Source organism: Mytilus trossulus, chromosome 10, assembly GCF_036588685.1.
Source record: "Mytilus trossulus isolate FHL-02 chromosome 10, PNRI_Mtr1.1.1.hap1, whole genome shotgun sequence".
NCBI lineage: Eukaryota > Metazoa > Mollusca > Bivalvia > Mytilida > Mytilidae > Mytilus > Mytilus trossulus.
The window spans coordinates 68366266-68480245 of record NC_086382.1 but is presented as its reverse complement, the minus strand read 5'-3'; the positions used below and the strand labels follow the sequence as shown (position 1 = coordinate 68480245).

Below are 113980 nucleotides of genomic sequence, written 5' to 3'. Positions count from 1 at the left end.
CTTGCCCCTTTTATATGTCTGCAAAGTCAGTAACATGTTATCTAGTGGTTGTTATTACTTTGTAACTGAGATACATGTATATATATATATGTGTTGTTTGTTCATTTAATTATTATATATAAACGTTGCTGTTTGCTGTTTGTTGTGGTTTTTTTTCCGGTTTGTCATACCGTGATCTTTTATAGCTTTATATATGTTACAGTAAATAGGTGAAATCAGGAATTACATGTAATTACTGAAATTTAGGAATTACAGGTAATTCCTGATGCACTTAGTTAATACAAGTAATTCCTAAATCTGCCCAGTTATTACCAGTAATTACTAATTTTAAAACGAATTTTTACACCTATTTACTGACTGCTTAAACAATGTTGTATTATGATCAGATGATAAAAAGATATTGTCATAATTACTAGAAGATCAGTTAGTACTCTAAAAATATGGTATGGTTGATTTGTATTAAAAATATCTTGAATAAATATGGACTTTCAAATATTTGGTTAAATCAAAGTAACTTTAGTTTTAATCCGAAATGGTTAAAGTTGAGCATTATACAGATAATTTTTGACCAATTCCAGCAGACATGGAAATCAGAAATGGAAAATTTAACTTAAAAAACCACTTTGAGTTTGAAGAATATTTAGACTTATTACCTTGTAAAGATAAGATTTCGTTATATAGGCTAAGAACTTGAATGAACTGTTATGTGCATTTAATTTAGCTTCGAGATATGAAAAACAAATTTTTGTTGTTGTTAAATCATTTATAAAAATGATATAGTGAAATTATAATTCACTGTTAGCAGCCAATCTGGTTCTATTTTGTTAAATTAGCTAAGAAACAAGGTTGATGAGTTGTACACTTGCGAGTGAATATTAGGACCTCATTGCATACGTATTCATGTGACCTTCAATTCAACCCCGAGCTGGAGATGGGTTATTGATGTATTCAGCTATTAAAATTGTAAGAGTTTTGCAGAACAAATAGTCTCGCCTTCTTTTGCTGTTAATCGCAGGCTCAACAAAAATGAGGAAAAAATATTAAAATTTTCCTATGGATACTATCTTTTAACTAGTTCTGTCAAAATTGGGTAAAAATCCAGGATGGTTTATAACATCTAATGTTTTAAAAACTTTAACTCCAGAGTGTATGTAATGTTAACTGGGGAAAGTAGACCATTTATCATGTTTATATGTAATATAGGAAAAAAGGAATGTTTTACAAACTTTACTTTCAGATATTATCTTATGATCATAAACATTTTGCTTCTGTACAATTTTGGTAGAAATTCAGGATATTTGGAGAAAGTTATTTTAAAGTTTTAAACCACAGTGAATGATTGATATTTTAGTTTAACAAAATTATGAAAATCAATTTTGGATTGATATCATTGTCTTGCATGCATATATTTACGGAGTTTCAAGACCTATAAAACAACCATTTTCCAGTTTCAATTCACAAACACTAAAGAGTATGCACTTTTGGTGTGCCTTATATCCTACATCCTTAAGTAAGCTCCCTTAAAATCCCTACCCCTTTACTTTCTTATTTAGTATTTGAATTTTGTTTTTAATTTTAAACCAAAAACATCAAGTTAGTAAATAGCTGAAAAATTGACAAAAAAAATCAGTAATTACCAGTAATCACTGAAACAACTAGTAAATACATGTAATTACTAAATTGGCTAGTGATTACAGGTATTTACTGAAATGTTTAGTAATTACGTGTAATTCCTAATTTCACCTATTTACTGTAACATATATATACAGTATGTGTTTGATCAATGTTGAAGGTCGTACAATGACCTGTAATTGTTCAAATCTTCTTCCTTTGTTTTTTAATCATATTTGTCTTTTTTGTCAAATAAATCCCATTTGTTATACTTATTATAAAATTTGCATCAGAAATAAAACTGGAAATACACAAACAAATGAAAAATTATGTTTTTAGAAATAATTAGCATTTAATTTGTAATTCTTAAATAGTACTGACCAATTCTTATACCAATTTCAATAATGTGTACCATCCGACTGGTGGTGTAGTCTCATGTAAATCAAATAGTAACAATTTGTACAATGTATACGCAAGAACCCAGACAACATGCGTATGTTGGCCCAACATTGGCACAACGTATATCATTGCATTGGCCCATCGTTGTAGTTTAACGTTGGCCCAACGTATAAGTGCAAAGTGGGCCTACGTTGGCCCAACATGATGGCTTCATGTTGGCCCAACGTTGTACGGTTATATGCAAAACATAGAGCCAACGTTGGCCCATTGTATGAAAAACGAAATCAATGTTGGCACAACGTTGGACCAACGTAGAAATATCTTTTCTTATGTTGGCACTATGTTGGTCCAAGGTAGGTATTTCTCATTTTTATGTTGGCAATACGTTGGTCTATTGTTTCAAACAAATTACAATGGATGCTGCATGAGGAGCTGTATATGATAAATACTCCGGAGCGCATTTGATCTTTTTTTGTATTCCAAACTGCCAAAAGTTAAGGTAGCAATTCTGTATTTTTGTAACACCCATTGTTGTTACTGTCCTTGGTTTTTTTTATGAACTTTGCCTCTTTAATTTTATGTATTGTGTGACGCTAAGATATTTCTTTGGCAATGTTTGATGGATTGACCAGATAAACTCTGTGTCATTTGGTGTCTTGTAAAGAGTTGTCTCATTAGCAATCATACCACATCTTCTTTTTTCCTATCAATTTCATCTATTTCTTTAACAGAACAAATGACGTATGGCTTATAGTAAGGCGATCATACAAATAGTTTTTCGGAGATGTAATTTTAGTTGTATTGGTTCCAGATCCAGAATGAGAATTAAATAATTCAGAAGATGAATCTTTATTTATTTTAAATTTGATATCATTGGTCGTTACCACGAGTAGTGTCCTCCTCAATTTGAACTTCAACAGTGTCATTATTATTTATATATGTTATTCTTTTTTTCCCTTCTCTGTTTCTTGCCACCTTCTCTGTCAAGGCTTAAGCGCCGCCAATCTTTAGCTGCATCATCTATCTCCTTATCCGAAGACTCTTTACAGCTACTTTTTTTTTCTAACCGACTCTGTAATAAAGTTATAAGTAAACTTGAATTGCGTATTTGTCTAATGCATGCGTGCGTAATCTCCCTTCTAGATATGTAATATAAATTAATGTTACTATATTCTAACTAGTTTAAACACTATTTAATACAAAATAAAATCTTAAATAACAATTTTTTTTTTTATATTGGTTATTTGTCTAATTTGTATTAGACGGATTTGTGGGTATAACAAACCCTTATTACTATTATTTCAGAATTCGGTATCATACTTTATATATTCGTAATATACATGATATATAAAGAATAATTTAGATGTGTATTAATGAACAGTTATAAATTTGATATATAAAAACACTGTTACACATTCAAGTGTGTATATGATCAGGTTTCACAAATATATCGTATCTGTTTGCATGCGATTTAGAAATACAATAAAACTAACAAATTCATTTATATTTTATTGAAGTAGAAATCATTATACCACATTTTTAAAACATTACGGAATAAGGTACATCTTAAGACAATTTTATTCCATTAACTTCAGTAATGATCATACATGTTGTGGTTATAGATTTATATATAATTTACCATTTGTTTGAAGATACTAATGTTCAGTGGCAAATATTTTATGATAATTAATAGGATTGAAATGATTTAAAATCTAGAAAATATTTCGCCCGAAACGTATAAACTTCAAGATCATTATAAATGATAGAAATTTATATATGTTTTGATTTTTATAACAACATCCCTCAGATTAAAAAATCATATTGTATTTGTCATTCTGAATCGTATATATATATATCAGATTTTTTAAAGTTACAACTTACATGTTACTATCTTTCTCTTTGAATCTCAGATGACATGATTTTCTCTTTTTGTTTTCTTCGTATCACTGCTTTCTTACAAATACACAACAGGAAATAATCGCAAAAGTGACCATCCCATTACATTCAGATTTCCTATAAACTTAATTACCATAGCAACTATCTTTGAAATTTGTCGAACATATGGTCAACCTTATCAGAATGGGCTTGATTAACAGACTGGCTGTATCAAATATCACTCTGCAAATAATTACTATTATTATGTTTCACAAAGTTTAATGAATAAAGTTATTATAAAAAAAATATGATTGCAATAAATTTTAATTTTTAATCAGGCAATCTATGTTTACGATATACATTTTTTTTATTACAGTAATGATATTCCAGTATAAATTTTACCTGACTTATGCATAGAGTATAATATATGATCACGCAATGTTGGGCCAGCATTGGCCCAACATAGAGTTGTAAATGTAATTTCAGTTGATAAACACTTTCGGTATAACATTAACTTTTCATAAAGCCTGCTGCAATCGAAATTATCCGCCTCCCAAAAGAAGTAAAGCGTAAAATATTATATAACCAATTCTATTAACAAAATTTCATATCGGCCCTATGTTGCTACTAACATAATGCCAACATTTGCCCGATTATTTATTACCAACATGAGATAATAATATGAATTTACAACAACAAACCAACGTTGGGCCAATGTTGTGCAGCCGACACCAAGGTGCGACCAATGTACCGACAATTTGCCAACGTTGGGCCAATGTTGTGCAGCCAACATAAACTTGCGACCAACGGACCGACAATTTGCCAACGTTGGGCCAATGTTGTGCAGCCAACATAAACTTGCAACCAACGGACCGACAATTTGCCAACGTTGGGCCAATGTTGTGAAGCCAACACCAACGGTCGACCAACGGGCCGACCATTTGCCAACGTTGGCCCACTGTTAGTCTGCTGACTGGGAAAACAGTTAGCCAAAGTTATGATACATGACAGGGAAATATTGTCTAATTTTCTAGAAATCCATGATATTCATATTATGTTTCGCATTTTATTAGAAATATAGGTACTAAGGCACTAAATCAGAACGTATGTAAAAGTAGCCATTTTCTAACAAAAAATAGCGCTTTTGATGTCTTTGTTTACCTCAACTAACCAGGAAATTTGTAGAAATGAAACTTTTGGTAAAGAAGAAATATATTTCTACCATTTTGGGCCAAATTTTACTTGTCTTTACATTGAAAGTGAGGAATAATAGGCTCCATGGTATATAAGTTTTAGATTTCCAGAAAACCAGGGTTTATTTTTAGTAGAATATGACTTCCGAAAGGCAGTGTTTTTGTTACAAATTAGTTTATAATTGGCATTTAGAAATGTGATACAAGTACAATTCATGATATATCTGGTTTTTTTAAAGTTAAACTCATGTGAAATACTAAAAATGCTGTGAAAATTTCAAAATTTGGTTGGATAGATAGTGATTTTGTCTGACTCCTTTTACAGGGGCGATGTCTGTTGATCCTCGTTTCGCATTCGTCCATTTAACAGGAGACAACTTCTTCAGATCTCATAAATTGGGTCCTTCGTATGGCAAGCCGTTCAACTGTTTATTCGAATTTCAAGATATCGCATATGATATATAAGATATCTTATATAATTTCATTTTATAACATATCATATGTATACAGTATTGTATCAGATTTCTTATTTATTATATCAGAAATCTTGTCGCATATTATATCAGATAATCATATCTGAAATATTATATAAGACATCTCATGGTTTGTAAAATGTCTTATATACATTACAAGATATCTCCCTAAGTTTATAAGATATCTTATAAAGTGTATGAGATATCTTATTAATGTTTTTATATGATAAACGGTGGCATCGGTGACCGAGTGGTCTAATTAGTAGTTATACTACTGTAATCACTTATCTAGCCAGTCAACACTGAGGTTGTGAGTTCGAACCACGCTCGAGCGGGTGCACTCGACTCAATTTTAATTAACTAGGAGTGTCAGTTTTCCAATCGAAGGTCGGTGGTTTTCTCCTGGCACTCCGGCTTCCTCCGCCAATTAAAATTGGCCGCCCCGAAATAGATTAAAATTTTGCGGTGCTTAAAAGAGGCAAAAAATCAATCAATCTTTAAAGTTTAAAATATATCTTATAGTTCATTATATATCTTATATAGTTTAGAAGATATCTTATATAGTATTTATAATTATTATTATTATTTAATTTTATTATTTATATTATAATTTATTACGTAACCTCATACGTAATAAGTCCGAAATACGTTCCTAATTTAATGCACTTGTTCCGGTGGGAAACACCTTTCCTTTTCATAAACAAAGATTAGAAAGTTGAAGTTGACGGATCTGTTAAATCATAATAATGTGTTATTTATCACCTTTAGCTTGTATTGTTATTGCCTTTTTTGTTATATCAACAGCCCAAAAGACATTAGAATCCCTTAACAATGAGTTGCATATCACAAATTTTATTTCTTGTAAGCCTGTCAGTATAAGATTACTGATTGACACCTTTAGGCCATCGAAAGTCAATTTTCAAGCTAGACTACGGTTAGTTTAAAATAGAAATAAAAACACACTAGATAGAGGGGTATATGGGTTTTAAAATGAAGACAATTTTATTTTCCCCTCTTTTCCAAACATGAAAAATGCTAGTCCAAATAATTATGACGTCTTGAAAGGCTATTATATTTTTTTCTTTGACGCCTTACATCAGTCGAAGTAAGGCGTCAAAGAAAAAAGTTATAATAGCCTTTCAAGACGTCATAATTATTTGGACTAGAAAAATGCCTGTAAATGTATTTACACCTGGGGCGTATCCAGCCATAAGAAAAAGACGGGGGGGGGGGGGGGGGGTGTGTGTTCTAAACCCAGAGTAAAAAGGGGGGTGTTCCAACTATATGCTCACATTCAAATGCATTGATCGGCAAATAAAAAGGGGGAGTTGAACCCCGGAGCCCCCTCCCCCCTTGATCCGCCAATGATTTACACGGGAACCACGATTTCCTAAGAAATACAAGAACAACGTAATATCCCTAAAACAAACTGATTAGTCTGATATATCCTGATTACAAGATATTTTATGGTGTTATATTGTGTTGAATTAGTGTAACAGCATACAATTATACAGGTTGGGAACAAACCCCCTGGATGGTGATTATACCTGTATAGCAGACTTGGGGTCAATTACATTGGAATGTAATTAATTAAATTACACATTACATTGCAAAAATGATCAATTACATCAATTACACATTACACTGTTTTTGAAATGTAATTAATTAAATTACAATTACTTTACTTAAGTAATTAATTAAATTACACATTACATTTCGTCAACGTATTTTTTAACAATATCATACATGTATAAATAATGCATGTGTAAAATATTCATGTAAGCATAGTTTTAAAAGCGTTGTATTTGATAATCATTAGCTATTTTAATGTTTTCTCATTTAGTCTGAATCTCTCTGGTCTGAACACTTTGACATCAATTCTAAATAGCTTTTCGACAGGAGCTAATGCGGCAGATATTGCTTGATCAGAACATGGAAGTTCTATGATCAGAAGATAATCATATTGAAAGGAGGGGGAATTGGTTCCTATTAACTTGCCAATGCATCAAGGGGTATTTTGACATCTCAGAAATGAAGTCATTTAAATTAAACATAATATAATAAAGGATATTATACATAAATCTTTTTGTTTTACATTAAAAATATCAAAAAGTGTGCTTGTCACAATATTGAAAATAATTTTTAGTACAAATAATGTGTGTATAATGTCTAAATATTAGCAATATTTTGCTAATTAGATAAAAATACATGTAACAGTGGCATTGCCCCTGGACATTTTATCTGATTAATTGCTTTTTGTTTTTACAGCTGTTAATTTTTATTTCTATAATCCTGTATTATGTGCACACTGATTTTAAATTATAAATGAACTGTCTAAGAAAGATTTTTCACAGTAACACTTTTTTGGGGTTTTTGTTTAACAAGGTGATTAATTACTTATCAATCTATTTAGTTAAAAGATCTTTCTTAAAAACTGAACACTAATATATGATTCTCACATTCTTTTTAATTTAAAATTAAATAATAATTATTGAAAAAAAAAATCTGTAGGTCAAATGAATATTAATTTACATTGTAACTTCAGTATAAATTATAGACTTCATATATTAAAAAAGTATGTGACATCAATATTTGAAAAACAAGTATTATTTTACAATTTATATTGTTAAACACAAATCCTTAACACCATTAAAGTATATGTAATTGAAATGTAATTCAAAAGTAATTGAGCATTACATGTTTTTTTTCAATGTAATTAATTAAATTATCATTACATGTAATTAAAAAAATGCTCAATTACACATTACATTCAATTACATGGAAACTTGTAATGCATTACACTTAATTACCATTACATTTTCAATTACCCCATCCCTGCTGTATAGAGGGATAAACCTTCTTTAGAGGGATAAAATTATCCCTCTATAGAGGGGTATTTGTGTTTGCACTGGATTTAAAGCAAATTAGGGCAGACTGGCATTTTCTAATGATATTGGCTATAATCTCTAGCAGTAGGTGCATCAACATATGCACTTTACTAAAACTTGGGATAACCCGTTTTCTGCTAAAGAGACAAAACTTGAAATCTATTGTATACCTATCTGAACACCTGATCAACATCAAAAGGAATAGTTGACCTTTAAATTTCATGTTAAATCTAACAATAGAAATTCTGTTCAGTGAGGCATACAATGTAAGTGAGTAGAATTTACCTGATCATCACAGCTTTCAATCACGGTGAACAATAGATTTTATATTTAGTCAGATAAGCAGCAAACTGGACATGTGCATATTAAACTAAGTACATCAATTGGTGCATCAACAGTTGCAGGTTACTGCCATAATAAGTAGAGAATGCCATTCTGCCCTGTTTTGATTTAAATCCAGTCTAAACAAAAATACACCTCTATAGAGGGATAATTTTATCCCTCTATAGAAGGTTTATCCCTCTATACAGGTATGATCACCATAGAGAGGGTTTGTTCCCAACCTGTTATAAGGTTTAATGCGTTCATAATTAATAATAGCTGCGAAAACGTAGCTCTTAAGGTCTTTTTGATGATTTTTGTTGAGCCTTCAACTTTAGTCGAAAAAGCAAGACTTAGCGATCCTACATTCAGTCGTCGTCGGTGTCAACGTCGTCAGGGGCGTCCACAAATATTCAATCTGTGGTTAAAGTTTTTGAAATTTTAACAACTTTCTTAAACTATACGGATTTCTACCAAACTTGGACAGAAGCTTGTTTATGATCACAAGATAGTATCCAGAAGTGAATTTTGAAAATATAAAATTCCATTTTTTCCGTATTTTACAAGTGGACTTAGTTTTTTTCTGCGGGGAAACATAACATTCACTCTGTGGTTAAAGTTTTTAGAATTTTAATAACTTTCTTAAACTATCCTGGGTTTGTACCAAACTTGGACAGAAGCTTGTTTTTGATCATAAGATATAGTATCCAGAATAAATTTTGTAAAAAAATTAATTCATTTTTTCCGTATTTTACTTTTAAATGGATTTAGTTTTTCTTGGGGAAACATTAATAACATTTTTTTTTTTTCCGTATTTCACTTTTAGGGAGCTACCATTTGATTTTTATGGGGGGGGGCTAGGATGAAAAATTTTGTCCTGCATTTTTTTTAGCTGTAATCTCTGTCCTGCCTTTTTATTATTCACTCTATCAGGTCCTGCTTTTTTTTTTTTAGTTTATCCTGACTTTTTTTACATAAATTGTCATCCTGTCTTTTTTTTTTTGCAAGTGTCTCATCCTGCCTTTTTTTTTACTCAAAACTCCTGTCCTACCTATTTTTTTCAAATTTCATCCTAGCTCCCCCTACAAAAATCAAATGGTAGCTCCCTTAAATGGACTTAGTTTTTCTTCGGGGAAACATTATATTCACTCTGTGGTTAAAGTTTTTAAAATTTTAATAACTTTCTTAAACTATCCTGGGTTTGTACCAAACTTGGACAGAAGCTTATTTTTGATCATAAGATATAGTATCCAGAATAAATTTTGTAAAAAAATTAATACATTTTTTCCGTATTTTACTTTTAATGGATTTAGTTTTTCTTGGGGAAACATTAATTACATTTTTTTTTTTTTCCGTATTTCACTTTTAGGGAGCTACCATTTGATTTTTATGGGGGGGGGGGGGGGGAGCAAGGATGAAAAATTTTGTCCTGCATTTTTTTTAGCTGTAATCACTGTCCTGCCTTTTTATTATTCACTCTATCAGGTCCTGCTTTTTTTTTTTTAGTTTATCCTGACTTTTTTTACATAAATTGTCATCCTGTCTTTTTTTTTTTGCAAGTGTCTCATCCTGCCTTTTTTTTTACTCAAAACTCCTGTCCTACCTATTTTTTTCAAATTTCATCCTAGCTCCCCCTACAAAAATCAAATGGTAGCTCCCTTAAATGGACTTAGTTTTTCTTCGGGGAAACATTATATTCACTCTGTGGTTAAAGTTTTTAAAATTTTAATAACTTTCTTAAACTATCCTGGGTTTGTACCAAACTTGGACAGAAGCTTATTTTTGTTCATAAGATAGTATCCAGAAGTAAATTTTGTAAAAAGATATCTCTATTTTTTTCTGTATTTTACTTTTGAATGGACTTGGATTTTCTTCCAGTTTTAAAACAGTACATACAGTCTGCAGTTAAAGTTTTCAAAACATTTATTAGATTCATTAACTATCCTAGATATTTACCAAACTTGGACAGACGCTTCTTACAATCATAAGATAATATCTAGAGGAATATTTTTATTGATTTTTTTCATCATTGTTGTTGAGCCTGCGATTTTCAGCAAAAGTAGCAGAGACACTGGGTTCCGCGGGACCCTTACAATTTTTTGATATTTGCGGACAAAAAAAATCAAAGGACAATAGAGCTAGCTTTTCGCAGCTAAATTAATAAAAGCACACGCAATCTTCAGAAAATAGATTTGTATATATTATATATTTTTATTATTTGTTTCAAATAAGCTGTACTTAAACTAAACGTTGCAAAATTAAAGCCATTTCTTCAATTCAGTTTTTATTTCATTTCTATACTACCTCTATTTCTCTATTAGCCCCTTTATCACAAATATTCATACCTACTTTAACCTATACTGTTTTACTAGTCCAATTAGTTACGTCTTGAAAGGATATTTTTATTTTTTTCTGTGATCCTTCCTGAAATGTCTCAGAAAAATATATAAAATTGTCCTTTTAAGACATCATATTTATTTGTACTACTGTTTAACATGAAAAGCAAGCCATGTTTGCTTGGCCAAACTTTGAAATTTGTTTATTTTATAAAGTTTATTATTTTCCAGGCTGTTTATCATTTTACTCAGGATGTCATTGTCCTTTTGGATTGTGTTCTCAACAATGGTAGATCAAGATGTCAGTACACAACCTGGACCAATAATGGCAATATCAAAGAATCACCACAGGTAGAAACATATCATTTACAGGATAACTAGTGTTCAAATTCAGGGGAGGCAGGGGTTTGGCGGCCACTGATTGAGGCAGCCTTAATTTTTATACGACCGCAAATTTTGAAAAAAATTTCGTCGTATATTGCTATCACGTTGGCGTCGTCATCGTCCAAATACTTTTAGTTTTCGCACTCTAACTTTAGTAAAAGTTAATAGAAATCTATGAAATTTTGACACAAGGTTTATAACCACAAAAGGAAGATTGGGATTGATTTTTTGACTTTTTGTTCTAACAGTTAAGAAATAAGGGGCCAAAAAGGGGTCCAAATAAGCATTTTTCTTAGTTTTTAAGTAAATAGAAATCAATTGGAGTCATCTTTCTTTGTATAGAATAGTAGTTGAATCAACTTTTTTGCACCACAACTTTAGTATTAGTGAATGGAAATCTATGAAATTTAATCAGAAGGTGTATGACCACAAAAGGAAGATTGGTATTGATTTTGGGAGTTTTGGTCCTTACAGTTTAGGAATTAGGGGCCAAAAAGGGGTCCAAATAAGCATTTTTTTTGGTTTTCGTACCATAACTTTAGTATATAAGTAAATAGAAATCTATGAAATTTAAATACCAGGTTTATGACCATAAAAGGAAGGTTGGTATTGATTTTGGGAGTTTTGGTCCTAACAGTTTAGGAATAAGGGGCCCAAAGGGTCCAAAATTAAACTTTGTTTGAATTTTTATCAAAAATTGAGTAATTGGGATTCTTTGATATGCCAAATCTAACTGTGTATGTAGATTTTTAATTTTTGGTCTCGTTTTCAAATTGGTCTACATTAAGGTCCAAAGGGTCCTAAATTAAACTTAGTTTGATTTTGACAAAAATTGAATCCTTGGGGTTCTTTGATATGCTGAATCTAAAAATGAACTTAGATTTTTTATTACTGGACCAGTTTTCAAGTTGGTCCAAATAAGGGTCCAAAATAAAACTTAGATTGATTTTAACAAAAATTGAATTCTTGGGGTTCTTTGATATGCTGAATCCAAACATGTACTTAGATTTTTGATTATGGGCCCAGTTTTCAAGTTGGTCCAAATCAGGATCTAAAATTATTATATTAAGTATTGTGCAATAGCAAGAAATTTTCAATTACACAGTACTCAGAAATAACAAGAAATCTTCAATTGCACAGTATTGAGCAATAGCAAGTATTTTCAATTGCACAGTATTGCGCAATAGCAAGAAGTATCTAATTGCACAATATTGTGCAATAGCAAGAAATTTCAATTGGAGTTATCTTTCTTTGTCCAGAATAGTAATTGAATCAACTTAAGTCAATGTTTTATACAATATACAATGTATATTCACTTTTACTACCAACTGATAAATTAAAACAATCTTTACCATTCAGTGATAACAAGCACTTTTTTACATATTGATATTTTGTGATGTATTTAAATGAGTGATTATTGTTGCAAACTCCATTAGAAATTTGAATTGAGATCGGTTTTGGAATAAAGGATAAGGGGATGTGAAAAAAAAATTGGGGAAGGGGGGTGTTCAATTTTTCTCATTTGAAATTTCATAAATAAAAAGAAAATTTTTCAATCATTTTTTTGAGAGGATTAATATTCAACAGCATAGTGAATTGATCAAAGGCAAAACAAAAATTTTAAGTTCATTAGACCACATTCATTCTGTGTCAGAAACATATGCTGTGTCAACTATTTAATCATAATCCAAATTTAGAGCTGAATCCAGCTTGAATGTTGTGTCCATACTTGCCCCAACCGTTCAGGGTTCAACCTCTGTGGTCATATAAAGCTGTGCCCTGCAAAGCATCTGGTTAAAACATGTGCATCAGTTACAACAAAGCATCACAAGAGAATTTAGAAAAAATGTAAATTTCAAACGAAAAATATAGTTATGTTATTTGGCGAAAAAAATAATAAAGTGGCGAAAAATATATTGTTTTGGCGAAAGAGGTGGCGAAAAAAATAATTGACCCAGGTGAAACCCTGGTGGGCGCTATCTATGCAGTGACTTTGGCTTTATGATTTAAAGCATTATGTTGGTCATTTGAATAACAAAACCATACTGAAAAATGCTTGTATTGGTCATTTGAAGCAGCTTTTAATGAGCATTTCTACCGGCACTTAATTCTAAATAAGATTTGTAGTAGCTCCAGATCTTACTGAATCGGATCATAAATCGCTTAAGCAGAAAAAAATATAATTTTTACACTGGGCACTTTAAAAGTAGGCACTGGCTATGGTTATATGAAAATGTAACAATAATAAAAATATTATTGTTACATTAGTCTAATTGCCAGAATGGAAAGTTGGGAAAGGAACTGATTAATTACGAATGTAACAATAATGATTGAGGCTACAGTTATATTGAGTTATTGTTACATGAAAAACAGCAATGTACGTACTCTAGATTAAATTTAAATCTATAGTTTTATTGCTTAATTCTTTCGTATGTACTAAATAATACTGGTGATAATGATAAATAATGAATATTATTATTCAACAAATGGTGTGTAAATAGTTTTACATACATGTATTCACCATGTTCATGGAAATTTTATGTTCTTAAAAATACTTCTCCAGATTAGGAGTACTCCAAAGGCGAGAAATATAGTTCAATGATTTCACTTTTTAAGTATTTTCTGCACACATACTCTTATTACTGTCATTATACTTTTAACAATGGATGAAGAGATTCCTTTTACCAATTTTGTTTAGGGTGAAAAATTTAAAACTTTGGATGCATTTGAAACAAAACTGAAACAATACCAGGACAGAAACTACACACAGCTATGAAAATCAGTTCTAAAAAAAATATACATTAAAAGCAAAGTTTGCTAACTGTGAACTTCAATACTGGGAACTTCTGTATACATGTATACATGTATCCATGGAGGACATAAGTTAGTTCATCAAAAATGTGTAGGACTTAAACATGCTTTAAAAACCTCTTAATACTGGATACATGTATAGAAACTGTCATTGTAAATAAAAAATTAAAGAAATTATATTTATAATTGTATGTATTGTAAATATAAAATAAATGTTTTGTACTTTTATTTTTTAGTACATATTACTAGTCCCATCGTACATTGCTGTTTTTCAATCATGTAACCATAACGCATTGTAACTGTAGCCTCAATAGTTATTGTTACATTCGTAATTAATCAGGTCCTTACCCAGCCATGCATTTTGGCAATTAGTCTCCAATGTAACAATAATATTTTTATTATTTCCATGTAACTGTAGCCAGTGCCTTAAAAGTATACACATAGCTTTGAAAATATTTTCCTTTAGTTGGAGGTCGAAGTTGTTGCTTTATTTGGTTAACAAGAATTACAAATCAGAAAATTGTTTTTCTTTGCATTACTTCTTTCATATGATAAAAGTCGCTAGGCTTACTTAATTCTTTTGTTTACAGCAGTTATATACATTTGCTTTAAAAAGCTTTAATTTTGTTGACAAGTATGCCCAGAGTAAGTGTTCATGTGATGTTGTTTATAGTTATATATAGTTATATAGTGGTGCATGATCCTTACTCTTGTTTCAGAAACCAGCATTTTATCTTGTTATGGCACCCTCAACGGAGTTGGGGTGACATATTGTTATTGTTCGTTTCTTTTTTTCTTATTATTATATTTATTCTTCCACACTTTTTTGTCCATGCTATTTCTCAGAATTGGCTTGAACAATATTGATGGAACTATACCATAATGAGGACCACTATATGAAATTGTGCAATCGGGGTATGGCACCATCAAGATGGCTGCCGTTGCCATGGAAACGAAACAAATGTGAAAAAATACTGTTTTTTGTTTTGGTGAACTATTTGAATACTATTTAACTCAGAATCATTATATTTTAATACAATGTAGGTGCCCACTATATACAGGTGTTGGATGATTTTGGCACTCATTGGAACTACTGTGTTGCCATGGATACTACTCCAAAAAATTCAAAAATCTCAAAATGTTCCAAACTTAATGAAACTTCACAGTAAAGATGAGCAACATTGGAAGATGTGGAATTTGGCGTTGGAATTTCCAAAATATCTGTTGTTACCATGGAAACAATGCAAAAAGGTCAAAACTTTGAATTTTCACAGAACATTCTAGAACTTCAATGTTTAATTTATTCTAGAGACATTAAATGGTATATGATTGTGGAGGGAAAAAATTGCAGCGGGGGTTTGACTTTGGAACATTCAAAATGGCCGCCGTTACCATGGAAACAGCAAAAATACAAAAAAAATCAAAATGCTTCAAATTTATTGAAACTTATAACAAATGTTGCTCAGCTAATGTAGACTTGACTTTTGAGTTTGGAATTTCCAAAATGGCCGCCGTTACCATGGCTACCGCTCACCTGGCAATAGGGGAAGGGTGCCATCCGCTATTGCTTGCAATCGCAAATCTAGTTTATAGTAATTGTTGTAACCAATCTCTGTCCAGATGCTACTTACACTAATCACTGTTCATTTTAATAGTTAATTGGAAGAATATGGTGTGGGATTCTGTGACAATCAGTATTCAAATGCCTCGTTCACATGGACATTTATTTCAAATTGAATTTGTATTCAAATTGAGAATCGAAATTCGCTAATTGTGTTCACACACTCTCCTTGTTTAATTCAAATTAGAAATATGTTTTTGTTGATACGAATTAAAAGTTAACGTTGTTTGGACAGTAAAGCGAATTTGACGCGCATTGTAATGTGAATTAGAATTGACGTAACGGACGTAAAACGTTTCGATTGCCAATTAAAATTTAGATTAGTTAATGCGAATCCAAATTGGAATTAAGTGTGAACTAAGCATTAATACTGTAAACCATCTAATTTTGCCAGTAGAAAATTAGGCAAATATAAATCGTCACGAAAATTTAAAACTTGGATTCTTTTATTGTGCTTCAACAAGTGAATTAGAAAAATTTCGAAATTTAATCGCTGTGAAGTTGGCTAAGAAAGGACTACATGGGAAATGATTATCCGTAAAAATATGTTGGTTTACAATATATCTAGATAACTACCTTAATAACAAATGGATGGAACTTTTGTCCTCGAATTCTAATATATTGTGATTGAATAATTATCTTTTAAATGTTTATTATAATTAACATGGCAGAAGGATACTTTTTTTTATAGAAAATTGTTCAGTTTCACAGAAATTTTAAGATAACTTAACTTTGGTGAAATATATTAATTCCTTCTATCTTATGGAACTGATAGACAAAGAACCCTAAAATCTTTCAAACCAATATTTTCATGCATCAGAAACCACACACTTATCATTGAATATCATAAATATTGCATGGAGTCAAAACTGTCATACCCTAGCTAGGATATATTTTGAATTTAGTTCTTTTACATTTAACATTTTTAATTTCCTGTTTGTGAAAAATTAGAAATGATGAACTGTAAGAAGAGATGAATATTTATTTTACGATTAGAGGTTGTTAATGCACTTAAATACACCCAATTTTCGTTATCTTCCATTTTTCTAAAAAAACCAACACACAAATCATACCTTCCTTCCATGTGATGCATGTGTTGAGTTTCATGTAAACATGCTATGTGATGTGTTTTCACTTTGGTCACTCATATCAATAGGGTATTGTTAGTAAACAATTGCTCACACTACCATGACTACAGTAAGTATTTATTTAAAACACAAAAATACTGAACTCTGAGGAAAATTCAAAAAGGAAAATCCAAAATCAAAATGCAAAATCAAAGGTCCAAACACATCAAACGAATGGATAACAACTGTCATATTCCTAACTTGGTACAGGCATTTTCTAATGTAGAAAATGGTGGATTGAACCTGGTTTTATAGCTAGCTAAACCTCTCACTTGTATGACAGTCACATCAAATTCCAATACATTGTCAACGATGCATGAACAAAACAAACATACTCAAAGAGTAAAAATGTCAAAAATAGGGGTACAACAGTCAATATTGTGTTATCATCTTAATATCACTATAAAAACAACAAATGTAATGAAGAAGCACAAAAGGGCATACATCAAATTTAACATTCTCATTTTGCTTTTCTTATACATTATAAATTATTTTAAACAAACATTTTTTAATACCTGTCATATATATCTGTATTGTTCTGTGTTTGGTAAATATCTTAGATAATTTTATAATGTTGCTTTTAATATTGTTTATGTTATACAACTATATTTTTTTGTAGAAATTGTATTTTATATTGAGAAAGTACATAGCACCCCACATACAGTTTTTAATGAATATATGATATCAATTTGTCTCCACAATATGGTATTATTGCATGGTTCATTTTATTATTTAAACAGATTATATATAATTAGATAACTAATTTGAGATTCTTATAACTTGTATAAAAACACAGAAAAAAAAGAATGTAGTTCATTTCTGGTTTGTTTGAGTATGAGTATAAAACTTAAGAATTTATCTTAAGCAAGCCCCTTCATACATAAATATTCCATGTATGCATAATATTATCTTTGAGTTTTTGAATGCAATTCCCAAAATATATAATTGGTATTGGTTCTTGAGACACCTTTTTATTCTAAAGGTCTATTATTGTTATCATTATATATATATTGTATAGCAGAAATATAATAGTAAAATATGTTTCAATATTAGGTTTGTGATAAGTCATTACATTTCTTTTCTTTATTTTTAGGATATACAGCAGAGATGGGCATGAGAAAAAGAACCATATTTCTACAAATGCTATTACTTCAACATGTTCAAGCAAACCTGAACAGCATTTTGGTAAGTACATTTGTAAGCTAACTATAGTTGTAGCTGTAAAATGATTAGTTATAAAATGATCATAAATCAGTCATCACGGTCATTGTAAACTCTTATTTTTAGCTCGCCAAGTGAGCGTTTCTCATCACTTGGTGTCCTGCATCTGTTGTCCGGCGTCGTTAACTTTTACAAAAATCTTCTCCTCTGAAACAACTGGACCAAATTTAACCAAACTTGGCCACAATCATCATTGGGGCATCTTAAAGAATATGTCTGATGACCTGGCCAACCAACCAAGATGGCTGTTATGGCTAAAATAGTACATTATGGGGTAAAATGTAGATTTAAAGATAATTGTAACAACAAGAATATTCAGTAAAGTAAGACCTTCAAACACATCACCAGCACCAAAACACAATTATGTCATGAATTTATCTGTGTCCATTGTTTTAAATGACTGAATAAATAGTCAACGATCAATCTTACAGGGCGATGGATCATGTAATATGATTCTGTACACTACAAAATATAATATATAACAAGTCAAAAAGGGTACAACATCACCATAAAATAACTATAAAATATACAAATATTAGATATTTCGGATAACAGATATCCTTCTTCAATAATATTACGATGTTAAATGAATCATGTCAATTCAAATTGAGACTCTATCAAAATCTTGATTTATACAATTTAAGCGAACGCTGGAACAATTTTAAAATTTCCAAACACACCGCAAAGACTACAGAAATATGCCAAAAATAAAAATAGTTATTTACAATGTGAAATGACACAACTCTAGATTTCCAAAGGATGTGATAGTTGAGATGTAATAACTGCATTGAGGGCAGTCCTCAAACAAAAAAATCCAAAAAATCCAATATGTCCTAATCGATCCAGGATGGTATAAATTGGACAACGGCAGGGCAATTACAACAGAACTTACATATTAAAGCCTTCCAAACGAATAGCAGTCTAATAGTGATTGAAAAAAAAGTTTTGTATAATGAGGTAAAATAATTGAACGTGGCAACGTACTTATACATCATTCCGAATCAATGAAAACCTGTAATTTAAACTGTTATTTTAAAAAATAATTTGGAACTGTAAAGCCAGTACTAAATCCGGCGTTGTTTGAAACAGGTGGTCACAGGAAAATGAGGGACTCGATCGTTCTATGTTTTTTTATTTATGCCCTCTGGGGAGACTGTCCGTAACTTTCTTATCCAAAATCTTTCCCGAGCGACTCTGTCGACCTTCAACCAACACTCGTTGTGGTCTATGATCGTGATGGTAAGGTTTTTGAGATCAGCTTGTGTGTGTCCAGGTGATCTCAAATGACGACTTACGGGTAGGTCGGGCTTGCAAGTGTAGTCACATCGATGACCATTCATGCGTTTGTTAAATGGCTGCTCTGTCTCACCAACATACTGCATGCCACATCGACACTGAAGGAGGTATACAACATTCTGGGTTTTGCAAGTTACATTGCAATATATAGTGTACACAGACCCAGTCGAGTGGCAAGTGAATGTTTGAGTATTCAGTATTTGTTGATAAGTCAGCCAACATCTGTTACCACATGACTTGCACCATCCTGCAATTGAACAGCTTTTATTTGAGGAGACGTCAGGTCTAACAAATCAGTCTTTCAGACTTGCTGATCTCCGAAAAGCTAAGACAGGAGGATTGGGAAAGATCTTGGATAATTTAGGGTGTTTGGCAATAGTTTGCCAATTGGCACGGATCAAACGTGAAAGATTATTAAAGGCTGGATTGTATGTAAGAACAAACGGGACTATTTTGCTGCGCCTCTTCCGTTTGTACTGTAAGAGGTCATTGCGGCTGTTATTGTTAGCGCGCGCAAACCCCTTATCTATTTCCAATTTCTTATAACCTCGTTTTGTCAAAAATCCGCGAAGTTCTTGTAACTGTTTCTTGACAGCCTCCTCAGAGGAGCAATATATATATTGTTTTATATATATTCACATAGACCAAGGTGAGCTACACAGGCTCTTCAGAGCCTCTAGTTTATTACAGTTTTTCCTTTATGTATATTTTGACAATGTTTTATTCTTTCATTTTTTGTAGTTCCAAGTGATGTTCAAAGACAAGACAAAAAAGAAGAGGAAGATAAAAAAGTAAGTTTTCCAGTAAGACTAAATTATCTGCATGGTAACATCAGAAACAGAAATTAACAAAATATATGTTTAAAAAAAATATGATTGCAAGGCAATAATGGTTTACTTTTATACATTGTTATTTGGATGGAGAGTTGTCTCATTGGCACTAACACCTTATCTTCCTATATCTAATATCTACAAATTCACCAACATAGATAAAATAGTTAACTCCTTAAAAACTGAAATACTACCTAAGGCTAGTGGTTCTGTCAGCAAAATTACTCAGGCCTCCTTGACTGATTAAAAACTAAAAAAATAGCCAAAAGTGTTGAATGTGGTGTTTACTTAAATGTCAATCAATCAATCAATAGAAAGAAATGACAAATGTTGCTGTTGGTTTTTTTTTAGTTCGGAAATTTTATTTTGCCACAATTTGAAACTATAAAAAGTATGAAGAAACTTTCCTGTAAAAATCAGCAATTTCTGCAAAGAAGTCTATTTAGCAGATGTTTTCAAGAAAAACCTTAAAGTAATACATGCCCTGAAATAAAAATCTTTACCCTTTTTTGTGTTTGTGATTTTTTTTTTGAAGATCTAAAATTAACAGATGAATAGACAGAAATCAAAACAATTATAAAATTATGCGAAACAACACATCAATTCACAAATGAGCCAGGAACATGGGTCAACTATTTGTAGGACCATTTTTCAAATTTATTTTCTTGAATTAGTTGCTCTTTATTTCCCTCATGACCATCTGTTTTCAACTATACATGCTATATGCTTACTACTTCCTTCTTCTTTAGGTATTTTTCACCAGTGTGCAGTTTACATATAGCAGGCTTTGTTTTTAAAAGGGTAACAAATAAAATCATATTTACAAAATTAATGAATCCATCACAGCTGAACATGCACAAATATGAACACATGAATGCACATACTGTATACATGTCAGTAGCACAGTATTTCTTCTGGAGTACACAATGTTTGTGGTTTTTTAACATCCCTTGTTGTCACTTTAACATGCATAACTTGTAACATTAACAGAACTTGTCTCACTGCTTTATAGCAAAGTAAAACATGAAGTAGGGTTCTAAATTGTACTTTAAAACTTTTGATGTTGGAATATACTTTTAAGATATGTGGAAGTTAATAGCTATAAGTGACAGATGGTGGGCATAATCTTTACAACATCTTACTCTGCTATTGCTCTTTTTATAAATCATAGGTACTATGACATGAACTTGTAAGGAAATGTTAAATTTTGACAGGCATTCTCATTATCATACTCAAACATAGGGGTTAACAAGTGGGAAACATGCATCAAAGATTCCAAATAGAATTGCAGACAAAAAAACATATTCCAGAGGGAATATAAATGTTTGTTCCACTCTATTGCAAGTTCAGTTACTCCCAGTACAACATAACTAATATTAAATAAGATAACAAGGATGGGTTCAGACCACCAAAAATCTGTCTGCCTAATTCACTGCAATGACAATACAAATACTAATAATTCTATTGAAAAATATACAACCTAATTTTATTCAACCTCATCTCCTTGATGTCATTGATATGTGTATTTGTAAAGTAGAAATGAGAGGATCTATATTTTTTTCATACATTTTCATTGTTGTTTGGTATGTCAAAATATCAGTTTAAGTTACATGTGAAGTTACTAGTTTTTGTTTTATTTAGAAATCACAGTCTCTGCTAATTTTGTAGTAATTTATTTGAACAATGAAACACTCTAAGCCAGGTTAGCTTGAAAGCTATTGCATGACAGTTAATATTCCGATAGTTAATTAATTCATTAAGATCTACCTTCATACATGTAGTAAAAATTAGTATGTAAATTCAATTGATTTTATTATAGGTTTGTTACTTATGGAGACAGTTTGTTACTGAAGAGGCAAAGCAATGCATTAAATGTTCCTATCTTTATGACCATTTTTACCAGCCAAGTAACAATAGTTACAGATCATTTCAAACATACCCAGCCACACCAATTAGAGAAGATGAAGAGCTTAATCAAGAAATACCTTATTTTAGACTTGGAAATACCAGAGCTGTTCTTGATGGCAACCCAACAGAAAGTGGCTATGCAAATAACCAAACTATTAACTTAAGTAACCATCGTAGGAGAAATTTGGAACGCATAAGATCAGAAACAAATGATTTGAATTCCTTGATGGTAAGCACCATGTCTAGTGGTTTTAGCTCCTTGACAGTGTATGATCCTGGTGCATTCGTAACATCAAATCGTAGAAATGATTTTCAGCTCATGTCAACAGTATCAAACAGAGGACCTACCATATCTTCTGGTTATGAATCAGGAAGGGGAATAAGGCATGCTGTTTCAGGGTCATTTACCTTCTCCCTTGGACTTCAGGTGGACAGAGACACAAACGAAGAACAAAATAACCCAGTAAACAATTCAATTCAACAAGATGAACCTGAACACTTGAGTGATCTAATGCCTGCTGTTTCTGCAGATGTTTCTGTGGAACTGAGCTGTATAGCAAGCGAAAATGAAAACCCTCAGGGAAATGAGGCAGTGAATAACAACATGCAAATGACTAAAATATGTCCATCAGCTGATCTATCTTTGCCTGAAACACAAAGAACAGTTTTAAGAACAGTACGTGATCATGATCTATTAGCATGTGCAAATCAGCAAGAGAATGAAAGCCAGACACTATTAGCAACTATAGTATCATTACATAATATTACTGAATTAAAAGAAACAGAATCAAGTTGCAGTTCTCAGTCTACCATGCAAGCTTCTGGAAATATCAGTCTCCAAGCTGTTAATCAGACTTGTGTACCTTCTCATTGTATACCGGTATTAAATAGAAATTTAGATCTGGAAAGTTCAAGACAGACTGGTGGAGAGGATGCAATTCATTCAATGATTCCTGTCTCTAGATCTGATAATCAAGCAACTGGTAACACAAATGAGGCAATTGAAATTTCAGCATCACAAACCCAGTCAGCTATCCAGCCTATTTCATCATCATCTGGGAGAATCAATGAGCATACCCACAGGAATGGAAATTATTACGGGAGTTATAATCGACTACAGTTTGGTGAGTATTTCATTAGTATAAATAGATACACTCTTTATCCATGAAAGCCAATATACATTCCGTGGCTATGAAAGCTTTTCCTTGAATAGACAAGGGGTTCAGCCGTCTTTTACTTTGACTTCCCTTCAGCTCACAGATCAAGGAAAATGTTAAGCTTACATTTACTCTTTATTTCAGTGAGGTTAGTACCTAGGCAGACTCAATATGAGACATTTGTGAATGCATATTACATATACTTAGTAACAGGTATAGTTTTATTACTTCCACAATTAACATGACTAACCTGTTTCCATGACATCTGTTCTAATACAAATGTTGGAATTTTTAAATAGCTATTTCATATTACTTTTACTTAAATTTAGAAAATATTAGTACAATAAAATTAGTTCGATTTTACTTAAGGTGGTACCTAACACTACAGGGAGATAACTCTGTAAAATCAGCAAATGTTTTAATTACGGTTTGTTGTTAAGGGAATATTAAGCTTCTCAATGATCAAAATTAGTGTTAGTCAAACTGCTATATAACCAGTGTAATTTTCTGATAAAACAGTTGGTTCAAGTTTTCTAAAAAAAATATATTTTTGTCAATGGGTCAAAGTAAATACTTTGTAAAAAAATTAAGAAAATTAAAAGAGCTAAATTAATTTTAGTCAAAGTGTTGGGTTCCACCTTAAACTTCACTTTTTGTTTCAGTGGATGATGCTTTGTTTGGAGATGGTCAACTTCAAGATACAAACAGTAAGTTTTGAAATGATCTCGCTATAAAAAGCTTGTAATTTTTGAAATACGTCTGTTAGTCTTTTTTAAAAAGTGTTAACCAATTGAAGTTTTTTTTTTAACAACAAATAAGTATTCTTTATTCATCAAATTGCTTGTTACAACTTTACTTCATTGTCCAAGCTTCAATAAAGTATCCCTGTGAAATACTTTCTGAGTATCCAGAAAAATACACAGAATATAATAAAATATAAACATTATTTTTTTTCCATCAATTATATCAATCTTTTTAACTTTATGAAAAATTCATTTTGAGATACTGTTTTGTTCTCATTCATAAACCGTCGCAGTTCCTTTATAAACATAGCATACACATCTAAAAATTTCAGTTTTTGCTCTGACACATAGTACGACTTGTAAATACAAAAAATTATAATTGTCAAGAAATAATTTAAACTGTTTTATTCTTGATCTGATATTTTGTATCCAAATACTATATGTTTTGCCAATATCTTGTTTTGAAAATTCATTTTCGATAGAGGATAATGTACTTTCTCCCAAAAATCTTTCAAAAATGAACATGTGATAAAGAAATGCAAATAATCTTCGTCTTTTGTTTTACAAAAGTTGCATTTATCGTTCTCAGATATTTTCCACTTTAATAGTAGCTGCTTTGTAGGAATAATATATTGAAGCAGTTTCCATCTAAAAAATTTTAACTTATTTTCCTTTAAAATTTTAAATATAAAATCGTATACAAATGGCATCTGTGGTACGTATTATAATTTTAAGTATCTTGTCCAAATGTTGATACTGATTGGCTTTGTATATTTTTTATCTACCAAATTTTTATAGAGTATTTTATTGTTGATATCTTTTGTTTCAATTTGTTTATTTTGCCATCTTAATTTACTAACCTTACATATATTGATTTTACTCTTACCGGAGTTTTCTTTTTTTAAAACTTGAATCCATTCTTTACGGATGCAGGATTTTAACATCTTAAACTCTGCAATCCAGGTTGTTTTATTAATTAACTTTTTTAAGATAAAACTTTCGGATAAATTTCCTTTACTATCCAACATGTCTTTTATATAAACCAATCCACTTTTCACCCAGTTCGGGAAAAACAAGCATTTAATTGTTGCGAGATTTAATATATTTATTTCCCCAAATAATCTGTTTTCTAATAAAGGAAAAGTGATTAGAAAATGTTGATAAACCTCCTCCTGTTTTAACCCAACTTGAAATTACTTGTAAATAAAAGTTGGGTATTTTTCCAAGTCCATCTTTTGATTTCATATTATCTAATTTCATGTTAAAAACATGAAAGTTTTAACCAAGATTGTTAAAATATTTAGTAGGAATAATCTTCCAATTCGGCATATAGGTTGTTGTTAATTTTGAGACCCATGAGGCTTTCAGTGCTGTAAAATAACTGTCAAAATCGATCATTCTTAACCCCCCTTTTTGGTATTCTCCAATCAGTGTGTTTCTTTTTACTTTGTCATTTTTTCCTTCCTAAATATGTTTGAAACAGTAGCTTTCAATTTCTTTCAAGTAAATATCTGGAACTTTACACGAAGTAGCCAAAAATGTAAATTTTGGTAATAATAAAGATTTTATGATCAATATTTTCCCAACCATTGTTAATTTTCTTTTTTCCCCATGTTTTAATTATTGATTTCATGCTATCTATTTTAGGTTCCCAATTTAAATTTCCACATTGAAGTCTATCGATCGTGACCAAAATAAATGCCAAAGCTTTGACGGGTTTGTCTGTCCAGCATATGCCCTCAATCTTATCTACGCTGTTTTTAAGCGCCCCAATCCAAATTCCTTCTGTTTTATTACGATTTAGCTTTAACCCTGAGAAAGAGCCAAATGTTTCAATTATATTCATAGCTTTAGATATATCTGATTTTGAACTTTTGAACTACAAAACAAACCAATTGAAGTTGATATCATACAATCAAACTGTTTTGTAATAAAAATTATTGATTTGGAGTTATGCCTTGAACATGATGCAGTCTTCAATATATATTTGATGTAAGAAGTGCAATGGAAAGAATAATGCAGACACTTGCAAATCTTTTAGATATGAAATGCCTGTCTGTTTGAGAATTTAAGATTTTCATGAAAAATGAAAACTGGATCAGCTGAATTTAATCAAAGTGACGGTCCATACCTGCCAATCTCCCCCTTTTGAGTGAGAGACTCCCGCTCAAATGGCAAAATTCTGGAAATCTCTGCTTGCCTGTACACTCCTTGATTGACAAGTCAACATTAATTACATTTTTTGTTCCTGAATTGATTAAACAATTTATATGAAATACAAAATGAACAAAGAATCATAAAAGGATGGCAATTAAATGATTTTGTATGCTTTAGAACAAAAAAAGAAATTATCAAGGTTTGAATTGAAATTTATAAGAAATGTATTGAACTACAGTTTATGAAATATGAATGTGCATACAGTTATTGCACAATCTTCACAACAATGTTGAACACTTGAAACAGAGATATCATATTGAAAAGCTGTCCTGTTGGAATGCATATGTCAAAGATGATGAAAAAGGAAAGAAAAAAACACACCTTAGGATATAACCATATTTGAAGAAATGAAGTATATCTAGATCTTTTAACTCAAATATGTGTTTTGTAGATGAATAAATAAAAAAGTGATATATTTCACTTGAAAATGTCATTTGCGCAAAATATCAGTTGAGGGGGAGATCTCCCTTTTTGAAGGTTTCAGAGGTTGGCAGGTATGTAGTGACCAGATTTAACTATACAAAGTATTGATGGTTCAGGTCATCATTTTGAGTTACAACAAAACATTTTTTCCTGTTTCAACTTAGAATTATACATAAGAAACTAAAATAAAAAAAAGTCACAAGATTAACAAAGGTCGGAGGCTCCTCACGTGGTATAGGTGCATAAAAAAGTACATATTTGCAATATTAGTTATGTAAAATCAAAATATCAAGAACGATAAACAGCTTACTGTTAAAAACAGAAGAACTGAATGATTACACAAAATAGATTCCTTCTATTCAGTGTGATGTTAAAGTAATGTAATGTCATTGTCATATCAACATCACAGGGGGGGGGTCTCTTCCTATATAAAGGTATATACATATGTGCCGCTGGAATGGGTCCCTTTTTTGATCCGTCAAATAATCAATGGGGTGCAATTTTGATGTATAATAAGATTGTATATGCATATAGGTACTATTTGAGCTGATAAATATATGAATGGGTTATGATTTCGCTGTGAAATATATGTATAGGTAGGGATTTCACAATTATTCAATATATGAATGGGGGGTGTTTTTAAAATCCCAGCTGCACACCTGTACCCAAAATCCCATGTTGAGACCCCCCCCCCCCCCCCCCCCCCCCCCCCCCCCCCCCCCCCCCCGTGATCAACATGTACTCCCTATCAATGGAAGAGATTTATTACATATGTGTCTCTATCAGATCATTTGCTTGTTGGTAGAAATAAGTAGGTATCTTGTTAGGATGTTGGTATATAACATGTATAACTAGATGCTAAAAAAACTCTTTCACACGAATGAATTAGTATTTTTCTTATTTTTATGCTATTTTCAAGTTTCTTGACTGGTGTTAGAAAAATATTTCTCCTTACTAGTGAAAAAATGATTGGTTGAAATTTAATTGTGACGATAAATTTTCTTGTTTTCTTCTGGGTTTTCTTATAATGATGTCATGAAAAAGGCGACCATGCCTGATGATGTCACATCAAAAGTGCACAACTATCCTCAAATCTTTGAAAAGGAAGGATACAAATCATAAGAGATACAGACACCACCACTGTAACTCATTTATTACAATTATACAATATTTCTCCACTCTCAACAGTGAAATTTTAATTATTTAAAAAGCTGAGGAAGCCTCACGCTTTGAATATTAAAATTTATATGTCTAGAGTGGAGAAATATTGTAATACACTCGTTGCAGTTGTGGAATCTATATGTAAACAACTATGTTTCATGGTATAGTAGGAGTAATCTGTATTATTTCTATATTTGTTATTTGTAGTTACTAAAATAAGTTGATTATCTTTCAGCTGATGAAGATAAAGTTGACCAGTGAGACAAATGTTCCTATTGTGACCTATGAGTTCGACCTTTCACAACTTAACTGAAAGTCCTACAGCTGCTTAGTATAAAGGAAACAAAATGTAATTTCAATACTTTTTTTTATATAATTCAAATATACATGAAATATCTTGAGTTTTAATGAATTTGTAAGGACCTTTTTACATGATAGTTGTGTATTAACATTCAACATTTGAAATAAGCTTGATGCATTAGATAAATTTGATTGAGGGAGCAAAAGTTGGTCACCAATTTGTTTATGTATTTTTAGATTTTTCTTGCATTTTTCCTATCTTGGTTTATAATACATAATAATAATTAAGTAGGTTAGTAGGTTAGTTACTTTAAAACATTATGTAACCATTCTTAAACCAATCAAAACACACTTTTTAAAATTTTAAGTATAAAAAACTTTTGGTCTGATTTGACTATGACCTGATAAAGGTGATAAAGATTTGTCTGTTTTTGGTATTTTTAGTAAAAAAGGTCAATTTCAAGAATATTTTTAAATTTTGTAAACATCTTCTAAATCCAAAACAGTACTTGCCAGTAAATAATTAAACACAGAACATGGTTCTTGTTTTGATATAAAAAATGAAATATGTTATGATTACCAATTTGACAACTCTAGATTATCGTATGGCCTTCAACAAAGAGTTAAGCCCATATGTTATTTAAAAGTCCCAGAAAAGACAAAGGTAAAACAATTCAAATGAGAAATGCCTATATTATGTACAAAAAATATCTTTATTTTACCTTTTATAATTTTTCAACGTTTGCATGCCAAATTATTAGATTGTATACCTAATTGTTTTTATTTTATAGAATTTAATGTCATTTAATGGCTTTATGCTATTGATAATCGAAAGAAGAATAACTCAATCCAAGTCTGCAATATGTTATTAAAAGATTTGACTCCTATATCTGAATATCATTTCTTTTCTACAATGTTGTACAACAATTGTGAATATTTTCTTTATGAGTGTTCAATATTTCCATATTTATAGGAAGTGGTATAACCATGCTCAGCCTGGCTTATATTTTTCTAATGCAACTATATATTTTGAGTTTTGTTTTAATCAGTTTGTCATTTTAAAGTTTTTGAAGTGATCAGGTATCAAAATTGGTTTGTGTAGATGTATGAAACGTTTTGTGTAAATCTAAATATATTTTTATCTATGCTGAAAGACGTGCATAGGATCAAATCATTAAATTACCAATTGTTTAGTGTCTAGGAAATCTTACAAGATTTCCACTGCTATGTCTTCTAAATAGGTGCAATTTGGGTACTTGATGCAATTTGGGTACTGTTATGTTATACTGATATTTTGTATTTGTTGATATAATTGTTTTTTTTTTTTTTTTACCTTTTTAAGATATTTTTGTACATATCTTCAGCAGACATATTACATTATAATGTTGTACATATTTTCTACCTTCATATATTAATAACTCGACTTTTCTTATTCTATATTTAATTTGATACATAAGTTTTGTTCAATTGTTCAAATAATCAAGTTCGAAATTATAATGCACATGCTGAAAATATTATTTTAACTACATGTAAAACATTTGGATATATTGCATGTTTTCATAAAATTTCCACAAAGTGGCAATTAAAAAAAAATCTAGAAAGGGCCAAAATTATGATATAGTGAATTCCTTTGTGTGTGTCTCTTATAATGTGTATTTCATTTAACCCACTGAATTTTTGTTAAAACTTTTTTTTATTACAAGAAAAAGCTTTGTCTGTTTGTCTGTTTTAATTTGTATAGTTGAAGAATTGTGTGCTTGATATTTGGGTTTATATTGAAGCTGTTTATTAGTTGCTTGCAACATATTTCAGATGACTGTTTAAAAAATGTTTTTTAATATCTAAAGTTCTATTAGAATAAGTTCTTTTCCCAACTGAATCTCTTAAAATTGATTCATAAAGAATGTCTTTGGCAGTGTTGTTCATTACCAATTTACCAATGTCTCACTAGGACTGTCATTATTCAAAAGCATCTCCTTTGGGTTTTTTTTTGTATAATTTTTGTTTCTGATGAAAACATGTTTAAATGTTTACTGCATCAATGATTTCACATCTTACAGTGAATGATAAAAATGGCATAAAACAAACATTTGGTCATGAGATATTTATCAAAGAAAAATATATTTTATTTAGATTTCCCACCTTTATAAGAGGATATGTTTGCTTTATGTTTTAAGTTTTCAGAGAAGATTACAACAAATACGTTTTTGTTTCACATTCCCAAGGTATGAAGTATTATATGACTAGTCTTATCGACTGTGATAATACATGTACAGATGCAAATCTGATGTTTGGTTGTAGAATGTTTATAAATGATAATGAATGAAATAAAAGAATATATAATACATTTATCAGTTTTAATAAAATGTTTTTCAAATATTTTTTGTCCAATATGTTTTACATTTTTAAGCAGATTTTTGTGACAAAAATGTCGGTTATTGATTTGGGGATGTACGGCGGGCAGTAGGGCCGGCGGGTGGACAGCAACCAAATGTTGTAAGTGCATTTACGCATGAACCATTCAAACAATGTTGTTACTGACAACAAAATGAAGGTCAAGTTCGATAATGACGATTTTGACTTTTACCGTTCAGGAGTTTTGGTTCTTGAAAGATTGAAAAATGATGTTTCCAGTCGTGTCCATGCATTTAAGCATAAACTGTTCAACCAAAGCTTCACAAATTTTAATATGTTGTTACAGATGACAAAATGGAGGTCAAGTTCAATAATGTTGATTTTTACTTTTACCGTTCAGGAGTTATGGTTCTTGAAAATTCGAAAAAAGGTGTTTCCATTCATGTGGTTGCATTTACTCATGAACCATTCAACCTAAGCTTTTCAAATTTTAATATGTTGAAACTGATGACAAAATGGAGGTAAAATTTGATATTGACGATTTTAACTTTCACCATTCATCAGTTATGGTTCTTGTGATATTCCCAGGACAGAAATAAATGTTAATAAATCCGGTTTGCTGTCGTTGTGACAGCCTCTTGTTATGTATAAAACGAATGTTGAAGGATAGCATGTTGTCAAGTTGTTTTGAAGATTAAAGAAATTGTATTCATTGTTGCTAATTATAATATTGAGCATTCTGTTATTAGATATAGGAAGATGTGGTGTGAGTGCCAATGAGACAACTCTCCATCCAAATAACAATTTAAAAAGTAAACCATTATAGGTTAAAGTACGGCCTTCAACACGGAGCCTTGGCTCACACCGAACAACAAGCTATAAAGGGCCCCAAAATTACTAGTGTAAAACCATTCAAACGGGAAAACCAACGGTCTAATCTATATAAACAAAACGAGAAACGAGAAACACGTATATATTACATAAACAAACGACAACTACTGTTAGTTCATTTATTATCATGGGTTCACATTGGGGTTGGAACCACAGGTGATTGACTATTTATCAGTTTAGTAGTCAGTGATCCAGTTCTCAGAGGGGGGCAAGGGGTTTAGCTGTTATGCTGTTATGGAGCATTTTAATTCTTTGTTATCTCATTCTGAAAATATATTTGCTGTTAGCTGTTATTGTCCTATTCTTTGTTAGCTGTTATTGAGCTTTTAGTTTTTTTGTTAACTGTTATTGTGATAATGTATTTGCTGTTAACTGTTATTGAAAATTGGAATGTTAGCATTTTTTAGACAGCCAAATTTTCGGTAGAAATTGAAGATCATTGGATATTGGGATCTACCATTACTAATATGTCGGTCCTGTTGGTTGCATTGATTCCATTAACATATACCCATCACAGAAGTGAGATCCAGGACAATTCCAGTATATCTTATGATTATCCTATGTAATACATTCCATCTTTTTTGGAACATTTATTTAGAATTATCTTATTTTTTTGTATGTTTCCCGTATGAACATATTAAATTAGAACCATTCTTAATATGACAAAAAGGAAAACCTATGGCCAGGAATATCTATCAAGAATTTCCATTAAGGACTATAGGTCCTTACAACCAGTTCACCTTTTATATTATATGGTACATAGACTCAGCTCTTTTCAAAGCAGAACCAAACACATTGTACTATGACAGTTCCCACCATGTACTGGGTTCCGAAGCTGCACATAACTCATTACAAACAAAGATTTATGTCCTCAAGCCATTGTTTCCTAACTAAACTAGTATGTATTCTACTTACTAGTAGACTTGGTACAATAAAAAACCTGATAAAAAAATGTTCAAATAAGGCCTTTGAAAATAGTGGAATAAATTACTTTTGGAATGTCAAAATTGGTTCGATGTACTTGATAAATTGCATGCTAGCCTTATAATTGGTGCTTTTGATTTTTCAACCCTATACACAACTTTGCCTCATAGTCTTATTCAGAAAAATTCACACACCTTATAAATGAACATTTAAAAAAGTCAGAATGCGAATATATATATTCAAACTCTTTTAGGTAATTTTTTAGTAGCAACACACGCAAGAACTATGTCGACTGGACCTACTTTGATACCATAACTGCCCTTGAATTTTTACTAGATATCATTTTTGTCTCTTTGACATATTCCTCATTTTCCATTTTATTACACACTATTTAAATTACAAGCATGTGTGAGTTTCTATAACTGTACAAAAATAAATGCTGAAAAAAGTATTCTATAACAAATAAACAGCTACGCCATGAGCGCATGATACGCCCGTCACCTTTTTGAAATATTCGATAACTTCTAAATGTCATATCAGATATTTATAAAAATCAGTCAATATATATCATGTATATAAACAATATATCAAAGTTTCATGAGAACTGCTGAAAACATTTTTGAGTAATTGTCAGAAAACTGGAAAATACCATCGTTTTTAATGGATAAACCCCTCAACTGAATAACATAAAATCGAAAATTAATAAAAACGGAAAGGGCGCTTACAACAATAGATATAAACAATCCAGCAAAGTTTCATGAGAACTGCTGAAAACGTTTTTTCTGTTTATGTCCAAAAACCAGAAAATCCCCCCTTTTTAATTATTAAAACTAGGAAAAGTAAAATGATTCTAAAATCTAAAATTTATAGAAATTGAAAGGGAGCTCATGTCGATAGATGTAAACAATTCACCAAAATTTCTTGCAAATTTGTGAAAGGATTTTTGAGATATTATCAGAAAACTGAAAAAACACCATTTTTGTTGAATAAAACCCAATTACTGAGAAACTTAAAACCTAAAATTAATAAAACACGATAGGGAGCTCATACATCAATCTGAATCTATAAACAATTTCCCAAAGTTTAATGTAAATTTGTTAAAGAGTGTTTGAATTAATGTCCGACTTGATGACGACTGATGGACAAGAATATACCTATAAATACATATCTAAATACATAATTCTAAAAACCATGTTCATAGAAAATGGAATTCATTACAAAGGATTATACCCGTAATAAGAAATACTGGAATTGTCAAGGACCCGACTTATTTTGATATTTGATTTACTGTTATCTGTTTTTGTCCATTTTAATTCCTTGTTATCTGTGTAGCCAGGTGTATAGTGAGGCTGATAGAAAGTGACATATTGATGAATGATCTTTATTTCATACTAATTAACAAAGGTGGCAGGTAGTCCTGCAAATACACAAAAAGAAGGTTTTTATAATACAATTGTCTACATGTAGAACACAACTTCAGTTATAATGTACACTATAATGTAAATGATATCAGCAAAATACATAGTTACAATAATTTGCTTGCCTTAGCCAATATTACTCAGTATTAATACCAATAACTCTTGTATACATTAATATCACAAAGTATGGTTTGCATGTGATTAATATACCAAAACAATTATTTAACAATGAAAAATTCAATGTTTATGCAACAAAAACAACTAACCTTAATTATAGTATTCTACGTGACATAAATTATGTGTCACATAATTACAGAAGATATTATATGATATGTTTGTCAGTGTTATAAATTCATAGTGCTGCTGTATACACAAATAATGGTACAAAAATATGAAAATACGACGGCAATGATTTGCAGTATGAATATTGTTTGTTTTGATGCGTTTATCATGTTTATATATGTGTTGAAGACTTTACACAAACAATAAAAGCAATTTATAATATAATAAAGGCCAGGGAATAATTAATACAATAATAATTTACCTGCAGATGGTAGAAAAAGGCTTATTTTACAATGTTTCTTTCATTCATTCCAGCGTTATCATAAGTGCATATTAATACGTCATCAAAACGGTGGTTCCGGTTACAGTAAAAATAGAAAATTACCGGTTACACATGAATAAATTCCGGAAACGTTAGTGACTTGCTCACATACTCCCCTGCTTATAAAAGTAACGTCCTCGTTACTGCAATCATAACACAAAAAGTACAAATTTACAGTACAGGACTGAATTTTAAAATATGATACATCTCATAATATAATAAAACACACACAAAAAAATGTTCTTACTTGCAAGGTGTGATTATCTTCAACTAGAAATGCAATTCCAAGTTATTTTTTACTAGAACTTGAATTCAAAACTTTCAATGGGATAATGTTTAACACAAAAATGAAAAAAATCAGCAAAAAGTTAATGTTTCCAAGACAGTGTCAAGAAAATAAAAAAAATCAAACAGGCAACTTTTAAAATTGAATTAAACAAATAATCAAATAGCATTAGTAAACAACCAGTTACCTTGACTAGAAAATGTAACATACATCACTTTAAAAGTCATTAAACATTTCACATTGGTACAATATCAAAAAAATATTTGATTGTCAAAAATTGTCAAAGGCATGAACATACAATTTTAAACAGTTGACCTTGGTTCATTATTAACATTTGAGTGTTCACCAAAGTTAGTTCTGTTTGATCGTCTCAGCTGTCGGTATCCGTTGTATCCAACTGCAATAGGGTCTTCGTCTGAACTACTGTCACTGTCTGTTTGTGGTTTGAATTTGCACACTTGTAAATTTGTTCTATTTTCGACGCGAGGTTGTCCAGATTTATCAATTGGTTCAATGAAATAAACATGACGGTCAGCGTCTAAGCACTTTATCACTTGATATTGTAAAGAATTCCACTTGTCCTGAATTTTATTTCGGTCTTGTACTCTATTTCGAATAAGTACTCGAGTACCAACTCCAAGTTTATGTTCAGACGCTTTTGTGTTATGAGCTTTCTCTCGTGAAACAGCTTCTTTCCTTAAGTTGTCCCCTGCTTTTTCATACGCAATCTTCATTCTATTAAGATGTTCAGAAATATACTCATGTCTATTGTCACTAATATTTCCATCTTCTTCAAAGTCAAGAAGAGAGTCAACAGGTAATCTAGCCTGTCTACCCATCATAAGATAAAACGGAGAAAACCCTGTAGACGAATGAACTGTTGAGTTGTATGTTAAGATTAATTCTGGAAGAAAGTTTGGCCATTGTTGTTTCTGTTTTGGTGTTAGTGTTCGAAGTAGATCATGTAAAGTCCGATTAAATTTAAACCTTTCACATTGACCATTACCTTGTGGGTGATAAGGAGTAGTTCGGCTCTTTTTGATGTTGTAAATATTGCAAAGCTCACTAATAAGTTCAGATTCGAAATTTCTCCCCTGATCCGAATGGATACGTTCAGGTATTCCATAACGCATGAACCATGAAGAAACTAGTACTTTGGCGGTAGTTGCAATTGCTGCAGTTTGATTTCGTGTCGGAATCGCTACTGTAAATTTCGAAAATAAATCTGTTATAACTAAAACATTTTCTCTACCATCACTTGCTGGTTCTAGAATCGTAAAATCTATCGCTAGGATTTCATTTGGTTTGCTTGCTAACAAATGACTCATTGGAACTGATATGCGCGGACATGGCATCTTAGCAATATTACAACGTTCGCATGCCTTGCAGTAATTGTCGATATCCTTGAACATTCCTGTCCAGTAACACCTTGAACGAATCAAGCTTGTTGTTCTTTCTATACCCTGATGACCTGCTTGTTCATGTAACATTTCTAACACTTGCTTTTGTAAAGCCTCTGGTACAACGAATTGATGTGTTTCACCTTGTTGTGGATCTGTTACCTTTCTATATAGAATCCCGTTTTTGAAAAACATTCTGTCCTTTTGACGTAACATAGAAATTACTTTAGGAGACTCTTTCATTCGCTCGCATGATGACGGTTTTCTTTGTTCATTGAAGTATATCAAAAACTGTTTAATTGTATTGTCACTGTTTTGCATTAGTTTCATCTCACTGTTACTATATCTAGGTAATGCACTTACTTCATTACATAACGCTTGTAATATTCCATCCTTGTCAGTCCGTTTATGTTCTTTCTTAACTTCATATTCGATTGATTCTACGGTTCTCTGGTATGCTATAACACGTAAATCGGTCGGTACATCTGTCGTGTAACTGGGTAATCGTGATAAAGCATCAGCGGCGCCATTTAATTTTCCAGAACGGTATGAAATTGTAAAGTTGAACTGAGCTAACTGAGCTGCCCATCGTTGTTCTACTGCTGCTAGTTTCCCACTAGTTTGTAAATGTGATAAGGGATTGTTGTCTGTTATAATTTCGAACTTTGAACCAAGTAAGTAGTCTTTCAATTTTTCAGTTACTGCCAATTTGACGGCTAATAGTTCAAGTTTAGCAGAACTATAATTGGCATCATTCCGTTCACTAGGCCTAAGTGTGCGGCTTGCATAGGCTATAACACGAAGATCTTTTCCTTGTTTTTGCATTAAAACTGCTCCAAGTCCTCTGAAACTAGCATCAGTTTCTAGAATAAATTCAGATTTATAATCTGCAAACCCTAATATAGGTGAAGTCGTCAGATTTTCTTTTAGATGTGTAAATGCGTCGGAGCATTCCTCTGTCCATGAAAGTTGCATTTGTTTGTTTGACTTTTGTTTTGTCTTTTCCTTGTTACAAACACTGATAAGATGATATAAAGGTCTAGCTACGTGTGCAAACTTGGGAACAAATCTACGATAATAACTCGCAAATCCAAGAAAAGAGCGCAAGTCCTTTACAGTCTCTGGTTGCGGCCATTTCTTTACAACATCCACTTTGTCTGGATCGGTTGCGATGCCATCTGAAGATATAATGTAACCTAGATATTTTACTTGTTCTTTGAAAAAATGACATTTCTTTCCTTTTAGTTTCAAGTTATGTTCTTTTAGCTTCGTTAGCACTTTATCCAATCTTGTCAAATGTTCTTCTATTGTTGAAGAGTAAATAATCAGATCATCTAAGTATATAAGCAAAATTTGGAAGACGGAATCATTAAAAATGTGCTGCATCAACCGTTGAAATGTGGCTGGACTGTTGCACAATCCGAATGGCATTCTAGTATATTCAAATAACGCAAATGGTGTACTGAAAGCAGTTTTCTGTTGGTCATCGGGGTGCATTGCAATTTGGTGAAAACCACTAGCAAGGTCCAAAGTACTAAAATATTTTGCTCCATGAAGTGCATCCAAAGTCTCATCTATCCGTGGAAGCGGAAATGCGTCACGGACTGTCTTCAAGTTCAACTTCCGGTAATCAACGCATAGGCGTATAGACTGGTCTTTTTTCCTTGCCACAACAATTGGGGCCGCATACGGACTTATACTTTCTTTTATGATATTTTTCGCCAAAAGATCTTTGATATGCGTTTTAACTTCTTCATATTGACTTGGTGGTATACGTCTATAAGGTTGAGCTACTGGTTTATCATCAGACAATTTAATTTGATGTTGAAAAGTAGTGGTGTATCCTAGATCTTATTCTTCGGATATGAAAACATCTTGATGCTTCTCTATCAAATCCACTATTTTCCGTTTTTCAGTTTCGGTACAGTTTAATTCTTTTAAGAAGTCCAGAGAAATGTCTTGTTTAGAATTGATTTCATTAATTTCAGCTTTTAAAACTATTGTCTCTTCATTATCATTGGTTTTAAAAAAATCTACTTCTGATTCCTCTTGGTTTACCAAACAAGTAACTTCTCTTATAACACCAATCCTAGAATTTGGTTTTAGCCATAAATCAGTTGATTTCAAATTTGCTATCCTCACCGGATATCGGTTTCTTTCTGTAGTTGACACAGAGTCAATTACCATAACTTCTGTATTTCTAGATAACGGTTCAATGTTTATAATTTTGTTCTTTGACCTTTTCTGTGTTGGTCCTACAACTGTTACAATACTAACAGAATTAGCTGGTACACAAATTTCAGAACTTCCGGCTACTCTTGCAAATCCCTTAATTTCAGAATGTTCTGGTTTAACTGAGTTGTTTAGAGTTTTGAAAAGATCCATACATTGTCATATAATGTTCATACCAATAAGGCAAGACGAGTCCTTCCTGTTTACTCCAGGAGAATCCTTTAAAATCAAAATTCCTCTGTCCTTAATAGTTTCACCAAATAAAGGTAAGTATACATCTGTTTTTATATATCCAACGTACGGAATGTCTAATCCATTGGCTGCCCTAAGCCGAAGCCAACTCTTATCCTGGTGCAATTCAAAATTTGACTTTAACATCTTATTGAAAAACGATTCGGAAATAGTACTAACCATTGATCCAGTATCTAAAATACATGATACAACTACATCTCCAATTTTCATGTCAACAATAGGACTACTTCCAACGGATTTCTTAACAAGGGACGAGCCATTTGTACCAGCGCCTACGGACCGGCTCCCTGCCGTAGACTGTTTTCGTTTAAATCATTTGTTTCATTTCTTTGGTTATGTGTAGCATTACCTTGATCTCTGATGAAGATGCGACAATTTCTTTTTATGTGTCCAGTCTAACCACAATAGTAACAATCTCTAGGTTTTCTATATGCTCCTTGTTTTTCTTCTTTTAACGTTTTTACCTCTGATTTTATGCTTTGGAGTTCCGATTTGAGATCTTCAAGTACTTTTGCTATGTCGGAAGCTCCAGATGGTTTGGCTTGAGTAGCGAAAATGGGGACTTCAACGTCGTCTGTCCTGTTGTCTTGTTGTTGGCTAGTTTCTTGTACATCGCCGTCCTCCATGAGCAAAGTTGCTTCCTCCCGAATATCATTAAATGAAATAGTGTTTGTACCTCTTATGCGTTTCTTTAATTCTCTTTTGAGCCATGTTGGTCTTACATTCTCAGCAAACTGGTTGCGCAAGACAATGTCTCTATCTGTTATGCATTTGTTGTCTCGCTTGCATATCTTGTCTAGTTTACACATGAGGATATGTGAAAATTCTTGCAGTGTCTGGTTTTCTGTTTGTCTGCAAATGTAAAAATCTGACAATAGTTCTGATATTGTTCCCCTTTCACCAAATACTTCCCTCAGTATACTCAACACACTTTTTGTTGTTTTCTTTTCAGAGAGTGGTCGGTACCTTATCTCTTCTTTAGCTGGGCCTTCTAGGAGACTTATTATATAGTTTACTTTTTCTTCTTCTGATGTGGGCCTACTCTTAATTGTCAAATCAACATCTTCGATAAACTCCTCTAATGTTTGCGAGTCCTCTTTCCTACCTGAGAATTTCTCTATTTTCCTTTCTCTTGGTGTAAAAACAACCTTCGGTTCTACTGTTTCTTTACATGCTATTACCTTAGCTAATCTCAGCTTAACATCATCTAGTTCCTTTTTCAAAGCTTTGACATCTCCGTCGGCCATCTTGAATGTTGTTCTCCGTCTACCACCTTTAGTAAGAAGTTGTCACATAAATCCTGTCGACGACGCCAAATGTAGCCAGGTGTATAGTGAGGCTGATAGAAAGTGACATATTGATGAATGATCTTTATTTCATACTAATTAACAAAGGTGGCAGGTAGTCCTGCAAATACACAAAAAGAAGGTTTTTATAATACAATTGTCTACATGTAGAACACAACTTCAGTTATAATGTACACTATAATGTAAATGATATCAGCAAAATACATAGTTACAATAATTTGCTTGCCTTAGCCAATATTACTCAGTATTAATACCAATAACTCTTGTATACATTAATATCACAAAGTATGGTTTATATGCAGTAAATATTACTTAAATCATTTCATTAACTCTCTTTCATATTCAAAATAAAGTTTACTTAATCAAAACACTCATTTAAATAGAATTACAAAATATTGTTAAACCTGCGCTCCATAACATTACACATTAATGTTAAACAGGCTTTCCATAGTTTTTAAAGCTAATAGCTCTCGTTTGTGTACAAAATAAATGTTAATTAAACTTTGCAGAAGTGAACACGGATGGTTATTATTCCATCATTATAGATGCATGTGATTAAATTACCAAAACAATTATTTAACAATGAAAAATTCAATGTTTATGCAACAAAAACAACTAACCTTAATTATAGTATTCTACGTGACATAAATTATGTGTCACATAATTACAGAAGATATTATATGATATGTTTGTCAGTGTTATAAATTCATAGTGCTGCTGTATACACAAATAATGGTACAAAAATATGAAAATACGACGGCAATGATTTGCAGTATGAATATTGTTTGTTTTGATGCGTTTATCATGTTTATATATGTGTTGAAGACTTAACACAAACAATAAAAGCAATTTATAATATAATAAAGGCCAGGGAATAATTAATACAATAATAATTTACCTGCAGATGGTATAAAAAGGCTTATTTTACAATGTTTCTTTCATTCATTCCAGCGTTATCATAAGTGCATATTAATACGTCATCAAAACGGTGGTTCCGGTTACAGTAAAAATAGAAAATTACCGGTTACACATGAATAAATTCCGGAAACGTTAGTGACTTGCTCACATCTGTTATTAGCAAAATAAATTTACTGTTTTGCTGTTATTGGGACCCCCCTTGCCCCCCTCTTCTCACTTATTTTTTAACATACTTTTACTAAAATTTTCAATTCAGATCCTAAGAGTTCAACTCCTTTATGTAAAGTTGATCTTAGATGAATTTACACGATTGATCATTGTTGGAGACAAGTTTTATTTTTGGAGAAACTTGACTTTAGTGTCACATTATTTATATAAGAATATAGGATATATATCCATTAAAGTTACCCGATAGATAATTATGAATCCACAGCATATTCCATGTTCAGATAGGTGTCTGACATCAATTTACATTACATAAAAAAAATTGCAAGATGTCATTTAACATTAAAAACTGCATGATGTTTTTATATGACTTAAATAATTGTGGTTGTTTAAAGGTATGACGTTGTCATCAATGTCATCGTTTTCCTAAGTCATTTATTAAGGAGACAATAACTGGAGCACAGTAAAATTTTATGACAAGGTTCCATACCATAATAAGGGACGTTTGAGATTGATTTATTGGGTTTATGGACCAAACCTTTTAGGAATTGTGGGGGGACAAGGTTTCTCTGGTACAATAATGATGGTATAAGTCTATGGATCTTTATGACATTGTATTACAAACTTCCATACCATTTATGGCCATAATACAAGTCTTGTCTTAGGGAGGGATCATTCCTCCTTTGTAAAAAAAACCCACTCTGATTCAAACCAAAAGTATTATCGAGACAAAATTGAGAATGTAAATGGGGAATGTGTCCAACAGTCAACAACCCAAACAAAGAGCAGAAAACAGCCGACGGCCACCAATGGATCTACAATACAACGAGCATGTAGCGCACCCGGAGTCGTGCTTCAGCTGGGCCATAAACATAAATGTCTACTAGGTCAGTGATTATGGACATCATACTTGACCCCGACATATATAAATGAACTAAAATTAAAAATCATACAAAACTGTCAGAGGCTCCTGATTTGGGACAGACGAGTAAATGCAGCGGGGTTGACCTTTTTTTTATATCACAGCCCTCTATATCTCTAGCAAATATTAAAAAAAACATAAATACCCACCGTAAAACTAAGTTTAAAAGAAGGCCGAGTCTGGTGTCAGAATAAGTAATAAAACAAACTAAACAAAATGGGACTACTAGCAGTTACTGATATGCCAACTCAAAACCTCAATTAAACTGATTGAAAGATAATATCGTCATCGTATGAATATCAAGCACACTCCCTCCTTTTAGTGGTTTAGCATCGTACTATCATTAAATATTAAAGAGCATAACCGATATCATGTTAATAACTGGTTTAAGAATAAATGTGTTTGCAAAGACCCTATAAGTGAACACATATTAAAGCCAAAATATTCCATCTTTAATGACATGAAAACAGTATCGTAACAATATCCCTTCTTAATAAGTCTGTTTAAACTTTAAAGGCACTGGCTACGGTTACATGGAAATGTAACAATAATAAAAATATTATTGTTACATTGGAGACTAATTTCCGGAATGCAAAGTTGGGTAAGGAACCGACTAACTACGAATGTAACAATAATTATTGAGGCTACAGTTACATTGCGTTATTGTTACATGAATAACAGCAATATACGCTGGATTTATTAAATTTAAATCTTCTATAGTTTTGTTGCTTAATTCTTTCATATGTACCAGCTAATACGTGTAATAATGACAAATAATAAATATTATTATTCAACAAATTGTGTTTGAATAGTTTTACGTATTAATGGTTTTGAAGTTCTTAAAGATACTGTCCCATGTCAGGAGCCTCTGGCCTTTGTTAGTCTTGTATAAATTTTAATTTTAGTTTCTTGTGTATAATTCGGAGTTTAGCGTAGTGTCCATTATCACTGAACTAGTATACATATTTGTTAAGGGGCTTGCTGACGGACGCCTCCGGGTGCGGGAGTTTCTCGCAACATTGAATATCCATTGTGTGTCCTTTTCTCAGTATTTAACTGCACACCTACTCTCATAACTGTCTTTATACTTTGAACAAAGGATGAAGAGATTCCTATTACCAATTTACTTTTGGGTGAACAAATTAAAACTTTGGATTGGTTTGAAACGAAACTGATTTAATAACAAAACACAAATTTCATACAACTATACAAACGCAGTTCTGAAAAAATGATATTACAAAAGCAAAATTTGCTTACTGTGAACATCTGTATGCATGTATCAATGGAAAACGTAATTTCGTTTCAAAATCAGATGGAGCCTAAACCAAAGCAGGAACATTATACAAAGATATACTGTTCCCAGACCAAAGGTAACTTTTTCCCTTTTTTTTTAAATCTTTTTACCGATGACGTTGTCTATTTTCATATCTTTCGTCTCTCCTTTTTTTTTTTTTTTTTTTGAAACAATTAAATCATCTTTATTGCACTAAATGCTGTTTAACAATTTACCTAGCTTACAGCATTAGGCTAAGTATCCCTGTATATCAGTTATTATACATCCAGGGAGAATATATAATAAAATATTTTATAATTGTTAGTATTATACAATAAGACATAATACATAAATTAAATTAACATCAATATACATTGATTTAGTCTGCTTACAAGTCGGGAAAAATAACGGATCTACACCGTATCGTTTTGTGTTTATTATATGTGTTTACTTTCTCACAGGTGGTTACCTGTGTATTGGAGTTACTTTTAAAATATTCTTTGTTTTGAAGGATTTACTTTGTCTAAGCTTACTTGCTTGACTATGTTAGTAAAACATAACTAGGTAAGTTTATGAAATAATTTTAAATTCAATTCAAAAGGTTATTTGCTGTGCGGGTTTATCTTGGCACCTCGTGGTGTCTCTCCTTTTTTTAAGGAAAATGTGATGTGATATTCCGTTTGAAAATTATCGCCAAACTTCCAAAACAGATAAAGTACACATATCCAGGCCTAGTGCCACTACATTACAAATACTTTGGTATTCGTCCATTACATTTACTATTACATTACACATTACTAATTCAATATAAAAACTAAATACAATTCAAAAACAGATTTTTTTTTAAGAAATTGGTAAATATTTCCGGGCTTTATGTACATATATATACAGTGTTTATATGGTTTATTTATTGTGACTCGGATGGAGAGTTATCTCTGGCACTCACATCACATCTTCCTATATATATTTAGTGACATAGACCTTTCCGGCAATACTTAAAAGCCTTTCTACAGGATCGGAGCTGGTGTGGAGGAAATGGCTAAATACTAAATGATAGCTGTATTAAGCAAAGAATAGAGGCGCACTGCATTTGATTTCCAGTATTCCAGTGCATGTCAACATAATGTACTGCACCATACCTGTTCTACTCTTCGACGGGATAGTGAGTCGCATAAACCTGAAAAAAATCATTAAAGGTTTATCCTGTTAAATGCCCAAGGGCTCTGTGAGGTCAACGAGAATTGAGAATATTTGCAATAAAACATTTTGATATTAATTAGGTGAAATCACATCACAGACAGGACCCAAACCAAAGTTTGTTGTAAAAATGTTGATTAACATTTCAATATTTCATTAAATACATCTTCATATTTTTTCCATTCATCTATAGTTTTGTTAAATAATTTTTCATTGACAATCAAACAACCAAACACCAAACTATTCCCAAATATCATTTTATACAAATATCAGAAACCAAGTTCAAGACTTGATAATTTTATCATTTAATATTGCTTACCTTAATGTGTGTTTTAAAATTTGATGCAATTTATTTACTACAGTAATTAACTGTGACAATCAATTTTTTTTTTCAATGTTTTCTTTTGTTTTTGTCAATATTTCATTTTCAGTTTACTACATTCTTCAATTTTTGGTATTTTACTAATTTTTAATGAAATTTAATGTACCGTAATGGAATCATTACAATGATCTTAACTATAGTAATCATTACATTACATGTTATTGTAATGTAGAAAATGTGCATTACAAATTACTTACCTTTACATCAAAAAGATGTAATATTACAATGAATTACAAATACAAATTACCATTATCCCAGACCTGCACATATCCGTATCTTTTTTTTTTTATCTATATTATAGTATATGAAAATCTATAGAGAATCGATAAAACACACATATATATATAATATATATCTTTATTCTCAACCAAAGTACAATGGTACAGAGACATATACAAATAAATTAACATAGTATGAATTTTAAATACACTGTTTTTACATTTTAATTTCTTACACCAAGCTATATTTCCATTATAACTACCAGTAGCAAGATTGTATAGAATAACAGTAAGTTTCTTATTTTCCCAAGCTTTTCCCAATAATTAATAGTACGTAATTTAATAAAAAATATCCAGTGGGAATCGGCCAAGTTCCCCATATATCATATAATCAGGCGTGGATTTTTTAAGATTAAGCAGTAATTTACAAAATGTTAGAAGAACAGGTTCTATTATAGAGATGTAACTGTTACCCATTCCACAGACTTCACACCCGTATAATAATATAGGCTCAACTACTTTGTCAATTAATTCTAGTTGACATTTAATATTCAAATTATGTAATCTCCCCTTTTTAGAATATCGTTCATAGCCCTTGTTGCTTTATCAGCCTGTGCCTTTTTTGCTTGTGCGAAACTTCCTGTTCTAGAAAATAATACACCAAGATATGTAAATTCTTCAACAATATCTAACTCAATATCAGCATATTTAAAACTAACATTTTGTAGTGGTCTACCTTTAGAAAAAAATACTATTTTGCTTTTAGGGACATTGACTTTTAATTTCCATGTATCACAATATTTCTTCAAAGCATCTAATTGTTTTTGTAGATCTACTTGTGTTTCTGACATAAGTACAGTGTCGTCTGCGTACAAAACAACAAACAGTTTTAACTACATACTAAGCTCGTTCTCTATTTGATCTGATAAAGATTTCAAACCATTTATATTTTTGTTCTGAAAAAAGCTTTCTAAATCATTTAATTGAATAGAAAAAAAGTATGGGAGATAAATTTTCTCCCTGTCTTACACCTACATTACATGAAAAGTAGTCTGAATATTCCCCATAACTAAACATTCGTGATTTCACATTTTTATACATATTAGATATAGTGTTATACATCTTCCCATTCACTGTATGTAAAATGAGTTTTGACCAAAGACTAGATCTCCAAACTGTATCGAAAGCTTAAGCAAAATCAATAAAAGCACAAAAAAGTTTTTTTCTTTTTTTGTCTCAATAATTCAAATCAAATATGCAGAGTAAGTAAACTGTCTATAGTGGAATATTCCTTTCTGAAACCAAACTGGTTTTCATTTAATAACAAATATTCTTCCAAAAAGTTACTCAGTCTTAAATTCAAAATTTATGTAAAAAGTTTACCCATACATCTAAATATAGTTATTGGTCTGTAGTTTTGGGGATCTGACTGGTCACCTTTGTTATTATACAAAAGTATACCATTGCCAACAAGCCACAGTTCAGGCACTTTTCCAGTATCAAATACAATATTAAACAGTTTTACATAGATTGGCATGAACATCTGAGTGGTGCTCTTAATATATTCATTAGTGACGAAGTCATCGCCACAAGCTTTGCCATTCTTAAGATTTTTGATGCATTTAAAAATTTCATTTTCCGTAATAGGACTGTGTAATAGTGAATTAAGTTCGTTATTCTCATCTCTAACAATTTCTTCACCAGCGTCAGGATCTGACGAATTTAATTTTTTGAAAAAATCAAAGAGTGTATCAACAGGAATATTATTCCTTTTTTTTCTTTATACGAGTTCAATATCTTTCAAAATTCTTTAGAATTACTATTTTTTTAATCATTCATCTTTTTTCTCATGTTTTTTTTATGCTTATCAATAGAAATGTTCATTTGCCTCTTATATTGACGTTCTGTATTCTTCATCTCCTCTCTTTTTAAACATGTTTTATTGTGTTTTTATCTTCTTTTTGAAATTCGAAAGCACCGCCTTTTTTCCAACATATTTGGTCAAACCAAGGTTTAATAACTTTTTTTCGACATTTGTTTTCATGCCGTTTATAAGTGAAAGATCTAAACACCTTTTCGGCTGAATTCAGCATTAAACCATTTACAGATTCAACTATCATTTTAACATTTTTTTGAGCCAGTATACTAGTATTCAACATAGTTAAATCATTATTTAATTGATCGATTTTATTTCTATCGATATTTTTCAAAAATTGGCTTCTTTTTCACAATCCCATTTTTTGAAGCCTTTTCTTTCATGACATGCCAAAATCGTTTATCAAAATGTCATCGCATTCGACGATTTTATCAATCGAGTTGAAGACTAGCTTACAGTTCAGAAGCGAATGAACATCGGAAAAAAGAGCAGAAAAATCAAGAACAGACATATTTACAACACATGATATTATATTATATGTACAAAGAAATAGTCAACCACACTAGACTGGCGACAAATAAATAAGCCTTCTTTATCGCCATCAGCCCTTCCGTTTGAAATAAACAGATTGTTATTTCTGCACATTTCTAAAAGTAGATTTCCAAAGTGGTTTTTTGTCTTGTCACAGCTATTCCTAATACGTGACAAAATTGTTTGAAAAATCAATATTAAAATTATCTGATGTGTCATGATTGGTATTTGTTATTTCATAGAAGTCTAAATGGGCAGCAGTTCTGCTGTTTAAATCACCTGTAAGCAAAATAGACTCATGGTTGGCTGAATATTTTAGATATTCTTGTTCAAGTATATTTATTGAATCTGGTACAGTTGTACCTTATAAGTAGAATTTTCGGGTGGTGTGTACACTGTACCAATCATAACATCTTATTCTGTTTTTAAATAATTGGCTGAAATTTTAACCCAAAATACTAAATTACTATCTGTTTCTATTGCATGCCTCGGTTATACCTTTTAATTAAGATAATCCGAAGGTAGCAATCTGATATAATCAAATCAATAATTTTCGATTAAGTAAACATTAATATTGATTGATACGGGGAAAAGTTTGAAGAGGGTTTCTGCTGGGATAGACGATGCTCTGACAAGAATGCAGAATGTGAAAAACGTATTTACAAGGGTGTATTGATGAGTCTATAAAGGTAAATATATGTGCAAATAAACATAATTTAATTTAATATAGTTTAAACGAGATTTGAAGAACACACAAACAAGTAAGACGGGCAAGTAATGAGGCAACCCGATTAATCGACATACAAAACTGCTTCAGTATTTCTTAAGTTCAAATAGAGCATTACCTCTTACAAGTTTTAAAATCTTCGTCAATGCAGAGATAAGTCATTTTTAACATTTAACCATCTCAAGTCTAAATATAGTATAGTTGTAAATAAATCTTAATCAAATTATGTCAAAAAGATAAGTAAAAGAGTAAGAAACAAATATAATATACTTGTTTTTAAAGATTAATTGACTCTGCAAACTCAACACGCTGTATGAAAAAGTGAAAGAAAATATACTTCTAAAAGACGAAAATGCTGGATTATTTGAAAATAAATGTTTTCTAAAGGAATTGAAAATCATGTATACATCTTCTCATTTCTATTCACATTTTAACGTATAAACGCTCTCACACAAAAAAACAATCATTATGTTTTAATTGAAGATACGATAAAGGACTTAAAATATGTTTTCTCAATACAGAGGCCTTCAATACGACAAACAAGCAACTTGTCGAACGCTATGGAAAGTTACGTTGGAATTTTATCCTTCTAAAAGGTTCATGATGGTTCAAATAGGTAGAGGAAATAAATTCACCATGAAAAGGGATCCATATTGTCCGAAATAAGATAAAATCCACGAAATAGAACTTTTCAGCGTCTTTTAGATGTACGTCACAAGTTGTAGCATACAATTTGTAAATCAGAATTAGTCAAATACTCTCCCTTTAGTTTGATTCACCCACAAAACAATGATACACCACATTATATAGTTATATTTATAGATATACTACCAAACATCTGACTATACATAAAATGTAGGTCGAGTATAACTCCAAATATCACGACAAATTATTAATGATATTGCAATCTATAAACCGCCTAAATATGCGTCCCAAATACAACAACTTTTGTGTTTTTTTCCGTTTTGTCAATATCTCTGAATACAAATGGTGGCACCAATGCTTTTATTTATTTCTCTTGGTGATTCTTTGTATTTTGCGACAGCAAACATCTACAAAAATATCAAGTATATTTATGTACTACCTTCATGTATACATTTTAAAGCGAAATAATTGTCTGTTAGTTAGTCTACATCCACGGATTTGCTTAAGTTTCCGTTACCTAAAATGAGAAGTCTTGCTCAGTCTAAGATTATTCTCGATCATTTTTCTGCTCTGCTTGAGGAATAAAATTATATGCGTATATCATAGCTTCCATTGCATTTCTATTTTTTCCCCATTATGCTAGATGTTCACGTCCTAGTCGTTGTCGAAGGGCGAATAGCCCAACTTTATACTTCGGAATTAATATTACCTTCTCTATGGTAGGACATCCTGGTACTTGTTCAAACCAGAGCAACGTAGATAAGTATATTCAAGATTATTAATCGGTACAATTTGAGGGAAATTAACTGTTTAAATACTTTCAATAAATGACTTAATCATCGGAAAATAGTAAATTTTCCACCGAATTGCAGCGATCAAATATTTGATTGTAAAATTTTTGGTTCCTTGTAATTGACAGAGTAGTTCCTGGATGTCAATCTCTGGTACCCAGACCGAATATTTTATTAGAATAGCTACTTTGTGGGCCACGGTTGGTCAAATTTTCTCCCGACTTTGATCTAAAGATCAATCTCAGTCTGCTAATATCTTTTTGGTTTGTCTGTGCTTGCCGAGCAGCCCGATGGTTCTTTCTGAGTACTCCGGACTAAAACAGATTCTACCAGGTGTCCTAACACTCCCTGCTTTTGGGGTTCATTATGCGCTCTATTGCACAGGTCTATTACACAGGTTCTGACGGCCTAGAATTACTGGAAACAAATATTTATGTCAAGTTTTTTTTCTTTTTTTGTTGTTGATAGTCATGCAAATTCACGATATATTTGCCCCTGGACGTTAAACAACAAACAATTATTCATCTATGTGATTGCCTTTTTACTTTTGTTGCAGTGTAGTTCTGTCTGAATTTCTATATGATAATAATATAAAGCGTAATTACCTTTGGGACTTCATGACAAAAACGTTTTTAATCTTTTCTTTATCCTTGTATCACAAATTGGACAGAAGTCCATAAGACCTGCACACTCCTCACATGTCTGTCGATGTCCACAGTTAACAAACAGCATGCATATATCATTGGTTCTACATCGGATGCATTTCATTTTGTCTTTCAATTGTTTATTGATTTCCTTAAGTTTTTGAGGATCTATCGAAAACAAAATCATTTTATTACAAATAATTTTATAAACTTATTACAGTGCAGACTAGTTACAGTAAAACTATTGTTAAAAAACTATAAGAACAAAACATATAATATATATATACCTTACAAGATTTAAATGATGATAACTAGAGTTGAAAACATGTTGCCGGGTGTCGCCGGGATATTAACACAATCATTAGATTAAATAATTTCGTAAAAACTATTTTGTTCTTTAAATAGTACTTTTTTCATAATTCTAAAGAATTGTATATATCGGAAAGAAGGGCATATAATTCATCCTAATATGCGGTTTAATATAACACACTTTAACGCAAAATGTTTACTTTGCAAACAGATTACTAAACCGGACAAAAATGGACTGCTACGTATGCAAGTAAATGCATTTCTAGAGAGTTGAAAGTTATAATTAGCAGTACTTTTAACAATTTCTACACCCCAAAGATTTAGTATTTAAATTTTCAAATCTGATATTTGAAATATAAAACAACACCTATTTATTTTATTTTTTAAGTTCACGTGAGTTTCATGTATAAGCTCGTTTCAGATGAATTGAACTTGAATTCCATTTGAGTTTTATCTTTCACATTCATTTGTTAAAATTTACTGTTTGCAATAGCATGAATCGTTCTATATAATAGTGTTCTTATCCCGGGGATAAAAACAATGCCGTATTTAGCAAAACCTTTTCAACTTTTGATCTTCAGTGTTGTACAACTTTGTACTTTTTTCACTTTCGATCTTGTATATCTGGGCGATATGTATTCGGGTTTAGTTTTCTGTAATTAGTTTTCTGTAATTAGTTGATACTTCAGTTTCGTTATGTATATCTCTTTCATATTCATTTGTTAAAATTTACTGTTTGCAATAGTGTGAATTGTTCTATATAATATGAATGTTCTTATCCTGGGCATACAAACAATGCCGTATTTGGCAAAACCTTTTCAACTTTTGATCTTCACTGCTGTACAATTTTGTATTTTTTTCACTTTCGATCTTTTTATATCTGGGCGTCACTGGTGAGTCTCGTGTGGACTAGACGCGTTTTTGGCGTATTGAATTTTAAACCTGATGCTTTTTGTTATCTATAAATCATGCTTTTCTTTGTCTAATATGTTCTCCTTTTTATTTGTATTGTAGTCCTGTAATATTTTGTTTTCATTTCAATGTTATATTTAACTGTGCCATTAAAGTGCGAGGTTTGGCATGCCATAAAACCAGGTTCAACCCACCAATTTTATTCCCCTTTAAAAGTGTCCTGTACCAAGTCAGGAAGATGGCCATTGTTAAAATATTGTTCGTTTCTGTGTGTGTGTTGCATTTTAACGTTGAGTCGTTTGTGTTTTCTCTTATTTTTGAGATAAGACGTGGCACGGTACTTGTCTATCCCAAATTCATATATTTGGTTTTGATGTTATATTTGTTATTCTCGTGGTGTTTTGTCTGTTGCTTGGTCCGTTTCTGTGTGCTGTTGCGTTTCGGTGTTGTGTCGTTGTTCTCCTCTTATATTTAATGCGTTTCCCTCGGTTTTAGTTTGTTACCCCGATTTTGTTTTTTGTCCATGGATTTATGAGTTTTGAACAGCGGTATACTACTGTTGCCTTTATTTATGGCGTAAAATTTACGTGAGCAAAATTTGCCTGTGTAATCAAAAACAATTATTGCATTTGGTATCAAAAGTTTTAAGCTTGACCAAAACATAAAAGTAACTTAAAGATTTTAAAATCTAAAGGATTACACTTATTATGCACATATTAATTTACTCTTTACTTCTTCTTCTGATATACAGTTTCAGTTTGATTTTAACTGAAAATTACTAACAGTTGCATGCGTGGAGTGTGTAAATAAAATTGTAGTAGAACAAACAAATGTTGTTTTAATTTTTAGATTACTTAAAAGGTGATATTTTCATTATAGGAAGACTACAAGTGATAGAAAAATATGTGTTCATTGATATTTATGTTGTGGAGAACAGTTGGTACCAATGCAACTATTATCTCACGGTTTCAATTGTCTGACATGCTATCGCAACTTTGGCAACGTGTTCCATTGGATTATTGTTTGTGGAAACATGACTATTTGTTACTTTGAGGTGGATATTTGTCGAAATGATTGAGTATGTAATTTGCTTGTACTAGTATCTGTACATGTACATGTACAAGGACTTACTAGTCTAGCAATCGAATTGAAATGAGTCCATGGATAATTCTGTAGAACACAATTAGTACAACTCTTTTATATCACTTAAAATGTATTTTCATACTAACATAAACAACTCGTACATTTAGAACTATGAAAAGGGATAATAAAGGAACTTGTCGTAGAATAGAATTTAAGGTTAAAAAAACTTATTTTATAACAAAATGAATTAATTACCTTTCTCTTCAGGCTTTTTTATTAAAGCAAATTGTGTTGCTGTGAAAATATAAAAGAAAACATATATTAATTGTTAATGTTTGTGTCATTTTGGTCTTTTGTGGATAGTTGTCTCATTGGCAATCATATCACATCTTCTTTTTTTTTTTATATTGCTACAGTTTTGATACTTAGTGGAAATTGCTAACAATATTTTATTAAGCGAGTACAAGTTTTTATTGTATTAGAACTTCAATTCGAAAACAGGTTGAGTAACAAACATAAAACACATTGAAACTTGGGTTCCCATGATACTATCTTCCTTGTAGACACATGCTTGGTATGTTTTGGTTTTCAATATATCCTTGGCTTTCTTGCATTTGATTTTGGGGTACCCGTTGTCAGAAAATTGACAGATAAATGCGTCTTCGGATGCATACACCCCATTTCTTTTTAAGTTCCCCTTATTTATCAAGTGTACAGCACAAGAAAATCAGTAATATTATACGACATTTTCCTATGTCACTTCGGGGCTGATAAGCTGATTATGCGGTCTAGTTGTTTTTCCCATTCTTAAAGGCCGTAAAGTGACATATTGTAAATTATTTCTGTGTTTTTATTTTCCAAATGTTAAGTCTGAATAATCATCATGATTATGAAAAGAAACAAAATTGAATGCTTGGTCAAGGTAAATTTGGGTTTTGATTTGTAAGATAAATACCTGGTAAGTCAGAGCTTCTGTTGTTCCTGATCTCTGCTTGATTTCCCAAGCGCTGTCTCTCCTGAGAAGTATTTACAGAGTGTATGTTACAAAGATATAAAGAGGAAAGTGTAATTATATTCCTTAACAAGCATTAAGGTAACTGCCATTAACATAACGATTGGTTGATTAAGAAATTCTATGTTACCATTTTTAATTGGTGCTACATGTACATACGTAGGACATGGTTATATCTCTATCAGAATGTATTCAGTTTTCATAAAGCTTTATATTTGTATCTGAATTATATAAAATCTGACACCGTCAATTATCATGTTACCCATGTACATTAATATTAATTGTAATTGTATCTTTCGCTTCCTGAACGTTACAAATGCTTGTTGATCTTGTCCTGTATGCAAAGGGTGTGATTATGAAACAAACAAAAGTAACGCAATCCGCTATTAGAATATTGACAGCGAAAACTATTTAACGCGTCTAAAGACACAACTGGTGTTGAAAATACACTCACCTCATATTTAGCTCTTATTTCCTCTAAATACTCTCGCCCTTTCATTTTGATGACAAATTTACAGAATGGAAACCAGCGCCCATGCTCCTCCCACGGAACGTCTCCTGGTTCCCAGTTACGTAGTCCTCCATCACAATAATGACAGCGGACAACATCGTCCTCGCCTACAAAACAAAGGTCGTAGTTTTAAGCATAAACAGGAACTCTTCCGTGTGAAGAGTGTAAGTCTGTAATTATTCCCCAAAATTTAAAAAAAAACATTTTCGTTTATAATATTAAACATAAACAGTGACAGCGAGTAATCTTGAATCAATATTGTGCCTTAATTCAGTCTTTTGGGGAATATTTTTGTAATGTACATATCTTTTTAAAAAGAGTCTAGCCTTTTCAAAACTGATTTTACAAATTGTACCATTGCAACATCTCCTCCCAATGTTACGGGATGATTGGGTGCTCAAGACAATTCTAACAAATTATGTATGTGCATTGCTCAAGTCCTGAACACTTCAGTGTTTATCATTTGGTTGAACCTTGTCGACTGTATTTTTTTTTTTTATCTATTTATGTACATGAGCGGCAATCCGGTCCGTTTATTTTCACGTTTAATAACCAATCCATTTCACCTCTTTTATGATAGTCGCATCAAATTCCGTTAGTATTACAACGATGCGTGAACAAAACACACATACTAAGTAAATAAGTAAAAATATGGTTACAATAGTCATCACTGTGTTACAATCTCAAGACAAATAAACATATACAAAAAAACACAAAAAGCATCTATCAAATAAAAAAACACATTCCTTTTTCGCGTGTTGGGCGAAAGTGTATCATACTGTATACTGCTTTCCATAACACATATATTAATGTTATCTGCCATGCTAGTTAATCAGCAACGCATACCAGTGTAAAAAAATCCAGAGTCTGCCAAGATTTCAGGGGTTTGTTCAATGTCTCGTCGCCAATCATCAAATGTTGCTATACGCGATTCTTTATCATCAAAAGCGGCATGTTTTGGGTTATATATCTGTAAAATAAAATTTTGAAATACTTACAAGTTAACCAAATCAATTGAAAAAGTTCATATTTGGTGAGTATCCCTTCAGCCGATTGTATACAATAACTTAATATTTAAGAACAGGGTTTCACTAAAAACGTCCGTTTTGGGGTTGCTTCGAAAACATGTCTCAAATAAATAATAAATTTATCAAAATTGAAAAAAAGAGATTACTTTGCATCAGACAGACAGACAGGACAAACCGAATTAACAGTGATAAATTGCATCTTCTAATGCCATTCTTTTAGAATTATAATTTTCATTGGACAAATATTTTTTATGGTAAGATTTCAAATCCTTCTAGTCTTTAACCATAGTAACAAAGGAAAGCCTCATTTTTTTTGTGTATGCAAACTAATAGGACACATTTTGTGCCACAAAATATTTCTTTTGTCGATATCTTAACCACTCAAGTGTACCAAATGTGTAAAAACGTCTCAGCGTTAAACTCAATTTGAATTCAAATAAAAGGCTTCGCTTAGTGCAACCTGATACGACCGCAGAGTTTGAATCCTGAACAGTTGGGGCAAATTTGTTCACAATATTCAAGCTTGATACGGTCTGAATTTGGAATGTGAACAAAATTTTGACATAATATAGGTTTCTGACAGAAAATAAATTTGGTCAAAGATGTCACAAATCTATTACGCATTACTTTGCAATTAAAAATTTCTTCTTGAAACTTTTAAAAAATTTGAAATTTGAATCCGCTAAAAAGATTTGAAAAAAACATCCCCACCCAACCTTTTTGAAAACCCCTTTTATGCAATAACCCTAAAATTCAATCCTAGTCTTTCCTTTGTAGTATGGAACCTTGTAGTACAATTTCAGAGAGATCCATTCACTTAAACAAAAATAATTGTCTAGAAATTAGAAAAATGTTTAATTTAGCCTTTCTTTGGCCCCGAATTCCTGAACTGTTAGCCCCATAACCACTAAAATAATTCACAAACTTCTACTTGTGGTACTAAACATTATGGTACAATTTTAGAGCAATCAAAATACTTAAAAACAAGTTAATATCCTGAGACTAGACAAATGCTTCTTTTAGGCCCCTTCTGGGCTCCTAATTCCTCAACAATTTAAACCATCATCCCCAAAATCAATCCAAACCATCCTTTTGTGGTATTGACCCTTCTTACAAAATTTCATACAGATCCATTCTCTTAAACTAAAGTTATTGTCAGGGAAACCTATGTGTTGTCGGACAACGACGCAGACGACAGCATACCATATTATACGATCACAAAAACATTTTTGCAGTCGTATAAAAACTATGGTTTACTAAGGCCAAGTTTGTCTCCTAATTGATTTAAAAGTAATATTGAAGTTAATTGGGCATAAGCATTAAGGATAGTTTCTTCTTGTGGTTTCCAAAATGCCCGCTTTCATTTTGTATATCTTTTTTCTTAAGACTATTAAATGAAAAGACCTGTAGACTGAAATGAGCTGATTTAATCCTGTTGTTCATCAGATTAAAAATTATAATATCGTTTTCTTAACATAGCCGTTTAGATATGAAATATGTCAATTATAAAAATAATAAAGTCAGGTCGAGGCGGGGGTGTAAGGGCCATACCACCCTTTATTTATTAGAAGTTTTTTTTTCTCTGTTTAATTGTCGGCATTAACAAATCTCTATGTTGACCTAACTTTATCCTCCACTCGTGTTTATGCAATCATGCAAATGTGATATCACTTTCGTAATGATGTAAATTTCTTCGATTATTTAATCTAATAGAGATGCGTGTATTTTGGTGCAAATTGCACATATATCGTTTTTTTTTTACAAATCATTATACATTCTTAACAACCAGCATGACCAGGGAATATATACAACGTTTGCAGTCAAGCAGATGTGTCAGGAACACTGATTATCTAACTCACCGTATAAAACGCCACATGCGGGGTGTCGGCTATGTTTGACATGGGGTGGCAATTTTGAAGCGACAAAAAAGTAACAAGGTAAGTTCAAGCATCAAAATTTCTTATTTAAAGAACTCTCAGTACCATAAAATGTATTGCACGGAAGGAACCGCAACTTAATCTATTTCCTGAAAGCAGAAGCAGTCGTTTTCAGTGCTCAGTTTTCTCAAACACCTCGCCCTAGTTTTCCGTGTTGCAGATTTTGAGGCTTTATATGCAAATTTCGGTATAAAAAACTACTTTACACAACTACCGTCCGTATTATTTATATACAATTGTATTCCTCTCATGGACTTCTACCAAATACCAGTTTCTTAGTTAAAACTTATTGGTTTTTAAACTTTTATTCATCACGGAAAACTAGGGCGAGGTGTTTGAGAAAATATATTGCTTTCAGGAAATAGATTACGTTGCGGTTCCTTCCGTGCAATACATTTTATGGTATTGAGAGTTCTTAAAATAAGAAATTTTGATGTTTAAACTTACCTTGTTACTTTTTTGTCGCTTCAAAATTGCCACCCCATGTCAAACATAGCCGACACCACGCATGTGGCGTTCTACGGTGTAACTGTTTTAAACAACAATAGTTCACATGCTTGTTTTGCAACTGATACAATTAACATTTTGGAAGAATCATGACAATTAGGCCAGGGCAGATCATTTCTGTCAAACAGACATTTTGTTCAGGGGTGGTCGTATGTTGGTGTGGTTTATAGAGATTTTCTTTTTTTCTTTTTTTTTGAAGATCATTAGACCGTTGGGTTTCTTTTTAAGGGCCGAATTATATTAACCTATAATTGTTTACTTCCTCTAACACCTTGAGACTCCGACGGAGAGTTGTCGCATGCGTACTCATACCACATCTTCTTATTTATATGTACACAAACCTCACATTGACCAAATAAACAATGCAATAATTATTGAAAACCAGACTGAAACGCATCAACTTAACGATGACCATTTAATAATGAAGACAATGGTCAAGGTCAGATGAAACTTGCCTGACTAATATGTTCTCCTTAAAATTACTCCATACACCATATATTGTTGACCTTCCGCGTACAGTTTCTGTGAATTTGATCTTGGTCCACGAATTAAGGCCGAGGTACGTCATGTGAACTCTGTCTGTCAGACATGTTACTATTACAAGAAACCAATATTCCAAATATAGTTATCCGAATACATTTAACAAATGAGAAATTCATATCAAAACCTTTTTTTTAAAGCAGTAGCTAAACCATGAAATAAGGTCAACTTTTGAAGGACAAAGGACAATTGACGTTTGTCATACAGGGCACATGTGGTGACCTAATCTTTATATGCGGTGTTAATTGTTACTGTTAATTAAAGACAAAAATCATTAGAATGTGTATAACTTCGAATGGTTTATGTGTGTACTCATTGTTTACAGCACTTTAAACTTTTACATGGGTCTGTTAATTAACTTATAAACTGAGTACAAACCTTTCGCCAGTCTTTCTGGATATCATCAATGAATTGTTTTCCTTTTTCCGTTAACAAAAACATACATCTAGGATTGTGACGTGCGTGTTCAGTCCATGGTTTATCCTTTGGATCCCATTCTGCTAACCCCAGGTCACAACAAAAACATCGAACAATGTCATTTTCGCCTAGGGTTCAAAATAAGCACATTCTCATTTTTTCCAAACAATAATTATAAAAACGAAACAAAAAAGAATATTAGCACAGAATGGACCCATTTAAAAAAAATGCGTATACATGTATCTATATAAAATTGTGATATTTACAAAATAGCATACTAAGTATTGCATATGTCTTTATTTGCAGACGTAAAACCAAAATGACATTTTTTTCAGAGCTACAACATTTAATCCATTGTATCAAATCTGTGTCAGTTCTAATCTAAACTATAAATGTTAACTTCAGGTGCGAATCCAGAATAAAAAAAAGTGTCTTCTAGCAAACAAACGGAAATTGTTTTGTGTCGATTTGGATTGAAACTTTGTGCTTTTTTAACATAAACATTCATAACTAAGACCTCCATAAGAAACTATTTGATCACACATTTCGATCAAACTGACTTCTTAGTAACTAACAAACTACACGATTAATATACAACATGTATTATATAAATGGCAAATAACAATCTAATATGTTTCATAACACTATGCTCCCATTTGTCATCTTTTTGATAAACTCACCAAAGATACCAGGATTACATTTTTATATTGACGCCAAAAGCGCGTTTCGTCTACAAAAGACTCATCAGTCTTAAGAAAGACGGATTTTTATAAGGTCTATTTTTTTTAATCCTTGTAATTTTATTGTATAATTGTAATCTGTCATTCTGTGTACCTAGTGAACATACAAATCATTATGTAACATTGGACATTTGGCGCAAACATTGGCCAACACAAACATATGGAACGTAAACAATCATTATCAAGTCAAATCTGTAGTGTAAAAGTATTAAGATAACCATACCTGTGTAAAAATATCCGGCTTCTGATAAACTATGAGCTGTTTGTTTGTGTGGGAACGGCCAATTTCCATAAGATTGATATCTTGACGTGTATGTATGATATTGAGGATACATATATTCTGGCTCTTCTGGTGCCTGAATTCTAGATTGAAAACCGTCAATGGTGAGTTGACTATTCATAGCATCTATAGTCGGTTGGATTGAATGTTCCGTATAACTTGGATTGTTTGCAGAATCACAAACAGCTGACGTGGCTGTTTTGATGTCACTTGGTGATTGTATGTTTGAATTATCTGCTGGAATCCCTCCTCTATGAAATGCATTAGCATCATTTGAAAGCAATGGTTTAACAAGGGCCCTTGTTTGCATACAATTCGTGTTTTGATGAGGAACAACGACATACTCAGGTGTAAAATGGCCATTTTGTTCGGATATACTGTGTTTCATATTAGTGTTATCATTGTGATTTATAAGACGATCATTATTACTTATTTGTTCTGGACTTTTAGGTTTATCCGATCGTGCAGATTGCTTATACAATTTTACAAATGCACATTCTGGACTTAATCGTGCATGTGCTTCTTTTGGTGTTTCATTAGGAAGCCAGTTTGTAGGGTTTGTTTGGAATCTGCACTGGAAACATTCCAAGTCGGTGTGATTGTAATAAAACCCAGCATCTGATAACATTCTAGGCCACCACTTACAACTAGAAATCGACCAATTTGCGAAAGTGTTTAGCCTTTCTCCCGATGAAATTAATGGATTTATATCTAAAATAGCCTGTCTGCTGCTGTCCCACATGAGGACACAATTTTTATATTTTTTACGACTTCCTCTGTTGCTGATGCGATTCGAAGGCACCACTTTTATACATTTATTAGGGCTTATTGTATGGATGTTCCCCAATATGTCATTGATGAATTCCTTTTCGGATTTCGTTAATGTATCAAAGTTTCCATTTTCCAGTTTCCAAATTAATAAAAGAGGAATGACCTTATTATTTCCATGAATGTCAATTGCTTGCCTACTAATCGAATTCGATTCACTCCTTTTCATGGTGTTAATAGCTTTTGCCTGATGAAATTTCTCAACGTTCTTTAACATGTCTCAATGTCGAAATTTGTCAAAGTACAAATTTGAATTCGAAACAACATTTATCCACGTTTGTTCCGACAACTTAAAATACCAGTAATGATTCTTCTGCAAGTAAAAAAAAAACGTGTTTTTGTTTGTTGTGTTATTCATATATAAGTATATTCAGTTTCATAAGTAATAAAACAATTCAACGAAAAACTCAATAAAAACGAAGATCATATGAAATTGTCGTTCAAGGCTATCTTCTCGCTGTTATCCTTTAACAATCATAGATTTCAATTCAAACCAATAGAAAACTGCAAAATGAAAACTGCACTATCCTATTAAAGAATTGTAAATATTTTAATTTGACATTAAAATAACTAATATAAAAAGTTTAAGTCAACACGATTTCTAACAATAAATTTGACAAATTTGGATTTTCATTGGTACAATTCCTACCAATTGAATTTATTTCGTTATGAATCTTTCCCGGAGTTGAGTATTTTTGTCCTTTTACTTTTTTGTATACTTTTCTGTAATCGGAATATCATTACTAATCCATAGTGTTCTTATTACTTATGAAACATTCCTCAATTGCAGGCATTTTTAAAATTTGCTATTTTGTCTATTGTTTAGATAAAGTGCCATCCATTTCTTTGTTTAACTACTAGTATGCCTAATCCGGGCTTATATGTTGCACTTTGTATACAGCTGTTTCTCAAAGCACGTACGTTTGGGGAGATATATAATATTTATAGACAATTAATTTTGTTTACGTACTGGTTCCCTGTTATGATCTCTTATTGAGACATTACTTAGTAAATTAATGTTACTAGTGAATATACAAATGCATATTGGTGATTCTGAAATCTGAGGTAGTCATAAAGTCAAGGTAGGGGTAGTTAAAAACAAGTTAGTTTAAACTCTTAGAAGTTTGGGGCATATACACGTTTACAATTTACCGCACAGCCCTATATATTGACCTTTGAAAAAAAGAGTACATATAAACTTTCCGTTCTAGATATATATTTTAAAAAACTTCATAGTAATAGTGGTAGTTTAAGCCCAAAAAGGAGTTCCTTTGGAAAAAAGCATTGTCAATATTCACAGGAACGCTACCTATATAGGTAGAAAAAAGAGAACATACAAAAGATTTATTGAAATTAACTCATATACGAAGTGTTTTTCTATTCGACAACCAACAAGTAAACCGTAACACCTAAATGCATTTTTGTTTTGTACCTGCGACATAAAAAGAAATACAGAAATACCACAATAAAAATACAATAGTATGTTCTATCCTGAATACGTACTAGATATTGCTAGAAACCACCGAATAATTTAGAAATTTTCAGGCTCCAGGGACATGAAAATAAGACACAGAAAAATGCCTAACCCCTGGTTCATAAAACGAATAATTTTACTTGTTAATGCTATGATTTTATAATTTAAAGGCTATTGATCAAAACAACAATAACTGTGCTTGTAAGTCAAATCAGATGTAATCAGTCATTTCTATGAAACTTTTAGTGAATTTACACATCAAACTCTTATCTGCATACATACAACTATTGCAAACATGGCTTTGTTTTAACAACTCTAGTTCATATATTAGCTAAATAATATGGTGGTTATGGACTTTCCGATTAGATTTTCCTCTTAGTTCATTTATTTTGTGATTTTACTTTTTAGACATCATTCTCTTGTGACACGATTTCCAAACTCATCATTTGAGGCAGCAATTGTAAATTTTCTTTGAGTAATATGCATACAGTAAAATGTGAACTGGAGACAAAGGTAAGATTGGATACTTTATATAATCTGGAATGTGTTAAATGATTGACTGTTAAACATTACATTTATAGTATTCTAAAATGCTTTCAATTTGTTATCAGAATAGTTTTAAACAAGTTCTAGAATTTCATGTCAGAAAATATGAACATAGGGTAAACTGACAATAAATACACTTGTACAGTCTTGTTTTCAAATTCGTAAAGAAACTGCAACAGGAATGGGTGTATAAAATGTTCTGTAAAAAGAAAACTTTTTTTGACTTTTAAGCACCGCATTTAGGATATTTCGTGGCGGCCAGTTTTTATTGGTGGAGGAAGCCGGAGTGTCCAGAGAAAACCACGAACCTACGACATGAAAACTGACAATCCTAGTCAATTAAAATTGGAGTCGAGTCGGGTTCGAACTCACAACCTCAGTGTTGACTTGCTAGTGAGTATAGTAGTAACTACTTAGACCACTCGGCCACCGAGGCCCCTTTTCTATTTGAAAGAGGGACGGAAGATACCAAAGGGACAGTCAAACTCATAAATCTAAAACAAACTGACAACGCCATGGCTAAAAATGAAAAAGACAAACAGAAAAACAATAGTACACATGACACAAAATAGAAAACTAAAGAAATAAACAACACGAACCCCACCAGAAACTAGGGGTGATATCAGGTGCTCCGGAAGGGTAAGCAGATCCTGCTCCACATGCGGCACCCGTCGTGTTGCTTATGTGATTACAAATCCGGTAAATAGTCTAATTTGGTAGGTCAAATTCATGAGAGGGAGGAAGAGTGTAGTTTCGACGTAAGGAACATATCCGATATCATTTGTGAAACGGTTATTCCATAACGGTCAACCAACTCGTAATGGCGTCCGTAAAATTTACGAAGGGATGATTTCAACTTCACCATTTGGAACTCTTGGTTTAATAGCTTGCTTGTGAGCACTAACCCTCTATCAAGAAAATCATGATAGGAAATGCAAGCACGGGAATATCGTATCAATTGGGAGATATATACCCCGTATGCAGGTGCTGATGGAATGTTGCTACTTAGAAATGGAAAGTTCACAATTGGAAAGCTGAAATCATCTCTTTTGTCGTAAAGTTTTGTCTTCAACCGACCCTCATTGTCAATTTCTAGATGTAAGTCAATATATGAAGCCGACTCAACTGTATCTGTAGTATCCTTTATCTCCAATTCGATGGGATAGATTCGTTCCACATAGTCACCAAATTTTGAATTGTTTAGTGAAAGAACGTCATCTATATAGCGAAAAGTAGAGTTAAAGGATATTGCTAACTTCTTATCTTTCTTCCTAAGAAGTTTCTGCATGATGTCAGCCTCATAATAATAAAGAAACAAGTCAGCAAGTAGAGGGGCACAGTTTGTTCCCATTGGGATGCCGACAGTCTGTTAAAAAACACGTCCTCCGAACGTAACAAATATGTTGTCAATCAAGAAATCAAGCATCTTGATAATATCGGTTTCAGAGAATTTTTTGTTTGAATCAGAGTGATTTTTTACAAAGTAGGATTTATCCCTCCCTAAGACAAGATACCTGTATCTACGTTGGCCATTCTTTTTAATGAAGCAAAGTAATACCAACTCTTTTAATTTGTCTTTTAGTTTGGAATGTGGAATAATTGTGTAAAGAGTAGAAAAGTCAAATGTTTTAATACTATTACAAGATGAAAGAGAGTTAGATTGTATGTACTCTAAAAGATCTTTGGAATTTTTAAGTATCCACATCTGATTCACGCTTACTCTAGAATAGGCAGTTTCACAATATCTTTGAAGCCCGTCTTTGATTGCTGATAACATAGATGTTAATAATTTAGAAAGGGTTTCGTGGAGCACTTGGAAGACCCAGCAATATACCGTTGTTTGTAAGGACACTTATGTAGTTTAGGTACTAGTATCCAATACAGTGATGGAAGATCCAGTTCTTCATCTTTGGTTGAAATACCAAAGGAACAAAGAACAGACCTATGATTATCCAGGATTTTTTCTTTGAATTGATGTTTGTATAAGTTGCACATTGTTAATACACTTCTTTCTCAAACCACGCCTCTTTTGGTGAGAAATAACTTGGGAATGTTACAAGTAAATATACAAATGCATATTGGTGATGTTGCAATCTGTGGTAGTCAAGCCTGAAGGTAGGAGTTAAGAAATTTAGAGTAAGTGTAAACTCTTAGAGGTTCGGCTAATATGAATTGAAAAAATGCCTCACAGACCTAAATTGTGACCTTTGTTTCAAAACTTCATAGTTAAAAATGGTACAGGTTTAATTGTAAAAGGAGTTGAACATTGCATTATCAATGTTAGCAGAAATGCAACCAACACTGAAAAAAACCGAATACATAGTTAGTTGCATACAAAAGCGCACTGCCACTTAGAGGTTTGGTATGCAAAACAGGTTCTTCCAATTAAAGAATCGCCTTTTTACATGTATGCCCTTTATCAATATATTTACAAGAAACGTTCTACAAGTGTTCGTTATTGATTCTACGTCATGTATTCATTTAATACTAAGTTACTCAAATGTTTTTTCGTTTTTCAAAAGTAACATATCGGATTCATTTATTTTATTACCTATTTGTGTATTGTAACAGACAAATAAACATCGCTGTTTTTGTATCAACTCCAGTATTATATGAGATTCGTGAAATCAAAGAAGAAATCCTAAAATTTGAGATACACAAAAAAATATATTTGATCATTAACAAATATGAGCACATATTCATATGTTCTCCAATATGGTTTGAATTTGTATGTTTTGAATGTCCATACGTTGATTACATTTATATGACTTAGATAAATATGTTTTGAGTATTTGTTCTCTTGTAAATTCAGAGTTGTCTCATTTGCAACCACATCTTTTTATCTATATCTCCTCTAAAGTCTTGTTAAGCATATCAAGCTTGCATGATGCAGCAGAAATGCAGCTTATAAATTTGATCATTCCATTTTGTCATTTGAAAATCTAATTTCAAATTTATCAACTTTCAATTTTGTACGGTTCATATATACAGTTCATACAGTTCTCAACTTTCGATTTTGAACTTTCGCATTTATAAATATTCCTTTATTTATTCATTTGCCGTTTTTTTACAGATGATACCTTTCATGAAAGAATATAATTGTCATTGTGTAGCTTTATAACTTCAACCAGATGTGGATCCACAAATTTGAAAAGGGTGGGTGATCTTGAGAGGTCACTGACAAACAAACTATACAAAATGTGTAGTGGGACCATGTATAAAGCTTCATAGGGGCCCAATTTCAATTTTCGTTATCATATTAATAATATCATGATTGGAATAAAGGATTATGAACTGGGTTATTTTTAATTAAAACTGTTCTTCTTTACAGACCGTTCCCTTGAAATAATTGTAGTTCATAAACAAACACATATTAACGAATAAAGATTGTTTTTGATACATAAACAATACAAGACAATTGGTGTTTACCATTATCATACCTACCTTCAAGTCAGTATATACGTCCTTAAAAACATAGTCATATTATATTTTTAATCATTGGGTAACCATCATGGCGGACAAGGAAGTAATTTATCAAAGTTAATTATAGATTCAATTAATAATGACAAATTTACATATTTCCTTAACAAAAGATCATACTTTTATGTAGAAAAGCTTGGATTCTTTTTCAAACAGTCTTTAGAATTGAGGTAAGAGGACTATCAAAATATTTACTTTCACTTTTTATATGAATGATTTTGTTGATATTATTTGTTGATATTTTGTTACGTTTTGTCATATGCTACAAATGTAAGGTTTTATCCATAGTAATACAGATTTGAATTGAATTTCAATTGGTATTCATTATAAAATGTCGGTTAAAAGCTCATTAGAGCTTATGTTTATATACCTTGCTTATTCATTATTCATTATTATTTTATAATTATTATTATTTATTATCATTATTATTATTATTAATTAATTATTATAAAATATTCCCAAATTCAATGTTTTAGTTAGAGTAAAAATGAAGATAATTTTATCCCGCGACTTTCTGTATAAGCCTGTCCAAAATCAAAAGCATAAAATCCAGAATTTGTCAATGGTTGTTGCTAATACTGCTTGTAATTAAGGTCTTTCCTCTCCGCGAGGAAAGACCTTATTGTTTTTCTAATGTTTTTTTTTCTTTTTTTTCATCCAGCATTTGTTTGACATGGCCTCCTCCCCTTTCTGTTGAAGTTATCAAGACCAAATATGGACCATCGGTAGACCTCATCATGAACTTTTACCAGATGAACTTTTGTAGGATTTCATCATCCCCTTTAGAAGTTATCTCCCTTTTATTGATTTTTTTCAACATGGCCCCCCTTAAATGTTTTAAAAGATATCATGACCTTATTTGGACAAAAGTTAGATCTCATCATGATGTGTTACCATATGAGGCTGCTAAGGATTTCATCATTCCCTATGAGAGTTACGTCCCCTTGAAGCAATTTCTTTCTTTTACATTTTTCTCAAAAAGTATTCAAGATAGAATCGATTTGATTACGGCAACATGTACAAGACCAAATGGCAATGATAATAAACATATACAATCATTTTGTTGTTAACCCTTATAAGGAGTTATTTCCCTTGAAAAAATATACACAATTTTTGAAAAATTGTATCTCGAGAACCGGAAGTCGTAAAGACTTGGGACCTACACCAATAATCTTAAGTTCATGTGACCTTTAATTTGCACCCAAGGTCAAAGGTCACCAAGTGCAAAAAAAAATTACGCTGCAATTTCAAGCTTGCATATTAAGAAAACGATAAGAGTTTGCTGCATACTTACAGTGTATAAAATGTTCCTCTCGACGAGCTCTACATTTTATACACTGAGCTCAAAAGATTCCGACTGTCTGTTCAAAAGTTACGACGGGATGATTCTTAAAAGTATAGTATTGTGTGTATATCTTTTTAAAGGTAACATATATCAACCTACTATAAACTGCAAAGATGATCAGTAGTTCAAGACCTTCAATTTGAGGTCAATGTCAGGTCATGATGAAATTTCACCTTGACCTTCACATTATACTATGACCTTGACCTTGTGATATTTGAAAGGTCAAGTGGTCCTGAGTTGAATGGTGATAGTCCCATGTCTCTACGACTTCCGGTTCTCAAGTTTTGTATTGCATCATATATTTGATGATTAATTGTGACCTTGGTGAACTTTGAAATTGTCCACATTCTTTTTCTATAATGTTGTCCTTCAACTGTAGATCATTTATCATTTAACAGATTTGAGATATCTATTGTCGTTTTAGAGATAATGCAGTTTGAAGTTTTGCGAGCGGAGGCATGTATTTCTGAATCATCAAGAGCTTACCACGAAAAATGTTTTAGAAATTGAAGAGGTGGACATAGTTATGTGTTTGACCAAATACCAAAAACATTCCATGGAAAAAAACACCAAAAAATCAATTTGAAATTTTCATGTTTTGCATTGACTTTGTAAGTTTCATAACTTCTATTTATATAGTTGATATTGCATCATTATTTGCACTTTGTCAAATGGGGTCATCTGATATATCAAATTGAAGGTCTTAATAAACTCTACTTAAAAAATGAAAATTTTAACCCCCCTTTTCATCCCAGGGGGAAGGGTGGGGTCATTTAGTGCAAACATTCAAATTTCTCAAATGGTAAGGTTGTCGCATATCAAATGAAAGAACATAAAGCGTACATTTCAAATTTCAAATTGACGTCCCCCAAAAATTGGTTGGATGGGGTCATTGAGTGCAAAAAATAAATTTTCTTTTACGATAGGGTTGTTGTATATCAAATGAAAGGTCATGATGTATACATTTGAAATATCAAATTCCCAACCTCCAAAAATTGGTTGGATGAGGTTATTAAGTGCAACAATCAAACTTTTTAAAACATGGCGTTGTCGCATATCAAATGAAAGCTCATCTACCCTGTGTTACATATATCATACTTCCGATCTAAAAAATGTAGGCGGATGAGGTCATTAAGTGTAAAACGCGAAAAGTTACAGAAGGTATGCTTGTCGTATATCGAACGAAAGGTCGTACAAAGAACATTACGAAAACATCACTTTTACAGGAAAGACCTTTCAATTGTTTTACAAACAATTGAGATACTAGTTATTTTTGGTTTTGTACTAACATCAGACCTATGGTTTTCTCATTTAAATTATTTTACATCTTAAAACGAATATAACACACCAATTATTATCTCAGCTATTAACTTCCTCGTTTTTCAGGTAAGATCTTCTGTATGAGACATCATCACATGTACGTCATGTACACTAACAATTATACATGTATACGTATTTGTTTTATTTATAAATGACAAACGCATTGGTGATAATTTCATGGAGATGATGTTCAATGTTATGTAGAACAATATAACGTAAGTTATTTAATATATGTTTGTTAGTTTGCTATAAGTATTGTTTACGATAAAGGATGACGTATAAATAGATATTTAAAAATAACATGTTTGCAATATTTGATATTACACATTATCATTGATTATTGCGCAACACTCTTTTCATCAGGAAAACAATTTGTATTCTTGTTTGGATGTTTTATGTGCATTTTTGAAAAATATATTAAATAGAAGAAGAATAATATAATCATACTACAAATATTGTTTTTATCCAACATTACGCAACAACGAGTACTTTTATAACATGTGTAATGTAAAGTTGAAATAAAAAAAGGCGAACATACAAAGTTTAACAACCACTACACGTTATTTTGAAAATCATTGTTATTTTGATGTAGATATGTCTACCGTCCATTCCATACAATATATTACAATTATATTAATCATTAAAGAATTAATGCAAGATAGGGTACCGATTTATAACCCTGTATCTTTCAAAAGGGGGACATGTCAAAGACATTCATCAATTAAGATAATGTTTTTTGTTTATTTCCACGATTACCTAATCTACTGTGACATGTGAAGAGAAAAAAAAACACACTCTTAGAATTTGGAGTGTTTATAATTTCGGAATCAAAATGCATTTAATATAATTATATCTAGATATACTTCATATGTAAGAAAGTTTTGCATTTTCAAACATTACACAAGTTACGCAAAGGGGAACCGAAAAGTTAATCTTTGTATAACAATTTACACCACTGGGTCGATGCCACTGCTGGTGAACGTTTCGTCCCTTAGGATATCACCGGCTCAGTAGGAATTACTTCGGTGTTGACGTGGATATCATTAATGTGGCCTGATCAGAAAGTCGACGAACCAGGGAAATGTAAATAAAGTCGCGTCCCTTTTCGGTAAAATTTCATCGGGAGGTACCAAGACTTTGTTAATAATTATTCAGTATCAACTGCACACTAAATAAACGATTACTAGTATCTCGAATTATACATTCTTAGTACTGACGTTGTTTATCGTATTAATAACGTGTTATAGTATTCTTTAATTTTTCTTGATGGACATGATTATTTCAGTTAGTCTGTTATTGGTGATATTCATTTGACGTGGCTCGGTACTTATATATCCCGTCATTGTGTTATTGTTCTATAGTACAAAATGTGTATTGCTGTCTTTTGTTTTATCTTTTTTTATGTGCTTAGTTTATATACATACGGCTTAGTGTTTTTGTTACTTGGGGTTGCTCTGTATTTATACATCCCGTCATTATGTTGGTGTGCTATGATACTTTTGTGTATTCTTGTCTTATTTGTTACACCCTTGTTTGTATCTTAGTGTTTAAAAAAAAAATACCACAATGTTGACTGCTGTACTCCTATTTTTGATATTTGTACGTATTATATGTCTACGGATTTTGTTCACACATGCTAAGTAACATTTGAAACCCACAGAGACGGCCATAGCCATCGCTACTATATATCGCCTTCTATGCAATATTTCTCCAGTTATCATGACTTGCTCCCATTCATAGCTTTTGAAGACGAAACGCGCGTCTGGCGTATATACTAAATTTAGTCCTGGTATCTATGATGAGTTTATTATGAAAAAATAGAAATTATAGGTTTTTATCTCAGTCAGACGAAGCTGTATTTTTTACCCCTTTTAAAACTTTTTTCTCTGCACAACTCATGTTGGAAACTAAAGATATAAAACTCCACTTAACCAATACAAACTTGCAGATATTATATCCGATACTGTCAGTCACAAACTTATCATACCAGTTCGCATTGGGAAAAAAAGAACAAAAGGTCCTTTCTATAAATAAAGGCAACAGTAGTATACAACTGTTCAAAACTCATAAATCCATGTACAACCTTTCTATAATCTTTGCCAGCCAAAGTATCGATGCCAGTAGCCTTTTAAAATATAAACATAAATTATTTTACTTGAAAATACCTCTCCATTTCAGTCTGTACCTATCTTTTTTTTTTATACCTATACCAAACCAATTGCAACTTAAATATTTAACTACAAATCACATGTTGCCTGATTTTCATATTGACAAGTTCAAGTCTTTAAAACCTCTCATCGTAGGGCACATATACTATTGTGAATAAAATCATACAATTGTGTTCTCTTTTTTTTTTGCAGACTTTGAGGAAGTGTTTGTGGTTGCAGATTTTCGTTGAGGAAAAGACAAGATCGGCATTTTTTTTTGTACAATTATCAGACCACTTTAGGTTTAGAAATCGAATTTAAATATTACATATATCCTGAAATTTATAAAGTCATACGTCCTTTTCTAACGTAAGACCTTTTTTTATATCTCTTGGTCGTAGCCTAGCTGTTATCATCAATTGTTTATTATTATATAGCGAAAATGCATTCGTATACTGTGCAAAATATCAAAATGTTAAAACATATAATAATAACTAAAGTTTTTATCAATTTCGAATCATAAATCTGTTGCATGTAATAACAATAATTAATTGCAACATTTAAATACAAACAAATAATTGAATTTCCTATAATTGATAAATGATCTTTAAAATATATATTTTTCAATGATTAAAGTTATGAAAAGTTTTACCGATCAAATATGAAAATACATTCCTTTGTAACTTCGATTAAAATATATCATTATACGGACGGATTGCCCTTTTCTTGTCCTTTTTATCGACAGAATACGTTTCGAAATTGGCCTCTGGAAAGTCAATATCCAAGAACTTATTTATCAGAAGCAGGATTTTATTTTTGTGATGGAAAGACTGGTATATATGTTATACGATGCTTTGTGTGTGGAATTTTTACAATACCCACTACATGGAAGACTAATGAAACACCCGTTGAGGCTCATAAACGGCTATCAAAATGTTGCAGCTTTATAACTAACTGGTGTAATGATTCCAGATATGACTTTTCATATTCTACCAATATCTCAATATGTTCAACACTTACACAGCTCTATGTTCATAAAGAGTATGCTGAACTGAATAAGAGAATGGATTCTTTTAAAAATTGTTTCTACAAGGAAATGCTTAAACAGTATAAACATGCTGCAAGAACTGGACTATTTTATTCTGGTAAGTAATTATAGTACAATTACTAATAAATACCAATACTTCAGAGAACAATTGAAGGTCTTTCCACCTTGATAATAAGAATGAAATAGAAAAGTAAGAAATTGTTACTATGTGTTGATGTAATGTGGTAAATCAAACTGATATAGAAAAAAATAAAATTAATAGATTTATGCAGAAGACTTAATTGTTTTATAATGAACCAGAAAGAACTTTTAGCAACGGTCAAAATCTAGAACTTCAAGTTGACCTTTGATCTTGACCTCTATTTTGAGGTCATGGGTCAGTGATCTCAAGTGAAAAGACCCCAGGTCAATCACTTGACGTATGGTTGTGGAGAAATATCATGATTTTAAATGCATGAGGGGAGATCATGGGTTAATCAAACCTCTTCGACTTGAAAAGGTTGAAGTTGCGTCTTATTGTAAACAGTAATTTGGCAAACATATCATATCATTAACTGTAACAGTTTCTTTTGAAAATCGATAACAAACAAAATTCAAAATTTATAGCATGATCTTGACCTTTAACCTCGACCTCAATTTTCTTCAAATGGACCAAGGACTTCATATCAAAAGACTGTAGGCCTCTACGACTTATAACGTATGAATTTATCCAAAATATCGTCTATCTTAAATTGCAAAGGGAAATAACTCCCATAAGATGTCTTCCGATCACTCTATTCAAAGTAAACCAAATCATTCTTAAGAGTAGACGAACAATTTAGTGAAAACAGTTTGTTAAAATCTTTTACGGTTTTAGAGACATAGCGATAACAAGAAAAGGAGGGCGCGGGGAGATAACTCCTATAAGAATAAGAGTTCGGTCACACAGGCTGAGTTTTGAAACCCCCATTACTGTACAACATCAGTGGCGAAAAATCCATTCTATATGTTGTAAGACAAAACAGCATCTCCGGCGGCAGAAGAAAAAAAAATAATCAGAAGAAAAACAAAAGGTCTTTCCATGACACCCATGTAGGTATATTTTTTGTGTTCGTTAGGGGGGTATTATTTAAATGAAATTGAGTAGAAAGAAGTCTACCAGAATTGCTAAAAATTATGACTTTGGATTTAGTAATATTATCTTCCAGTCCCCAATTATTGCAACAGATCTGTAGACCCCTAGGAGTTTCAGAAAGCAACATTAGATCATCTGCATACATCAGACAATTGAGTTTTGTATTATTTAATTTAACTGGAAAGCAATCCTCATCAAATATATTTGGAATATCATTAACAAAAGTGTTGTATAAGATGAGACTTAAATGATCTCCCTGTCTAACTCCTATAAAAGACGAAAAAGTGTCAGTTACATGATTAGGGTCAATTTTCACTGACAATAAAGTTTTACTATACATATCTTTCACAACATTATAAAACAAATCAATAACACCAAGTTTTCTTAATTTATAAAATATCAAATGTACAAAAATATTGTATATGTTGTTTTGCGTTTTATTAAAGGAATGTCACTCCTAACAGAGAAACCAATGCCACACTGGCCATTACCATGTCAAAGTATGTTAAAACCACAGGTTTCCAGGTCAAGATCAATGGATTTTTTACTGAAGAATAAAAATTGTCATGTGGTCATTTATTATCCAATATTGAGACTGATTCTCAAAGTATATGAAATAAAATTGTATAAATAGCTTGGCACACTAATTTATTTCAGGGATGACTGTTATATTTTTTCTGTCTATGAAGAAATAACATACAAAAAAGTGGTGCACATTGAATAAACTGCGTTGCTGATCTTTAAATCAGTTTAATGAAGTCTTGAGCTGGCATGTCAGTTAACTGTTAGTAGTCTGTTGTTATTTATGTTTTATTGTAATTTTGTTTATTTTATGTTGGTTACATCTTCTTACATTAGACTCGGATTTCTCTTGAACTGAATTTTAATGTGCGTAATGTATGCAATTTCTTTTCTACATTGCCTAGAGGTACAGGGGAAGGGTTGAGATCTCATAAACATGTTTGACCCCGCCGCATTTGTGAGCCTGTCCAAAGTCAGGTGCATCTGGTCTTTGTAAGTCTTGTATTATTGTTAATTTTAGTATCTTGTGTACAAATTTGGAGGTCAGTATGGCGTTCATTATCACTGAACTAGTATATATTTGTTTAGGGGGCAGCTGAAGGACGCCTCCTGGTGCGGCAATTTCTCGCTACATTGAAGACCTGTTGGTGGCCTTCTGCTGTTGTCTTTTCCATAGTCGGGTTGTTGTCTTTTTGACACATTCCCCATTTTCCATTCTCAATTTTATTTCATTTTTTATGTTAATAGACAGAAAAAATGTTACAGGCATTCCTGATAATTTAATTCTAAATTTGCATTTAAATCGTGAAAAAAACGTTGAGGACGTCTTCACATGACAAAATGTTGTATATGAGCTGATAGACAAAACACTGTAAGCCAATCAGAAGACAACTTACATCCAATATTAAGTAATTATGCGATAACAAATTAAAAAAGTTATCGTAAACTACATTTGTTGTCGTTATATGTATGTGTTACACTGTATGTACGTCAACGTAAAGTTCCTTTCATAAACAAAAATAAACAATGGTTTTGCAGGTATACTTAAAATTGATAAAACATGATAACCGATAAAAATAATTGAACTTTGAAATTTAAGTTAACTCACGACTTCGACACTTTTAAATTCCTCAATTGGTAGCTTGAAAATTTCGTGAGCAGAAATTAGCACATAAGCAAAATTAAATGAAAAGATAGTGAAATAATCAAAGCATACGAAGAAAACAATGAAACAATTATATTGAAAAATACTTGTAATACATACATGTTCATGTACGACGTACCCACTCAATAACTTAATATTTTTCTCCTGCAATCAATAAGTCCTTTAAGGAGAATGTTCACGAGGTTAATTCGATAATGAATTTAAAGGTTAGGTCAGGTACACAAAACTCATAATAATCTCATTTTTAATATAACGAAGGATAATTTATGGGAATGTCTAGAAATTGAAAAACAAAATAACTTAAATGCACTACGTTACATTGTTTTTAAATAAAATACACACATTTGTTAAAATGTTTTCATCAGAGCTCAATTTTTGTAAAACATGCTATTGTACTGGCCATTTTTAATCTATTTTAAGTTTTGCAACTTAAAAAGGTGTAATATATATTTCGCATAAAATCCAAGCTGAACACGATTCGCTTGGTGAAATCACAATTTCGGCATCATATCTCAGTGTCTATTGTATTAATTACTGTTTATCCTTTGTAATACAATATATGTTATATCATTATGTTATATCGGTTGCTGGTCGACAAATGCATTTTAATTTCGTAGACGATTCCTTGATTTGTTGCTGTTGTAACTTCAAGCTGTACTTCTCTGATTCTGAGGATGTCATGTGGCAGAGGCATGTGTTGTTTAGTCCAGATTGCTTTTATTTACGAGAAACCAAAGGAGTTGATTTTGTAAACAAATCACAGGAGAAATGGAGAAAGGTTTTTATATTGTTTGTTATGGTAGTTATCTTTGCCAGTAGTGTGCAGTCTTTCATAGGTATTGGTGACGTTACCAGAATGTTGAGTTTCACAACAGAAGGGATTATTTTCTTTTGTAAAGTCATAGTTTTTTAAATGTTCCGTATACTAACATATTTGGACTTCATTTTGACGTTAATAAATGGAGACAAAAATTTAATTTTAACAAAATTTCCTTCTAGATACTAGCTTTTGACCATAATCAAACTTTTGTCCAACAACGTCCAATATAAAAAAAAAAAGAAGATAAAAAAGAAGATGTTGTATGATTGCCAATGCAATAACTCTCTACAAGAGACCGATATGACACAGATATTTTCTGGCGAGAGACCTAACTCGAAAGTGGCCTGTTTATTTACTGACGATCACACGTTGATCGAAATAAAATTGGCATTACTACATTTATCATATTTTTATTAATGTTTTTTTTTAATTGAATGTTACATGTAAATGACAAAACAATTATTTGCATTTTTTATAAGATCTACAAGCCAAACAACAAAATGATGGTAGACGTAGAAAGTCGTATAGCAACATTTAAAACGAGATGGAAAACAACAGTCAGACAAACACCAGAGATGCTGGCATATGCAGGATTTTACTATGCTGGTTAGTAAGTGTCAGCCTATCTAACCATAAAAGACGACATGTGAATGTTGGTAAAACTAAGATCAAACATCTATTTTAATAAGACATTTGCGAAATCTTGGTCTTTCTCAAAGTGTAAAAATAAATCGTCGATCCAAAACAATGTAACGATAGAGAAGTTTCCAGCAATGTGTTAACATTACTAATTGCATAATTATCCAAATTGAAAATGCTGCCATTGTACGAAGTATAATAGAATGAACTAACATTATTTTAGAAATAAATTTAACATGAGTCACATAAATTATTGCAATTGTCGTTGCAGTTGATAGATTGGGACAATTGCTGAAAAAAGTCAGAAATACTTTGTGTAAGCTTACGAAAGGTACAATCAACCATAGAGCATGTGTATGCTAAGGCACATACTTTCTTTCTTTTATTTTGTTTTAAAGAGAATGAGGAAATACAGCGGACGGGTGTTTTTGAGCTATTTAATCTTAAATGTCACTGACATATAATGTATATTCGGTATAATGTTGAATTTTATTTTTACTGAATAGGACAAACACTTTTGCCTACGTTTTTGGTTTTAATAGAAAAAACACAACTATTCGAAAAAAAAAAAAACAAGAAAAAAAAAACATTTATCGACGAATTTTTCTGTGTCGGAAATATATTTTATACTGTTCGCCAGACTCAGTTGAAATGTACAATAGTTGTACTCAAATAGTTAAAACTTTGCTATCTATGTTATCAACACACAGAAAATGACAAACGAGTTCCAAGTTGTGTTTTTTTCATGCAATTAATATAACAAGATCCCTGGAATCATTTTGTATGGAGTTTTTTTTTCGCGGTGTCGATAAATATTTTCCATGAACATAGGTGGAACTGGTATGCTCGAAAAATTAACTAAATTTAACCCTTGTTCCGCTCGAAAAATTATCGAAATCTAACCATTGTTCCGAGCCTGGTACTATGTTCATGGAATTGTAAGATAGAGTACACTGACGACGCAGGGGTCCATCCAGCCATTTTTTGAAGAGGATTCCAACCAAAGAAAAAAGGGGTGGGGTGACCAAATGTCCCTTACTAAAGTATATATCAGCAGGAAAAGGAATGTTCCAACCCCCAGAACAGTCTGTGATCTCTCACTGCGCTGTTGTTCATTTCAAAACAAAGTTTATACGCAAATCATTCTGTTCAATTGATTGTTAGGGATAACAAAAATCAAAAGAGTAGCAGGCGAGAAGAAATTGTCAAAAAAAATCACAATCTATTTAAATCGGCAACGCAACAGTTGCGGGTACAAAGTTTTAATCGTGCAGTAGAGTATCATCTGAACAATATTTTTGCTGGTTTTCGTATACTTACCATTGCATTAAAAGAACCCTGTTTGGCGGGGAAAGTCTATTTATGTTGCTGATCATATCCTACATCTTTCTACACATTCGGTCCTGAAAATCCTTGTCTTCAAGTATTCGACTTTGTGTGGTCCTGATGGTAATTTCAGAAAAGTGCACTCGGACACATGATTATTTTTCGTAGAAGACACCATTTGCTATTTTGTATATGTATTGTTGGTTTGTTTTTGTATTTTGAGATGACCCCTTGTTTTTGTCACCTGTAATCTTAAGACTAAAGTGTAATCCTAGAGTTTCCACAAATGTCTATTAAGATTTCTTAATATATTTTACTTGCATATTATCTCATTTTCATAATAGACGTCTTATTCAAACGCAAATAGTACACCGCCTCCCCGCACTAACAATACTTCAATATGTACCGTAATTGCCTTGCTTTAATTCGACTTATCATCGACACAAATTTTTGATTGACGTTACAATGCGGATGTTAGAAAACGAACGTATATACGCATCTAATATGTATTATTGTATCTGTATTCTGAATCTCAAAATATTGGATAATTATTCAAGAGAACGGTAAATGTAACATTGTAGATGTTATCAAATGACTTACGTTCTTTTAAACTATGTAATATATGTGAAGCTCTATTCAAAGCCTAGAATAAATGAATGAATATAATAAAGCCTATCAAATCATTATCATGAATGCAGTTTTCGTATTTTGCAGGAGAAACAAAATACATTTCTTGTGGGTTTTTTTCATAGCTCTATACGATATAGTGTTGCATATTGTTGAAGGCGAAAAAGAGATCCATAACATAAAATTTGGCTTATATGCGTTCTAAGTTTATGCTCGCGATCGATAGTTTTTACAATGTTTCGGTATTCTTAGCAAATCTCTATACTATTAAGTACTTGATATAAATATTAAAACAGAACCTTTCGCTTTGTTCTGATCTAAGGACAGGCAAATAAAAAAGTATCTTTCCAAAAGAAAAACTTCAGTATAAGGGTCTTTTCAACACGCATAAATTAAATAGTATTGGAATCAATTTAATTGAATGATTCCATTTAAAGATAGAAAAATAAAACCGTATAGAGCAATGTAAAGGAGCATGTATACACCACTTATCTTCTAACATGCGTAGCTATGGTTTTTTTTTATATATAAACATTTGCGTTTCTAAATTGTGTTGATGTATAGGGGGGGTTGAGATCTCACTAACATGTTAAACCCGCCGCATTTATGCGCCTGTCCCAAGTCAGGAGCCTCTTTCCTTTGTTAGTCTTGTATTATTTTAATTTTAGTTTCTTGTGTACAATTTAGAAATTAGTATGGCGTTCATTATCTTTGAACTAGTTTATATTTGTTTATGGGCCAGCTGAAGGACGCCTCCGGATGCGGAAATGTCTCGCTACATTGAAGACCTGTTGGTGACCTTCTACTGTTGTTTTTTTCTTTGGTCGGGTTGTTGTCTTTTGACACATTTCCCATTTCCATTCTCAATTTTATTTTTTACCTTCACTTTACGATAATGAGATCTGTATGATTTCATAAGGTGTAACAAAAACTGACAGTCATCAACACATTATTTTGAACTACACCAAGCAACACAACTAATTAATCATAGTAAAAAAATGCCAAAAAGACCCCTCCTTCTCCAAAACAAACAAAAAACACAAAAATACAAAAAAACAAAAAACAAACACAATTATGATCATGTATTTCTCAATAGGGGAAGAAGGAGGGGATACTGATTGTGTTAGATGTTTTTACTGTGACAGAGGCCTTAAACGTTGGGAACCGTCTGACGAACCGTGGACAGAACATATTGTTAAATCGAAGGAATGCAAATTCGTAGAACTAATGAGGGGACACTTGTATATTAAACATGTTTGCGAAAACTACAAGGTAAATACAACATGTAATTAGTTTAATAAGTACCAATGTAGATCGATTGATTACGAATAGAAATTTTTCAAAAACTGACGCTTACATTTATAACTCGGGCTTTGTTTAAATGAGTTCAGAAACAGAAACGTGTAAAGCATTTTATAGTTTGAAACATAACTTATCAAAAATGTAGACGTTAATATCATTAGCTATTTTGGTGTTATCAGCAGGGGTGTACGGACTTGTAGACTGGTTTTGAAATTGCGCTGTAAAATTCCATTTATACACCTATGATCATATTAAAAACTTATCTATTATATATTATCTATAGAAACGGATCCTACAAATTAATGTAAGATACAGACACAGAAAATAATTATATTTATAAGTACGTCTGAGTCAGTGACAACTCTACAACAGATTTATTCATCGGATCACTAGCAATGATGGCGATACATGGTTGTGTACATTATGTATATATACAACTCGTCTAAATATCAACCCAACAATGTTAGATCTGTACATTTGCTTTAGCAAATTTTTTGTTCTTCCCTCACCGGGATTCGAACCCATGCTACTTAGATATTGTGACACCAAATCGTCTACACTGTAGCCGTAGACCACACGACCACCTGGACTTCATAAACATTATGCTCTCGGTGGCCGGGTGTTACCTTTCCACGTCTGTTTTAATCTCAACAATTTTAGATATATAAATTTGCTTTCGCAATGTTTTTGTTCTTCCCTAACAGGGATTCGAACCCGTACAACTGAGATATCGTGACACCAAATCGCCTGCATAGATAATTTAGCTGATCTGTAAAAATAACATCTCAATGCCTTATATATCATGTACTGTAGTAAGACGCTAGATTAAAACAGACGTGGAAAGGTAACACCCGGCCACCAAGTCTAAATTACAAACTACGTTCGAACCTATGATTGCGTTTGATGAAAACCGCAATTTGTATACGTATGCATATATTTTAAATTCATGTATTGTTTGGATATTTTAGACAAAAAATGAAAATAAAAAACCAAACAGGGACAGTCAAGGTACGTTAACTAAGAAAACAATAGCTGAAATCATGTAGCTCATATTCAGTGTTTATCGTTAAGCAACTGAATATTAAACTAAACTTACAATACATATCCATTTCTTTCATATAAGGGTAAGACTGAATACCAAGACAAACAGCCGCATCAATGTGACAACAAGTTGTTCGTAGCATTAGAAACATTAGTTTTTATCAGATTCTTTATGAAGACACTGTCTCAGGACAAATATTGTGGAATAAAAGAGGGTTTACACATTTTCTGTAGTACGGTCATATAATTATGAATTAATAAGTTACCATTAAGATCGAACAGTTTCCATAAACTCAATTATATATAGTATATATATAGAAACAGTGTTCATTTAATGTAATACTTTCAAATTCTGTTCAATCACATCAAAATTCTTCAAGTCAAACTTAAACTTATTTTCGCAATTAAATTTTAAAGTATTTCCAGTTTAAATCGACACATGTTTGTTCAGTGAACCGGATATACGATAGTGATTGCATACAGTAATATTATCAGGTGTGAAAATCAACTGTATTGGTTTTTAAAATTTAATTATGCAAGTAAAACTATTGTATAAACTCATTTAATATTTTCCCTGGTCAAGTGAGGCTGTTAAAATAAAGGGCCCCCTTTAGTATGCAACCTGGGCTACGTAGGTACTTATATATCAGGAAATGATTGAATAAAATATTTGTTATCGTTAAAATTTTTTTTTTAAATGTAATACTTAAATATGACATGTGCACTTTATAGCAAAATTGTTGAAAAAAATTTGATGTCTAATTGTTAAAGAGAATAGTTGTATCGTTTTTTTATCAGTAGATTAAAAGTCAACTATAAATATTACTAGTATGTTATATACATATACATTTTCATGGATCTACAATCTGTCGAATCTGTAATTTGGCATTGCACCAGGTCATTTTTTAATTGTTTGTGGCTTTGAACTAGCTGTCCGATAACTGCGAGTACTCTCAGAACTGTTCATTGTGTCTTTTTGTGTCGGGATGTATAAGAACCCGGCCACGTCCACTTGTATTTTTTGTATATCTGATGAGTTAAGCCTTATTCAGCTGATTTCTATAGTTCGTTCTTATGTTGTCCTGTTTTACCACTGTCTCAGGTAAAGGGGGGACCACGCTAACATGTTAAACCCCGCCACATTATTTATGTATGTGCCTGTCCCAAGTCAGGAGCCTGTAATTCAGTGGTTGTCGTTTGTTTATTTGTTACATATTTGTTTTTCGTTCATTTTTTTTAAAAAATAAGGCCGTTAGTTGTCTCGTTTGAATTATTTTACATTGTCTTATCGGGGCCTTTTATAGCTGACTATACGGTATGGGCTTTGCTCATTGTTGAAGACCGTACGGTGACCTATAGTTGTTAAAGTTTGTGTCATTTTGGTCTTTTGTTGGTAGTTGTCTCATTGGCAATCATACCATATCTTCTTTTTTATATAGCTTTATGAATCGATATTAAATAAAGGTAGTGAAGGATAGAAGTTAATGAGACGACAAAACAAATTGAAAGACAGATGTAAACGAAAGCATCTTAATGACAATCACAAGACAATCTACAGCAGTAAAAAAAGGTTTAAATACAACATACATTAATGAATGAACCGTCATCAAAGCTTTTCATGTAGCTCCTATATAATTGGTTGCCTTTCCTTTTGATATATTTAAAAAAAAATGTTGAACGTTATCCCTAGTCATAAATTTCAATTGCATAAACATTGATAAAGTGACAATGGTTTATTCTCCCTTAGAGTACAATAACAAACTGACACTGTCTGAAATGGGATTTTCTGTGGATGATATTCAATATGCCATCAGCACGTTTGCAGATAATTCAGGTAAATATCTCATAAAATGATAGGGGTTTAGTCACAGTAACAATTGAATGTCACTGTAACAGCAAAGAGATACAATATAATCACGTGTAAATATTTTCTTATCACGATACTTAAAGTAACATACACAGCGAACAATGACATTAAAACATAATTGTGTGTTTATCCCTAATTTTAGTCTGGGTTCAAGCAGTTGTTTTGAAAACGCGGAACGATTCGTTCAATTTTTGTTTTTATATCAATATAATGTGCAGATATGTTAAAAAATGTACTATAAATTCCGAATTTAAATACATGTATATCCTTGCAGTTGGAACTAGTTACATTCAAAATCATAAACAAGAGCAGCAAAAAAAATAGATCACTTCTTGATTGTAGTTAAGTAAGAGGTGTATGACAGTTCTAGAGCATAAAAACAACTGGAAAGACATCACCAATATTCTGCAAACGGCATATACAATATACTAGAACACACCCGAACTGACATGAGGGATACTAAGTTACAAGCTCTAAACATAGTAAATTGTTACAGCAAATATGCAATAACTATAATATTACGTTATAAAAAAAGGACACAGCCGATACCATTTGGAGCGTAATTGTGTGTTAACTGTTGTAGTACAAAATTTGGTAAACATATTTTATGAAAAGTATGTGAAAATTTATAACAGTCCAAAATTGAAGTCTTGTCTAGTGCTAAATGCCAGTGCGATGATGGAAAAAAATATCCTATGTTAGACCAATTTTTGCGAGTTTTCTAACTATCTTGAAATTAATAATACAAGGCGATAGCCTGTTAAAAGACAGAAACAACCAAAAAAAAAGTGCTGCATATTTACAAATGAATGCATTTTTTGTTATCTTAAGCCTTGAAATATAATGGGCATATATCACCGTTCGGCTTACAACAATTTGCAAATCCTATACGGTATTATACATTAAATACGAAATTATTGTACTATGAAAACAAATATAAGTTTTTAAATTAAAACATGTTTCCTGATGAACGTGATAACCAAATATTCTTAGAATCATATTCCATCTTGTACCAGTGCATTACAAATGCATAGTCCGATAGTTGAATTTACTTAACCATGTTAAACGTTAATAATAAATTATGTATATGTTATAAATGAGATATTTTATATTATAGAAGGATGTTGCAACTATGAAATAGAAGATCTTTTGAACATTTTAATTCAAAGACATGAATCATCACGAGACAATGATGTTTAAAGACAAACTATGACATATGACAGAATTTTTCAGTTCTAAAACTAGGATTCCAAAAGTTTGTTAATGTATGCATTTTTTTAAAAAATATTCAAACACAATGAATATTACAATAGAATTACTGATATCAGTGCCTATAAATAAAGTAGATATTCATAATATTTATAACGATGCAATTTTTCATGAAGTTTTAAATACATGCAATTTGGTTCATATGACAATTATTGGTTTTATAATAAGTAAGAATACTTATTTGATATCAACCCGAGTGATTTATTTGTAATATGACGATAAACTTGTATTCGATGAGCCTAGTTTTACTATTTAAATGAAATAAGCAAAACTGCTATCAACCGATAGTTGAAAGTGATCAAAATCCAAAAGGAATATATAGCCAGTGGAAACGTCGATATATTGTCACATTATGCTGGACAAGCCAATTATATTCACGCAGATAATTGTTTAACTTTTTCGTATCACATTCTGTACAGTGTGACACGAGAAATGTGTCTTTATGCAAGACATAGATAACAGGCTGCAACCATAAGTTGAACATAAGGAGGGGATTATGCGTTTCATTTGGTATTGTTTTGCATATTATTCATAAGACTTTTTGTATTGTTTAAATACCATTGCAAGAAGGGTTAGACTAATATATAGAAATATAGAGGGACTTAAAAGTAATCAAAATGCGAATGACTCCTTTATCTGATTGAGGTAAAGTAGGAGAGGTAAAACATGACGTTAGAGATGGCATTTTAGTATTAACTATATGAATTGTTAATATGAAGTGATCAAATAGTTTTATTATACTTCACGTTAAAATGCCATTTTTTGATTGGTTAAGACGAGGTTGTCAATTTACTCTATCACATGGCTGAGCGGGTGACAATTTTTTGTAATGTTACCCTCTCGTCTAGGCCAATCAGAAATCGATAATTGAAAGAACAATGAATTGAATTTACATCAAGGAATTAAATACAATGCTTAAGTTCTACTTTTGGCTCAGATTTTATTATCGACTGTTAAAATAAATAAAATAAAACATTTTGCTTGACTTTTTTTGTTTTTTGTCTAATGCCCGTAACGTTGTTATGAACGTGACGTCATAGAAAATACTTTTAAAATAAAAGTAATCTGTAAAAGCCAATAATAATAGGACATTCAGTATAATAAATTAAATAACACATAGCTGAGAGGGTGATAGAGCAGATTGGAACCCCTCGAAAAGGCATTGTCAACCTTGGCTTCGCCGCGGTTGACAATGTTTTCTAGGGGTACCAATCTGCTCTATCATCCTCTCAGCTATGTGTTATTTATATAATGTTCTAAGTGAAACACATTTAGAAACATTGACTTTACATAAGGTAATAGTACTGTATGCCGCGCTGATCATACTACAAAAAAAAATGTTGCGTACAAGTTAAAATATTGTTAAAATTTTTAATGTGTGAAGATCTTTTTAAACCCAAATGGCTGATATAGTAGCCGGTTTATATTGATTTGGGTTTTTAATGAAAAATTAGAATAATTGGTGAAAAAGCCTATGTGAGACCTCAAAATTGAAAGTATTGTCCTTTTTCTTTATCTAACTATTGTTAATCAATACAAAAATCACCAAAAAAATAATCGTGATTTGGTACTGGCTGTTATTATAGGGAGACAATTCAATTTAAATCTCAATGTGTTTAAATCCCATGCAGGAGAGATAAATCTTGTTACACGAATGGGTAGCTCATCAACTATAGTCTATATCTTAAATATCTTTTATATATTTATTTTGCTAGTCCGTGACTCGCAAACATTAATAAAAACCCTAAATATGTCTTTGCTATGTAGTTTTTTGAAAAGATAGTTTGTATTGTATGCGTTGAGGCCATATAGTTTATGGTAAAAACAATGCATGGGAGTTAAAAACAAGACGTGTGAAAAAAAGCATATAGAAAACCAATAAGTTGGTATAATATTATTTGTCGCCAAAAGTTGGGTTGTTAATGGGTGCGAGTCACTGTGAGACTGATAAGGGGGTGGGCAGAATTATGGGAACTATGGAATGAGTGAACTGAAAATGAGTATTTGATTGACGAAAGCTTGAGGCAGGGTGGTTTCAATCGTGAGAACAGTGTTGTTAAAACAGAGATAATTCTTGTGGATGCAATAATAGAAACGCAGAGGAACAGAATATGGAGTGCAGTACGAGTTTGGAAGCGAACTGGGAATCAATTCCGTCTGTTCACCAAATAACTGAAAGCCATTCAAAAAAAGGGAGTGGGGTCCACATTAAATTGAGAATGGAAATGGGGAATGGGGAATGTGTCTTAGAGACAACAACCCGACCAAATAAAAAAACAACAGCAGAAGGTCACCTACAGGTCTTCAATGTAGCGAGAAATTCCCGCACCCGGAGGCGTCCTTCAGCTGGCCCCTAAACAAATATATACTAGTTCAGTGATAATGAACGCCATACTAATTTCCAAATTGTACACAAGAAACTAAAATTAAAATAATACAAGACTAACAAAGGCCAGAGGCTCCTGACTTGGGACAGGCGCAAAAATGTGGCGGGGTCAAACATGTTTGTGAGATCTCAACCCTCTCCCTATACCTCTAACCAATGTAGAAAAGTAAACGCATAACAATACGCACATTAAAATTCAGTTCAAGAGAAGTCCGAGTCTGATGTCAGAAGATGTAACCAAAGAAAATAAACAAAATGACAATAATATATAAATAACAACAGACTACTAGCAGTTCACTGATATGCCAGCTCCAGACTTCAATTAAACTGACTGAAAGATTATGATTTCATCATATGAACATCAGGCATAATCCTTCCCGTTAGGGTTTTAGTATCATACCATCATAACATATATGAGAAGAACATAACCCGTGTCATGCCAACAACTGTTTTTAGAATAAATGTGTCTAGTTAAGACTCAAAGAACTTATCAGTGACTCAATATTTACGCCAAAATATGCAATCTTTAATGACTTGACAACAGTATCGTAATTATATCCCTTCTTAATAAGTCTATTCAAAGGTTTTGTAAGTTTCTGAGGTGAATACTGACACCTTTGTGCTTTATAAAGAATATTTTCATAAAAAAATGGATGTGAAATACCTGAACGTATTAGAAGTCTGCATGTTGAGCTATATTTACGAATGAGGACATATACCGATGATAAAATTTAGTAAATGTTTTGACTAGTTTGTGATATCGAAAACCCTGGTGTAATAATTTTTCAGTAATACATAAATTTCTCTCGTTAAAATCTTAAACATTGTTACATACACGAGCGAATCGTACAAGTTGAGATATATAAACACCGTAAGATGGTGACAAGGGAACGTCACCATCTCAAAACGGATAATTAACGATAGGAAATGAAAAATCATCCCTTTTATCATAAATTTTAGTATTCAGCTTTCCGTTAGTGATATAGATATCAAGATCAAGGAAAGGAAAGGGCAGTGGTCAATGTTAGTATTAGCTTTATTTAATGTAAGTTCAGCAGGATACATTTCATTAATATACATACTGAAGTCGTCATTATTGAGAGCCAAATACATCCAAATATCTAAAAGTATTATTAAATTTGTTTATCAGATGTTGTTTTGATGGGTATTTTTCTTATTTTTGTCATAAATTGTAAATCATAACAATACAAAAAGAGGTCCGCAATAAGTGGTGCACAGTTAGTCCCCATTGGAATTCCGATAATCTGACGATACACGGAATCCCCAAAGCGAACAAAAATGTTATCTAGTAAAAATGCAAGGGCATATATAGTATCAAAGCATGTCCAATTAACATAGTTTTTTTTATTTATTGCTACTAAAAAATGACCTAAAAGAGTTTGAACATAATATATTCACATTCTGATTTTTTGAATGCCCATTTATTTAGGTGTGTGAACTTTTTCTTAATGAGAATGTGAGGCAATGTGGTATACAGGGTGGAAAAATCTAAACTTTGAACAGATTCAAAATCACCAATATAAGCATGCAATTTATCAAGTACTTCCAACGAGTTCTTGGCACTCCAAAAGTAATTTATTCCACTATTTTCGAAGGCCTTATTTGAACAATTTATTATAAGGTTTTTAATTGTACCAAGCTGTGCTGGTAAGAAAAATAGACAATTTAAAAGTTGAACAATGGCTTGAAGACCAAATAAATCTATATTTGTAAGGGGTTTTGTGTAGCTTCGGAAGCCAATACATAGTTGGGACTTTCATTGTATTTGGCTCTGCTTGTAAAGCGGTGGCTAAAAGTTTATGTTTGTTACAGATTTCGTTTTCTGAAAATGGAGTCAGTTGGAATGTTGGTGAATTGGTGATTTCCTTTTTCAGAACCTCAATGTAAAATTTACGTCAAACAATAATGATATTATTAGCAGCTTAATCGGCCGGGACAAAAACAAATTCCTTGGCTAGTTCTTTTAGTTTATGTTTGATACGAAAAATATGTTTATTGTGGTTATTGTTAATAGTAAAATGTTCTTTAAAAATGTTGAATACGTATATCAACTATCTTCATTACTGAATTAAAAAAAGAGTCCAAAGATTTTTTGTCAGCTTTTTACCGTTTTATCCATTTCATACAGTAAGTATGAAGTGAGTTGGTGATGATATTACGACACTCCTTCCAATTAATAATTGACGGGGGACGATATTTAGGTCCTTTACTGAGGAATGATTTTAACTCTCGGAACGATGTTAAAATCTCTTGTTATAACATATAAATGGGTCCATAAATATATTCGGAATTACTGCAATTACATGAAGTAGGTGTATTTTCACTGATATTAACATCTTTACACAATTGACTATAATTAAAAACAAATTTCCGGGTAGATTTCTTGTAAATATAACAAATAAGAGGTAGCTCAGTATTGTCAATTTATCCAGGAATTTGTTATTTAACAGAATGGTCGTTAAATATACCGGCAATATTTACAAAATCAAAGCCTTTATTGACATACTTAATTTTAATAAAATGTTTTTTTTATGATCTTCAGGGCGATCAATTTTGGGAAATAATCTAGAATAACAATATGCCATAATAATTTGAACAATATCATACTTAGGACTGCTATATGAAATTGTGTTGCAATTCTCCAAAATATTATTTAACTTATTAACCGGTAACGAACAGAGTTTTGTTAACAGATAATGTCTGCCGTTGTTTTTTGAAATAGAAATTAGGTCCGAAATATTGGTATAATTGGCCCGAAATTTTCTTTGATTGCGATTTGTTACATGTATGTAAAAGGATCAATTATGCAGGGGATGCAGACCATATATTTGTCTAATTTGACAACTGATAAATAAGACGATTGATGCCGAATGTAAAAAAGGTATTAAAATTTTAAAAAAAATAAAACAATATTTAATTTTTTCAATTAGTACAATTTATTATGTATACTAGAAGCAGATAAATGTAGCATTGGATAACTCAAATAAATAAGAACGAATCATGCAGAGCAAGCTTCCCGTGGTCGAAAAGACTGAATGCATTCAACAGACATATCTCAATGAGTGTTGTCAACAACCATATGAAGCTTTAGTCTAGGCAGCCCTCTAAAGCGCCAGTGATTGTTTCTCATCAAAAACATATTTCCAAACAACTTATATGAAATGATTAAGTCTATCAGCAAAGGTTATGAATGATAAGCAACGATGCAAATTTTAAATTTTAGAACATCAATAATTAGTTTAAACAAATGAATTCAAAACAGCACTGTTTATTTAATTTTACAATATGTACTGAATAGTGTCATATAAATCGATAAATATAGAAACACGCAATTTCTATTTTTAAACAAGGGAAATAACAATTACATGACAATCCTGTCTTCGAAATCTACTTAAAAACATTTTGTTTTTATAAACAATCATTACTAAATTTGTCCATAGATATAAAGATTTGGTTTTGACATTTGGTTGTACCTGTAGAAAACTTATTTCAAATTGGATAGCACATCCTCATTTTTACGGTAATGTTGTTAACCGTGACCGGAAATTTAGAAATGATCGATGTAAAGTTGTTGCTCCTTTAAACAGGTTGGGAACAAACCCCCTGAATGGTGATTATACCTGTATAGAGGGATAATCCTTCTTTAGAGGGATAAAATTATCACTCTATAGAGGGGTATTCCTGTTTGCACTGGATTTAAAGCAAATGAGGGCAGAATGGCATTTTCTTATTATATTGGCTATAATCTCTAGCAGTATGTGCATCAAAATATGCACTTTACTTAAAATTGGGATAACCCGTTTTCTGCTAAAGTGACAAACATTGAAATATATTGTATACCTATCTGAACACCTGATCATCATCAAAAGGAGTAGTTGACCTTTAAGGTTCATGTGGACCCTATGACTAAAATGGCCGTATTTTCACCTCAAAATTTTCTCTGAGTCCAGGCAAACCTGTGCACCTGGGAAAGTTTTAAGGCATAGCACGCCCTAGATAAATAAAATTCAAATGCATTGTATGATTTAGAAAATTCATAACTTAACTGGATTTTGCCGTACACTTTTTTTCGTCTCTACAGAAGATGATAAAATTAACTAACAGTTGGATTTACCTTGATATGGTCCACTCAGGTACACAGTTTAAATATCCATTATTGTCCGGTATCTATTGTTCATCTAATGTCCATGTCAATTAAAAATGCTCACTTTAATTTTTACCTGTGGGGAAGTTCTCAAACCTGTTTCCCAACTTAGTTTATTTTGGCACCTTCTGGAGGAATGAAAAAAAGTGCACGGCAAAATCCTGGTAAGTTTTTATGTTTTTAAAACATAAAACGTACTTAAAATTCATTTATCTAGGGCATGCTATGCCTGAAATATTTTACAGATGCGCAGGTTTGTCTGTACTCAGAGTAAATTTTGAGGTGAAAATACGGCCATTTTAGCCATAGGGTCCACATGAACCTTAAATTTCATGTTAAATCTAACAATAAAAATTCTGTTCAGTGAGGCATAAGTGAGTAGAATTTACCTGATCATCACAGCTTTCACACATGGTGAACAATAGATTTTATGGTTAGTCAGATAAGCAACAAACTGGGGATGTGCATATTAATTAAAGTACATCAATTGGTGCATCAACTGTTGCATGTTACTGCCATAATGAGTAGAGAATGCCATTCTGCCCTGTTTTGATTCAAATCCAGTCTGAACAAAAATACCCCTCTATAGAGGGATAATTTTATCCCTCTATAGAAGGTTTATCCCTCTATACAGGTATAATCACCATAGAGAGGGTTTGTTTCCAACCTGTTAAATAAACTTATTCTAAAAGGTTATCTACTCAACACTGTTATACGATCATTGAATATTGGTTTTATTGGTATAAATATTGATCTTATTATCAGTAGATTAAAAGCTAACTAAATATTACTAGTATGTTATATACATATACATTTTCATGGATCTACAATCTGTCGATACCTGTTACTTGGCATTGCACACGGTCATGTTCCTCTCTGGATGTTTATGTTGGATGTGTACGGATTGAGTGTTTAGTCTTAGAGGCATGATTTTTTTATTAGTTTTTTTGTGGCTTTGAACTAGCTGTCAGATAACTGCGAGTACTCTCAGATCTGTTCTTTTTGTCTGGATTTATAAGTAACCTGCCACGTCCATTTGTATTTGTGTCTATTTGATGAGTTAAGCCTTTTTCAACTGATTTTTATAGTTCGTTTTTATGTTGCACTGTTATACCACTGTCCCAGGTTAGGGGGAGGGTTGGGATCCCGCTAACATGTTTAACCCCGCCACATTATTTATGTATGTGCCTGTTCCAAGTCGGGAGCCTGTAATTCAGTGGTTGTCGTTTGTTTATGTGTTACATGTTTGTTTTTCGTAATTTTTTTTACATAAATGAGGCCGTTAGTTTTCTCGTTTGAATTGTTTAACATTATTTTATCGGGGCCTTTTATAGCTGACTATGCGGTATGGGCTTTGCTCAATGTTGAAGGCCGTATGGTGACGTATAGTTGTTTAAAATGTTTGTGTCATTTTTTTTTTTTTTTTGTGGATAGTTGTCTAATTGGCAATCATACCAAATCTTCTTTTTCATATTACTACTTAGAAAGAAAGAAAAAAAAACATACAGATTGAAGATGACATGTGTTTTAGTTAAACAACTTCATTGTTGATAAACTGCCAACCTTTACCAGAAACAAACAATGGTTTTGAACAAACTATTCACTACGAACGACAACTCGGTCTAGAATGTTACTCGCATTTGTCGATAATGTAAACAAACAAAAAATGATTTAAAAAAAGGTCATATGTAGCAATTAATAACAAATTAATAACAATCAGAAGGCTGTAGTAAGGATCATCAGAAACCGCACGAAGATGCCGATCGGTGATTATTTACAAAATCGTGATTTCAGGGGAAGTGATGAATTGTCCTTGCCAAAATTACAAATAGTGCAGGCATCTAACATTACTCACACACAATGATATCACGATAATACTTTGATTATATTGCCTTGTTAAATATTCCTTATCGTTATAAAATTGCAGCAACAGTTTTATCGTCGACGGGCAATGAAAAATTGAGTTGTCGTCATTTTAGCGCCAGACGACAATTGAAAAGGCTAGATATAGCACATAAAATTTTGTTTCGTATATTTCTGTCATATTTCTACAGCTACATGATACACTCTAAAACTGAGCAGTTACAGAAAATCATAACAAGAACATAAAAAGACTTTTCATGAATATGATTTTGGTATAATGCGAAAAATATAATAAGAATTAAAACCATTCAGTTATCCTCCTCTCTTGTTTGAGGACAATGAGACTAGCATTATATGTTAGGTTGATTTTATATAAATTTGAATTAAAACCATTAAACTGATAGATTTTAGAAGATAAACTTATACTTCCTGGTGGAAAAAGATATATGTCACAAAACATATAACTTATACAAAAATCCTGTAAAATTATCAATTGTACAAACTTACATCTTGTTCACAACATATATATAAATGTTCCGGACAATATGGGTATTTGGACCATACGCGTATGGTCATCACCATATGGGTATATACTCATATGGTCCAACAATACGCGTATGGTCGGTCCATACGCGTATAGTCGGGGTAATTAAAACTTTTACAGTTTACTTTAAATACCACTAAACTCTTCATGTGGTATGACCATTTATTAAAAAGACGCTACTATGTAGGTAATGTTATTATTATATTATAGTAAAAAGATTAGCTAAATAAAAAATAGAAGTTTCAAATAGTTAATTTTACTTACTTGTCAAAACTATAATAAAAACATTTTAAATCGATTGTTATTACTAATTGTCATTATCGACTTGTTATTTGTTTATTTAATCTATAAAAATATAAAAATAATACATTGTCATGTATTAAACAATCATTTTTTTTTAGAGAAAGTTTTTTTTATTTTTGAAACTTTCATAATGTAATTTAAAAATAATATACTTATATGGCCCAAATACTCATATGGTCCGGGCCGTTAATCACCAAACGAGTATTATACTCATATGGTCCGACCATACGCGTATGGTTACAAATGACAATTACAAAGTAGGTCAAAGTAGTAAGACGAACATAAAGAGAGCAATTGTTTAGAGGATGGCAATTTACAGTTAATACTTATGTATTGAATTTTAAAGAATAAAAGGATAATTAGTAAAACAAACTTAATTTAAAGCAAAGGTTCATTATAACATATAAGATTTGCCTTTGTTTACTTCCTATTAGGTATTATTGTCCTAATCTATTTATATTTCACGCCTCTTATGATCTACTGAAGGTTTCAACAAAAACGCAGACAAATGAGAACAACACCTGTCAGGGAAAATGATTTCTATAAGGAGTTGTTAGACATTTTCAGTCATGTTGACTTATTTCTATATGTTATTGTGCAGAGCATAATTTTGCTATTTGCTGTATGATTCTGCGAAATACACAAAATTGGATAAAACCCATCTAATCAATAACTTTCACTCCTGGTTGATTGTTGATTTCGGCAGTTTTGACCGATTTGCAGATCTTATGTTGCTTTTCAATTATTGTAATTGCTGTTTTTGATTAGGTACTTCCCCCCACCCCAGTATCTGATTTTCATCCCAGGCGATTGTTTATTCTATTGGTCATTTACAGTTCGTTTTTGACACTATATACCTTTGATATATTTTACCTTTATTCCATCCGTTTTTATTTTGTGCCAATTTGTCTTTGGAAGGGTCATAACCTTGTTACTGTTCAAAACTAGACATACATTGTCAAATTGATCAGTAATTCTTATTTGTACAATTTTAAAACAATAGATAGCTTACGCGTCATAACAACCATTTGACACGGTACCTTACATTTTTTTTCAGTATGCGAATGAACAACCGAATCTCCCTCTTTTATCATGTTTATTTCTGGCATAAGTATATATTTATGGGAAACCAGAGCTAAAAGTGAATTCTGCTTTGCATACTTTAGTTATTATTAAGGAAACGAGTTGATTCTACTGTTAAATTATAGGTCCGCTGAATTGGCATTTGAATTATTGCCATCAAAAATAATCTATTGATTTCACTTTGAAATTTTGTAAATGCGTAATGTTTCACACTTGCATTGTAAATTATCGTGTTTGCAAGTCGACCATAAACATTGATATCAATTATATCTGATTTATTTAAAGTCGACAAGACGGATGCAAATATATGATTCACGAGACACTAATTGTGCAGTACTGATGTTACATTTGAACTTTTTCGTTGTTTGGACGCTTTCCAAATAAATTAAGTTCATGTGTTGCTGATAAAGTTTCATGTTTTTTTTTTCAAAAACGGACATTCTTTTGGGGTTCTCCGATGAATAGTTATTGCATAATCGTCATCATCATCAGACCAGTCTTCAGTGTTTGTTTCAAACCCACAGTTGTCACACACAACGTTACTTTGAACACCCGCATAACTAAACCCTGCATTAACCAGAGGTTCTGGACGGACAATACAATCATCAGGCCATACCTTTTCGTTGGTATTTCTCCCAAGTAAAAACGTTTGTAAGCGTTCCATGTATGCATTACTGAACATACTACGAACAATATATCTAATTTTATATTGTAACATAGGATGGCCCAGTGGCCAACTAACAGAAGGAGGTAATCCATATTGCTGTTGAAACAGTCCAGGCGCTTTCGTTTGTTCTAATCCAATCTCAAAATAATTTCGAATATCTTCTTCATGAAGTAATCTACTTGTGAATCTTCTGGGAAACGATTTTATGTTTCTAGATTGAATCTGTTCCCTGCCAACAAGCCTTTGTCTTTCAACATTTTGCAATTTAGCAAACAATTTTTCACTTAATGTGTCTTCATTCTTGTAGCTATTATCATACATATTTTCATTTCCCTCACTATTTTGTTCAGGGTTTGTTTTCGATATGTGTTCTATAAGCGAATGATAGTCACTGATCATATTCTTGTAATTCATATATTCAACCCGTTGTGAACTCCGTCTTGATTTATTTGGTATCAGTTCGGTAATGTAACCCAAGATTTGAGAATTTTCTTTATCAACATACCACAAATAATTCATCAATATATCATGGTCGTCGTTACCTTGTCTGTCTCCATCAGGTTCTAGTTCGTTTTGTAGACCATCAAATAAGAAAGACTTGTAATCCGATATTACAAATTGGTCTTTCCCGAAAGAAATTAAAATTGCGTTCAATTGCATTTGATACCTAGCATACATTTCTGTCGATTGCTTTTCACCAACACGAACATCTTCTGAGCACAGCAGTTTAGGGGGCATGTTGCCATCGTCGTATAATTTGGTTATAATATTAATGTCAGTATTGATGTTTTGAAGTATTGATTCTGCAACAATCTATGAAAAAAAAAACAATTCGATAAGTAACTGAAGAGAAAAGACCTTACGACACTAGGGGCACTTTTCGACAATCTTTGTCTAATCAGTGATGAACTCACTAGCGATATATTTGCATGGTTGTGAGTTTTTGGTACCGGAATTATCGCCTAATCTGTAATTTTACTTATTTTTTCTAATTCTAAAATTTACTCCTGTTCATAATTGTGACATTTTGATCACTTGTGAAATCAGTTGGCTGATAATGCGTGTATAGCATGAAGCACGGAATTCGACATTGCACCTGATCCCGTTTCTTTCAGAGTTCTTGCGATTCCTTGAGATATTCTGTGATACTATGATATTTGTGTTTTTTAAGAGTTCAACATCGGTAAACAACTTACGCCTTAAATTTTGTGGGTGCAACACAAGAGTCTTTTTGAGTCTTAAAGCTAAAACTTGTAAGTATGATATAACCTATATAATTATGACAAGCCGATCGACACGTCTTCTGAAGCAAAACAGTTTTTGAGTGAACATTGTGATATCTTTTTCGCCTTCAAAAGTATAATAAACATTTATTGACGTCCTTTCTAGTTTAAATGATATTCCCCTCAAAGTCAATATGGAATAAATATTGTTGTCCTCAAATATAGGAAAGACGTTATTTTGTGCTAATGTGTTATTTTAAAGGTCTTTCTACTAAGTAAGGATCAATCTTCTTTTCTAATAATAGTCTCTTCGATTTACATCAGCATGAAGTATTACATGTATTACATAATCCCCTTAGCTTCCACTCTTTTGTTTTAAAGAAAGCACTACATTGTTAGAACAATAATCATGTCATTATGGCGTATTTATAACAAGTACTGCTGCGTAGAGTTTCATCTTCTTTTTGAGCAATATGTTGTAATTTCTTATTTTATTAGAGATCGAACCGATTGTAAAATGACAATGTGTACAGGATCAGTTAGGAATTTTAAATAACATAAACGACAAATGTTATCAAACTAAATGTCAGTTCATAATGAAATTTTACCTTGACTTCAAAGTGTACTATGGCCTTGGAAAGTCAAGTTTATAAACCTTGGAATGTAAACTGCAGATCGTAATCACTAAGCAGATTCAATATATCTTGTGTCGTTTTAGAGAAATGCAGTTTGAAATAATGCAAGTGTAGGCATGTTTTTCTGATTCAACTAGAGCTTATTACCAAAAATACTCAATGATAAACATTTAAAAAAAATCATTTTGATATCTTTTAGTTTTTTTACATTGACTTTTTAAGTGAAAAATGTTCTATTTATACAATTGATATTGCATCACTTTTGATACTTTGCCAAATGGGTTCATTCAGTGTATCAAATTGAACGTCTAAACGAGCTCTACTATTTTGGTCCTCTATGCTTTTCAACTCCGTACTTTATTTGGCCTTTTTAACTTGTTTGGATTCGAGCGTCACTGATGAGTCTTTTGTAGACGAAACGCGCGTCTGGCGTATATACTTAATTTAGTCCTGGTTTCTATGATGAGTGAATTAACTAAATAATGACAAGTGTTAACCCTTTTTCATCACCGTTGCAATGATAGGGTATTTTAGTGCAAAATTCTAACTTCTCGGATTGTTAGGCCTTCGCAAATGAAATGAAAGTCCATAACGTGTACATTACAAATACTAAATTGATGTTCCTAAAATGGGTTTGGATGGGTCATTGAGTGCAAACAGGTTAACATTCTTTCGGTAAGGTAGTTGTATATCAAATGATAGGTAATACTATGTATTTTCATCTCCTCGGAAAATCAGATTGTTAGGGGTATTAAGTGCAAAATTAAAACTTTCTACAAACATTGGGATGTCGCATAGCATTTGAAAGATCATTAAGTCAACATTTAATATAGCATACGTCCTATTTCGAAAATTAAGGTGGATGGGGTCATTCAGTGTAAAATGTTAGAGTTTTCAGAAGGTATGCTTGTCGTATATCAAATGAATGGTCGTAAGAAAGAAACACCGAATTCACAGGACAGTCCTTAAAATTGTTTTACAAACAATTGAGATACTAGTTGCATTTATATTTTTCTTCCAATACTGTTTTTGGCATACATGAGAGTAGCCTTCCCTCTTTTTTATTGAAGTTATCAGGACAAAAAAATAGCCAACAATTCAGCTCATCATGAGGTATAACCATCCCCTTATAAATGCTTCTCCTTTTTATGTCTTTATTATTGAAATGCATCCCTCGTTCATTGAAGATATCATGGCATTTTTAAACAATAAGTAGATCTAATCATTTAAACTTAATAAAATTCAGAAATTGGAGAGTTGAACATAGTTATATGTTTGACTTATTATAAATAAAAAATATGAGAAAAGACACAGCGAAAAAGTAAATGTCAGATTTTTTTTTTATTTCACTTTGACTCTTTTAGGGTCATTGGTTCTATAAATAAGATTGATATTGCATCATTTCTTCAACTTGGTGACCCATAAAATTGAACATCTGAACGAACTAAATAGGGTATAAAAATGTAAAATTAGATTGTATTATTAGGTTGGATTATCGTAATTAGATAAATGGTCATAATATGTACATTTCAAATATAAAGTTTAGTTCGACATAAAGTGCACTGAAACATTTTGTTCTCCCGGGTTTTTTTTAACATTTGAAATTTAACTTGGAGAATTACACACAATTGTCAGTAGGGTAATAGTCTCAATGTGTTCTTTGATACTTCTGTATGCATTTAATTCAAGCAACTCGATCAAGATCGATTTGTCTCTATATAATTTAGGGCATATACCTAATTCGGGCAGAACATTGTAATCAGTATGTGAAAAACGCATTTTAAGGTGGTATGGGTGTCTTTCGCCATCTTGGATTGTAAAAAACAGAGAATCTAAGGTCCATATTTTCTATCAAGTTAGCAAAATTTGATGCAGTAATGCAGATTTTTAATGTGAATTTTCATTTAAAAGAACCAATTTATAAGAAAATAACTTATAAATATTAATATTTTTACAAGTGTAGATTATTTTTGGTTGTTTTTTAATATTTTCAAATTGTCAATTTAAGGGGAGGTAACTCTAAAATAGTGCATTTTCTGAAGGACTCTACATGAAATTTTCCTATTTTGTCTTTTAGCTGGAAAAAACGTACGGTGACCCTATCTTTTGTTTTGATATTCTCAAAGCATTGTCTGAAAGCAATCTTTTTCTAATTTATTTTACAATTCTATCATTTTGTTTAGTTTCTATTCACCAAATGTTGTTTTTTCCTGTATAATCCATACAAAATTTGTCATTTTGTCACAACCTGTAGCTTGAGAAAATGCACGGTGAACTATCATTTTTATAATGTGTTTGAACATGTATCAATAGATACTACATTTTGACAAAGTATGAACAAATTCTATCATTTTTATTTTAGACTCTCATACCACCTTAAAAAATAAGATTGAACAAATAGAAAAAGCGAAATGTATAGATAGTTCCATTGAAGTTTATTGGTATCTAGTATGCAAATTTAAACAAAACATTTTTTTTCATGCATATATTGTTGTTTGAAATTGCTTATTATATTTCTTAAAATGTATAAATAATTCAGTGTCCGTTGATGCCTTTGTTTTTTGTTGGCTTATGGTGTATCTGTATTTAGATTTTAGATTTTGAAATGTCAAATTTTCCAGACTGTGTAGCTTTGTTGTTTTCTACTTGTTAGTTGCTACTTACCGGGCTATCAATGTTGTCAGCTAAAAAATAAATCATATATAAAGTCAAAAGTGTGCCATAGTTAACATAGTGTGATAATTGAAATAACATAAACACCGGTAGTCAATACACAAAACAGAAATTAAGTTTCCCTCAAAATTTGTATGTGTGTATCTCTTTGTTTGTCTATCATGAAATTGTGATATTTATATTGCTTTGACGGCATGATCAAATATGAATGCGTTTTAAACGCGTATTTTTATGTTCAAATAGAAGAACAATAGGATCTGATTTTCCTAAAACATTTGAAATTATTATATTATGCCACACTATTTGCTAATTTTTACTTTCGTAATCAATATATGTGTCAACAGTTTACACCTGCTAACGCTTGCTCAATTACCCCTATGTTCTATTTGTCGCCATGTCGGCTATCTTGGTTGGTTGGCTGGGTTATCGGCCACATTTGTAAAACTAGACATCCCAATGATGATTGTGGCCAAGTTTGGTCAAATTTGGCTAAGTAGTTACAGAGGGGGGGAAAATGTAAAAGTTTACGACAACAAACTACGGACAACGGACGTTAAGTGATGAGAAAGTTCACAAAAGGGCCAAGGGAGAAACAGCTTTGACGTTTTGATCAAATCTAAGGATTATTTAGATATTGTTAAAATGTTATAAATCAGTATTTACACAAATAATAAAGAAAAAGAAATATGAAAAGGTAGTGAAACGAATATAAAACACTATGAATTTGTAATATAATATTTGTTAACTCTTTTAAAGCTTAACACCATTTGTTTTTTTTTTTAAATTAAAGTAAAAAAATAATATAAACATGAATTACGAACCATTCACTTTTTTCGACTATAACACTAAATAATCTGTTAATGTCTTTAAATGCCGCACAGCTATAGGAAAACACAAAAAAAATATTTGATTTAATCTGAGGATTATTTAATAATTACAAATGTTATCTGTTATAAATCAGTATTTAGATAAATGATAAAGAAAAGAAATTATGAAAAAGTTGAGAAAACGAATATAAAACACTATGAACTTGTAAATTTACATGCGTCAACCATTTACAGGCTTAACACCTTTTGGTTGTTTTTTACAATAAGGTTAAAAAAAAATTTATAAACATGAATTACGAACCTTCAACACTTTTCGACTGTAACACTGAATAATCTGACAGTATCTTTAAATTCCGCACAGCTGTAGGAAGACACCAGAAAACATATTTGATTTAATCTGAGGATTATTTAATAATTACAAATGTTATCTGTTATGAATCGGTATTTAGATAAATGATAAAGAACAGAAATAATAAAAAAGTTGTGAAAACAAATATAAAACACTAAGAACTTGTAAATTTAAATGTGTTAACCGTTTACAGGCTCAACACCTTTTGGTTGTTTTTTACAAAAAGCTTAAAAATGATTTTATAAACATTAATTACGAACCTTCAACACTTTTTGACTGTAACACTGAAAAATCTGAGAGTGTCATTGAATTCCGCACAGCTGTAGGAAAACACCAAAAATAAAATATTTGATTTAATCTGAGGATTATCTAGTAATTACAAATGCTATCTGTTATGAATCGGTATTAAGATAAATGATAAAGAAAAGAAATTATGAAAAAGTTGTGAAAACGAATATAAAACACTATGAACTTGTAAATTTACATGTGTTAACCATTTACAGGCCATCACCTTTTGGTTGTTTTTTACAATAAGGTTAAAAATGTTTTTATAAATATGAATTACGAACCTTCAACACTTTTCGATTGTAACACTGAATAATCTGAGAGTGTCTTTAAATTCAGCACAGCTGTAGGAAAACACAAAAAAGAACACTTGATTTAATCGGAGCATTATTTAGTAATTACAAATGATATCTGTTATAAATCAGTATTTAGGCAAATGATAAAGAAAAGAAATTATGAAAAAGTGGTGAAAACGAATAAAAAACACTATGAACTGGTTAATTAACTTGAAATAACCTTTCACAGGCTAAACACTTTTTTTTTTTTACAATAACTGAATACGGTTAACAATGGTTATGTTCTTCTCATATATGTTATTATGGTATGATACTAAATCCCTGACGGGAAGGATTGTGACTAATATTCGTATGATGAAATCATAATCTTTCAATCAGTTTAATTGAAGTCTGGAGCTGTCATGTCAGTAAACTGCTAGTAGTCTGTTGTTATTTATGTATAATTGTCGTTTTGTTTATTTTCTTTGGTTTCATCTTCTGACATCAGACTCGGACTTCTCTTGAATTGAATTTTAAATGTACGTATTGTTATGCGTTTACTTTTCTACATTGACTAGATGTATAGGGGGAGGGTTGAGATCTCATAAACATGTTTAACCCCGCCGCATTTTTGCGCCTGTCCCAAGTCAGGAGCCTCTGGTCTTTGTTAGTCTTGTATTATGTTAATTTTAGTTTCTTGTGTACAATTTGGAAATTAGTATGGCGTTCATTATCACTGAACTAGTATATATTTGTTGAGGGGCAAGCTGAAGGACGCCTCCGGGTGCGGGAATTTCTCGTTACATTGAAGACCTGTTGGTGACCTTCTGCTGTTGTTTTTCTATGGTCGGGTTGTTGTCTCTTTGATACATTCCCCATTTCCATTCTCAATTTTATTTATAAACATGAAATACGAACCTTCAACTCTTTTCGACTGTAACACTGAATAATCTGAGAATGTCTTTGAATTCCGCATAGCTGTAGGAAAACACAAAAAAGAAGACATGTGTTATCTGTTATAAATCAGTATTTTGACAAATGATAAAGAAAAGAAATTATGAAAAAGTTGTGAAAACGAATATAAAACACTATGAATTTTAACACGTTGAACCCTTCTCAAGCTAAAACACTTTTGGTTTTTTTACAAGAAAGTTAAACATGTTTCATTTTATAAACATGAATCTCAAAACTTGTTTTCATTCAAACAATGTCAAAACCACTTCATACGCTTTTATGATCAAATGGATACACATCATTGAAACATTCATAACAAGTGTGATACTACTAAAATGTTTTATTATTAAACATTCAAACAGCATTTTAACATCTTTTCGTCTGTGACATGTTCACCAACATCTATATCAAAGTATTTATATCATCAATGTACAACTTGAAGATAGTAAACAATTAAGACAGCATTCTTGTAGTTGTACACAAGATACGTACATGAAGCAACATAACTAAATATTGTTTTAAATGGTCATTACCAAAACTTAAAGAAACCTACCACATATGTACATTTAACTTAATTCATATTAGAATCCACTCTAGTCGTGAAGTCGTGGGTTTTAAAATAGTAGTCCATGAATTATTAAACAAAGTTATCTATTTTCTTTTAATGTTATGCTGCATTGGTAAATTTTTAATAAAGCATTTTCCTATGTTGTTCCGCGCTGAAATGACAATATTATAGTGATATATATGTGTTATACCTTGTTCATTCAGTGATAATGATCTTTCTAAATAATCCAATCGTGTAGTAGCCTTTTTAGTCATTAATTGCTGCCTAGCTGTAATAAGATTCAAAATTCGTAAACATATAGATTGGGGTCAATCTGATGATATCATTTTATATTGGCAAATGCTATCTGTTCAAAATAAAATTTAATAAAAAGATGTAGAAAAAAATATCATAAATGTGATCAGATCGTGAAGTTGAAAATAGAAATTAGATGCACATGTTTAATACTACTTGCATATTTGTACTTTTAAAGCTAAACAGCAAAAAAGTAAGTACATTAAGGTCTACTTATATATATATATCAAACATTATGAAAACTAATGTAACAAAATGAAAGTCATCCATACATGGCACAATTCGAAATTATTTCGTAAGTTCTCTTGTGGAAGTACACCACTAATTCATGGTCCCATTGCTTTCTATGTTAAATTCCTCCGTTTCAAGCAGGCACACCTCTTTTATTTTAAGTTCAAATGAAGTGGCAATCATTGCATTTCAAAGCAACACTTTATGGTGTCTTGTACTGAAAAAATCAACATACCTTGCATGGCATATAAGAAAGAACTGGTTCCCGGAACTTCAGATGTACCAAAACAGGTACTTCAGATCTGACATACAGACAAAATGTACCCTCTTTTTAAAATTTGGTGCAGTTTTTTTAATATTCAAAACTAAAAGTCCAAAAGTGTTCTACAATGATCACCAGTCCTTCAGCTTTCATTTGATACCAAAAATAATTAAATATTCTACATATTTTGAAAGTTACACTCATGCGTAGGAACTATTTTGTGTTAAATATATACTATTTTCTGGTATGTGCTTTCTGGCCGGGCCTGAATTAGTGGTGTTACACCTTGTCTCAAAATAGCCTGTAACCTAATTTACATGATCATCGACACATATATTAAATTTCGATTGTCAAAGACGTTACATGCTGAAATAACTAACATTATTTATATACATGATATATGCATACTAAAAAAATTTAAGATTTCAATAAAAACTAATATAAAATACCAAAACTTAAAGTAACCTTACATACATGTACATTTTACTTTATTTGTATTTGTTATCCACTCTTAGTTGTGAGTGGTTATAAAGAGCAGACAAGGCAAGGAAATAATTAGTATTCAAAATGAATTTCTTTTTATGTTATACCGAATTGTTAAAGGTTTAATAAATCATTTTGATATGTTGTTTGATCAGCGATGAAATGACAATATTATAGTGATATCAATGCGTTATACCTTGTGCATTCGGTGTTAATGTTCCTGCTAAATCATCCACAATGCTCGTATTAGCTAAACTTGTCTTCAATTGCTGTAAAGCTGTAATAAGATTTAGAATTATTAAACATTTATTAAACATATCATGTATATGATTAATTTGTGACGTAAACAAAATACAAATACGATGCACATTTTTCATACTACTTACATATATGTACATGTAGTTCCTGATGCAGTTAGTTAGTACAAGTATATATTTAAAATTTTCCTATCCACATTCGTTTCAATGAACCGTAGGAGACCGTAGGAGACACAACGTTCGATTTATAATGTGATTGTTTTGTGTTTTTTTCTTATTTTTTAACTACATATATGTTGATATCGGGTAATATGACCGTTGGCAGTACCTGGAATTCACCGCTATTGATGGTTAATTAGATTCGTTTCAACAAAAATACCACAAAATGCTGATGCTAATTATCGTGACTAGTACCAAAAAAACTTTTATATAAGACTTTTTATGATAAGGGTATACATTTTAGAATGTTGTGGATTGTTACAGGTGTTCAATAAATAAAGGTAACAGTAGTATACCGCTGTTAAAAATTCATCAATCGATAGAGAAAACGCATCGAACATAAGAGAACTAAGACATAACAGAGACACAACACCGAAACGTAACACACACAGAAACGAACTATAATATAACAATGGCCATTTTCCTGACGTGGTACAGGCATTTTATGACAAAAAAATAATACAATAATTTGAATCAATACCTTCATGTTCATACTGTGATAAGAAATCCGTCACTGTCAACTCATCATGTACATATTGATTATCTCGATATGTCGTCAGTTGCTGCAAATCTGTAATAAAATTTAAATATTCTTATAGCGGCGGCATAAGTAACAATAACAGAAAAAATTTAAGTTAGAATTTCTCTAGTTTAATCATTATTGTAAGTACAACCATAATATAACAATTCGATTTCAGAAGCAAGTTCGGTTCAAATGATCTAGGAAACATGATGTCCTATTAACTTGCAGGTGAATACTTCGTCCACTTTGAGCTCGTATTTATGTGACCCTGCATTTACTCCTTAAGCTGGAGATGGGATAGGCGTACTATAAAAAAATGACAGGAATTTCAACAATTAAAACAAGGGTAAACCATTTGATGGATTGATTCGATCCACAAAAACTCATTCTTATACCTGCTGAGTTCACCGCTAGTTTTTGATAGGGTTTGTGTTGCTTATTCTTTAGCTTTTCATGTTGTGTCATGTGTAATGTTGTTTGTCTGTTTGCCTTTTTCATTTTTAGCCATGGCGTTGTCAGTTTATTTTCGACTTATGAATTTGACTGTCCCTCTGGTATCTTTCGTCTCTCGTTTATCATTATATTTATGGTTGTATCGGGTTATTTTTCATCCACATTGTAAATTAGATGGAATCTAGACTGCATACACACGAAATTCCAATACACATTATCATGGTCATGTATCGTATATTGCATTTTTCCACTTAAATGGATATACATGTTATAATTATATAGATTGACTATGAGAGTTCAAGTCAAATCGGTGAATATGACTTTTTCAGCTTTCTATAAATAAGTTGGAGTAAATATGTTGATATCATTATTTTAAACCCATTTGTTCCGATAAGATTTTATATAAAGTGTATACAGTAGTAATATATCGTGACATTAAGAAACCAAACTTGCAGTAGTGGTATGAACGTCAAATCAAAATTGACGGTGGCAACTCTTCAACTACAGTACTGTTATTCCGATTCTAATGCATTACAAAAAGAAAAAAATACGATAAAATTTGAAAAAAATGTCTTAATTTGACAAATAGAAAAAAATCCGCGAAAATTCATGAATGATTTTGGCACAAAGACGTTATGGCAAAACGTGACGTCATACAAATGAAAATTTCCAAACTGGAGGTTATTACGTTACATGTTCGCTTCAAATTTGGATAAAATTACATTAAACGGCAAATTCGTAAGTGTCGTTTTACTTTCGATTATATAGTAGTAATCGAACATTTGTGGATTCGATCAATTCAAAATAGCAGGTCCCTCCTTAGTTACGCCTGGTAAACTGTGGATATGACGGCAACTTTTAGCAAATGAAAAAAAAATGTTACATTCAAATTTCATTTGAATATTTTATGCTCATTAAGCAGTATAGCAACTATGTATGTGATAAATGTTCTTTGGAAAGACAATTATATAGTTTCATGAGCAATTTGAAAGAATATTTGAAATCAAATTTGCAGGGGCTGCTTGAGACCTGAGTTCCAACGAGGAATATGATTCAAATAAACAACATAAAAATATTAATTTCTTTAGTTTTGTTAACGAAAAATACAATTCTATCATTGTGTGAGAAATACCTTTTTGGATATTTGTTAGGGATGTTCTTGCCTGTGACATGTCCATGACCTGAATTTCAGCTAAGGCTAACTGTAATTTCCGAAAATCTGTAAAAGGAAACACATTAAAAACAACTCGTAGCCAAATGTAACCCTTAGAGTGCCACGGTTTTTTGGGGTAAACTACCGTTGAGTGCCAAGAGAAAGGCCCTTGATTTCAAATTTCATTGGAAAACGTCACAAAGGAAGCGTAACAATGCATAACGTCATGCAATTGTTTCCGTATGGACGCAATTCTGTTTCGACGGTCGACGTTTGTCAGTTAAATTTTTGTTTGATAATAAACGAAAATGGTCAATCTATTGGATGTTAAAGAAATATGCAAAGTTGATATACCTATTAGAGCAGAAAATATATATAAAAAAAAGGATGCAAGAAATATTATTATATAGTTCGTGGGAAAGAGCGAATTTAATATTCTTCAAAAAGAAGTCTATAGACAATAGACAATATTTTGTTCGCACAAACACATTTACATTAAATGGTTATGGCATACAAAATTAAGACAATAAACTTACAATAGTTAAATTGATTACAATTATATTAGAGTGACAGTGGTATTCACAGCAAAGAAGAAAAAAGGCTATAAATATCAACAGTTAACACATTATTAATGTTCATGAACAATTGAAAAAAGAACACAAACAAAAATTAGGTTGGCATTGCATATTAAAAGAAATACAAGTTATACAGATGTTCTTAATAAAAGACAATCATTAATATACTTTATGGTGATTTTTATAATGACTGGTAGACTGCTATTTAAAAGTACAGCCAAATGCTTAAGTGTTATAGTGGACTGCAATTTAATAAAATTGAAATTAAGATTTTTATTAATATTTTGTATATAGGTATCCCTTGATGATGTATAGCATGGACAGATTGAGAAGAAATGGTATTCATCCTCAATTTCTTGTCTGTTACAGGATAAGCAAATGCGTTCACTTCTTTCAATGTTGGTATAACGCCCTCTTTCAATTGCTAGGGAATGTGCACTTAGTTTAAATTTACTGAAAACTGATCGGTCAGTTTTGAATTTACATATATCAATATATGGGGGCCTTTTTCTAATTCTTTTAGTATGAGAAAAGAAATTAAATTTTTCACATTTATTAATAGAACAATTTATACTTTGATAAGCCTGGTCATAGATTCTTTTTTGGATGCTATTTATGTGATATTTTAAATTAAAAGTATCAAAAGTGAGATGACCAAAACCTAATTTATTTAACCAGTCTTTTACAATGTTAACCCATTTACTTGTTTTCTCTACATTATTATATATTTTATGGACTAAAGTGTTAGGCGAGTTTACAATATGGTTTAGAAATTTTATAGCTGAAAGTTGAATTTTAAAGTACAAAGGGATTCTGTTTGTCTCAGTTAAACAGGCTACATTTGTTGTTTTGCACTGTACACCTAAAATTTCTTTAATAAATTTAATATGTAAATGTTCAAATGGATCTGAATCTTTGAACACTTGGCTTACACCCCAAACTTCACTTCCATAAAGAGTTATTGGAACAACTAAAGTATCAAATAATTTTTCAAGCATACTGCAGGAATTATCTAAAGAGACTGGTTTTTTTTTATTTTAAACCAAGCCTTTCTCCCTTTTTCTTTTTTTTTGAATGACTTTAACTTCCTGAACAATTTATAGTTATTCCATGGTAACAAATAGATTTAACAGTCTCAAGATGTTCTTTTTCTACTTTAAAATAATTACAGTGAGATTTTCCATTAGAATTGAATATTATAATTTTTGATTTTTGTTTGTTAACATCAAGTTTCCATCGGGAACAAACTTTAGTTAACTCATTTAGTGCATTTTGTAGCCCTTCTTGCGTTTCAGATAATAAAATAATGTCATCTGCATATAATAACGATGTTAATTTAACATCTCCTATAATAATTGGTTGAGTGTTTGCATGATCAAGGTCATTTACAAGGCCATTTATATAAATATTAAACAAAGTGGGGCTAAGTACATCCCCTTGTTTTACTCCATAATTTGATATAAATTCATGGCTCATACCATTTTGAAATTTAATTCTGCATTTGTTGTCATTATACATTGATTGGATGACATTAAAAAGCTTGCCTGGAAGTATATAAATGTATCAAAATTGAGCTACGTCGAATAGAAATCGATCTTATGCAAATGTATATCAATACATCTGTTAATCTACAGAAAGTCTGTCAGTGTTTGAAAACTGAGTTGTTATAAGAACCCTACTAACAGTCCAAAATTCATCTTCTTTTTCGTATTTGAATGTTCTAAAATCAAACAAAGTCTTAAATTGAGTCTTATATACATGCACATATAAATAAATTTTGTGTCTCTACTGTCTTCTGATTGGTTTAAATTATTAGTTTTATTTTCAATGTTGTCAATTTTTATGACGACACGCCCACTCTGACGTTGTGTATTCATACGCCAACATGTGTGTACGTTGTTATTATCCAGATAAATAATAAAAAAAGTTCTTTGAGCCTTATTTTTGATAGAAATTTATTTATAATGAATGGCAATAATTTATTTTGATTTTATTGAACCATAAAACTAATTTTTGACTCTTCACATTTTACATAATCCGCTTCTCGGATTATTCAGTGTGAAGAGTCAAAAATTAGTTTTATGGTTCAATAAATTCAAAATAAATGATAGCCATTCATTAAATATACACGCACTTGCATTCGGTCGATTATTATCAGAGCAGCTCTTTGAAACTATCTTTTATGTCAATACATTTTCCGTTTTACATGATATTTACAGGAGTACACGAATTTGTGTTTACTGTTTGAATCCTTTCAAATGTACATGTTATATATAGAGAAACTTTTAAATTAAGACTGTGATGCACAATGCAATCACGACGTTGCTATGCCATTCCCCTATTGAACAGAATATTGAATTCCGCAAATTTACAGATCTTTATACATTGTTTGGTTGATATTCAGACGAATTATATATACAGAATGTGTTTTCAGCCAATAATCCGATAACATTTGTTGTAGTGTTGTCACTATTTCAGACGTACTTATTTATTGTGCAGTACATGTTACTGTATCGTTACCCGTAATTTTATAGAATTAAAAGAGTTACACATTATTTAAGAACGATAAAAGTGACACGCACATGCATATCAGCAGCAGCAAATAAAACAATTATACTATGAATTTTAAAAGCAGGTGTTTGGTATAAAACAAAAAAACATTGAAACACCGATAAGAAGCCCCGGTTTGAACAGGTTTGGTTTTATAAAAACAAAAATTAATAAATTTTATAATTTTAACTGCACATTCCACAAGGTCAGCATATCATATTTGCTTTAGCTGTGGGGTTAACTTTTCTTAGTGACAGGCATTTTGAAACCCTTCCACGACCGTCCAATGGCTATTCAAATGTGTACAATAAAATACAAAACTGTGAAGAGTTGTCACCATGCAGTTGCGAATATTAGAACTCGGGAACTGATTTTTTTATATAACGGAATTTACGTTTTGATCGAGGACAATATCATTCATGATTTTTTGTTTTCCTCTTGTTTATATTTACGTCTTACTTACTTATATGCAATTTTAAAATCTAAAATGTAAAAGTGCAACAACACTTTCTTCCTACTTTAGACAACACAAGCAATGATTTTTGTTGTTTTTTATTCAGGAAAAAAATTGTTGTTATAAAATATCTTATTTTCTTCTCCCGGGTCCTATATTTTCTTCCCCGGGCGCTATTTATTTCTTCGGGCTCTTTTTCTCTTCTCTGGCGGTCTCGGGTGCTTTTAAGGAGGACCAGTTTTGTGTTACCCTTTATATCTTCCGCACTTTTTGTTCTCATGTCATCCACAAGCAGGTGCTGATTTGTACGATGGCAGAATGCGGCCATGAAAAAAATATATGATGTTACCTCAAGATACATGTTGTTCCTCATATTAATATAATTTTATTGCTATGTTGAGGGAACGAGATAACTATCTTGAGGGAACGACATATCATCTTGAGGGAAATTCAATGCTATTGGTTTCAAATATTTAACACATTTATAATATATATTTTGAAGGCACATTATGTTGGATTTTACTTTTGATTAGAAAGAAATAGAATTGTTTGAAGAATATTTGCAGATAATTGAGTCATCTAATGTTTTTACTTTTCTCCAGAAACATGTACCCTGTAAACGTTATCAAAACATGTGCACGTGTGTGCTTCGAAATTTTGTGTGCTAGTTTGTCCTTTTATAAGTTTGTTTTGTTTAGCTGATGACACTTTTTATATAAATTCAAATTCATTCAGTGATCATACAGTACATGGAAACAGAAACACCGACAACCACAACAGAAGATAATTTGAATAGTTGATACAGGGCAATTTAAAGTTTCTGACTGATGTTTTTTTTTATAGTTAGTATAAACAAAAAATACAACTTCCCTAAACAAAACAACAATGCGACATCATTTTATTTTCCGAATATAAAGAATTTCAAACAAGTATATACCAAGCTATCAGATGCCCTCGCTTGCTCACGTTGAATAAACTGAGAAATTCTTTTAAAAAAAAATTTTATGACTTCAAAGAAGGAAAATCTTCTTTTTTCGTTAGATTATTTCTTATAGTACGGATAAAATAGTTTTGATGATGAACATAATTAACATTTGTAAAAATCCAGTTTTATCTGGCTTTCTAATTGTTCCCCGTTGGGTAACGTTAAACTCTGGTTCTTCATCTTCTTTTGACAGGCAAAACCCGAATCCACGGCGTTGACGCCGTCCATTTTCCAAAACAAGCACTCTGGCACTATGACGTAATGCTTATTATTACGTAACGTCAAAATTCCGTTGGCCTTTGGGCCTCAGCGTGGCACTCAACGGTAGTGCTTTTGAATAGGCCGGATAGGCCCTATGGCAGAGAAAAGGTTAAATCTGAGCGTCACTGATGAGTCTTATGTAGACGAAACGCACGTCTGGCGTATACAATTATAATCCTGGTACTTTTGATAACTATTTACACCACTGGGTCGATGCCACTGCTGGTGGACGTTTCGTCCCCGAGGGTATCACCAGCCCAGTAGTCAGCACTTCGGTGTTGACATGAATATCAATTATATGGTCATTTTTATAAATTTTCTGTTTACAAAACTTTGAATTATTCAAAAAACTAAGGATTTTCTTACCCCAGGAGTAGATTACCTTAGCCGTATTTGGCACAACTTTTTGGAATTTTGGGTCCTCAATGCTCTTCAACTTTGTATTTGTTTGGCTTTTTAACTATTTTGATCTGAGCGTCACTGATGAGTCTTATGTAGACGAAACGCACGTCTGGCGTATACAATTATAATCCTGGTACTTTTGATAACTATTTACACCACTGGGTCGATGCCACTGCTGGTGGACGTTTCGTCCCCGAGGGTATCACCAGCCCAGTAGTCAGCACTTCGGTGTTGACATGAATATCAATTATATGGTCATTTTTATAAATTTTCTGTTTACAAAACTTTGAATTATTCAAAAAACTAAGGATTTTCTTACCCCAGGAGTAGATTACCTTAGCCGTATTTGGCACAACTTTTTGGAATTTTGGGTCCTCAATGCTCTTCAACTTTGTATTTGTTTGGCTTTTTAACTATTTTGATCTGAGCGTCACTGATGAGTCTTATGTAGACGAAACGCACGTCTGGCGTATACAATTATAATCCTGGTACTTTTGATAACTATTTACACCACTGGGTCGATGCCACTGCTGGTGGACGTTTCGTCCCCGAGGGTATCACCAGCCCAGTAGTCAGCACTTCGGTGTTGACATGAATATCAATTATATGGTCATTTTTATAAATTTTCTGTTTACAAAACTTTGAATTATTCAAAAAACTAAGGATTTTCTTACCCCAGGAGTAGATTACCTTAGCCGTATTTGGCACAACTTTTTGGAATTTTGGGTCCTCAATGCTCTTCAACTTTGTATTTGTTTGGCTTTTTAACTATTTTGATCTGAGCGTCACTGATGAGTCTTATGTAGACGAAACGCACGTCTGGCGTATACAATTATAATCCTGGTACTTTTGATAACTATTTACACCACTGGGTCGATGCCACTGCTGGTGGACGTTTCGTCCCCGAGGGTATCACCAGCCCAGTAGTCAGCACTTCGGTGTTGACATGAATATCAATTATATGGTCATTTTTATAAATTTTCTGTTTACAAAACTTTGAATTATTCAAAAAACTAAGGATTTTCTTATCCCAGGAGTAGATTACCTTAGCCGTATTTGGCACAACTTTTTGGAATTTTGGGTCCTCAATGCTCTTCAACTTTGTATTTGTTTGGCTTTTTAACTATTTTGATCTGAGCGTCACTGATGAGTCTTATGTAGACGAAACGCACGTCTGGCGTATACAATTATAATCCTGGTACTTTTGATAACTATTTACACCACTGGGTCGATGCCACTGCTGGTGGACGTTTCGTCCCCGAGGGTATCACCAGCCCAGTAGTCAGCACTTCGGTGTTGACATGAATATCAATTATATGGTCATTTTTATAAATTTTCTGTTTACAAAACTTTGAATTATTCAAAAAACTAAGGATTTTCTTACCCCAGGAGTAGATTACCTTAGCCGTATTTGGCACAACTTTTTGGAATTTTGGGTCCTCAATGCTCTTCAACTTTGTATTTGTTTGGCTTTTTAACTATTTTGATCTGAGCGTCACTGATGAGTCTTATGTAGACGAAACGCACGTCTGGCGTATACAATTATAATCCTGGTACTTTTGATAACTATTTACACCACTGGGTCGATGCCACTGCTGGTGGACGTTTCGTCCCCGAGGGTATCACCAGCCCAGTAGTCAGCACTTCGGTGTTGACATGAATATCAATTATATGGTCATTTTTATAAATTTTCTGTTTACAAAACTTTGAATTATTCAAAAAACTAAGGATTTTCTTACCCCAGGAGTAGATTACCTTAGCCGTATTTGGCACAACTTTTTGGAATTTTGGGTCCTCAATGCTCTTCAACTTTGTATTTGTTTGGCTTTTTAACTATTTTGATCTGAGCGTCACTGATGAGTCTTATGTAGACGAAACGCACGTCTGGCGTATACAATTATAATCCTGGTACTTTTGATAACTATTTACACCACTGGGTCGATGCCACTGCTGGTGGACGTTTCGTCCCCGAGGGTATCACCAGCCCAGTAGTCAGCACTTCGGTGTTGACATGAATATCAATTATATGGTCATTTTTATAAATTTTCTGTTTACAAAACTTTGAATTATTCAAAAAACTAAGGATTTTCTTACCCCAGGAGTAGATTACCTTAGCCGTATTTGGCACAACTTTTTGGAATTTTGGGTCCTCAATGCTCTTCAACTTTGTATTTGTTTGGCTTTTTAACTATTTTGATCTGAGCGTCACTGATGAGTCTTATGTAGACGAAACGCACGTCTGGCGTATACAATTATAATCCTGGTACTTTTGATAACTATTTACACCACTGGGTCGATGCCACTGCTGGTGGACGTTTCGTCCCCGAGGGTATCACCAGCCCAGTAGTCAGCACTTCGGTGTTGACATGAATATCAATTATATGGTCATTTTTATAAATTTTCTGTTTACAAAACTTTGAATTATTCAAAAAACTAAGGATTTTCTTACCCCAGGAGTAGATTACCTTAGCCGTATTTGGCACAACTTTTTGGAATTTTGGGTCCTCAATGCTCTTCAACTTTGTATTTGTTTGGCTTTTTAACTATTTTGATCTGAGCGTCACTGATGAGTCTTATGTAGACGAAACGCACGTCTGGCGTATACAATTATAATCCTGGTACTTTTGATAACTAATTAAATAAGCTTCTACATTCATAATAAGAATAGA

The 113980-nt window shown here is 31.8% G+C and overlaps 4 protein-coding genes across 4 annotated transcripts; 2 read left to right on the top strand and 2 right to left on the bottom strand.

Annotated features, from left to right (window-relative positions):
- Positions 1-6236: 6236 nt before the first annotated feature.
- Positions 6237-28884, top strand: LOC134686542 (uncharacterized). The gene is made up of 7 exons (XM_063546209.1): positions 6237-6485; positions 11328-11447; positions 18133-18224; positions 20298-20347; positions 22206-23418; positions 24114-24158; positions 28231-28884. The coding sequence occupies exons 1-7, from the start codon at positions 6298-6300 to the stop codon at positions 28254-28256; spliced, it is 1734 nt and encodes a 577-aa protein (XP_063402279.1). The 5' UTR covers positions 6237-6297; the 3' UTR covers positions 28257-28884.
- A 16706-nt stretch (positions 28885-45590) lies between these two features.
- On the bottom strand, positions 45591-49546 carry LOC134688110 (uncharacterized). Its single transcript, XM_063548581.1, has 3 exons — positions 49528-49546; positions 46423-46752; positions 45591-45904 (listed from the first exon to the last, which is right to left on the bottom strand). Exons 1-3 carry the CDS (start codon positions 49544-49546, stop codon positions 45591-45593), a joined length of 663 nt encoding a protein of 220 aa, XP_063404651.1.
- A 674-nt stretch (positions 49547-50220) lies between these two features.
- Positions 50221-65894, bottom strand: LOC134686541 (E3 ubiquitin-protein ligase XIAP-like). The gene is made up of 8 exons (XM_063546207.1): positions 65822-65894; positions 59473-60670; positions 58471-58637; positions 54927-55050; positions 54024-54187; positions 53513-53573; positions 52813-52851; positions 50221-50421 (listed from the first exon to the last, which is right to left on the bottom strand). Exons 2-8 carry the CDS (start codon positions 60572-60574, stop codon positions 50225-50227), a joined length of 1854 nt encoding a protein of 617 aa, XP_063402277.1. The 5' UTR covers positions 60575-60670; positions 65822-65894; the 3' UTR covers positions 50221-50224.
- A 2707-nt stretch (positions 65895-68601) lies between these two features.
- LOC134686540 (baculoviral IAP repeat-containing protein 2-like) lies at positions 68602-84563 on the top strand. Its single transcript, XM_063546206.1, has 8 exons — positions 68602-68737; positions 70883-71814; positions 75136-75296; positions 75818-75944; positions 79027-79202; positions 80201-80240; positions 82021-82107; positions 83258-84563. Exons 2-8 carry the CDS (start codon positions 71331-71333, stop codon positions 83338-83340), a joined length of 1158 nt encoding a protein of 385 aa, XP_063402276.1. The 5' UTR covers positions 68602-68737; positions 70883-71330; the 3' UTR covers positions 83341-84563.
- Positions 84564-113980: the final 29417 nt, after the last annotated feature.

Bases quoted from the DNA above. Each gene is read 5' to 3' on its own strand.
- LOC134686542 (XM_063546209.1), top strand. From the start codon at position 6,298: ATGTGTTATTTATCACCTTTAGCTTGTATTGTTATTGCCTTTTTTGTT. The intron at 6,486-11,327 runs GTTAGTTTAAAA...ATTATTTTCCAG, and splicing joins AATTTTCAAGCTAGACTACG to GCTGTTTATCATTTTACTCA. The intron at 20,348-22,205 runs GTAAGTTTTCCA...ATTTTATTATAG, and splicing joins AAGAAGAGGAAGATAAAAAA to GTTTGTTACTTATGGAGACA.
- LOC134688110 (XM_063548581.1), bottom strand. The intron at 45,905-46,422 runs GTAAACTTTTTA...TTTTGTACGCAG, and splicing joins AACTATATTTAGATGTATGG to ACGACACTGTACTTATGTCA.
- LOC134686541 (XM_063546207.1), bottom strand. From the start codon at position 60,574: ATGTTAAAGAACGTTGAGAAATTTCATCAGGCAAAAGCTATTAACACC. The intron at 58,638-59,472 runs GTATGGTTATCT...TTTGAACCCTAG, and splicing joins AGCCGGATATTTTTACACAG to GCGAAAATGACATTGTTCGA. The intron at 55,051-58,470 runs GTTTGTACTCAG...TTTATTTTACAG, and splicing joins TCCAGAAAGACTGGCGAAAG to ATATATAACCCAAAACATGC.
- LOC134686540 (XM_063546206.1), top strand. From the start codon at position 71,331: ATGAAAATACATTCCTTTGTAACTTCGATTAAAATATATCATTATACG. The intron at 75,945-79,026 runs GTTAGTAAGTGT...ATTTCTCAATAG, and splicing joins TGCAGGATTTTACTATGCTG to GGGAAGAAGGAGGGGATACT. The intron at 82,108-83,257 runs GTAAATATCTCA...TTTATATTATAG, and splicing joins CACGTTTGCAGATAATTCAG to AAGGATGTTGCAACTATGAA.